This window comes from Quercus robur, chromosome 10, assembly GCF_932294415.1.
Source record: "Quercus robur chromosome 10, dhQueRobu3.1, whole genome shotgun sequence".
NCBI classification, from domain to species: Eukaryota; Viridiplantae; Streptophyta; class Magnoliopsida; order Fagales; family Fagaceae; genus Quercus; species Quercus robur.
This window is the reverse complement of record NC_065543.1, coordinates 18,043,800-18,187,978: the sequence shown is the minus strand read 5'-3', so window position 1 is coordinate 18,187,978 and position 144,179 is coordinate 18,043,800. Positions and strand designations below refer to the sequence as shown.

The 144,179-nt window shown below is 34.3% G+C and overlaps 9 protein-coding genes, 2 long non-coding RNA genes and 2 pseudogenes across 17 annotated transcripts; 7 read left to right on the top strand and 6 right to left on the bottom strand.

The window, feature by feature from the left end:
- Positions 1–25,002: 25,002 nt before the first annotated feature.
- Positions 25,003–27,402, top strand: LOC126703158 (adenosylhomocysteinase). Its single transcript, XM_050402086.1, has 2 exons — positions 25,003–25,789; positions 26,349–27,402. Exons 1-2 carry the CDS (start codon positions 25,079–25,081, stop codon positions 27,093–27,095), a joined length of 1,458 nt encoding a protein of 485 aa, XP_050258043.1. The 5' UTR covers positions 25,003–25,078; the 3' UTR covers positions 27,096–27,402.
- A 1,413-nt stretch (positions 27,403–28,815) lies between these two features.
- On the top strand, positions 28,816–34,246 carry LOC126703348 (uncharacterized). 2 transcript variants are annotated; one of them, XR_007648021.1, is made up of 6 exons: positions 28,816–30,422; positions 30,555–30,778; positions 30,890–31,113; positions 32,042–32,176; positions 33,122–33,211; positions 33,434–34,246. It is a non-coding gene; the product is annotated as an uncharacterized LOC126703348 (long non-coding RNA). The 2 variants fall into 2 exon arrangements; XR_007648020.1 differs by lacking the exon at positions 33,434–34,246 and having other exon boundaries at positions 33,122–33,405.
- A 13,923-nt stretch (positions 34,247–48,169) lies between these two features.
- On the top strand, positions 48,170–56,306 carry LOC126701396 (lipase-like PAD4). The gene is made up of 4 exons (XM_050399475.1): positions 48,170–48,331; positions 48,432–48,765; positions 54,101–54,811; positions 55,121–56,306. The coding sequence occupies exons 1-4, from the start codon at positions 48,312–48,314 to the stop codon at positions 55,922–55,924; spliced, it is 1,869 nt and encodes a 622-aa protein (XP_050255432.1). The 5' UTR covers positions 48,170–48,311; the 3' UTR covers positions 55,925–56,306.
- Positions 56,307–56,650: 344 nt separating this feature from the next.
- On the bottom strand, positions 56,651–62,246 carry LOC126701397 (amino-acid permease BAT1 homolog). Its single transcript, XM_050399476.1, has 7 exons — positions 61,910–62,246; positions 61,569–61,751; positions 60,304–60,423; positions 60,008–60,199; positions 58,771–59,076; positions 57,911–58,093; positions 56,651–57,241 (listed from the first exon to the last, which is right to left on the bottom strand). The coding sequence occupies exons 1-7, from the start codon at positions 62,015–62,017 to the stop codon at positions 56,750–56,752; spliced, it is 1,584 nt and encodes a 527-aa protein (XP_050255433.1). The 5' UTR covers positions 62,018–62,246; the 3' UTR covers positions 56,651–56,749.
- A 6,182-nt stretch (positions 62,247–68,428) lies between these two features.
- Positions 68,429–71,427, bottom strand: LOC126702670 (psbP domain-containing protein 2, chloroplastic). The gene is made up of 4 exons (XM_050401480.1): positions 71,003–71,427; positions 70,603–70,758; positions 69,176–69,499; positions 68,429–68,743 (listed from the first exon to the last, which is right to left on the bottom strand). Exons 1-3 carry the CDS (start codon positions 71,393–71,395, stop codon positions 69,239–69,241), a joined length of 810 nt encoding a protein of 269 aa, XP_050257437.1. The 5' UTR covers positions 71,396–71,427; the 3' UTR covers positions 68,429–68,743; positions 69,176–69,238.
- A 3,484-nt stretch (positions 71,428–74,911) lies between these two features.
- On the top strand, positions 74,912–82,413 carry LOC126704408 (NAD-dependent protein deacylase SRT2-like). Its single transcript, XM_050403414.1, has 11 exons — positions 74,912–75,145; positions 76,020–76,062; positions 76,154–76,391; positions 76,544–76,609; positions 77,585–77,630; positions 79,058–79,218; positions 79,318–79,447; positions 79,873–80,037; positions 80,667–80,794; positions 81,537–81,636; positions 81,723–82,413. Exons 1-11 carry the CDS (start codon positions 75,098–75,100, stop codon positions 81,774–81,776), a joined length of 1,179 nt encoding a protein of 392 aa, XP_050259371.1. The 5' UTR covers positions 74,912–75,097; the 3' UTR covers positions 81,777–82,413.
- Positions 82,414–83,085: 672 nt separating this feature from the next.
- LOC126704407 (receptor-like protein 7) lies at positions 83,086–88,352 on the top strand. Its single transcript, XM_050403413.1, has 2 exons — positions 83,086–86,798; positions 88,034–88,352. Exon 1 carries the CDS (start codon positions 83,545–83,547, stop codon positions 86,770–86,772), a length of 3,228 nt encoding a protein of 1,075 aa, XP_050259370.1. The 5' UTR covers positions 83,086–83,544; the 3' UTR covers positions 86,773–86,798; positions 88,034–88,352.
- Positions 88,353–89,447: 1,095 nt separating this feature from the next.
- Positions 89,448–92,346, bottom strand: LOC126702583 (pentatricopeptide repeat-containing protein At4g20740-like; annotated as a pseudogene).
- Positions 92,347–93,914: 1,568 nt separating this feature from the next.
- Positions 93,915–97,372, bottom strand: LOC126702212 (RNA polymerase II transcriptional coactivator KIWI). Its single transcript, XM_050400868.1, has 4 exons — positions 97,112–97,372; positions 96,897–97,002; positions 94,279–94,301; positions 93,915–94,204 (listed from the first exon to the last, which is right to left on the bottom strand). Exons 1-4 carry the CDS (start codon positions 97,277–97,279, stop codon positions 94,145–94,147), a joined length of 357 nt encoding a protein of 118 aa, XP_050256825.1. The 5' UTR covers positions 97,280–97,372; the 3' UTR covers positions 93,915–94,144.
- An 11,095-nt stretch (positions 97,373–108,467) lies between these two features.
- LOC126703352 (uncharacterized) lies at positions 108,468–117,016 on the bottom strand. Its single transcript, XR_007648023.1, has 4 exons — positions 116,774–117,016; positions 116,543–116,602; positions 110,121–110,198; positions 108,468–108,955 (listed from the first exon to the last, which is right to left on the bottom strand). It is a non-coding gene; the product is annotated as an uncharacterized LOC126703352 (long non-coding RNA).
- Positions 117,017–120,387: 3,371 nt separating this feature from the next.
- Positions 120,388–125,135, top strand: LOC126702585 (vacuolar protein sorting-associated protein 20 homolog 2-like). Its single transcript, XM_050401329.1, has 6 exons — positions 120,388–120,685; positions 121,713–121,865; positions 122,151–122,303; positions 123,413–123,496; positions 124,577–124,736; positions 124,869–125,135. Exons 1-6 carry the CDS (start codon positions 120,584–120,586, stop codon positions 124,892–124,894), a joined length of 678 nt encoding a protein of 225 aa, XP_050257286.1. The 5' UTR covers positions 120,388–120,583; the 3' UTR covers positions 124,895–125,135.
- A 2,821-nt stretch (positions 125,136–127,956) lies between these two features.
- On the bottom strand, positions 127,957–142,065 carry LOC126704447 (farnesylcysteine lyase). Of its 6 annotated transcripts, none has more exons than XM_050403478.1 (6): positions 141,682–142,064; positions 132,707–133,002; positions 130,562–130,735; positions 129,185–129,544; positions 128,894–129,069; positions 127,957–128,415 (listed from the first exon to the last, which is right to left on the bottom strand). In XM_050403478.1, exons 1-6 carry the CDS (start codon positions 141,923–141,925, stop codon positions 128,151–128,153), a joined length of 1,515 nt encoding a protein of 504 aa, XP_050259435.1. In that variant the 5' UTR covers positions 141,926–142,064; the 3' UTR covers positions 127,957–128,150. The 6 variants fall into 6 exon arrangements, with proteins under 6 accessions (XP_050259435.1, XP_050259434.1, XP_050259432.1 ...); XM_050403477.1 differs by having other exon boundaries at positions 132,707–133,078; positions 141,752–142,064; XM_050403475.1 differs by having other exon boundaries at positions 132,707–133,226; positions 141,894–142,064.
- LOC126704449 (probable protein S-acyltransferase 4) lies at positions 134,111–136,124 on the top strand (annotated as a pseudogene).
- Positions 142,066–144,179: the final 2,114 nt, after the last annotated feature.

The following is a 144,179-nucleotide window of genomic DNA, read 5'->3' as shown; positions in this document are numbered from 1 at the left end:
TAAGATATTATTTACTATTCAATCAATAAACTTATTTTTTATATACAATTTTAAATCACAAAAACTTGAAATTTTATCATTTGTTTGATGACATAGCAATTAATTTTTGATTTTCTTGAAATTTTGCAAGCATGAAAAATATAATAAAAACATGTAATCCATCGGTTAAATTTTTAAAATTCACACTCAATATAAAAATATATAATAAATTTGAAGGGTTTCTTTCCAAACAAGTTTGAAAAGAAACTTTGTTAGTTTCTGATAAGGATAAAAAAACTGAAAGGCAAGTGGCAAGTAATTTGAGAACATGTATATATCTATTTAGTTAGTTTTTTTTTTTTTTTAATAACTATTTTCTTTTTGATATTTAGTTTTGTTTTTGGATAAAGGTGGAGTGTTTTTTTATAGGAAAAAAAACAACTCTGCTAAGTTGTTTAACTTGTTTTTCTATTTAAAAATAAAAAATAAACATATAGTTATTTTGAAGAAGTGGGTTAGTGGAAGAGCTGGGTTAGTGGAAGAGTGTTTCTATTTTGTAGGCAATGTTTTAGTGTAAGTTAAACATGTATTTTTACCAAACTATCGTTTAATTTTATCTTTATTTAAACCTAGGGGTGTAGGGGTATTTTGGAACTAAAAAAATTCGATTCAAATCCTTAAATAGTAGTATAGAAATGCTTAGTTAACACGTTTGCATGCACTTTGCTAATGGCTTATTTACCGAAAATACAGTAGAAACGAAAGGAAAACCGAAATTGTTTTGTTTTGTTTTGTTTTTGGGTTTGTGCAGGGCCGTCAAAGTATGATCTAAAAGCCCAAAGACTTTTTTTTTTGGGCTTAACAAAAGCACGCTGAATTGCTCCGAAAACAAAAACGCAGTTTTCGTCTAAGATCTAAAAGCCCAAAGACTTCTTTTGGGCTTAACAAACGTAGTTTTTATGATCTAAGGTGTTCAGTTCACAATGGATTCACCAAAAGGGAAAGAAGGAATCGAACGTAAATTGCCAAAATAATAAAATAGGTATTGAATAGTGAATGAAGGTAATTTGGACACGTGTCTAATAAGTAATGTAGAGACTTTTCTTGAAGGGAATGATGTGTTCACCATGTCATTGTTAGAGTTGGTAAATGGTAGGAGATGATGGTTGTGGTTTGGAATTAGACTCAAACAAAACAATACAATAAAAAGGAGATGTTGGAAGTTTGTGGGTTGTTGAGACGTAATTTGGTCATTTTGACAATACCAACCCCCCTGATAATGACATCTTCCTTAATCCTTTTCCCCCACTACACTTGTTTAGCAGCCAATGTGGTTGTTGGACTTGGTGCCTTACTTTTAATTGCTATACATCTTGATCAACATTTAACTCGGGAAGATGTAATGAAAAGAATAATTTTAGAATATTATCCTTTTCTCTTGTTTAAAAGTTTTAACAGAGGAAATGAAAAATTCATTTTCTTGTTTGGGAGTTTAAGTGAGAGGAAATGGAATTGAAAGAAAGGAATACTCATTCTTCTCTATTTCCTTAAAATCTTAAATTTTCATTTCCCCTAAAATTGGGAGGAATATGAGGGAATGAAATTAGATTTAATAAAAAAATTTATTAAAAATCTCCAAATGCCCTTATATATTCAACCATTTATTTTAAAATAGGAGTTTAATAGTAATATTGTCATAAAATGATTTCATTCCATTTCCTCTATGTTACTCTCAAACAAAATTACTTACATTCCATTCATTTTTATTCTTTTCCATTCTTTTATTTTAAAACATCCAATCAAGAATACTTAATTCAATTCCATTCCTTTCTTTTCCATTCATTTTCTCTGCTTAAATACATTCTATTCATTTCCATTCCCTTATGATTATTTTATTTTATTCAATTTCCTTATGAATTCCCAAATGAAACCTTAGTTCTCTTTCATGATTCCATTCATGTGGAAGATTATATTAACGGGTGTCCTTGGAACAGTTATTAATAAATCATATGTATTAATTTGGCATTAGTTTATAAGTTTAGTTTTTAACTTTTATGTATAACTTTTTAAAATCTTACTTTTTCCCGTATTTATTCTTTTTTTTAAAAATATTTTTCAAGGTACGAGTATACTTTAATACATTTTCAATAAATTTTTTTTAGTAAAAAGCATGATAAATTATTCCCAAACAAAGACTAAAAAAGTTATAACACCACCTTCATAAAAAATATAAAAAATTAATGTAAGGACACAAAATCTTTAACGGCCCAACAACGATGTTGGACTCGCACACGGAAAGTCCCTCACAATAATATTTGTAGAGAGTGGGCGTGAAAAGCCAGCGTTGGATCACAGGGCGACATTTCGGGCCGGACTATAGGTGAACCAATATGAGAAAGAGCTTTGGGCTGGATATTCAGGCCCTTCAATCTTGTATCTAGGAGGATTTGGCTCCTCGGATCATGTCCGAGGAGCGATAGTGCTGCCCCTGATTACCCGTCGGCGGGTTTTCATGTGGCGTCCGGAGTATATTATCCAGACATTCTCTTTCATCAAGTCTTTCTCAAGAAGCTAGATGGGAGCCCCCCTTTTTGGTCACACAACATTCCCTTTTATACTAGCCTACGTTCGTTGTCCTTCGTCCACGTGTAGGGTCGATCTTTCTAGGACAGATATCTGTCCCATCAGTCTAATCCCAAAATTGCTGGAGATGATCTATAAAGCCTAAGATCCCGGCTCTGTTAGAGGCAGTGTCATGTCAGGGAAGGGTATTAAAGACAACTTCCCCAGGATATTTTCTAATCTTTCTAGCTTACTTGTGTTCCATTCCTGTCCCTGAGGTTTTGGACCTGCCGAGGACGAAACCGTCCTCGGCTGTGTCTTCGGGCCACTTTTTTATGTTTCCTAGTTTCGAGCTTGGGCCCTGGCTTCCTTCAGTTTAGGACCGATGGGCTTCCCATGAGCGCGTGGGCCGGACCCATAAACTATTGGACCCCACATTAGCCCCTCAAAATCCTGCTGTCCAACGCCATGGTAGGACAGGTGGATTTTGATGATGTCAAGCCCTTATTGCCGTTCACTTTCTTCGGATCTTGATCAACACTGGCGACTCTTCCCCTCCCCAAGGAACGTACCGGTCTGCGAGCCGTTTCTCCTGGATTTGCGTACGTTGCCGTTATGCCGCGTGGTTATCCGCAGTGTGTCTTTAATATCTTCCCATTTACGAGATCTCCCAGATACAACGGTTATTGATGGTGTAGGAGAACGAAGCGGCGCGTTATACTCTGGATTTCCCTGGGGATCTGAGTGCGTTACATGCCCTCTTCTTCGTCTCCTATATAAAGAGAGAAAACAGAGGGTGACTTCTTCATATCCGAATCCCTCACGTTCTTCCCAGAATCCACTTCCTCCCTCCGGTTACTCCCTATTCAATAATACCTTTCTCATAATAATCCACTATGAACAAACCCTTCCTTTCCCAGAAGCGCCATGTCCTAACGAAACTCGAGATGGCTCGGTCGGGGCAAGGATGGCGGAGGCTTAAGATTTGCCTCCCCATTCTTTTAGCCAAAATCCGAAACAGGGACTCGTCACACCCCATTTCTGGTGTGACTGAGTCGAAAACCTCCCTTGTCATCTCCATCTGCTCTCTCATGAGCATACCTAATATGGCTCCCCTTCTCCCTCTTTTGCTCCTTTTACTTTCTTTTCATTGCTTCCCTCTTCTTCTCCTCCTTCCTACTCATGTCCTCCATCTTCTTTTTCCCTTGCTTTCTTCAGCGACAAGAGCTTGCTGAAGTGCTTCCATGTGTTCCAATTCGTCTTCCTTCTCCTTCATTATTTTTGTATAAGGATCTTCTCCTAATATGAGCAGTGCTGAGGCATAGATTTCAGAGAGACTTTGAAGGCGAGTTCAGAAGACACCTGATGGTTTACTTATTTGTATTATGGATGCTGTTACTGTTTTAGCAGTTCATTTTTTGTATAGGCTTGTTTAAGCCCTTCCTTGTACGTTGTAACAAATTTTCATATTAATAAAAGTTAGTGTTACTCTATTTCGTATGTCTTGTTTATATATTCTAACAAATGTGAAAGCGCTGCTCGGCATAATAGTATAGCATTTGAATCAATAATAACTAAGGCCAAAGTAATCGTTGATAAAAAGATGCCACGATAACTTTGACAAAATTACTATTCAACATAACAATCCGACCAGTGAGGAATGAGACTTATCTTAAAATTAGCCGTGATGGGTGTTAAATGCTCGATAAGGCGTAAGAAGTGGTTGTCCGAGGACATGTTACCCACCGGAGGAATGGCCTCCTTAGGTTGACGATCATTAGGTTATTCTGCCACTTCCATGATGCGCGAGCCTTAGCCATTTCCAGTGTTTAAGCAGAGAAATTTCTTCATTCGGGCAGTTGATTTCCCAAGAAGCCTGAGTCCTAGGACTTTGCAAAACCTGAGTTTTGTTCAGGACTTATGCGTTTCACCTCATGTACTTGATTTTTCCCTTAGGCTTGAGTCCGAGACTTGTGTCTTTATCGGTACTTGGTTCTCCCTTTTAGCTTGAGTCCGAGGACCATGCAAGCCTTAGGTTCTGTCCGAGACCAATGTCTGCATCAGTATTTGGTTTTCCCTTTTAGCTTGAGTCCGAAGATCATGCAAGCCTTAGGTTCTGTCCAAGACCAATGTCTGCATCAGTACTTGGTTTTCCCTTTTAGCTTGAGTCCGAGGATCATGCAAGCCTTAGGTTCTGTCCAAGACCAATGTCTGCATCAGTACTTGGTTTTCCCTTTTAGCTTGAGTCCGAGGATCGTGCAAGCCTTAGGTTCTGTCCAAGACCAATGTCTGCATCAGTACTTGGTTTTCCCTTTTAGCTTGAGTCCGAGGATCGTGCAAGCCTTAGGTTCTGTCCAAGACCAATGTCTGCATCAGTACTTGGTTTTCCCTTTCATTGAGCATTTCCCGAGGTGCCAAACAGGGTGTCCCTGGGCCTTTACGCAAAGCGGGCTTGGGCCGCGAATTCAATGAATCCGCGGATTAAGAGATATTTCTGCAACCTCTGACCACGCAGTACTTCTCTGACGCCCCAAGGATCGAGGCGCGCCTTTACGAGGCTCCTTGAGTCTCTAGACTGCAGTTGACGTTGGAAGTTGAGCCAAGACCACTTTGTCTGTAGTGTTCCTTGGGACGCCGCGTGAGTTGACTGCCATCATCTTGTCTTTTCAAATAAATAGGAGGGAGAGAGGGTTGCTTTATATATACACCCATCCTCTTATTTTTCTCTCACATCACGCTTCCCATATCCGGAGCTCTCCTTTCTTGGCATAACATGTTGAAAGCGAGGGTTGGGAAGAAAGAACCTTCTCCGCCGCAGAAGCGCCGTGTCCTCATGAGGCTTATAACAGTAAGGTATGGGCACAGGAAGCACAAGTTCAGGAGAGTACTCCATCTCCACCGAGGGGGAACGGCGTCTCTCCTTCTTTTAGTCAAAATCCGAAGCAGGCTCTGTTCATGCCAGTACTTTGGTATGTCAGAAGAAAGATTCTCCGCCATCAGCGCCTCTGCTTAGCAGCAGGCGAATATTTAGAGAAAGCCCCTCAGTTTCCCACTCCCTGCATCTTTCCTTCAACGGTGCCAGACTCAAGTTGGGTTTCTTTGGCTGCCTGAGTTATGGGCATGTAGGAGCGCGGGGGAAGAATAAGGTCTCGGAGCTGTAGCCAACCTTTCCTCCGACATACCTCCTCGGCTTTCTCCAACTTTCTTGTATTTTTATTTCTCTTGCTTATGTAGTAAGCTTTGACGTAGGCTGATTCCAGCTTTTCATTGTACACTGTACTGTTTATTCGTAGTAATAAAAATGAAAATCGATTTACATGTTTTAAGCGTTGATCTACTGGGCAATACCACTCTGCGAACGAATGTGCTCTATGTATGTGTTGTTTTGAGAATATTTGTAACAAAGCTACTTTGAAGTATAATCTAACCAACTCTCATCTATCAGCACTATCAGGCATTATATCGATAATTTGAAATAAATCAAACTTAGGAAACTGACCGGGGTAACAGTTGAATAATCTGCAATAAGCGCGTGAACACCGTCCAAGGCTGATAATCTCTAAATAATCCATCCGAGCAATCGACTGGGAAGTAGGGAACTCAGATGGTGCTTGTGTACTTGGTTTCCCCATAGGCTTGGGTCCGAGGACCATGCAAGGCCTTGGTTCTGTCCATTACTTGTAAGATTTCTTCTTTGTACTTGGTTTCCCCATAGGCTTGGGTCCGAGGACCATGCAAGGCCTTGGTTCTGTCCATTACTTTTAAGATCTCTTTTTTGTACTTGGTTTCCCCATAGGCTTGGGTCCGAGGACCATGCAAGGCCTTGGTTCTGTCCATTACTTGTAAGATTTCTTCTTTGTACTTGGTTTCCCCATAGGCTTGGGTCCGAGGACCATGCAAGGCCTTGGTTCTGTCCATTACTTTTAAGATCTCTTTTTTGTACTTGGTTTCCCCATAGGCTTGGGTCCGAGGACCATGCAAGGCCTTGGTTCTGTCCATTACTTGTAAGATTTCTTCTTTGTACTTAGTTTCCCCATAGGCTTGGGTCCGAGGACCATGCAAGGCCTTGGTTCTGTCCATTACTTGTAAGATTTCTTCTTTGTACTTGGTTTCCCCATAGGCTTAGGTCCGAGGACCATGCATGGCCTTGGTTCTGTCCATTACTTGTAAGATTTCTTCTTTGTACTTGGTTTCCCCATAGGCTTGGGTCCGAGGACCATGCAAGGCCTTGGTTCTGTCCATTACTTGTAAGATTTCTTCTTTGTACTTGGTTTCCCCACAGGCTTGGGTCCGAGGACCATGCAAGGCCTTGGTTCTGTCCATTACTTGTAAGATTTCTTCTTTGTACTTGGTTTCCCCATAGGCTTGGGTCCGAGGACCATGCAAGGCCTTGGTTCTGTCCATTACTTTTAAGATCTCTTTTTTGTACTTGGTTTCCCCATAGGCTTGGGTCCGAGGACCATGCAAGGCCTTGGTTCTGTCCATTACTTGTAAGATCTCTTCTTTGTACTTGGTTTCCCCATAGGCTTGGGTCCGAGGACCATGCAAGGCCTTGGTTCTGTCCATTACTTGTAAGATTTCTTCTTTGTACTTGGTTTCCCCATAGGCTTGGGTCCGAGGATCATGCAAGGCCTTGGTTCTGTCCATTACTTGTAAGATTTCTTCTTTGTACTTGGTTTCCCCATAGGCTTGGGTCCGAGGACCATGCAAGGCCTTGGTTCTGTCCATTACTTGTAAGATTTCTTCTTTGTACTTGGTTTCCCCATAGGCTTGGGTCCGAGGACCATGCAAGGCCTTGGTTCTGTCCATTACTTGTAAGATTTCTTCTTTGTACTTGGTTTCCCCATAGGCTTGGGTCCGAGGACCATGCAAGGCCTTGGTTCTGTCCATTACTTTTAAGATCTCTTTTTTGTACTTGGTTTCCCCATAGGCTTGGGTCCGAGGACCATGCAAGGCCTTGGTTCTGTCCATTACTTTTAAGATCTCTTTTTTGTACTTGGTTTCCCCATAGGCTTGGGTCCGAGGACCATGCAAGGCCTTGGTTCTGTCCATTACTTGTAAGATTTCTTTTTTGTAGTCTTTTCTCTATACTGATTTATTTTTCGAGGGTCAGCCCCTGGGTCAGGGAGGGAGGAGTTGGCTCGAGGCCGCAAGCCCCTAGAGCTGTCCGCTCCGTTGGCAGTGCAAGGCGTAGCCCCTAGACGAAGCTTACGGCGGAGCAACAACTGCACGTCGCCGGAGATGAGAAAAACTCGTGAATCTCTGTTTGCGAGAGGGCTGACTCATGTGCCACTCGTGCCAACGCGCAAGCCTTTCCCACAGACGGCGCCTATTGTAAGGACACAAAATCTTTAACGGCCCAACAACGATGTTGGGCTCGCACACGGAAAGTCCCTCACAATAATATTTGTAGAGAGTGGGTGTGAAAAGCCAGCGTTGGATCACAGGGCGACATTTCGGGCCGGACTATAGGTGAACCAATATGAGAAAGAGCTTTGGGCTGGATATTCAGGCCCTTCAATCTTGTATCTAGGAGGATTTGGCTCCTCGGATCATGTCCGAGGAGCGATAGTGCTGCCCCTGATTACCCGTCGGCGGGTTTTCATGTGGCGTCCGGAGTATATTATCCAGGCATTCTCTTTCATCAAGTCTTTCTCAAGAAGCTAGATGGGAGCCCCCCTTTTTGGTCACACAACATTCCCTTTTATACTAGCCTACGTTCGTTGTCCTTCGTCCACGTGTAGGGTCGATCTTTCCAGGACAGATATTTGTCCCATCAGTCTAATCCCAAAATTGCTGGAGATGATCTATAAAGCCTAAGATCCCGGCTCTGTTAAAGGCAGTGTCATGTCAGGGAAGGGTATTAAAGACAACTTCCCCAGGATATTTTCTAATCTTTCTAGCTTACTCGTGTTCCATTCCTGTCCCTGAGGTTTTGGACCTGCCGAGGACGAAACCGTCCTCGGCTGTGTCTTCGGGCCACTTTTTTATGTTTCCTAGTTTCGAGCTTGGGCCCTGGCTTCCATCAGTTTAGGACCGATGGGCTTCCCATGAGCGCGTGGGCCGGACCCATAAACTATTGGACCCCACAATTAACATAAAAATTAATTATTTTATCATTTTCTCAAGCATTCTAGAGACTTCCATTATTTATTTGAGCTTATCTTTTTTCTTTTTTCTTTTTTTATTTTATTTTTTTATTGATTGATATTTGAGCTTATCTTTTAGTGTTTTAAAACAAAAGGCTAAATCTTTACTCTGCTTAAAGACTCTAAAGTCGTCTATTTTTTTTTTTCCTCTCTCATTAAAGACTCCCCTGTCAGTGATCTAATATGGCCTTTCCATCTTTGTTTTCATCGTCAATGAGGTAGTGATTAGTTTCATTTTTCACCGTGCATGCTTCTATTTCTCTCTCTCTTTCTCCCTTATTCTATCTCAGATGGAAATTATCATGACTCTCTCATCGCAATGTAAAGGTAAGTGAGAACCATGGAGTCTCTGGAGGGATTGACTCTTGAGTTGGAATTAGAAATAGCTTTGGTCACCAACAACACCAATTTTATGATTATGAGGATGGGTTGTGTTGTGTTGACTTTCAAATAATAGGTTTTGTTTTTGTTTTGTTTTTTTTTGTTTTTTTTTTTTGAGATAATTGTGTTGTGTTATCAAGGAAGAAGGGTGCATGTGCATTTTCCTGCCTTATAACTCGCTTCGCAACTAACTGCCGCATACAATTTTAGTTATGGTTTGGGAGTTTAAGATTTATCGAAAAAATCACTGGACGGTGTCCCACATCGGGTGTGTGTTTCCTGCCTTATAACTTGTTCCGCGAAACTATCTGTCACATACAGTTTTGGTAGTTTTGGTTGTGGTGTGAGTTTGAGGTTTATCCAAAAAAAAAAAGAAAAAAAAAGAAGGTAAAATTGGGTTTTGGAAAAAAAATGTATGGGTAATTAAAGAATATGAAAGAAACTTTTCCACGGTAGCCTATTGGGTTTCCACTGTGTTTTTGCATTGATCCTCCAAGAGTGCAGTACCAAATCGTGATTTTTCAAAAAATTACGATTTAAAACTGCATCGTGTTATTTTCCTCCTAAAACCCGAACCAAACGGGCACTAGCAATCTTATTTTATTTATTTTTAACTAAAGTTGATTGATTATAATAAAAAAACTCAACCTTAATCATATTAGAGGCATTGAATATTTTTGATACATGTCTTCGCTCAATCGCTCTTCACCAATCCCCATTACCATTAGTTTGGATATTTATTCTAATAGATGTCTTCAATCTTCACCCTGTCCGTGTCGTGGTTATTAAATTTTGGACTTCCGATAACACCCTCACCTAACACACCAACCCAGTTGGAGACTTAGAGCTGGGACTGACTTTTAGGACGAGTAAGAGTATACACAGACTGCAGGTTATATCTATGCACCACATCTTTTAGGAACATAATATAAACATGCAAATAATTAACTTATATATATAGAGAGACTGAGAGAGAGAGTCATGATATGAGAAATAGGATATTCAAATGAGGTACCTGGTCTACCTAGATCCTATTATATCCTTACTACATCATAAACTAAACTAGGGCTTTGTCTAGTTTGGCTTGCTTTTCATTGAATGGTTTACCAAACCTGATTTTTATTTTTTTTAATCAACAACTATATATAAACAAGCACTCCAGTTATATTTTTTAGTACTCATAGAGGTAGGACACAACCCTCAATAGTCAATCCTCATTGCCGGCTACCCCTACCATTTTCCTAATTTAATTTCATAATGTTCCAATTTCTACCGAAGTTTTGAGAAAATTATATTTGATACAGATAGTGTAAAATAAAATGGTTGAGGTCAAAATTTTCTCCATATTCCTAAGTTGGTCTTTGACTAGTGTTGCTGTGATTGAAACTTTTGTAAAAAGTAAGCAAGCAGCCAATATAAGCAAGTAGTAGTAATTAATTGTCAAAGGCCAAGATTCATTTCTAAATTCATAATCCCAAGCCACCTCATTTATAGTTATAGATGCTTGCGTAGTTTTTAAACCTTTTCGGCCCGTCCAATTAGTATCGGAAGCTACCGTTCCTTTCCTCAACCACAAAAAAAAGAAAAAAAAAAAAGAAAAATAAAGTATCTATATAACTTGTTAATAATAAATCTGGATCTCAGATTGAAGTATTTTTATATTTTAACCAAAAAAAAAAGTATTTTTATATAGCTATTTGTATATTTTGTGCCAAGCATCAAATTAAGTTTGATAAAAATATCCATTTTCTAACAACATTTATTCATCTTTATTTGGATGTTACTACTTGTAAAAGAATACAATTAATATGCATTTGGGTTATGCTGTGAGGATATGAGAAATTCATTTCAAACAAGTATTATTAAAGTTAATTTTTTTACAATTGTAAATCAACTGACATTTTTTATATATTTTCAAATAAGAATATTAGGATTTAAATTTCCCAGATAAAAAATATATATGAAGAAACGTTAATAATATATATGATGATATAATATAGTATAATAGATTATAAGAGTGGGACAAAGCTAGATTTTCTCCCTCTGTCAAAGTGCCTTTACTACGTGCAACGTGCAAACCACGAGCCCACATAGCACATGCTAATATTCCCTAATCTATCAGTACCATCCACACATGCTCTCACCTCACTGTTTAATAGCACCCACCGACGCTGCTTGAGATAAGTGAATAACACTCAGAGCATTAGCATGGATGCAACCAAAAAAAAAAAAAAACTTATTTTACATCCTCAAATACCATTTTATCTATTTTATCAACTCATTTTACAATATGATCAACATTTCAGTTCTTATTTTTTATATACAACTTAATAAAATAATATAAACACTACTTTACGATAGAGGAAAAAAGAATAAAAATGAGACAAGAAAGGGAGGTAGCCGATGATAGAAGGAGAGAGGGGAAAGTGAGAAGGAAAAAAATAATTAAAAAGTCAAGCAACGACTACGGTAAGGTTGTATGCACATCATTCGCGGGGGGGGGGGGGGGGGGGGGGGGGTGTAAAACCCCCCCAATTTGCAATTTTACAATTCAAACCATTAAAAGCATGCCACAACCGGGTTGCTAGATGCAAAAAATTATACCCACCAGCTACAATAAGGTTGCATATATGCAACCTCTATGCAATGAGTACTAGCATTTGGGGATGTAAAAAAAAAAAAAAACCTATTTTGTATCCTCAAATACTATTTTATCTATTTTATCAATTCATTTTACAACTCATCCTACATCTCAGTTTTTAATTTTACATACAATCCAATAAAATAATATAAGCTACCTAATAAAATAATAAAATAATTATTTTTCTCTCTTTCCTCCGACTATCTTTTTTTCTTCATACACAACCACAAGATTAAATATAATTTTTTTCATTACAACCTATGAATAGTAAGGTTGCAAAATTTTTTAAGTATACAAACCCAGATGGAGTGGGTTTTGGCTATCTTGGGTTGTAAAATAGCAGGGTGTTCCCCCACACCCCCCCAAATGCTAGTGCTACACAGGTTGTAAAGAAAAAAATTAATTTTTTAATCTTGTAGTTGTGTGTGAAGAGAAAAAGGGAGTGGAAGGAAAGAGAGATAAGAGTACTTTTTATTACTTTATTAAGTAGTTTATATTATTTTATTAGATTGTATGTAAAAATAAAAACTAAGATATAAGGTGAATTGTAAAATGGGTTGGTAAGTGGTGTTTGAGGATATAAAATCGGTTTTTTTTTTTTTTTTTGGTATCCCTGAATGCTAGTGCTCAAATACAACATTACTGTAGCTAAGTTGCAAATTATTGTAGCAATAGCAATCCGACTGGAGCTTTATTTTATCGGACGGTAGCAGTAGCAGACTAGCAGTGTAAGTAGCACTGAACAAATTTGATTGAGTTGCATCATAGCAGCTGGGGGCCCAAAGATTTAGTCGACATGATAAATAATCTTTGAATGGCCAACCAACAAAAGCCGAAGGTCCTTGGGTTCCTTGCATAATTTGATTCATTAAATTATGTGTGTTTAGGTATTCACTCAGTTACAATTTGATACCTTCATGTATGTATACTATATAGAGAGTACTTTGCTTGATAGAACATATATATATATATATGTAGAGAGAGAGAGAGAGAGAGAGAGTAGTGAGTACTATATAACTTGCTGGCAGTCGATCCACTCTTCCCTGTTTAGGAGAAGGCATATGAGTCCTCTCTCTCGCATATGTTGAGTCCTTAATAGGGTATATAAGTCTTCTCTTTCACAAATTTTGTATATGAGTCATCTCTTTCACGGATGATAATTAAGTCCCATTCGTTTTTCCTTTGTCTTTTTGGTTCATGATAGGTTAAGCAGTTTAGTCCATTGTACTCAGAGCCTTGCTAGTTGCTACTTGCTACTTATATGACATACAACGAAACATCCAAAATTATTTCACTCTCCTTACCATTCAGGAGCTCAGCTCCACCAAAATACAATTACAACCGTAAAAGACAGTAAAAGCTAATCTTTTTTTTTGATGAGTAGATGTCATTTTCTTAAGTAAGATGTCTACCTCTAGAATTTTCAGATGTCATATTCTTAGCTACTCATTTTTTTTCATAGGTACATTCGCTGGAATATATGCAAGTCAAATTGAAGTCCAGCGAAATGCTTAAATTTAGCTGTGGATTCGTCGAATCAAAATATTTATAAGTGCAATTTATTGATAGGAATATGGCTTTACAGTTTACAGTACAACTCTTATTATTATTTATTTTTTTTGATTTCACAACTCGTATAATTTTCAGCTGTAGGTATAGCAAACTCCATATCTAGACTTCGACACCCACTTTGCCCAAGGGTGGGGGGACCAACTGTTGGATAATCTGAAATATTAAACCATATCTTGGTTTTGAATCTTCAACGCAGACAAATATCGCCAAAGATTAAGATACCCATAAAACAAAATCCAAATTACACTCTCCAAATTGATTTTTGTCATGATACTTAAATTTCTTTTTTACTTTTAGTCCTAAATTTTTGACATTGTTTTTAAGAGTCCGTTTGGACGCCGTTTATTACTAAAAACTACAAACTGAAAATATTGTAGCAAAATAATTTTTAAATGTGTGAATAGTATCATAAGACCCAATTTTAAAATTAGATTTATATTTTTTTTCTTAATTGTGGGTCTCGTAAACAATGTACAGGACCAAACCAAAAAACGTTGCCGCCAGCACAAACATAAGTGCGTTGCTATCCAAATTAACACTAATTATGTCTTTTTGTTAAGATTATTATTATTATTATTATTATTGACTACATGTCAAAATATAAAGACCCAAATCAGCGACCGAATGAAATTAAGGCCAATGTACTCGTGCTGTCGTGCATTCCTTTACGAAAAAAAAACAATAATAATAAATAAATAAATAAAGAAAAAGGGTAGGTTGGTGTCACGGAAGGTAAGATCCAATCATGGATCTCACTCTCACCCACAAGTGCCAACAATTGAAAAAGGGCCACCCAAAAGAAAACATGAAACCCACACAAACTCACAATAAAATGATCTAATTTGTGGCTAAAGCCCATGATAGGTCCATTTCAACAACAAAGGCATTCAAAATCTAATATAAGCCAATGTTCTGAATACTGTATTTTTTTTTTTTTTTTTTGGAGAGATTTTCAACCTATGATATCTGCTTTTGATAATAACTCTTTACCATCAGACCTAGACACCAATCAGTTTTTTGGTGTAAGCGGGGTTGAATTCTAGATCTCTTATACAATCATTAAAGACTTAACTAGTTGAGCTAACTGGAACCCACTTCTGAATACTGTTTTGGTTTATCCATTGGAACTTAATATTTCAGTACCAGGTTTATTTTAGGTTATCACTAAACAAAATTATATATACATATTACAACAAAGTTATTCAAAATCTAATATAAACCAATGTTCTGAATATTGTTTCGGTTTATCCATTGGAATGATCAAAAGAAGATTACTATAAAAGGTAAGAGATCCCCATTGAACAGAGGAAAGTTGATTTACAAAATTGAGAGAAAGTAGCACATATACTTGTATTTTCCTAAATGTAAACAGTTCCTTGGCCATTTCCGAGGAAGATAATACGAACTAATTTACACTTTATGAGTAATCCCATAACTATTTTCTTGTCATTTTTATATCTTTCAATAGGAATAGACGCCGAAAGTTTAATTGTTAGTCCGGAGTCTCATCTCTATAAATTAATTACATTGGACCTTAATCCAAGTGGAATTCCTTTTTGGTTCTCGGATTTTTGCCCCATACAAGTATCAAACTTGTGGAAAAAACGACAACAACTAATATATATATACTGAGAAAAATAATCATTGCATTTATAAGAAAAAAAATCATTAATAATGAAATTAAACCAAAAGGAAAACTGCCAACTTTAACCAAGTGCTGCTTAAATTTGACCACATATACCAAATTTTGACAACATGCAAAAGAGAAATGTAAAGCAAAAATCCCACATATAAGCCTGGTAATATCAATAAGGTAAATGTAAAAAAGTATAAGAAGACTAACAAAGAGCTGATAGAAAAATATTGGAAATCTCAACCTCAACATTGATACGCAACTTTTATTAAGACAATTTTTATTAAGGGTACGTTTGGTATACTGAATGTAGATTACATTAGGAATAGTAATCTTTATTACTAGGAATAGAAGACATTGTAATGGAATAACTATTACTATTCATAAGTTTGGTTGTTACATATGGAAAACTTGTAAAAGATGATGTATAAGGAAACTTTATATTTTTGGAAATATATTAATTTTAAAACCTATTATATATACTAAGGAATAGCTATTACATCTATTTTAAAGAGGAATAGCTATTCTTCAATTTAAAGAATAGTCATTCCAATGTAATAACTAATCAATGTAATAAAGATGCAACCAAATGACCGAATTGCTATTACATATGAATAACTATTCTATTACAGGAGCTATTATATCATACCAAACGTACCCTAAGAAAAAAAAAAAAAAACCAAGAGGCCATTTAATTAGAGTAAAAAACTCAAAAAAAGAAAAGAAAAAGAAGTAAAACAAAAGTCTAAAGCATCTAGAGAACAAATCAAACAAAAGTTGTAAAAATATTTGGAAACAAACAAACATTTGCATATTAATGCAATTTAACTGGTGGATTTGTTTAATTTGAATCAGTCTGTGAAGTAAGGAAGGGAGATGTGATACACTTGTGGGAGTTGAGATAGTGACACGCTTGTGGTTCCCTTTGTTTCAGACTCTTTGGTGGTGGCTAGTGGGAGGTGAGATAGCCGTAGGTATTTTGGAGTAGTAAGCTTATTGTTAACCCTATTATTAATGCAATTTTCAGTTTTTAACCTTTTCAAATGTGGGCAATTTTGATTTTGTTCATTTTTTTTATATAGTTAAAACTATCTAATTATTGTTATAATTGCATGGATTGGTATAAGAATGAGTAGTTTTCTTTTTTAAAAGAGGTAAAAAAGAAGTGGATAGGTGGATTTTTTTTTTAATTTTTAATTTTTATAGTTAAACCTATCTAATTGTTATGATAATTGTATGGATTGGGATAAGAAAGAGTAGTATTTTTTTTTTTTTTTAATTTTAACCTTTTTAATAAAAAAAGGAAGTAACCGTATGTAGTTAAAGTATTTCAATTCAAGAAGATAAGAAATAAAAATAGAAAGCAAACATTTGAATACAAATAGAAGTAACCGTTTTTCTTTTAGTTCCAACGAAGAACGTTGATGAAGGGTATGTGGGGTAGTGGGGTTTGGTGGAGTGCTTGTTATTGGAAGCAAAAATTTCGGTAAATTTTAAGAATGCTAAATAGCTCTTTTAATCCTTTTTTTTTTTTTTTGTAGGAAAAAAAAAAATTAAAGGGTATGTTATTTTAGAATTTGTATAAGGATATTTTGGTACACCAAAAAATAAAACCCAAACAAAGAATCTGTTATTAGTAGGAAGAGAGGTTGAGAATAGGTAACAGAACTAACAGTGTTTAAGGACCAAATTGTGTTAAGGGACTAAGTTGGTCACTTTTGAAATGTATTAGACCTAATTGGCATTAACCCAAGTCACAGGGTAGTTTACTGAAATTTACCCTAAAATACCATTGCACCCGGCGTTAAATAAGTGTAAACAATTGAGGAAAAAACAATAAAAATACGTCTACTAACTCCCCCTAAAAAAAATGCCGAATAAAACTGTTGCACTCTCCCATTAGTTTACAAATTGAAATTTAAATGTTCAGTTTTCCACAATTCACAATTTCAAATTTCCTGTTATCATCAAATAGTTACAATGTTGTCCAATCTCTATCCTCAAGTCTCCTGCAAATTCCGAAAAAACACAGCACACAAGAAGCTAATCTTCCATTCTTCCTAAGTTACTCAAAGCATTAAGAGCAATGAGAAGCATGAATGGAGCCAGCCATGCAAACAGAGTTCCAAGGTATTTAATAAAATATCTCTTTATTTGGATGTCATTATCTAATGAGATAATTAAAAACAAAAACACTCCTATTAATCAAAGGTGTCTTTTGATATGGGTTTTGGCCCTCCAAGTTTTGTTGATGTAATCTTGGCTGAGGCTGCCCAGTCTTCTGTTTCTGTCTTGGTTCAATAAATAATTTTCTTTTAGCAAAAAAAAACAAAGGTGTCTTTTTTACTCTTATCACCTTAAATTTCTTTTTAATCAATATTATTATTGTAATTGATCTTACTTTTTGAAAAAAATCTGGCTTGGCGGCATTGTTTGGCTAATGGGTCACAGTCGAACTATCTCCCAGATTTGATTGCTTCTATTTTGTTATCCCATCAGATTTGCTATTAACAATTGCAAGTTAAGAACTTCACAAATATCTCATTGTAAATCAGATTTGCATAACTACAGTAAATGTAAATTGAGATGAATAAAAAATTACCACTAATTAAAAAAAAAAAAAAAAGTTAAGACTTTGTCCGTCTTCACGCTTCTCCCGCATTATCATCGTTAGTTCATTTCTAATTCTAGCCACGGGTCCCCGCATCAGCTTCCGTGTCCTACGCCAAAACTCATCATCAGCCTACCAAAGATCCACCAACTCTCTAAAACCAATCTACACCGTCCATTTCATAGTTCATACACTCTAACCTATTAATACCCCCAAAACTCATTTTTATATCTTTGAATAAGAATTGACGCTGAAAGTTTAATTGTTAGTCCGGAGTCCCATATCTATAAATTAATTACATTGGACGTTAATCCAAGTGGAATTCCTTTTTGGGTCTCGGATTTTTGCCCCATGCAAGTATCAAACTTGTGGAAAAAACGACAACAACTAATATATATACTGAGAAAAATAATCATTGCATTTATAAGAAAAAAATCATTAATAATGAAATTAAACCAAAAGGAAAACTGCCAACTTTAACCAAGTGCTGCTTAAATTTGACCACTTATACCAAATTTTGACAACATGCAAAAGATAAATGTAAAGTAAAAATCCCACATATAAGCCTGGTAATATCAATAAAGTAAATGTAAAAAAGTATAAGAAGACTAACAAAGAGCTGATAGAAAATATTGGAAATCTCAACCTCAACATTGATACGCAACTTTTACTAAGAAAAAAAAAAAACCAAGAGACCATTTAATTAGAGTAAAAAACTCAAAAAAAGAAAAGAAAAAGAAGTAAAACAAAAGTCTAAAGCATCTAGAGAACAAATCAAACAAAGGTTGTAAAAATATTTGGAAACAAACAAACATTTGCGTATTAATGCAATTTAACTGGTGGATTTGTTTAATTTGAATCAGTCTGTGAAGTGAGGAAGGGAGATGTGATACACTTGTGGGAGTTGAGATAGTGACACGCTTGTGGTTCCCTTGTTTCAGACTCTTTGGTGATGGCAAGTGGGAGGTGAGCTAGCCGTAGGGATTTTGGAGTAGTAAGCTTATTGTTAAACCTATTATTAATGCAATTTTCAGTTTTTAACCTTTTAAAATGAGGGCGATTTTGTTTTTGTTTTTGTTTATTTTTTTTATATAGTTAAAACTATCTAATTGTTGTTATAATTGCATGGTTTTTTTTTTTTTTTGAGAAAGTAATTGCATGGATTGGTATAAGAATGAGTAGTTTTCTTTTTTAAAAGAAGTAAAAAAGAAGTGGATAGGTGGATTTTTTTAAAAAATTTTTATAGTTTTTTTTTTTTTTTTTGATATATGATAGAATTTCTACTCTAACCTAATGTAAGTGTATATGTGTGTGAAGCTTTTTCTTGGAGACTTGAACCCCGACTCTTGCCCCTCAAACCCCACAAGCATTTATACTTGTAGAGTGACCATCGCACAAAGTGTGCGCGGTGGTTTAATTTTTATAGTTAAACCTATCTAATTGTTATGATAATTGTATGGATTGGGATAAGACAAAGTAGTTTTTTTTTTTTTTTTTTTTAATTTAATTTTCTATGCTATTATTTAAGGGGCTTCCCCTGTTTGGATTCCTCATTTTTTTAGTTCAAAAATGCCTCTATACCTATATGTTTAAGTAGAGATAAAACTATAGGACAATCTGGTAAAAATGCAACTCTAACTCCCACTAAAACATTGCCTAAAAAATAGGACAACTTTCCTGTTAATTTTCAAATTACTTTATTCACTTATAAATTAGATTTTCAAAATAAAAATTATATATATATATATATATATATATATAAAATAAAAAAAACTCTACAAAATAGGATCACTAACTTAAAAAAAAAAACGGCATCGCACTTCTAAATTCAAATACATTCCCAAGCAGTTACCTGAACTCAAATCTTATCCACTAACCAGCGGTTTCACTCCATATTCCAGACTTAAAACCACGATGATTTTGCCTTTTACAACTCTTAAATTTGTTTTTGTGGTTCTACGGAATTTCACTACTAGGTAAGAGGGATACTCTACTTATTTCTCCAATTTCATTTTTTTTTTTCCTTTTGGGTATTTATGTTTCTAATTACAATTGTTTTTTTGCATAAATAATCCGGGTTAATTACTGATGTATTGCGTCTTGATCGATGTGATTCTCAACCATTTTTATTTATTTAATTATTTTACTTAATCTCAGGTAATCGGGTTAGATGAATATTTCTACCCATGAACTAATACAATTGTTTTCAGGTCTTAGTACTTGGGGTGTTAGGCAATGGTTGCTTACTTAATCTCAGGTAATCGCATTAGATGAATATTTCTGCCCATGAACTAATACAATTGTTTTCAGGTCTAGGTACTTGGGGTGTTAGGCAATGGTTGCACTTGAAGATATTATGGTTCTTGGAGAGCTTGTGGTTGGACCTATTAGAATTTGGTAAAAATTGTGGAAGAGTCAAACATGAAACAATTACAGATCTCAAGGAAAAATTAGGAAAACCGCATAAAGGAATTAGATAACTATTTATTGGAGAGTGATGATTGAGAGTGAGTTTGATTTCGTTACCCATTATCTTGCACTTCAGATAAACATCATAAAAAATAACTTTAATGTTTTTGTTTTATTAACTCTTTTTTTTTTTTTGGTGTGTGTGTGTGTGTGTATCTCAAGTTGAGGAACACGAAAAGAAGGCTATCTTAGCCCTTTATTAGTTGGATAAAATGTTGTAATTTAAATTTTCATCCAACCAATCAAAAAAAAAAAAAAAATAGAAAGAGGATTATTATTATTTTTCTTTCTTTCTTATATCTATAATTCTGAGGATTTGGATAGTAATAAAGTAAAATACATAATCGAAAAAGATATTTTTGTACTTTGTATTTTTGTTTTTTCAAATACCATTAAACCAAAGGATAGTGACTCCAAAAAAAGAAAAAAAAGAAAAGATAAGTGCTTTTAAATATATTTTTTTATTCTATCTTTTATCTCTCTCTCTCTCTCTCTCTCTCTATATATATATATATATATATATTTATTTATTTAAGTATAGTTTTCTACACCAAAAAAAAAAAAAAAAAAAACCTTATGATGGTGCTTATTTATATCTTGAGCTTTTGATTTCATAAATTTTATGATTGATAAATATTAGATTTTGAATTCAAAAATCTATCCACACAAAGTTCATCACACCTCTAAGTATTTTGTGATTGGAAAATATAGTAATCCCAAATTATAATAAATGCTCTAAATTAATCCTTATCCAAAAAATAGAAGAGCTTCTAAGCTTGAGCGCGTGCTTAGAGGCTAGTTTTTAATAAAAAAGGAAGTAACCGTATGTAGTTAAAGTATTTCAATTCAAGTAGATAAGAAATAAAAATAGAAAGCAAACATTTGAATACAAATAGAAGTAACCGTTTTTCTTTTAGTTCCGACGAAGAAGGTTGATGAAGGGTATGTGGGGTAGTGAGGTTTGGTGGAGTGCTTGTTATTGGAAGCAAAAATTTCGGTAAATTTTAAGAATGCTAAATAGCTCTTTTAATCCTTTTTTTTTTTCTTTTGTAGGAAAAAAAAAAATTAAAGGGTATGTTATTTTAGAATTTGTATAAGGATATTTTGTTACACCAAAAAATGAAACCCAAACAAAGAATCTGTTATTAGTAGGAAGAGAGGCTGACAATAGGTAACAGAACTAATAATGTTTAAGGACCAAATTGTGTTTAGGGACTAAATTGGTTACTTTTGAAATGTATTAGATTTAGTTGGCATTAGCCCAAACTACATAATAGTTTATTGAGATTTACCCTAAAATACCCTTGCACCCAGCATTAAATAAGTGTAAACAATTGAGGAAAAAACAATAAAAATACGTCTACTAACTCCCCTTAAAAAAATGCCTGACAAAACTGTTGCACTCTCCCATTAGTTTACAAATTGAAATTTCAACGTTCAGTTTTCCACTAATTCACAATTTCAAATTTCCTGTTATCATCAAATAGTTACAATGTTGTCCAATCTCTATCCTCAAGTCTCCTGCAAATTCCGAAAAAACACAGCACACAAGAAGCTAATCTTCCATTCTTCCTAAGTTACTCAAAGCATTAAGAGCAGTGAGAAGCATGAATGGAGCCAGCCATGCAAACAGAGTTCCAAGGTATTTAATAAAATATCTCTTTATTTGGATGTCATTATTTAATGAGATAATTAAAAAACAAAAACACTCCTATTAATCAAAGGTGTCTTTTTACTCTTATCACCTTAAATTTCTTTTTAATCAATATTATTATTGTAATCGATCTTACTTTTTGAAAAAAATCTGGCTTGACGGCTTTGTTTGGCTAATGGGTCACAGTCGGACTATCTCCCAGATTTGATTGCTTCTATTTTGTTAATTGCAAGTTAGAACTTCACAAATATCTCATTGTAAATCAGATTTGCATAACTACAGTAAATGTAAATTGAGATGAATAAAAAATTACCACTAATTAAAAAAAAAAAGAAAAAAAGTTAAGACTTTGTCCGTCTTCACGCTTCTCCCGCATTATCATCGTTAGTTCATTTCTAATTCTAGCCATACAAGTATCAACAAAACCTTAATCCAAGCGGAATTCCTTTTTGGGTCTCGGATTTTTGCCCCATACAAGTATCAAACTTGTGGAAAAACGACAACAACTAATATAGATACTGAGAAAAATAATCATTGCATTTATAAGAAAAATATCATTAATAATGAAATTAAACCAAAAGGAAAACTGCCAACTTTAACCAAGTGTTGCTTAAATTTGATCACATATACCAAAATTTGACAACATGCAAAAGAGAAATGTAAAGTAAAAATCCCACATATAAGCCTGGTAATATCAATAAGGTAAATGTAAAAAAGTATAAGAAGACTAACAGAGAGCTGATAGAAAATATTGGAAATCTCAACCGCAACATTGATACGCAACTTTTACTAAGAAAAAAAAAAAAAAAAAAAAACCAAGAGACCAAATCAAACAAAGGTTGTAAAAATATTTGGAAACAAACAAACATTTGCGTATTAATGCAATTTAACTGGTGGATTTGTTTAATTTGAATCAGTCTGTGAAGTGAGGAAGGAAGACGTGATACACTTGTGGGAGTTGAGATAGTGACACGCTTGTGGTTCCCTTGTTTCAGAGCATCTTTAGTAGAATCTCCAAATTTTTGTATTATTTGGAGAATGAACAGTGACTTTTACCTTTTAGTTACTCACTTTTTCAGATACACTTCCAACAGATTCTCTATCTCATTTAAATATTATTTATGCATTCATTATTTATCCTTTTTTTTAACAATTACACATCTTTCAACATTTTTTTATTCAACACCTAATTATTATAATAGAAAAAAAGCATTTGAAGAATGAACAGTAGCTCATCAAGTCTCTGTCTGATGAGCTATTGTTCATGAGCCAAAAAAAAAAAAAAAAAAATCTAGGAATAGAGAGTTCATTGGAGAACTTTTTTTGGATTTCTCTCTCTATTATAGAGAGAATTTTGGGTTTACATAGACCATTGGAGATGCTCTTAGACTCTTTGGTGGTGGCTAGTGGGAGGTGAGATAGCCGTAGGTATTTTGGAGTAGTAAGCTTATTATTAACCCTATTATTAATGCAATTTTCAGTTTTTAACCTTTTCAAATGAGGGCAATTTTGTTTTTGTTTTTGTTTATTTTTTTTATATAGTTAAAACTATCTAATTGTTGTTATAATTGCATGGATTGGTATAAGAACGAATAGTTTTATTTTTTAAAAGAAGTAAAAAAGAAGTGGATAGGTGGATTTTTTTTTTAATTTTTAATTTTTATAGTTTTTTTTTAATTTTTATTTTTTTATGCAAAATAGAATTTCTTCTTTAACCTTATCTAAGTGTATATGTGTGTGAAGCTCCTTCCTGAAGGCTTGAACCCCAGTTCTTACCCCTCACACCCCATAAGCATTTATACTTGTATAATGATTACTGCACCAAGGGTGCATGGTGGTTTAATTTTTATAGTTAAACCTATCTAATTGTTATGATAATTGTATGGAATGGGATAAGAAAGAGTATTTTTTTTTTAATTTAATTTTTTTAATAAAAAAAGGAAGTAATCGTATGTAGTTAAAGTATTTCAATTCAAGTAAATAAGAAATAAAAATAGAAAGCAAACATTTGAATACAAATAGAAATAACCGTTTTTCTTTTAGTTCCAACGAAGAAGGTTGATGAAGGGTATGTGGGGTAGTGGGGTTTGGTGAAGTGCTTGTCATTGGAAGCAAAAATTTCGGTAAATTTTAAGAATGCTGAATAGCTCTTTTAATCCTTTTTTTTTTCTTTTGTTAAAAAAAAAAAAAGAAAAAAAAAAAGAAGAAGCTAAAGGGTATGTTAAGGATATTTTAGTACACCAAAAAATGAAACCCAAACAAAGAATCTGTTATTAGTAGGAAGAGAGGTTGAGAATAGGTAACAGAACTAACAGTGTTTAAGGACCAAATTGTGTTAAGGGACTAAGTTGGTCACCTTTGAAATGTATTAGACCTAATTGGCATTAACGCAAACCACAGGATAGTTTATTGAAATTTACCCTAAAATACCATTGCACCCGGCATTAAATAAGTGTAAACAATTGAGGAAAAAACAATAAAAATACGTCTACTAACTCCCCCTAAAAAAAATGCCTAATAAAACTGTTGCACTCTCCCATTAGTTTACAAATTGAAATTTCAACGTTCAGTTTTCCACTAATTCACAATTTCAAATTTCCTGTTATCATCAAATAGTTACAATGTTGTCCAATCTCTATCCTCAAGTCTCCTGCAAATTCCGAAAAAACACAGCACACAAGAGGCTAATCTTCCATTCTTCCTAAGTTACTCAAAGCATTAAGAGCAGTGAGAAGCATGAATGGAGCCAGCCATGCAAACAGAGTTCCAAGGTATTTAATAAAATATCTCTTTATTTGGATGTCATTATCTAATGAGATAATTAAAAACAAAAACACTCCTATTAATCAAAGTTGTCTTTTTACTCTTATCACCTTAAATTTCATTTTAATCAATATTATTATTATTGTAATTGATCTTACTTTTTGAAAAAAAATCTGGCTTGGCGGCTTTGTTTGGCTAATGGGTCACAGTCGAACTATCTCCCAGATTTGATTGCTTTCTATTTTGTTATTCCATCAGATTTGCTGTTAACAATTGCAATTTGCAAGGTAGAACTTCACAAATATCTCATTGTAAATCAGATTTGCATAACTACAGTAAATTGAGATAAATAGAATTATAAAAAAAAAAAAGTTAAAGACTTTGAACCTCTTCACGCTTCTCCCGCATTATCATCGTTAGTTCATTTCTAATTCTAGCCACGGGTCCCCGCATCAGCTTCCGTGTCCTACGCCAAAACTCATCATCAGTCTACCAAAGATCCACCAACTCTCTAAAACCAATCTACACCGTCCATTTCACATACTCTAACCTATTAATACCCCCACATTCGCACCTTCAGTCTCTCGTGTCTCACTCTCTCTCTCTCTCTCTCTCTCCCCCAAATTTTATCAGATCCAATTCTCGACTCACTCTCATTCTCAACATGGCTTTGTTGGTAGAGAAAACCACAAGCGGTCGTGAGTACAAGGTGAAGGACATGTCTCAGGCCGACTTCGGTCGTCTCGAGATCGAGCTGGCCGAAGTCGAGATGCCTGGTCTCATGTCCTGCAGAACTGAGTTCGGCCCTTCACAGCCCTTCAAGGGAGCCAGAATCACCGGCTCTCTCCACATGACCATCCAAACCGCCGTCCTCATCGAGACCCTGACGGCCCTCGGCGCCGAGGTCCGTTGGTGTTCATGCAACATCTTCTCGACCCAGGACCACGCCGCCGCCGCCATAGCCCGTGACTCCGCCGCCGTGTTCGCCTGGAAAGGGGAGACCCTCCAGGAGTACTGGTGGTGCACCGAGCGTGCTCTCGACTGGGGTCCCGGTGGTGGGCCCGATCTCATAGTCGACGACGGTGGTGACGCCACTCTGCTCATCCACGAGGGCGTTAAGGCCGAGGAGTTGTTTGAGAAGAATGGGACCCTTCCGGACCCAGCTTCCACCGACAATGCCGAGTTCCAGATTGTGCTGACCATTATCAGAGATGGGTTGAAGACAGATCCCAAGAGGTACCACAAGATGAAGCAAAGATTGGTTGGTGTGTCTGAAGAGACAACCACTGGAGTTAAGAGGCTTTACCAGATGCAGGCCAATGGTACCCTCTTGTTCCCTGCTATTAACGTTAACGACTCCGTCACCAAGAGCAAGGTAATAACTAAAAACATTGTCTTTTGACATTTTAGTTTAGATCTGTGTTTGTCTTTTTTAGATTAGATTTAAGTTCTAGATCTAGTTTATCTTTTGGGTTTTTGCATCAGATCTGATATGGAAATGCTCTGTGTTCTATTCGTGTTTACTCTTTTGCTATTTTGATAACTTTTGACTGAAAAGAGAACACCAGAAATGATTGTTAAAATTTGAATCTTTGCTCTATTTTTATTTGGTCTCCAAGAATAGTGTAGTCTAAAAATAAATTAGTAATGCATATTCTAGTGGATCTTTTTTATTTGTTTATTTCTTATTATTGTATTTGTAGGATTTCGAATCTAAGATCCAATGTTGGGTTTGCTTTTATGTGTTCGTTACTTTTGTGAGATTACTTGTAATTGTTGGACGGATCCATCTTTTTTTAAAAAGCAGATCTTTAATACATTAACAATCTTAATTGGTAGTCCTAAATTGATTTCTAAACATTACAAGTTTTTTTAGTGATTGATCTGTATGTCACGATTGATCTAATAATGGGCGTGATCTTTTGTTGGAACAGTTTGATAACTTGTATGGATGCCGCCACTCCCTCCCCGATGGTTTGATGAGGGCTACTGATGTCATGATTGCTGGCAAGGTTGCTGTTGTTGCTGGATATGGTGATGTTGGCAAGGGCTGTGCTGCTGCCATGAAGCAAGCTGGTGCCCGTGTGATTGTGACTGAGATTGATCCAATTTGCGCTCTTCAGGCCCTTATGGAAGGCCTCCAAGTTCTAACCCTTGAGGATGTTGTATCTGAGGCTGACATCTTTGTAACCACCACCGGTAACAAGGACATCATCATGGTCGACCACATGAGGAAGATGAAGAACAATGCCATTGTTTGCAACATTGGTCACTTTGACAATGAGATTGACATGCTCGGCCTTGAGAACTATCCAGGTGTGAAGCGCATCACCATCAAGCCCCAAACAGACAGGTGGGTCTTCCCTGATACAAACTCAGGCATCATTGTGTTGGCCGAGGGTCGGCTTATGAACTTGGGTTGTGCCACAGGGCACCCAAGTTTCGTGATGTCTTGCTCATTCACAAACCAGGTGATTGCACAGCTTGAGCTGTGGAAGGAGAGGACTACCGGGAAATATGAGAAGAAGGTCTATGTCTTGCCAAAGCATCTTGATGAGAAGGTTGCTGCACTTCACCTTGGCAAACTTGGGGCTAGGCTCACCAAGCTCAGCAAGGACCAGGCTGACTACATTAGTGTCCCTGTGGAGGGTCCATACAAGCCTGCTCACTACAGGTACTGAGAAGAGTCAAGAAAACAAGGCATATCGAGAAAACCAAGATATATTATATATTTGGATCGGCTTGATGGTTTCTTTTACAAATTTATGACTTTTATTAGGATGTTAGGTTTTGAATTTTTTTTTGGTAGGGGCTTTTTGTGTTTGGTGGTGGATGTTATGGAGGAAAGAAAATGGTTGGTCTCTGTTGAAAGAAGACCAATTTGGGTTTCAATAAGGGTTGGATGGGGTTGTGTGGGAATATATAATGCTGTTGAGTTTTTGTTGCGTTTGTTATTAAAACCTAAAAAAAAGGACTGCTATTTCCTTAGGTTCCTGTCTTGTTTTGGTGGTTCTCTACTCTCGACTTTCTGGTCTATTTCATTTGCAATATAACTTTTTTTTTTTTAAAGCCATTAAATATTTTTCCTCACTAAGAATTTTTTTATAAAAAAGAATCACTAATAAGATAAGTGTAGCCTGTAGGTATATAAGAGCATCCACAGCAGTGGAGCTAAATTTTTAGCAATTTAGCTCTACTAAAAGTTACTTTATCTATTTTACCTACAAACATGCTACAGCAGTGGATCTATTTTAGCTTTCAACACAATAAAATAATATATTCATCACAATAAAATAATATTTCTACTACAATAAAATAATAATATCTCTACTTTAATAAAATAACATATCACCACCACCACACAGCACAAACATCTTCCACCACCACCACACAGCACAGACATCCACCACCACCACCACCAGTCCACGGCAGAGAAAAAAAAAAAAAACCCAAATCAAGGCTCAAGCAAACACCAGTCCACAGCAGAGAACAAAAAAACAACCCAAATCAAGGCTCAAGCAAACACCAGTCGCTCAAGCAAACACCAGTCCACAGCAGAGAAAAAAAAAAAAAAAAAAACCCAAATCAAGGCTCAAGCAAACGACGCGAATTCATCGCTCCGGCACTCGGTTTCGCTGGCGGTTTCACTCTCCACCGCCACTTCAAGGATCGGCTGAGACATCGAGGCGATTCCGATGTCGGGGAGTGGATTCTCTTCACCAGTCCGACGCCGTTTAGCCGGTTCGTGTTCTTGCGGTGCCCTTCGGTATTGTTCGCCGGAGGCGAGGACGTGAACAAAGGAAGAATGGTGGTGAGGAGCGACGGCGACGGCGTGGGCTGGGACGGCTGGGACGGCGACGGCGTGGGCTGGGACGGCTGAGACGGACTGAGACGGAGAGCTTGAGAGAGATGAGAGCTGGGAGATGAGCGCTTGAGAGAGCTGGGAGATGAGCGCTTGATAGAGATGGGAGAAGTCCACGGTGAGAGAGATGAGAGCTGGGTTTTTATTATTTTAATTGGGAGTAGGATTAAAAAATTACCTTTTTTTTTTAGATGAGTGCTACAGTGCACATCTATAGATAGATGTGCACTGTAGCAAATCAGCCAAATATTATGGCTTTGGCTCCACTGCTGTGAGCTTGTTTTGCAATATTGGTGGAGCTAAAATAGCATTATAGCTTTTTAGCTCCACTGCTGCAAATGCTCTAACGCTATAATAGTCACTTCTGCCCTCCCCAACAACACGCACGCACGCACATATATATATATATATATATATATTTCATATTTTATATTTTTAACTTGGTAATGGTGACTGTCACTTTCCTTTGGCTCAATGAATCTCAAAATTACAGGAAGCCAGGGGCAAATTCCCCAAGTACAAAAATGTTTTTTTTTTTGGGTGAAAAGGCAATTCATTAGCAACTTAGCGGAGTCTAAACTATAAGCAACAGCGCGGGGTTCCAAAAAAACAACAAAATCTTGAGATAACAAAGCTCCCCCCTCTTGCAAGGGCACCATCACATTTGTTGGCTTCCCTGTAGCAATGCTGAATTCTAACCATAGGAATATCCCTCAAGCCGATCTTACAATCTTCAACAATGACATCAATTCCAGTTTAAGGGAAATACATAGTCGGATTCCATCTCTCAACGGCCACAGCTGAGCTTCAACACTAGTGGTAACACCAATGGCTTTAGCATAGCCTTTGATCCAATCTCCACTGTCATTCCGGATCAGCCCTCCTCATCCCAACAGCCACAGCTCAGCTACAACACTGGTGGTAACACTACACCAACGGATCTAGCATAGCCTTTGACCCAATCTCCACTATCATTCCGGATCAGCCCTCCTCCCGCTAGCCCAGGATTTCCTAGGGAAGAACCATCCGAATTCAACTTATACCAGCTCACTGGAGGCCTAAGCCAACCAACTTTCATACCGGTGTGAGATCAGGTTAGCTTCCTATTAATGCCAATGAATGTAAACTCCCTTGCTTTGGCCAAGGTCTCTGCCTTCAAGTTTCTATGAGACCTCTCATTCCTGAAGATGACACTATTCCTTTGAAGCCATGAGGACCAGATTCTAAAGGAGAAAATGATGCCCCAGTCAATGTTCGAAAAAGAAGAAGGTTTGGAACTACAACAGTTTAATCTCAGCCAGTTGAAAGATTAGCTCCATAAAACAGAGTGGCTTGTATGGGTGAAGGGAAAGAATTTCAAAAGTATTGAGCAAAATGACAGTCTCTAAAAGCATGGATTATAGACTCAGGGGCTTCATTACAAATCGGTCATGAGGGGGGTATTTCCATCCTTCTAGCAGCTAGGGTAGCTCGAACCAGAATACTCTTATGATAGCACTGCCATAAAAAACATTTCACCTTGGGAATGGTTAGGACTTTCCAGATCCAATCCCCTCCAAACGGTTCAGTCTGGCATCCCTCTTCTTCTATATTTGCTAACATGTAAGCTTCCTTGAGTTCGAATATCCCACTTGGGGAAGACGGCCAAGTAATGCGGTCTCCACTCCACTCCGAGGGCAAAAGGATATAGGAGTGGCTTTTATTTCAAGAAGCAAGTTGTTATGCGAAGTAGTTCAGTGTGTCAAAATCATTTTCTCTATAATGCTTCATATTTGATTTTCATACAGCAAGGAATAGATTTATTGAATCCAAACTTCAGTCCTTGGATTGACAATCTCTAATTGATTCTTATCTCAAAGTCTTGGAGTCAGCTAAAGAGAAAAGAGATGTCCAGAAAAGGTTCCTGACATTTGCTTCACAGATGTTATCAATTGATGCATATCTGAATGAGTATGTTTATGCATCACTTTTGTGATTATAGAGGTACTAATGGTATTATGGGGCATCCCCTGCAGCAAATACAACATTGCAGTTGGTATGCGGTAATGTTTGATCCCTTTGAAAGGGTTGCCCGTGCTCATCATGTTTGCCCTTGCTGTGAGTGCCCTCTCTCTCTGAGGAAGAGGAAGATGAGTTTGTTAAAAAGGTTGGTCTATTTCATCATTAGGTTAATCATTGGACTGTAGCACACACTAGTTTGTTTTTTATCTGGGAATGTTCGGCGTTGCACTAGGATGCCCATTAAATCTGCTGGCTTATATTTTCTTGTGAATTACAGCAACGAGTGAAGGCAGCAAGTTCTGTTGGGCATATGAAAGTGCTGGCTGTGGATTCCTCAAGTGCTGACTCTCATTTTCAGCAGTTGGACAAGCTCTGTATTGTTTATGAAAAATATGTTAAACTTGGAAAGGAAACAATTCCTAATGCTGAGAAAGATTTGCATGAGCTGACTCAAGCTGGATCGAAAGTCACAGGCCCCTGATGATGTAATTATCAATTCTGGTAATGGACTGTAGCACACTCTAGTGTTTTTTTTTTTTTTTTTTGTGGAATGTTTGGTGTCACTAGGATGCCCATTAAATCTGGTGGCTTATATTTTCTTGTGAATTACAGCAACGAGTAAAGGCAGCAAGTTCTGTTGAGCATATGAAAGTGCTGGCTGTGGACCCCTCAAGTGCTGACTCTCATTTTCAGCAGTTGGACAAGCTCCGTATGGTTTATGAAGAATATGTTAAAATTGGAAAGGAGACAATTCCTAATGCTGAGAAAGATTTGCATGGGCTGACTTGAGCTGGATCAAAAGTCACAGGCCCTTCTTGATGTAATTATCAATTCTGGTAATTTCTCTCCAATTGAGTATTGTCAACTTTTGAGGGAAGCATGTGTTGTACACTGTTCACTATAATTCAACCTCCAAACAATGAAGTTCTATGTGTAATACTGTGTTTTCCCTTACAGCATAGACATAAAATATGGTAGTATCTGGGAAGGATGATGCTTGGATATAGTTAATGGGTCATGTGATGTGAACCTTTGGAAGACCATAAGGAGAGGCTGGGGTACATTTCTTTTGAAACAAACAGAAAAAAAATTAGTACTTCAGTCGAGCAGTTAAAAAAAAAAAGATCTGTGTTGCTTCATGTTTTAAGATGACAACAAAGATCATGTCATGTTCAAAAAGAATAAAATTAAGGGGTGATTTGATTTGAGATAGAGGCACTACAAGGAGTAAAATTAGTTGATTGAGACTGAGAAATGATGCGATTGCTTTTGATCAAACAGATGTCACACCCCTTAATAGAGCAGAATGGTGTGAAAGTATTTCTGCCACCAGCACAAAAGTAATTGACTGTATTAGTAGTAGCATTAAGTTTGTTGTTATCATTTTACTAGAATCCGTATCACTTTCATAATAAAAAAAGAGTACAATCAAAACTGAAAATGAAGTAATAAACTTCTTCCTCTTTTTTGTAACTTGTCAGAGTAGTGCCTCGTGGATGAGGTTTCCTTACATTGATTTAATATGTTGTTAATGTTTTTTTTAGGGAATTCTCTCTCTCTCTTTCCCTTCTTAAGGCCGGAAAGATTATAAGTAGTAGTATCTGTGCGTGAGAACAGATGGGGAAGGTCGAAAGTGGATCAAGAAGCCCCTGCCCGCTATTTGAACTTTCTATTATTGTTGAAGCTTGTTTATTTTGCTAAATCGAATAGTCTTTTCTTAGAACGGTTAAGTGTATCACCAACCATGGCTGTTATCTGTTGTAGGTCATATAGGTATTTTAGCTCAAGTAAAGGCTGATAAGGATTCAATTGAGGCCTTGGTGCAACCTGTTGAAACTGCTGACAGTCTCTTCCAAGAAATTCAAAGGCTGATAGGGACTCAATTGAAGGTTTTTAATGGTGAGAAAACTCTATTTTTCTCTTTTTCTTTCAAACTGTCATAATTGGAAAAACTTAGTTTCAATTTTAAGAAGGCTATAATGGATCCAGACATAGGGGATTGCGCCTTTAAAGTTAACAATACAAGGAAAATAAAAAGAAGTCACTATACATCCACACATAAAATAGTGTGTTTAACCCATTAGAGAAGGCAACTTGATACAGGGACTCAATTGAAGGTTTTTAATGGTGAGAAAACTCTATTTTTCTCTTTTTCTTTCAAACTGTCATAATTGGAAAAACATAGTTTCAATTTTAAGAAGGCTATAATGGATCCAGACATAGGGGATTGCGCCTTTAAAGTTAACAATACAAGGAAAATAAAAAGAAGTCACTATACATCCACACATAAAATAGTGTGTTTAACCCATTAGAGAAGGCAACTTGATAAATTCAAAACAAGAACCGCTCGAAAAGGCCTCCATGTCTATTATGAACAAGATTTCTAATTCTTTGAACAAATTTGCCTCGTCTCAATGAAAATCTAATCACATAAATAATAAATATGCTTTTCAATCATCTTAAGGAGAGATATTAGATGCTTTTCAATGATCTCATTACAAATAACTTTTCACTTCAAGTTCAATCTTCTCCAACCTGAAGTTGTATGAGATTGACAAATCAATGGTCGATACTTCCTTCCTATCTTTATACCCAAAAATCGTATAAATTTTTCTTAAGGCTCATCTCTGTGTCCTGCATCATTTCTGAATGCCACGGAAATGAAATCATTATTCCATTTAAATGGCTCATTAAGTCAGATGACTGTGTTTCAAATAGAAGTCACCAGTCTGGTAAATTAAAAGGCATTTTTTTAAAACTCTTATTTGTAAAATTTTATGCATGAACTATGATATTTGATTGTCTATATAAAATAAACCTTGATTTTTAATCTAAATTCATCAGGTTGATCTTCCTTTGTGCATTCAAAAGAACCATGGAAACCACGTACAGAGTCTCCAAATTGTCTCAAAAGTCAAGCTATTCGTTCAAAAGGTATGTCATACTAATGCTTTGCCCACAAGAAGTAGCCTATTCACGTATACAATTAAAAGAAGAAAAAGGAACATTAATTGAGAATTTTTTTTTTTAATAAAATTTTTGGTAAACATTAATTAAGCATATTTTTCTTTTATGTTAAATTGTGGACTAAAGATGTATGGGTGGAAATCAATTTCATTTTGTGATGAATTAACTGAGCTCAAAAACTTTATGTAGCATACTCTCAAGCAAGTGCCTCATCTCTGCAAAAACAAAGTCAGTTGCAACCTGCAACAAACCACAAGAAATTTGTCAACCTCTCCCACTTATTGGTAGTGACGCAGCTGGACAACAGAAAACAAATTTTACTGGAAAATAAACATTGAAATATCATATAAGGGATAAAACCTACGAGTCTTCACCTAGTATTACTTGGAATTAGCACCAAGCATAGCTTAAGTCGGCACCAATCATAAAACTGAAGAAAACTTTATTACCATTAAGAAAAACACTTTTTTACAAAATTGAAAATTGTGCTTAAATAAAGAAGGGGTAATTATACTCCACTTCCTTGAGATTTGGGGAAATAACACTCCACCTAAACTAGAAGAAAAAAACCATTCACCTCACTTCGTTTGAAGAAAATAACACTTCCCCTTTTTGTTTATATATTAATAATGGAATATTTTAAAATTTTATAAGATTTTCTTTAACAAAGTTTAATCATGATTAGTAAAAAAATAACTAATAAATTTATAATTAAAATGCAAAATTTATCATGCACCAAAAAATTACAACGATAAATCTCTTCTCAGCCAGTAGAAAAAAGAAAAAAGGCAAAAAGCAAAAAGCAAAAGTCCTTTTGAATATTTTAAAATTCAAAACAATGAATTTTAATTCCAAAATGGATAATAATTTTGGAAGCCTGTCATTAAGTAAAAGGAAAATTAGTGCATAACATTTTTAATATCAATTTAACAAAGTTTGGTCATGTCAATGTAGGAAAGTGTTTTTTATCTTTAAGTTTGGAATGGAGTGTCATTCTCTTAAATCTCAAGAAAAGGGATTATAATTACCCCAATAAAGAATACCAAAATATGTATATAAAAAAACCCTAGTTAAATGATACCAAAATTAAACAAAAACAAATTTAACCACAAAAAAAAAGCCAACGCAAAAAAGGGGATAAAACGTAGGACACCAAGCATTGCTGGAGTGACCATCAATCCAAAAAGTTACCTTAAAATTATGCTTAAATATTGAATAACAAACTACATAAAAGAAACCCTAATTATTAAATGATTGGGCTCAATAGGATTTCAAGCCCAATTCTTTTACACCCATAAGAGCATTAGTATTTGAGGGTGTAAATTTTACATCTTTAAACATCATTTTATTTATTTTACCAACTTATTTTGCAACTCACCCCACATCCCAGTTTCTATTTTTATATTCAACCCATTAAAATAATATAAACCAAGCATCAAATAATAATATAATATACACTTCACACTTCTCTCTTCTTCTCTCTCCATTAAACCCACGGCCAGCAATCACCACCACCACCAACAACCCATCACCACCAGTAACCCACCAAACCCATCACCACCAGTAACCCACCAAACCCATCACCACCACTACCACTGAAAACCATAGAATCGAAAAAAAAAAGGCAAAAATCACATTTTCGTCCCTGTATTTTCAGTCGATTCTCACTTTGGTCCTTAGATTTTATTTTTACCGCTTTTAGTTTTAGTCCCTATCTTGAAAAACGCTTTCCGTTTTGGTCCTTGCTGTTACATCAGAAATGGAAAATGCACACGTGGCAAACGGCAGAATTAAAAAATATTAAAATATCCACCAAAAAAAAAAAAAAACTCCTACGCGCTGCGCAAAAAGCTTCGTTCAGAGAGAGGGAGACCGAGAAAAGGAAAAAAGAATAGAGAAATAGAGAGAGAAGAGTGGGAAATGGAGAAGAGAGAAATAGAGAGAGAAGACATAGAGATGGAGAAGTGAGATGGACGGAGAGCAAGAAAGGGAAAAAAGAATAATGAGATGAAGGAGAGTCAGAGGAGAGAGAAAAAGGGGCTAATAAAATAATAATATCTTGGGTAAAATACATATTTGATCCCTATTCTTTACAACATATTTCAATTTGGTCCTTAATCTTTTAATTGTGTCAATTTGGTCTCTAACCTTTCAGTATCGTGTCAATTTAGTCCTTATTGTTATATCTTGGATGAAAATTGATGACATGTCAAATAGTCAAAATAAAATTTTATTGTATTGTCACATCAATGAAAGTTAATTTTTTTTATTTTGGCCATTAGACGTGTCATCAATTTTCATCCAAAAATTAACAGTAAGGACTAAATTGACACGGTATTGAAATATTAAAGACCAAATTGATACAATTAAAAGGTTAGAGACCAAATTGAAATATGATGTATAAGATAGGGACCAAATACACAGTTTACCCTAATATTTTTCTATACAACCTGTGAACAGTGAGGTTGCATATATGCAACCTCACTGTAGTGGGGTGGGAAAAAAATTTGGGTTTGGCAACTGGGATGGAGCTTGTTTTCAAGGAATTAGGATGTAAAATAGCAACTGGGGGGCTAGTGCTCTAAGAGCATTAGCATTGGAAAATTCCAATGCTACTTTATTTTACAATTCTAAAAAGCCACTTTATCATTATACCATACTATTTTACAATACTTCTACATTCCAAACTTCTATTTTCTTCTTTTACTCATTAAAATAATATATCTCAAAATTATATCTTTTCTCTCCCATCTCTCTCCTCTCTCTCATTTTCAGCTCTCTTCCATCTGTAACTTTCGCCGGAGCCTTCATTTTCGGCGAGGTGATGAACTAGTCCAACAATAAACATCAACTCAAACACCCAAAACTTCATAGATCAACCAAAAACGCATCAATCAACAAAACCCACAAACAAAAAATCCTAAATTTCACAACTCGGCTTCAATAAAACCCAAAACTTCATTCACTCCATGACGAGCTCGTACTCGCACTGCTCCAGTTGTGGATCGTGGGTCGTGGTTCGCAAATTCGTGATATGGGTTGCGGGTGGCTGTGCTCTGTGGTGCTAGGTTGCGGGTGGTTGTGCTCTGTGGTCGTGGATCGTTGGCTGGGCTGGGTTGCGAATTCGTGATATGGGTTGCAGGTTGCGGGTGGTCGTGGATCGTTGGCTGTGCTCTATGGTCGTGGATCGTTGGTTGTGCTGGGTTGCGAATTCGTGATATGGGTTGCGGGTTGCGGGTGGCTGTTTCGGTTTTTGGGTTCAGCGATGGAGAGACAGAGACGAGAGATGAGAGACAGAGGAGAGAGAGTCAGATAAAATATTATTATTTTTTTACAATACTTGCTACAGTGCAATTCTATGTTTAGAATTGCACTGTAGCAGTATTGCAAAAAAATTTGCAATACTGTTATTTAGCATTCTCCAATGCAGATGGTTTTGGGGCTTAAAATTTCAAATTTTCCTTAGATTTGGCATTAGCATTCTCCAATGCTAATACTCTAAGTATGTATAATTGAAGGCCTATATTTTGTGTCTGCATCAAGTAGCCTCTATCTAATTGAGTGGAGGTTAATATTGATGCAGTTTTATATTCCACAAGAAAAACTGGAGCTACTGTAGTTGTTACAAGGAATCATATACCCAATTTCAACCTTGTCATCATTGGTAGTACGCTCTAACAATTAGAGAAGTATGCTCTACCAATTAAAGAAGTAAATCTATGTATTACTAAAAGTTTAAGTATAGCATTTATTATTTCTACGCTCCTATTGACCCACATTAGTAGTCACGTCATTCATTTATTTTTTAAATTTTCTTTTCTCTATTTAAACTTTTCTTCCCCCTATTTATAAATAATAATAAAAAACTCTTCTTCTCTCTGTTAGTTCACACACCTACTATTACACTTCTTCCAAACTTTCCCTTTCCTTTTGCCTATTTATCTCCCCACTACTTTATTGTTATACTTTATTCCTCTTTTTTATATTTTGACTCTTCTTCTACCAATTTTATTTTGTAAATTTGATATCGTTTTTCCATTCAAACATTTTTTTTTCCCACACAAAACTGTGAGTACTCTTTCTCTCTCTCTCTACTTTCTTTTGGTGAATTTTTATTATTTTTTATAAATAATTAAGGTTGATGGTTTTTTTTAATATGTGTTTTGGTATTGCGGTTTTTTTTTTAAATATCCCATAAAAAAGTTTTCTCTTTCCCTCTTATGGCTTTGGTTGAATTTTTGTTTGGGTTAATACTTAGTTTTTTTGGAAACATGAATTTGAATATGCCTACCAATTGTTTAAGCAATAAATTATTATAAAGCCTATTATTTTTTCCTTTAGTTTCATTTTAATTTTGGTTAAAATAACATTGTAATTTTGTAATGAGTTTTGATTATTATGATAATTTCTTTAGTCCTTAAGAGATGAGAAATTTGAATAATGAATTTGAAACTTATAATGTTTAGTTGTATATTAAGCAAATATAATACACTATAATAGAAGTTAGAAGAATATGGTTCACCTTAAAAAATCTTAATCAAACATAAAAAATAATAATAATAAAATGATATATTTGTAGAGATAAAAAGATAAAAAAAAATACATTTAAAAATCTTTTTTTTTAATAAAAAAAATAGACAATACTTGAAGTAATGGTTACTTTTTATATATTACACTTCATTACATAATATTTATATTCTCATGCATCATGTGGATCTGCAGCTAGTTTTTCCTAAAGTCTCTCATAGCTAATTATATCATAATAGGCTATGATAAGAAAACCATTATCACAGTTCTACTAGGGGTGGCAAAGTAAGTCCAAATCCATTTACCCACTCAAACCCACTCACTCTAATTGAACTCAAACCCACCCAATTATTAGTTGGGTTAAATGGGCATCAACCCAATTAAGCCCAGTAATTATTGGGTTTTAACTAAAAACCTATTGAGCCCCATTTAACCCAAAAAAATATACCCAAATTCAATCCAGCCCTTCCCATAACATTAAAAAAAAAAGAAAAAAAAAAAGAAGAAGCCCTCAGACGTTTAATTTTCCTTCATTTTCTCAGCTTCCAAACACTTCTCTCTCTCACTTGCTCTCTCTCTTTCTCTCTCTAGCTCTCATAGAGAACAATGAGGCATAACAAACACAGCATTGAGACCATTGAGTCTCACTTCTTATGAACCATATCCGCCTTCTCCATTCGAAACCACCACGACGCTATGGAGGAGAGGGCGGTGGAGGAGAACGAAGTGGTGGAGAAGGATGAGGAGAGGAAGGCAGAGAGAGAATGGGGTTGGAGGCTATGGAGTCGAGTGCCCACCTCGCCGATCTCGCCTACCCAGTGCCGATCTCGCCTGCCCAGTGCCGATCTATCTTCTCCCTTTCATTTTTTTTTCTTTCTTCCTCCACTCCTCACCGATCTCGCCTGAATTTTTTCTTTCTTTTGCCGATCTCGCCTAAGTTTTTCTTTTGTGGCTGTGGGTTGATTTTCTTTGCTTGGGTTGTTGTGGGTTTTATTTTGTGGTTGTGGGTTGGCTTTGAGATCGAAATTTCTGGCTTTGATTATTATTATTATTATTTTTTTTTTTTTTGGGTTAATAATTAGAGGTCTTAGGCTGTGTTTGGTTGCTGAGAAAACAAAGGAAAATTACAGTTTTTATTCATTTAGGGACAAACCCATGAATCATATTTGGGTTTTTAGCTAAATTCAGCTATTGATTTTGCTGAAGAAGAAAAAAAGAATCCTAATCTTTTGATTTTGCTGAAGAAGAAAAAGAAATTTTAGATCCAAGAAAATTTTTTTCTTTGTTTTTTCTTTTTCCCGAGAAAGTAGAGTGGAGACTGGAGGGAGTGGTAGAGGAATCCAAGAGAGTGTTAGGGTTTTCACTTTAATGGCATTTTGATAATTTTGATAATTGGGTAATTGAGGTTTTCACTTTAATGAAATTTTGGTAATTTTGATAATTTGGTAATTGGATGAGTTGGGGTTTATCCATAATAATTGGATTGGATTGGATTGGATTTGGGTTAAAAGCAATTAGTTAAATGGGTTTTAATGAGTAAATAAGTTTTATATATTCAATTCAACTATGCCCACCCATTTGACACCCCTAAGTTTTACAAAACTCTTATTATGTGCCATAAGATATTGAACTGATATCTGAACGCATTAAAGTAACATCTCAAGATTTCATGCTTGTCTGACTTGCTCTCTCTTAATCCGGTTTGATGTTTGAATTCATCCTCGGTGAAAACAATCAGTTTTTCTGTTGATTGCTTTGTTTTCTGTATAAGTGTTTGTACAATCAGAACCAGAAAAGAAAAATAAAAAAGTTGTAGTATGAAATTATACTATATATAATAATTTTGTTTTGGTTTTTTTTTAAAAGATAAAATTACTATAGTAGTTGCAACTTTTTTTTTAAAGCACAGTAGTTGTAATTTTATAAGTTATATCTCAATCCACGTCTTTTTGGGGTTCTTACACAAAAGTTTTGGACTAAATCAAGTCTAACCATGCAAGCCGAAGAAGTTGGCTCTTACAATGAGAGAGTGAGAGCCTCCTCTTCCTTTATGAGTACAAAAGAACTATCAAAGTTTGTCTAGTGTCTCCACATTTTCTCAAAAATCAAAGCTCTTCCATTCCATGGAAGGCATGCAATTAATCTTTAGCTACAAGAAATAATTTATATTATTAAAAAAAAATTACCCGAAGAAATTGAAGCATCATCTTCTTTTTATGCTTATAGACCTTATGTATGGGGAGCTTAGAAGTTATTTTTCTATTTGAGATAGGTAGATAATGGGGAAAGGAGGATGAGGTTCGAGTTACAAATATAAGACACCACAAATGATATCATTGTCATTGGACTATCAATTTATTTACTTTTGCTTTGTGAACAGCTTGAAGTAAGCCATTGGTGAAATCATGGCTTGAATTTAAGATTTTCATGCTGACTTGGTAGGCTGAGGTAAATAGAAAGGTGTCACATTTGAAAACTTGACTTCAACTCACAATTTAAATTGAAAAAATTGAACTTAAGAGGTGGAAGTCATGATTTCATTTTGAATGAAAGAACCATTTTTTGTTTCTCTAACATCTCCTGTTCCTCACCTGTGCCCCATTCTGTCTGACACCTACCCCACATCTCTCCCTATCTTTAGGCAATCCTCTTCCATCAATGATGGTGCTTTTGGTAAATGACAGCTATGACGGTAAATGAATTGAACTCTTTATAATATCATATAGACTTAGTTTGGAAAAAACCTTATTTATATTCGTTTATTTAGTAAATGAGTTGATTTCAAAATCAAGTTTAGGCTTGATTATTAAACGAGTCAAACACCATAACAATGTGTTTGTGAATACACTTATGAGCATAGAGCACGATTTACATACATACATATATATATATATATATATATAGTATTATATATTTATATGTATATGTGGGGGCTAGGGCCCAAAATAATGTATTGGGCCTTGGGCCTTGTTCGAGAACACTAACAAGTCCGAGAAAAGAAACACGACTTAGATGATTTACGTTACAAGTCTCATCAGTGGGAGACAAAGGGAAGAAGGTCCGAGGAGGAACCCCTCCTCGGACACGACAAACGCAGACCAAACGTATACTTAAGCAGTTGAAGTGTGCCCCTGAACACGTGAGAGGGAAGAAAACTTAAAATATTTAAGGAAAAGCTGCCACCATCACATTAAATGCACTGCAGCTACTTTTTTAGCAGCATTAATGTGGAGAAGATCCCTGAACAGTGTTGCCTTGGCTGCCGCAACTCACAGAGGACTGAAAAGGGCGTCTGATGAGATGGGTACTCAAGTGGGGATCCAGGTGATCAACAAGTATAAGGTCTAGATGATTAGGAAGGGCCTATAGAATGTGGAAGAGCCCCCATGAAGAAGGGGAGAAAGAGAGTGAGAGAGAATATTGTAGCATGCTAAACAATCCTAATATTGTGATATATATATATATATATATACGTCAAATTCTGGTCTCCTCGGACGGAAGGTCTTCTGGTCATAATAGCTTTTATTCGTGTTTGATTGATTCTTAACTCCATGCTAGCCGTTGTCCAACTCATCTAGACCTAGTTCTTTGACTCATACTCTACAAAATTCATTGTATTAGGCTTATTGGACCAGGATTCCATACGTTTGGGCTTGGGCTCCAAACTTTGTCCCTACAGTATACATGTATAAAAATATATAAATATATACTTGAGATTGAATTTAAAAGTTTGTAAATAAGTTAATAACATATTAAATTATTATTTGTGGTTTATTGATAATATAAATATATAGTTCATTTAGTATTTTAAATGCAATTAATATTGATGAATCTAATTTTTAAAGTTTCTTAAACGAAAAAAGTCATTTTATCTAATTAACTCAAAAAATATGATTTTAACTATAATTTAGTTATTAATTATTAATATAGATTTGTAAAGCGGTAAAAAAAATTTGTAATGTTTACTGTGGGAAAAGAATAAGTTAATTAAGTTACTTGTAAACAAACTCGAATTTGTTTGATAGAAAATGAACTAAGTTGAACATGTAATTTTATTTGGTGATAAACTTAAACTTGACACTTTTCGAATAAAATTAAATATATTGTTCTTGAATTTTTAATATTTGGCTCAATTCAGTCCGTTTATAGCCCTAATAGCAACCCATGCCTCTCTCTCTCTCCAAAGAAATGTTAGTGTTGTAGGTGTGATCACACCCTGACAATGGTGTATCTATACACTTGATTTCCAATTTTTCCTTCTGGAGAAGTGGGTGATAACTTCTCATGCTGGAAATTTGACTAGGGACACAATGCAACCCTTTAAGAGGACTTGCATTGGTGTTAAGAGAAGCTCACAAAGTGTTTTAACTCTCCATGAAGAAGCATATTGATGTCTATAATAGAGGGCAATTCATTTCTCCGAGACCAACCAGAATTTTATTATTATTATTATTTATTTGGGGTCATGGTGGTGAAGTAGTCTATCAATAGCAAAGCTACTCCAATTATGATAAATAAGTAATATTATCTGTATCAACAAATGAGTAACCCCCTTGATATGGTCGCCACTCATCTAAAACTCATTTTGGTAACCAAACAAGTCCAATAACACACATTGTGTCTAGCAGATTAGGTCAATGACAATCACTTATAGGCGTGAGATCCGATGATGAGTCCTCCTTTTTTAATTTGGACAAACTTAACTTCAATCTGAAATATGTGTTCTGTTGATTAAGATTAACCTATGGTTACCGACAATTTCAACTTATTCAACTAAAATTTGGAGTTTTTATTATTATTTTTTTTAATTCAATAATTGGGAGAAGTGAGATTTGTATTTGGACATCTATGTTAAAAATACCAAGAAAGAAGTGTCAATCAAGTTACAATCCTCTTGATACTGAAATCATAAATTAAAATCATGATTAAATATGGCACTTATTCAGGGCCGGTTGAACAATAGATACAATTGATACAATTGCCTAAGACCTCAAAATAAAAGAAGGCCCATACTTGTAAAAAAAAATAAATATATATATATATATATATATTTATATATTTTAATTACAAAAAATTTAAGTACTTTTGTTGGTCAATAAAATGCATTAAAAATGCCCCATTATATCATAAAATGAGGAAGATTAAAAAGGGAAAAAAATAATGTTATGCACAACCCATAGTAGTGACAGTGCACATAGCTTGATAGGACAAAACTGCACAGTGCACATTGCAATGCATTGTCTGCCCACAGGCCACAGTACATCATAAAGCCATAAGCTAAGTCCATCGTTCACACTTCTGACTTCATAGCTCGCCCCTACACGTCACATAGCCATACATTAACTAATAAGTGTCCGTTTAGCAAAGATTATTTTTGCCAACTTATTTTACTATTTAGCTTATTTTTGCTACTATTAATGAGTTCAACTGGACTTTTTGGTACTATCTATGGATCCCACTGTACTATTTCAGCTAACTTTTACGTTTATTTACAGCACTTTCAGTAAAAAAATTTCAATTTCAACAAAATAAGTGGATTTTAAATGGACCCTTACTTTATCAATTATTACAAGTTATCACACTAATTAATAATTTGATGTATATTATATCAACTCATTTGTATTATAGTGATACTAATTTATTGAACCATGTAATAAATTAATTTTAATAGATTTTAAATATATAAAAATTCAATAAATATTATTTAATTTAATATTTAAATATAAAAAAAAAACTCCACTAAAAATTTTCGCTTAAGCCCTCAAAGTTGTTAAGCCGGCCCTACACTCATTATACTCTTATCCAATTCAAGGCTCAAGCTGCTAAATAATCGTAAAGATTATGACTTGAAGTCATGATATTAGCTAAAATTATTGTGACCTAAAGTCAATTATAGCATATTTTCTTAAATGGTTTGTAAAGATTTGAATTTGTGTAAAACGTTTATGAAGTCATACAGTATTTTTAAAAATTGTTTATATAGAGTTGTATTTTTGTATAAAGTTTATAAAATTTTGTGTTAAATGCATGGTCTTTCTGTATGGCGTTTTTATTATTCATTCATTCTTTAAAAAAAATCAATGAGATATTTGAAGGGTACGAGCAAGCAAGCACCAAAATCAAAAAGATAAAAAAGCCTTTTATAGGTAACATCGTAAAAGGCGTGAAAGATGCGTGGGCCACACATCATGTGGTCTTAGTCAGATTTGGACGCAAAGCATCTTGGTGCATGGCCCACTGGATATTTTATCAAGTTATAGCTCGTTGTGTACTCTACCTTAATCCCAAATTAATTAGCCCAAATTAGGACTTAACATGCATTAGGATTCTAATGCTAAACCAAACTAATTATTAAGGGTTCATATTTTTGGGGAGAAAAGTGGGAAGAAGAGAGGAGAGAAGAAAAAGTAGGGGAAAAAAGTGTGTTTGTTCAAGGAGTGGAGGGGAGGGGAGGAGAGGAGACAGTAAAAATAGGGGGTTCTAAGAATTTTCTTTCTAATTCCACCATTTGGGGTGAAATGGTTTTCTCCCTAAAGGAGGGAGGGAGTGGATTAAATGAGAAATTATTCATTTACCATTTCTCTCTTATTCAATGTTGCTTTTTCTTTCTTTTTCACCCTATATTACGATAAGTTTTTCCCAATTTATTATTATTTTTTCTTATTACTAGGGGTATTAGAGTAAATTTATATAATTTACATTTTCTATCATTTCTTTTTTATTTTTAACCAAACAAAAGAGTCGTTTATCTCTCCACTTTTATACTAACCCAAATAAACATCATAAGAAAAAACTAAAATATCTTCTATTATCTCACTTTTCCATTCCTTCTCTATGTTTTATCCACCCACAACCAGACAGACACTAAGGATGGCTAGATTTTGGTAAATATTTGAGCTACAAGGCTCTTGTTAGTCATCCAACTTAATTTATAGCAATTCTAAGAACTAAACCAGCTAACTCACAGGGATTAGTATTTGAGACAATAAATTATTGTCCATTATTTAATAAATGAATACACGGGTGCAATTAAAAATAACCACAATTATACACATTCACAGTATTATATAGAAACATTTTTTTTTTTTTAAAGTTTGAATTGAGTCTATTTATAATTTCTAAGTAGGGGTGTTCACCAAACTGCATAAGCCACACAAACTGCAAAAATCGCACCAAAACCGCCCGCAAAATAGTATAACCGCACCGCACCACAAGTAATAGTGCACCGCACTACACCGTATGGTGTAGTGCGGTTTGCGGTTTTATAATAATAAAACCGCATAAACCGCACCGCACCCTCTTTATATATTAATATATTTAATTATTTTTAATATTAAATATATTATTAATAGTTTAATAACCCTAGTTTTCAAAAAAAAAAAAAAGTTTAATAACCCTAGCAAGTGTTGATTAAGAAAGCCAACCCAAAATAAAGAAAAATTAGCTCAATAGTTTAAAATTTGGACAAAAATAAAGGGAAAAATTAGTTTTGGGCTGGATAGAAAAAGCCCAAAATTTGAAATATATACCAATTTCAAATAATTCAAACTACATTTTATACACCGTACCGCATATGTGACCGTAAAAATAAGGTGTGGTGTGGTCATGGTTTTAGCTAAACTTTAAACCGCACCACACCACACCGCACCGCACATGCAACCACAAAAATAAGGTGCGGTGTAGTTATGGTTTTAACTAAATCGCACCGCAAAGTGCGGTGCTAAAAATGACCCAAAACCGCACTGCACCACACGACGAACACCCCTATTTCTAAGTATAGAATTTGCATATATGAATATAATTGACAGAAAATTAGGGTATAATTGGAAAGAAACTTGGCATGAAATTGAAGTGGATAAGAAATCTAAAGGTATTTGGCATTAAATTATAATTCAATTAGAATGACACTTAGTAATAAATTATAGTTTAATTAGAAGGATATTTGCCACAAAATTGGAGTGCACTTAGAACCTAATTTGGATTCTTAATTGAGTTTCTACTTTAATATTTTATATATGACTAACTCTTAAATTAATAAATCATATATAACATATAAAAGGTTGAAGCATAATCAAAATCCAAATTAGTTTATAATTGTAGTATGATTTTGCACCAAATGTCTAATTTGATTTTCTTAATTTTGGTGCCAAATGACCCATTCATAATACTCAATATGAAAGTCAAGGTGACCATTTCACTTACCTAAGCAAGATCACCCCATCAATATTGCTGTTGAATATGTCCGTACATAAGCACGTGTTACAATCTAGTTTAAAAAAAATTTCAATATCCAATAATTAATACTGTGGGTTGGGTTTTATCATTTAAGTTGAAATTTGTAACTTGAATTTAAGAATAATATTACTGTTGTAGAACTTGAAGCAGTAATATAATCAACAACAATAAGTTATAAAGGCAACAAACTTCACAATATTTTTTACAACCATCAAGGTGCCATGTTTTGTTTGATATACAGTAAACATAATATTAATAGTGGATCTAATAAAAATGATATTGCATTAATCATAGTCTATTACCTCAATAAATTATTAAAATAATTAATAAATTTATTGTGTATATATCATTATTGCAACTTGCAACATAATGCCTATTACTGTAGTTGTCATTTGTGGTGGTGGTGGTGGTCTATCTGACAAATATGGTGTATTTTGCTAAAAATTTAAAACCCAAAATCTCATGGAGTGATAGACTCAAGTCAATGGTGGTCAAGCTCAAGTACCACACCACCACTTCATAAATGTCATCAAAGCCCTTGGCGAATTTCAATTTGTTCTCTACTAGTGCCTAGGTGACAGGAAATTAATCCCCATCCATGCAAAAATACAACCCAAACATATAGGTCCCGTTTTGTATACTCACTCAAACATATGTTTTCAGTTTTTAAACAATATTACATGTATTTTTACACATTTTTTCATCCTTACATATTTTTACACATGTTTTCAAACAACAATTTTTAGTTTTTAAGTGCAAGTACTAAACATCCCCTATTTTCTCTATGGAAAATGTAACACTTTGAAAAGGGATTAAACACTTGTGTTTGGATACGGCTTATTACTGAAAACTGAAAACACTGTAGGTCTCGTTTGGTATATCCACTCAAATACATGTTTTCAGTTTTTAAATAATATTACATGTATTTTTACACATTTTTTCATTCATACATATTTTCACACATGTTTTCAAACAACAATTTTCAGTTTTTAAGTGCAAGTACTAAACACCCCCTATTTTCTCTATGGAAAATGTAACACTTTGAAAAGGGATTGAACATTTGTGTTTGGATACTGCTTATTACTGAAAACTGAAAATACTGTAACAAAATAATTTTTAAATGTTTGAATAGTATCGTGAGACCTATTTTTAATGAAAGTTTTGCTAAAAAAAGAGTTTTTGTGAGTTTCATGAATAGCATACGGGACCCACTAAAAAAACATAAAAACCACAAAAATGACCTTCTCCCAAAAAAAAAAAAAAAAAAAAAAAAGGCAGATGCAGATGCAGATGCAAACGCATGCTTTTCAATACTGTCCAAACGAAGGCTAGGTAGTGATATTTGATATGAAATACTATTTCAAGATTGATATTTGCGGAAAAAGATAAAGAAAGCTTTCTTATTTCATTTCATTTTATTAGACCAGTCAAAATAAATTCAAAAAGTTTAAAAAAATGCATTTTTTTTTCTTCTTCTAATTGTTTGCCAAATGGTATTTGCTAGCGTCACTCATGAGTCATGACTCACCCACCATTAATTGTTTATTTATTTATTTTGGATGATCACTAATATCATTTCACCATAGCACTTACTTCCTTCTCCACCAAAAAAAAAAAAAAAAAAAAAAAAGAGTTGACCCCATATTAAATTGTAAAATTCCCACACAAAAAAAAAAAAAAAAAAAAACGTCAACATTTTATCTTTCCTCATATATATATATAGGTAAGTCCCACACAGAACGCAAACGCAACCGCGTTTAATAAACAAAGCAAAACCCCACACTCGAGACTCGTCGACCCAATGAAAGTGCCATTGACCGCTAACAATCTCACGCGGCAATTTCCAGTCCAAGTGAAGACTTAATTATAGCTCCAAACAGAACCCGACACACATTACATGACAAATTGACCCAACCCAGTACTAGTCTCCATACTCATCTCAAAGAATCACCAAAAATTCTAGGACCCAAAATAAAAAATCAACCGTTCCGCTAGTTACAATTTGTCACATAAAATAATTGTGACAAAAATGAGATAAAATTAAGATTTTTTTTAGTAGTACTAGAATTACTCGAAATCATTATCTTTGCTTCCCAAAAAAAGAAAAAAAAAAAGAAAAAAAAAGAAAAAAGATTCATTATATTTGTACGAACATTAGAAAAATAACACCACAAAATCAACCCCACTTTATATCTAATTCAACCCCCTCCAACCACTTCCAAGTTCACACTACTCTTTTCATTAACTTTTTTTCTCACCAAAGACTTCGAACTTTGTGACACAAAGAAAGAACAACAACTGGTCCATGGGAACCGAAACTTCATCGTAAATTACTCCACCTTAGTTCTTTTTTTTTTCCTTTCCAAATACTATGAATTTTTGACCAAGCTCCAATTAGCAATTAATTAACCATATATGACTGCAGGTTTGAGACGAGTGAGATGTTGGCAACGTTTTTAGCATCCACACCATTGCTATCGGAGTCATGGCGGCTCTGCAACATCTCCAACACAAGTACACCGCGAGGTTTTCTCGCGGAGCAAATTGGAGATGTTGGGTATATTGCTTTCTCAGGCATTCAAACGGTTGGGAACTCCGAACCCAGCTGCAGAAACTTGGTGCCATTAATGGAGAGCGACGGAAACGCCTTGTTCATCCCGCTGCACCGCCTCAACGAAGGCGAGGAGCCTGTAATGGTGCATGCAGGCCTGTTACAGCTCTTCCTGTCTATGCATATCTCTGCAAGTTTCCAAAACCAGGTTAGTTATTTCTGTTGTTGAAATTAAATAACTGCTAGTTGAAATTTTGTATGCGGGTGTATAATTCGGTAAATCAGAAATCTGTATTGCTATGTAAATCAAAACAAAATAAGCAGAAATGATTTATAGGCCGAAAGAATTCAGAAAAGAAAAAAAGAAAAAAGGAAGAAGTAACTGATCAAGGCTAGTGTTTGACCGTTAACACGATCATTAATTTAAAAGATTGTTATTTTCTTTGTTCTGAAGTTGGTCTTGATTAAGATAATTAGACTGAGTGCTATGTTTTCACCATTTTTGTAGTGTGAGCATTTGCGTTGTGTTGATCATCCATTTAGTATTTCTTCTCATTGAATTGTTAATTACATGCTGATATGTATTACATAACATTTCAATTTCATATGCTAATAATCAAATTAATTGGTAGTCATTATATATTTAGCGTCTTGATAATTTCTAAGGAACTAAAGTTTTAGCCATAAAAGACCTTGGCAGGTTTTTGTTTTTTGGTTTGGAGTCTTTGGACTATGCTGATAGAAGAGGCTTCAATGCCAACTGAACTAGGGTGAGATACTGATAAGTTTTTGAAAAAAATAAAAACAAAAAAAGGTATCTGGGTCCAGAAGGGCTCCTATAAATGGAAATAATATGAACCATGCTAACTCTATTTCTCTCTATATTTTTACCTCACATTACTAATTCGGTTGCCCCAAAAGGAAATTTTTAACGTTAAACTGTTAAGTAATCATCTAACACCATAAAATAATAAAGGTGTGAAAAGGGAAGGTTCTAACAACTTTTTTTTTTTTTTTGAGGGGGAAGGTTCTAACAACTTGAAGCACTAAATAATTAATGGGAAAAACATAGGAAAGTAATACTAATAAAAATAAAAATAAAAAGGTAAAGAGAAGCACTATCTAGTGAAATTAGTGTGTGAGAAAAGGGAAGTAGAGATATGAACTTGAAAAAGTTGATTTCTGAATTCTGATCCACCAAGAGGACCCTCCTCACAAGATATTCCTTTCATATTATTCATATTATATAAAACGTGCAAATTAAAAAAAAAAAATGGTGAACAAAAGATATACAAGAATTAATTATTTAAAAAGACTTTTAACTTTTGTTTGCATTGATATCTCAATAATGCAAGCCACTCATAAAAGCAAGGTTGGTAATTGGTAAATTTTGAGAGAGAGAGAGAGAGAGGCCCTATTGTATTAGACAGCAGCCAATAAGATATTGAAATATTGTCAAGAAGTATCTAATAATTTTCCGTCTAGGACACGAGTTATATATTTTTACGTATTCTAAATGTCGTATCTCATCACCAAATTTCAATTTTCCTTTGAAAGCCTCTTGAAGATGTTGCTTGGTGACTTCCAAAGCTTGTTTTGTCCATGATCACCACATAAAGGCCAAAAATTGGATTGTATCTTTGTACCATCACATTTTTGGCCAAGTGATTGTCACAATTTTTATATAGTTGTGACAAAAAATTTTAGCCATTGAGCCCAATTCGATTCTCTTTGTCTGTTTGAATTGTAGTTGAAAGGTCAAATTCAGTCTTCGATCCAATCTCTTCGCAGGAAAGAGCCTTTTCTTCCGTGTCGACTACTTCCATTTTTTTTTTCGGGTGATTTTATGTTAGAAAGAATAATTATGAAAGGTTCCTTTCATTTTTACCCTTATCAATAATGCCACACAATAGTGGCCAATCTAATTGCCTGAAGAATACAAATTAATCAGGTGTAACTAGAAAGATAAAGAAGGATGGAGTCTGTTCAATTGGTGGATGCTCCCACAAACTTTTATTTTATTTTATCTTGATAGAATGCTCCCAGAAACTTTATATGACCTTTAATTTGATTTGATTTGATTTGTTTTACAAACTTTATTAGTATTTTATAATAAATTCACATGGCTTTATATCTTGTATGCTGGTGGCGATGTGTGTGTTATCATCATTTATTTAGGTTACTGAATAAATTAAAGATTATTGGGGTGTAAATGTAGTATACAATTTCGAAGTTACTTACTAAAAATTTTATAATTCAACTTGTTGATATTTCTCAAAAAAAAAACATAAATGATTCAAATCCCTTATTTTTTTTTTTAAAGTATAATCATCAAATTGATCAAAAAAAATTCGGCAGCTACTTCAATTTAATTTTTAACTCCTATTTGGTACAAATTTTCTCAATTCCCCGTGCTTAATTTATAATTTTATATTATGGTCAAAAGTTTTTGATGGGTTTCTAAGACTTTTTATAATAAACAAATCCACGTAAGGTGAGAATGGTAGGAATGGTATACTGCATATATAGATACATGCGCACCCAGATTCAGTCCTTAGAATTTCCTAATTAAAAACTTGAATAAAAATACGGTTGGTGGAGGAAGACATGGTACAATATAGGTTTTAGTTACATTTGACTTGATGCAATTTTTGTTAATGTTATGTTATTTAATCTTTTTTGTTGAAAATTTGAAATCATTTTTTTTATTTCATTATTGTCTACTTATAAATCAATAAATATCACATATATAAAAAGTAAAATTTAAGAGATTTTTTTAATAAAAAAAATTCAATTAAATAACACAAAGTATGAGTTTATAGATAAGATAGTGACTAATAGTCTGATTAGCACAAAATTGACCATACATGTTAAAAACAAAAAGAACATATAACACAATGATAGAATTTTAAAAATATTTTGTTTTTGTAATAATATAAAATTAAAAAAAAAATTTACATCAAATATAACTTGATTCTAATATTATGATCAAAACTTATCAAATTTGCTAAATTTGGTAGCATGGTCAAATTACAAGCATTGGCTTCATTCACCAAAAAATGCAACTCCTTCCTTGGTAGTGTATAGTTTTATGTATTTTCTTATTGTGATTAAATGGATTGCTTATGATTGATTATTTATTTAAAACACTAAGAATCCTTTAATTAATAATGGAGTTGATATTTGGTGTCACTATTATAAATGTAACAGTAGAAAAATTCTTAAGCACTCTTAGAATATGAATAAATGGTGTTTCCTCATTTTATATTCATGGTAGACTCACCATAAATGTGAGATAAGAGAACACCGTTCTTCGTATTTCAGAAATATCTAAAAATTACTCATAATAGTGATATAAAATTCTCTTTCTCAATGATGATGCTAAAGATGGTACAATTCCCTAAAAAAGAACAAAAAATGTCATGAAAATTCCAATTTTAATTTTTTCTCGAGGGTCAAATAAAAACAAACCAACAAGCGGCGACTAATAAAAATTAGAATTGTTCATAAAAAAATAAAAATAGTGTCGGCGATCCCTTTTCGCGCCGTTATCGTTTTGTATTTACTTGATGCCATGGCACGTAAGTGGTGGCCACCACTTTCGTGGTTATGTTTGTTTGTTTGTTTTTTTTTGTTTTTTTTTTTTAATTTATTTATTATTTATTCTTAATCTTAAGTATTGTTTGGTTGGGGCCACTTTCCACTTTCCAGATTGGCCTCTTCATAGTTTTGTCTACACTTTGAAATAGCGGAAAAGTTAAGCTTCGAGGAAGCAGAAGCAATTTTTATAGGGTCTGATTAATGTGTGCCATAAAAGTACACATTAATTATTTATTTTGAAATTTTTTTTATGAAGAATTAAAAAACTGTAAAAACAATTAATTACTTTTTCGTTTTTTCATAAAAAGTTTCTTAAAATAATTTATATGTATGTCTAAAGTCACACGTTAGTAAATCCCATTTTTATAACCAATCCTTTTGAATTTTACGAGCACTTTGTTAAAATTATTTTCCATTGTAGTTACTATAAACTTTCTTCCTCGATGCCCAAGTTGTTATTAATATATAAACTTGGTAAAGTACTTTTTTTGGTTATATAAATTTTTATTTATTTATTTATTTATTTATTTTGGTTGGGCAATAAGCCACTAACAAAAAGAAACCACCGACTTTGAACATAGAGAGATTTGATTGACCAAGTGCTCAGTCAGCGAGACTTTTGGACCAAGTCAAACGCAATTGGAAATCTTATTAGCATTCTTTTTTTTTTTTTTTTTTTTTTTTTAAAGGAAATCTTGTTAGCATTCTAATAATTGTTTATCATCAAATTCAATAACATAATCTCATTACATAAAGGTATATTTTTCTTTTTATGAGTTTCATTTCATTATGGTTTTTTTTTTTTCGTTATTTTTTGTATGTTAAATAACACACATATTTGGTGAGACTAAAACTTAGTGTAACCAGTGTAGTGTAACAAGCAATGGAAAACATTGAAAAACTTTAGAAGTTGTTTGCAGAAAAAATTATATATATCAGCCCAATCACCTGATTTAATGACCCCTTTTGTTCAAATTGCTAGAAGCATAATAATAAATATTATGAAGAACTTTTATTTTATTTTATTTTATTTTATTTTTTTGAGAAGAAACATTGTGAAGAACTGATTGGTTCATATGGTACTCTTCCCTTAAGAATACGTGATTCCTTAAGCTCACCTAACTCGATTAACTAATTACGTAATTTGATCGTGTACATATCACCTGCAAAAACACATATTGACCTAGAACATCATTATTTATTACTTATATTAAATATATATTAAAAAAAAAAAAAAAAAAACTATGCTATTGTCCAAGAACTTGAATCACGCTTCAGAAAAAAGAACTTGAATCACACGCTTTGGTCAACTTTTGCTTCCCACGTGTTATTCATACCGTCATGCATTAAAAAAAAAAAAAAAAAAAAAATTACCGTCACGCATTCATTCTTGACTTCTCTCATTCATCTTTTGCGGCTCTTCATTTTCCCTTGCCGAATATCACCACTCCAATTAATATTACAAAATATAGGAAGTAATTATTAATTACCTACTCAAAGAGGAAAACGATTATCACAAAACCCGGGAAAATTCATCAAACCAATTAGGTGGCGATTGATGAGAATGTAATTTTAGTACCGTGATTTATTTAAATAATATACGTTGATGGTGTTATGAGCTGTTATATAATAAATTAGAGGAAATTCTTCCAAACCGATTTGGAGGAAAATTTTGAATCTTTCAAATCTCTACACGGTTGGTCATTAAATTTAGAAGCAATTAAAGTATAATACTAGTCCTACTTTATGCTAAATCTATTAAAAACAGTTAGAATCACCCTCCAAACTGGTTGGAAGGAAAGTTCCGCTAATCCATTACGTGGTAATATTCCTAACTTTTACAGAATATGTAAATTGTTCCCAAGTTCTAATTTTCTATGGTTATTAATTGCATGATTTAAGCCTCATGTAACAAAGTTCAAACATGCAAATGATTTCTTCAGATGTTGGCACTAATGGAGAAAAGCAGGCCAATTGTCATCACTGGCCACTCTCTAGGAGGAACAGTTGCCACACTTTGTACTCTTTGGCTCCTCTCTTACTTCCAATCTGTCTCGTCTCCCTTACAAGTCCTATGCATCACTTTTGGCTCTCCAATGCTTGGCAATGAGTCACTTTCCAAAGCTGTCCTTAGAGAAAGATGGGGTGGTAACTTTTGTAATGTAGTCTCAAAACATGACATCATGCCAAGAATGCTCTTTGCTCCTCAACCATCTTTTACTCAGCTACAATTCCTACTGCAGTATTGGCATTTGTCCATGAATTGTCCTCGCTTTGGCATGCTTGCCCAATTACACGACGAAGATAAAGCGGAGCTCTTTCGCTTGGTCTTGTGTCATTTGGAAGTGATAGCACAAGCAGGAGAAGAGGTAGCAAAAAGTTTATTTTGGCCACTAGGAAGCTATTTGTTTTGTTCTGAAGAGGGAGCAATTTGTGTGGATAATGCTGTGTCTGTTATCAAGATGATGCATTTGTTGCTTATGACTGGCTCTCCATATAGTTGTGTTGAGGATCATCTCAAGTATGGAGATTATGTGGAGAAAGTTTCCCTACAGTATTTGAACCAGGGAAGCTTCATGCAAGCAGATATTCCTGAGTCAAGCTATGAATCAGGGGTTGCTATTTCACTACAGTCCCTGGGGATATATAGCCAGGTAGTGCATTCTATCAATCTCAAAAATTTCTCCAAGTGTCATATATTTTAGGAACTGAAACCATTCATATTTTTCACTTCAGCTCCATTACAGGTACTCCCCAAAGGTCCCTAAATTTTTTTCTGAAAACAACATCAAATATGACATGGACAAGTAGCTTTAGTTTTCATTTAGTTCAAAAGGCCAATCATTGTCTGAATACCACATCAATATGTTCAGAGTGGTTCCTGAATATGTTCAAACAGAATCTTATTACCTTTGCTTTGAGGTGAATTGAATTAACCGTTTCTCCTTTTATTTTACCTATAGGAAACAGTTGCCAAACCTGTCAAAGACTGCTTGAAGACGGCAAGGCGAATGGGTCTCAGACCAAACCTGAATGCTGCCAAGCTGGCTGTTAGCTTAGCGAAAATTAATCCCTACAGAGCTCAGATAGAATGGTATAAAGCATCTTGTGATGAGTCTGATGACCACATGGGGTACCATGATTGTTTCAAGCTAAGGGATAATTCAAAAAAGGGCTCTAAAGTTAACTTGAACCGGCACAAGCTTGCTGCTTTCTGGAATAATGTCATCAAAATGCTGGATAACAATGAACTGCCTTATGATTTTAATAGGCGAGCAAAATGGGTCAATACTTCACAGTTCTATAAACTCCTGGTTGAGCCATTGGACATTGCAGAATACTATCGGACAGGGATGCATCATGTCAAGGGCCATTACTTGAAGCATGGAAGGGAGAGGAGGTATGAGATTTTTGATAGGTGGTGGAGAGAGAGAAAGGTAAGTGTGGATGAAAATAATAAGAGGAGCAAGCTTGCAAGTTTAACTCAAGATTCATGCTTTTGGGCAAGGGTGGAGGAAGCAAGGGAATGGCTTGATAACATTAGAAGTGAAAGTGACCCAAGAAATCTGGCTTTGCTTTGGGAAAATATTGATGCATTTGAAAAGTATGCAAGGAAATTGGTTGATAATAAGGAAGTTTCTAGAGATGTTCTGTTAAAGAATTCAAGCTATAATTTGTGGGTGGAAGAATGGAGTAAATTGAAATCACAGCTGAAAAAATGCTCTCTACAGTTTCCAGATTATGTGAATGGGAAAGTAGTTCCTTAGTGTACAATTCAGCAAGTGACCCAAGATAGCTGGCTTTGGATTCGGAGAATATTGATGCATTTCAAAAGTATGCAAGGAAATTGGTTGACAATGAGGAAGTGTCTACAGATGTTCCGTCAAAGAATGCAAGCTATAATTTTTGAGTGGTAGAATGGAGTGAGTTGAAATCACAGCTGATGCAATTCCCCGAGTCTCCAGATTATGTGATTAGGGAAGTAGTTCCTTAGTGTATAATCCAGTATAACAATGCATTGTAGCGCATTTTGATACAATGCAAATTGTATCTTTGGCAGTGCATATTGTGATACAATGCTAATTGTATCTTAGGTACATGACTTATATTTATTAGGTTGTATATCTTATGCAGACTCATATTTATTAAGTTGTATATCTTATGCAATAATATTTCTTACCCCAAAGAGCTGTAAGAGCCACCACGACAAAGAAGCACGTCCATACGTGGGCTGTGATAAAATATTTTGGTATGTGCTTCTTAGTGGGTCACTACATGTAGGATAAAATTCAATTAGTTTAAACTTAGCTATTGATTTTATTTTCTTTCATCATCTCTGGCACTCCTTGCCAAACATGCAACAGGGACACCAAATTCACTTTCTGGTAGAAAGAATTGCAATGCCAGATTATTCTTGCATCTTGACTAAATGACCAATAAGATTTCTTGGTGGTGTGACTGGACAATCTGAAATTGGTAATTACAAATTCACATTGACCAGTAAATTTGTAACTCGTTTTTTTGGTAAACATTTATATAACAAGGAGTTCATGGGAAGAATTCAAACAAAAATGTTCAATACAAGAGAGAAGTTAAACCTTCCCATTCTGACCATCAATATTCCTAACAGGTCCCTTAAACCATTTTCTTGCATCCAACATCCACCAAAGCATTATTAGACCCAAACCTACACCCAATGCCACTGGTGCATAATTAAAAGTATTCCAAGTAATCGGATAGTAAGTTGGCAAAAGGAAGACTGAACAGGTATAACAGATCCACAAAAAGGCAACCAAGCAAATTGGCCTTCTTGCTTTGCCCAAATAAAATGGCCCAGGCTTGAAATTTTTCTCAGCCATAACCATTCTTGCGAAGATTGGAACTGCATAGCCGCCAACCCAACCAATTGTACATATGGATGTTATGGCAGTGAAGACTACATTCACTTTTAAGATTGGAAGTCCAAGAAGAATGCATATGGCTGCACAGAGCCACACAGCATTTGAAGGAACTTTGTGTTTTGGGTGCACTTTTCGCCAAATGGATGAAAAGGGAATTCCTTTATCCCTTGATAGAGCATATACCTGAAGGATAACATGGTTCAGTGAAATGGTTATGCAGAAATATAAACAGAAAAATTCTAAGAGATAGTTCAACACGGATATTGCTCTTGACATTTCTAACAATATGAAGTCTAGAAATTAGATGTGCATACAAGAAAGTAATGTTGTCTTGTGCATAAAAGAAAGTACAGTTCAAAACTTCTAAATGTTTTTGCATTTGCTTCTCTTTCTAGAGAATATATACAATACCATAGTTATACCCTTAACAATGTAATGATTTCACTTAAGTATAAAATTGGAAGCTCAAAGTCTATTGTTCATAACATAGTTCCTGTGCAGATGGACAACTTGAGATGCTATTGTTCACAGGATAACATTTATCCAGAATTTTTTCCTTTCAGAATTTCAATCTTAATTGTAAGGAAAACATGCATAACTGAGGCTTAGCAGCAGATATATGGGAGATTCCCAATGGTAATGCATGTAATGACATACTTTCACATGATTTATGTAAGCTGGCACAAGGACTACAATAGAAAGCTATTGCTAAAGTTCACTTGTTTTGCCACTGCAAAACAGGTGTTGGTAGTGGTTCCCAAAACTCAAGCTAGAAATGAGCCCTCATCCCCTCCAAATCCCCATTCTTCCCAATGCAAATAATAACTATGTAAAAAAATGATAGCTGCTTACCACTCTGGCAGCACTAGTAGTGATAGAGAGCCCCCCAAAGAAGAATGAACCCCATATGATAAATAGTAAAATGATAGCTCCAGTAGCACTGTGATATCTGCCATGGAATGCATCATAGAGTATTTGAGCTGGCACAAATGTTCCAGCAGTTTCATTGGTTGGATCATATAGGTAGCCAAAATCCTGAGTGAAAAATTGCAAAGCATATCATATAAGAAAAATATCCAGAGAATAATTGGAAAAAAAGAAGGTAATGACCCTACTAAAAGACAATATAAAAACATACAGTGTACGTGGACCTCATTGTTACTCATATCAGAAAGTGAGAAGATTATGCTATTCAATTTGCATTAATATCATTGCATAGTAATTTCTAGAAGCAGTAAGTACTTATGACAAGAGGAAGATTGAATGCAACTTTGAACACCTTCACTTTGTTGTTTATGCTACTCCCTCCATCTCACAATAGACAAAACTTTTGAAATGACACAGTTATTATTAAAAAAGGAAAAAAAATATAGTGATGTTCCTAAAATATCCACTAATTTATATTAGAGGTGGCATAACTTTTGACAAGAATCCTTTCTGTTTTTTGAAATAAGATGAGGGGAAAATAGGAAAATGAACTACCATTTTTTGAAAGTTTCATATATCTTAGGATGACCTAAAAGGTTAAGGTTATCATCTATATTATGGGACAGAGGGAATATTATTTAGGGCCAAAAAAATGAATAAAAGAAATAGAGGAATTGAAATAACTCATTACAACCAGAGTTCGAAACTTTGCAGTAGTGTCTGACTACTTGTTTGGAAAGTAAGGGCCAAAATCACAGGCTAAAATTAGTCATCATGACAAATACCTGAATGCTGAAAGTGAGGGCCAAAATATAAGCCCATCCAAATATTGAAATGATCCCGATGCTGGAAAGAATTGCAATAGGGCCATTCTTGTCTGCCCCTCTGGTTTCCTCAGTTAAATGTGCAGCAGCATCATATCCATATAGTGAGTACTGGCTGACTAGAAAAGATAGAATGACTGCATAAGGTTTGCTTGATATTCCAGTTGTCCCAGGTGCCACTTCAAAATTTGTGAACACGTATGAAGCAGATTGTGTAGTCAGTGCTACCAAGGGCAGCATTATAACAATAACCGTCCCTCCAATGACCTGAAAAAGGGATTGCAACCAAATGTTAGAACTGAAAATATTACATTTCACATGTTAATTATTCCATAAAAGTTGATGTAGAGATTGGAAGACTAGGTTCTGCCAGTTAGGCTTACTGAGCTGGATGAGATTTTCTGATTAGAACTCCATTAGTTTCTAATGCCTAACTTTGCCGTGATAAAGACAGCTGGAAAGAAGATCTTTTTTAGGATACACAAATAGTTGGAAAGAAAATCCTGGGAAAAGAATAGAAACTTACAACCATTCCATCCCAGAAAATTTTAAGATTCCATTTCCTCAATTTTTGGAAACCAAATAAGGCATGAGGTCATAAAAGGCCACTTTAGGATTGAAGATTTGTCCGTATGCCACTGCAACAGGCCCTAATTGACTAGTTGATGATTGTTTATGTATTACAACTAAAAATCGGACTAACTTTTCTTATTTTTTGAGGCAATTAGAAATGCTATTAATTTTTTATGCAAATAAACTTTTAATTTCTTTATCATTTTGGCTTACAACCAATTTTTTACTTCAGTTATTTTTGTATTTTGATTTCTCTTCTGGTAATGACACTATAGTAGAGGAATGTATATAATTTAACTGCTATAAGATAAATGGACTTTGACATTACTATATAGTTTTTTCTGCACTTCAATCGCTTTCCAATTTGATTAGTCTCCGGCATAGCCTAAAAATTTCTTTAACAGGAAATGGAGCATAGGTAATGCTAGATTTGGTTCCCATAAACAGGGATGAAAGGAACAACTCTTGGGAAGAGTGAAAATGATTGTATCCTATATTTGCTCGCTGTCTCTTTTTTTAACACCATTATCTTGATTATCAACTAGAGTATAAATGGTTCACATCTTGATTATCAACTAGAGTATAAACTGTAAAAGGCATACAAGCAAGCTTATATAGATTATACCTGCCACCATATTGAAATTATATCGATGAAGGCAATCACATCCAATGCAAAAGTGTTGAGAAATGCCCATATAAGAGTCAGGGCTATGTACATACATAGAAATAACCATTTAGGAGCCAAGTACCCTCCATCCTTATTTGTGCCAGTGCATAATAAAATGATACTTTGCAGTGTTTGTGATCCTGCATAAGCCTTCTCCACCCAGTTAGGGAAAAAAGAAGTTAAATACGATTACCAATTTACCATATACCAAAAACATTAATAGACAAACTCTAAAATATTAGGAAAAAAGGTACCTGTGTGCCTATGCCAGCAATGAGCCCTATGGTCTCTAGCCAAGCACAACACCATGATGCAAATGGACCCCATTTGGGGCCAGCTAAATGGGCAGCCCAGAAGTAAAGAGAACCAGTAGTCTGTTTAACACACAACCAAGAGAAAGTCAGTCATCTAAAACTTCAGCAAAATGCATTCATAGCCATTATTAAGGGAATAATGATTTGTAATAGATACTAGCAAGCCAGGAGAAAAAAAAAAATTGGATCATATAAGGTAGCTCTAACAATGTTGCTGAGAAAGCAGGCTCAAAACAAGTTTTTGGATGTAAAGACGGAAAATTTTACTTTCTGCAACAAGATTACTTCAAATTTAATCTTGAGTTCTATTTCCCAGAGATTCTCACTTATCTCCTGAAACTGGTTTAATTGCTGTCCTCTTTTCACTAAACAAAGTAAAACTTTTATGAGTTTATCTGTTGTGTTGGGCACTGAACATGGATTGTTAATCTTCCGATCCATAAACATGTTTCTTGTAAAATACTTGCAACGTGCATAAAGCCAAAAATCTGGTTTTCACTCAGTAAAGATCATACATTTGACAACTATTCTCTTGTGATGAAAATAAGAAAGCTACTTGATTTCTCAACAGGTTTAAGTTGTAACAAGGTCTTGCTCAATAGAATTTAACATGGCTTTGGAAATTTTGATGTGAATATCATCCTCATATATTCTTTTTAATTTTGATTTCCATAAAGGGAACATCAAGTTTCAGTTTCTAATCAGCCCATCAGTTGCATCATGTTTCCTTTCTTATGCTTTTATAGATATATGCATTTGGATAATGAGCAGATATTAAATTCAGGAGCAAATGATTAAATAGAACAAATCTCCATGGCAGTTTTGGTCACTATATTTTGGCCATGTTTTCAATTTGGTCCTCAAGTATTTATAACTCCATTTTTGTCCTTATATTTTTTAACTTATTGTCATTTAAGTCCTTACCATCATCTCACTTAAAAAAAAAAAAAAAAAAAAAAAAAGTAATTTTAAGTTAGCAGTGCAGTTCATTAATCACGTAGGCATTTTCTGTAAGCGAGATTATGACATTGACCAAAATAACGACAAGTTTAAAAATATAAGGACCAAAATGAAATCACAAAAACTTGAGGACCAAATTGAAAACATGGCAAAATATAGTGACCAAAAATGTATTTTTGCCTAATATTTTCAAATAGTAATATTTAAATAAATAAATGAACAGGGTAAGATGGAAAGGTACTAACTGGGAAAGAGGAACAGATCTCAGCCATTGCAATTCCAACAAACCAGGTGAAGAATGATACTACCACCCACCCCCAAACAAGACTTGCAGGACCTGCATATTGAAGACTTGAACCATACAGGGGAGTAATCCCAGTGAAAAGGGTCATTGTTGAAAATGATATTGCCAGTGTTTTGAACAAAGTCTGCATCAAATTAGAGCAACCCTATTAGTAGAAGTCTATATAGGAGCAAATCAAACAAGAAAGAAGAAGAAAATCTATGCAATGATAAAAAGAACTTTATAAGGAGCAAAAAAACAAATACATATAGTAGTAAGATAACCAAATAAAAGAATAGTTACCATTTCTCTTCTGAGTTCTTGCTTGTAACCCAGCTCATTGAGCCGCTTCTCCCCAGAATCCATTTCTGGGATTTGGGGCACCTCAGGCTCCTGTTGGTGGTTCCTCATGATATCAAAGATATCACTTGGAAATTGATCTCAAAGATGGTTTAACAAATATGAAATAGAGAGTAGAAAGAAAGAAAGGGTTTGACTTATAAACTTTTGTATATTCTGCTTTAGAAGTTTTAAAGATCTAGCTTTGAGAAAAGAGGGTGCTGATAGATATATAAGTCAAACTGTTGCCAAGTTTGAATTCTCGTTAATTAGTTCCCTCCAATAATAGTTTTAATAACAACTGTCAAGTGTTCTATTTGATTAGTTCACACTCTGAGTTTTGCGTGGTCTATATTGCTTCCCAAAGTAAAATAAAAGCTGCAATAATAAAGTGTGCCATTTTAAAGAAAATTACTATATTCTGCACATACTGTGCCTTACTCTCTCCTAAGACCATATGTGAACTCTTATGTGAAGAGTGTATAATACCCAAAAAAAAAAAAAGTCCGTACCCAATACGCAAAACTAAAACTTACACTTCTTTTCTCAAAAAAAAAAAAAAAAAAAAAAACTTACACTTCTGTAAGGTTTAAAAAAAAGGTGATAATAGGCTGCCTTACTTTACCTCCAACTATTTTTTGAATAAGTGATTTCCGAACTTGAATCCGTCGCTTTTAGTATTAATGATCATCAGAAAATGACAATTTACTACATGTAAGAGACAATTTTATATTTTTTAACTGTTACACAAAATATATGTAACTGCTCAATATCCTTTCACATTTATATGCAACTATTACAGGAAATATCAAAGATGGAAAGATTCCAAGAGTCTTGAAGAATATCTCCATTCCAATGGAATCCAGGGAGTCCAAGATCGCGGCCAATTATTTTAAATAAATATCTCATCATGTGATCAGCTTTGAATTTTTAACGGGTCAGGAAATAATAGCACGTAAACTCTTTGACTAGTTGCAACTTGCGATCACTTTGATTTGTTAATAAAACATCTTCCAACATTGGTTAAGATTATTTTTTATTTTTTAATTATTTTTTAAATTTTAGAGCAGCTCAAACTCTTTTCCCACTCAAACCCCCAAACTTGCTAAGTCAACTACACCTTAATTTTTACGATTTTTTTATCTCTCTTGAGAATCCTTTGTTATAATCATATCCCAATAGATCATGGTTGATGAAGATCTAATTAATTAAGTCCCTAAGTGACAATTCAAGCTTACAGTAAATAATAATTTTCAAAATTCTAGTAACACAAATACTTTCATTTTTTTCACCCTAGAAAATTTAGGCAAAAGAATAAAGAATATATGCAAGAAGTAATGAGGATTGATCATACTTATTATGGAATAAAAACTTCAAAGAGTTCCAATATAGTTACTTGTAGGATTAAAAAAAAAATGATGTATTTCATGAACATAATGACATATAAAAGAAAAATGATAAAGTTAAATAACCTTGGAGAGGAAAAGAGAACTTGTAGCTTTCATTGTAGTCAACCTTAAAGTATACAAATATTTATAATTTTTTTCCAACTGATTTTTATTTAAGAGATAGTAGAGTTTGAAGTTAAACTCTAATATAAAATCTCATCAAATTATTCCCTATGATCTAATCTCAAGTTGTAGATATACTTGAAGATAAATATGAAAATAAAAAATTGTTGATAAGCAAACAGTGTGATAGATGAGACCAAATTGATATAGGTCTCTAAGATAATGAAATAGTGCAAACGATTAAAATCATTTTTATACACGTGCTAATATTTTTTTTAAGGTTTACATTTGTTGAATGTAGGTTACATATTTTGTTAAAAACATTTTTTTTTTATTTTATCCAAAAAAAATTGATAAGAACAAACAAATTATTGTTTTTATTTAAAAATTACTGTAATTTGAAGCAGTCATATGTTGCAATTACAACTTCTAAGTTTAACTTTTATTATATAATATATGATATATGATATATAATATAATATGATATTTTAACTAAATTCATTCGTCTCATAAATCATAATGAAACCATACTTATCGGGTTTTAAGACTCATTGGGTCTTTGAGTCTTAAAAGGATTAGAAAATGAAAAACAAAATTACTTTAATCGTTTTTGCTTTTTCTTTTCGTGTTCCTTTTGAGATGTAAATGAAGTCAAACCAACCCCATCAAATTTTATATTAACAAGATGTGGCATGAATGAATTTGAAATTTTGGGACACTTTTTTTTTGAGAACAAACCATAAATTGTTTGAACACTATCAATTTGTTATCATGCAAATGCAATGCATACTTTTCACTGGTCCGTTTCATTTAAAAGAGCTGGCAAGAATCTGAGTTATCTTACTCAGCCGTATGGAAACCAGAATTAAAAACAGAATTAACTAAAGCTTGCACCCTAAGACCAAAAATCAACTTAGATTATCTTTTATTTATTTTTTTATTTTTTTATATCAACTGTTGGAGTATTTTAATATTAATTAATTAAAATGGATTTATATGATAATATAAATGTAAAGATGTGGAAATTAATATGGAAGATGAGAAGTTAGTGAAAATGTTTAATCCCACATTGGAAAAGACATAGACTAGTTTATTCCTTTTAAATGTTGTGATTAATAGGTTGATATGTATTATAACAATTCGTAAAAAAAATTGTAAAATAGTTTGTATCTCTATTATTATTTTTTAGAATAATTTTCTTATTCATTAGTGAGTAAATGACATTTTTATTATGGAAAATGAAGAGCTATTCACCCACTTAATGGATTAGTTGTTGGACCTATTTATTTCTTCAGAAACTCTTTATCTCATCCATTAATTGTGTAACTCTAGCCCATAATATATATCTAGGACATCCAAGATATTGAAATATAACAAGCTAACAACGTTAAGACACCAAAAAAATCCAGCAAAGAAGGGTGTTCTTTCTAGTGGAGGTTTGGGCTTGAACACTTTTTGTAAAGGTTGTTCTAGCCCTATGACATTTGCTGGGCAAGACAGAGAAGGTCTGCACTGGCTACAAAGTTTAGCCAATTAAGGGCTTGAATCTCATTAAAGAAGGCGAGTGTTGTGCCTCAATCCAAGTAGTATTGTATATTTTCTAATCTCAAATAAATAATATTAAGAAGTATTATTCAGCTTCTCTTTGTGTTATTTCCATTATTATTGTGTTTGCACCAACATCAACCTATGACGTCCATTTTTATGATTTTTGCTTTTTATTATTAGATCAAGATAGAAGACACAAATAAGTTTTTGGTCTAGACAAAATTAAACTCTAGATTTCTTATTTAACTAACAGAGAGTTTACTAATTGAGTTGACTGGAATCTACAAATATCTTCCTAATCATGTTGTGTTCCAAAAATATATATATATATATACACACACACACACACACACATATATATATATATATACATATATGTATTTATACTTTTTGTTTCAAGATGACTATCTAATAATTGCAGAATTTGCCAAACCCTTTTCTTAAGTCGTAAGTTTCAGTTAGCTTAACTAACGAAGTCTATTGTCATCAAATAATATATTTGAGGTTCAAATCCTGCCAACAACAAAAATCAATTAGTAGGCAGTAGATTTGCCTAATAATAAGAGTAAATATCATAAGGTAGATATCGTAGGTTTAAATTTATTGTATCAATAAATAAATAAATAACCCCTCTCTCTCTCTCTCTCTCTCTCTCTCTCTCTTCCAGGAAATTAAATTCTTTAAGATATCTTCATAATCCTGAAGGAGTAGAATGCATGGACAAACGTGCATTACTGATTAGCCATAACCCTCAAGACATGGAAAACAGACAGTAGTGGAGCTACTTAAAAATCATGAAAATCCAATATATATATGCATGCATCATGACTTGCGGGCTGGGGAACATGCAAAGCTCCTTCCATTGGCTTGAAGATGCATTGTGGCAGAAAATAGAACATGCGATATTGCTTAATTCTGTTGCATATTATGTCAAAGCACTGGTGTTAAATGGTAATTACTATATAAAAAATGACTAGGTCAATTTTATAGGTGTCCAAATTCCTAAGTTATTCGATAAGGAAGCATCTAATGTATTAGTCAAGCTGCAATCATATTTCTATACTTTCATGACACACAACACAAGTGTCTCACCACTCTTTGTCTATCTCGAACTCATAATAAGTAAAAGTATTTTAATATATTTAATGTAACCTTAACGGGTACATAAGGACACCCATTAACAAATGCCAAAAGAGAGATATCAAAATACTGGTGATAGTTGACACTCTCATGATTTCAAGGGGGAAAAAAAGTATAAATCAAAGCATGCCATTCCAGTGTTACTGGGATCTCTCCTCATCTTATGCCATTAGTCAACTCACAAGGCTGGCTGTTAGGTTATGCATACATATATTCTAAGGCACGAGAGATTGAATCTTGAAACTAATTAAGCCTGATCAGAAGGAAGTGGATGCCACTGATTCATAAAGGCTATATATTATATCATATAAATTAAACCTTTATTCAAGTCCATCAAGAAAAGTCATTCGGGAAGTTCTTCCAGTACTTGCACACTGCTGAAAAAGATAAAGCATGATCAATGAATCATATTATATTTATTATAATAAGATAGAATCTGATTCCATCTAAACGAAATAATAGTTTATTATGCCATGGAACGAATTATTAGTTTATACCAGAAAATGTAGGCTCCAACCGCTACTCCTTTCTAGCAAAAAAATTATAAATTTTTAGAAAAGCCACTTAATTTATTTGATTTCAATGTTTGCTTCCAAAAATTCTAATCAATGCAAAGCAATTCTAAAAGTATTATCTAATTTGTATTAATTTAGCTAATACTTTAATATATATGTATATATATATATATATATTTCATATTATTATAATTTGTGAAACACATTCATTTTATTATTTAAACAATGCATCACGCAAATACACTGATGGTAAAAATATAAACATTGAGAAGCTCGAAGGCCCAAATCCATCCATTCTCTCTCTCTCTCTCTCTCTCTCTCTCTCTCTCTCTCTCTCTCTCTCTTTTTGAAGATTGTTTAATCTAAAAAACTCAATTAATATTAGTAAAAATATAAAAATTGAAGCTCAAAGGCCCAAATCCATCTATTGTCCTTTAATTTTTTTTAAATATTGTTTAATCTAAAAAAAATTAATATTATAATTAATCTCATTAATTTTTTTTTAAATATTGTTTAATCTAAAAAAATTAATATTATAATTAACCTCATTAATTATTATTAAGTCAAATTTCAGAGAAGTTCAACCCCTAAAAACTCTTCATTGTATGTCATTTGGTTATACTAAACGAAACTACTAAAGGCCTAAGTTTCTGCCACGAGTCCTTTGTATTTTCTAAAAATTTCAAAAAAATCAATTTACATTTTATTTAATTTCATTACTTATTACTTATTAGTATTCTATTAGATGTCTCCTCAGCTTGATGGCTCTATTTGGCTCATCAACTAAGGCACCTCTTTATTCTTATGAAAAGTGTATCAAAATTCCATCGTTTGAAATTGGCATTAAGACTTCGTGGATATTTTTGGTTTGCTAGAATCCGAAGATGCAATGATCTTTTTTCAATTAATAAAATTTCCAAATGAGTAATTGTAATGTCACTGGTTGGTTGGGAAGATTTTGATTCTTGATTGAATATTCGATCTTATATTTAATCTTTAAGCACATAATTTGAATACTTCAACTATCAAGACAAGACTTGGTGCAATGTGAAATCCAATGGTCCACCAGGCTTTTAATCCTCGTGTGTGCCCAAAACAAGTCTTCTTTATATTACTTCAGTCGGCAATGGTATTTGACATAATTAAAACATGGTCAATTAGGCAGCAAGTTGCACTAGATACTTAGTATGATGTGGGAAATGCAAATAGGATTTTATTTTAATTTAGTTTTATTCAATTTTAGAGGTCAATTATATATATATTTTTTCATTAGCTCGTATTGACTAATTAGGTTTTAGTATTTTATTTAATTTCTTAAACCAAGATTACTTTCATATTCAATAATTGGGCTTTTACCCAAGTCATTAGAATTAGAATTTAGTCCTAATAATCTATATATGCGTGTTAATGTACTCAGATGGAGACAAGTTTATGATGAATAAAATCTAAGTTGGAATTTTTCTAATGGTTCAATTTTAGCCAACCCATGCCAATTCCTAGGTTTTCTATCCAACTTGATGCAGATTCCAAATAAGCGTAGGTGTTGATTTATTAATTTATCATATTTTTCAGTTTTGTTTCTCTTGCAAACTTCTTTAGAGAATTTTGTACTGCATCAGTTTTAGTATCAAACTTGTTCTACTTCAATAATAACAATAGGGATAGTAGCACTAGCAGCTATAGATATGGATGTTATAACTACCACCACAGCACAAGTCAACAAACTTGGAACAAACCCTTTTTTTTTTTTGTTTTTATTGTTGAAAGAATGACCAATAAACTTGGAATACATGATACAATTTACAAAAAGCCTAGAGGCATTTGCTGAAGAAATCTTGAATAAGAAATATTAGACAAAAATAGCACACCTGTGTTACTTTACAACTTAAGCCCATTTAACTGATTTCTTATTAACAAAAATGAATAATCAGGGATTTAGTGATACCCGTCATGGTCTTCTCATAACTTGAAAGGATGGTTAAATCCTTAAAGGATGATTCTTCTCTTGATGAATGCCACAAAAGATACTTTTCTGCCATTTGAATCCACCAGCAAAGGTTACTTCCATTCTAGAGCATTTCCATCTGAATAAAAAAATCAATTGGTGAACCGAGATGTATTTCTAAATGGGGTCAACTATGTAGTGTGATTATTCACATATTTTAAGTTATTTTCATGGCCCAAGTGAATGAGTCATGAAGTAGACCAATAACTGCTATAACTATGGATATATGCATGCATATATGTATCAGTTATATTTATCTATGAATGTATGTCTAGATCTCACTAGTGGAATCCACAAGAACATTGGCAACAAGTTTTCAACACTACATCATCTTTTTTTCCTTTGATTTCAGTAATGAATATTTAAGCTAGAACTGAACTGGGGAAAAAGTGTAGTAGGCTTTAATCATGTCAATGTGGTTTCAGAACGCTCATTTACTACTTCATCAAGCAAGCTTCCAATATCCTTGCTTCCAACATAAACTGAATACAAGACAAGTGATTGGCATTACCTTTGCTTTTGAAGATCAAGCAAAGGCATAAAAAATGAAGTTTCCATGACACATGTTGTGATTTTATGTGTGGGGTGCTGCATCAAAGGAATGAAGAACTTGCTCCAACATCATTCTGGTGTGGACATCAAGAGGACTATCTGGTTTGTCTGAGTGAGTAATATTTAAGAGGTAGAGTTTCTTAGAGGCCACAAATACAGCTGAGAAGATCCTTTTCATCCCTCCCCTGGTGCTGTCAACCTTATACTCAAACTCATACACTTGTGAGCCTCCCTCGCCAGATCTCTCTGCAACTGAAATCACCTCAGCATCATTTGTACTTTCCTATATGAGAAAAGGACTCATGACTGTTTGCCTTGAATTTCCTTATACAACAAGAGAACTGTTGAAAAAAAAAAGAGAGAGAAGAGATGCAGCAAACTCAACCAAGCATAATTTAGTCATGACTCATAAAAAAAATCCAAGGACCATTACTGAGGTGGCACATGCATGACTTTAATTGTTTCTCCAACTGAAACTTCCTATGTTCTGTTCTGACATTCAATCCGCCATTCAGTCATATATAGCACTTTACACCCAAAAGCAGTCAAATGATAGATAACAGACCAGTGAAGCCTTTTGGGTCCCCAAAGTAGAATTGGTATAAAATAAGGGTTAATCATGCTCAAAAGAACATGGGTAAAATAAGTGAAAATATCTGGATTGATGAAAGAACCTAATGTAAACTTTCTGTCATAGAAGCTTTACTTGTCCCCTTCCACTTGTTTCAACTGATACTTGTAAAAGAAACATGATTTTGGATTGGTAAGTTACACAAGCATCCAATGGATCTTGAATCCATAACCTCACACTCTCCACCTGGAACTCATAAGGGAATGAGGTGCCAATTGAGCTAGAGCTCATCTTGAAAGAATAAAGATATTTGCATTTGATGGCTCATTGAGATGGATAGAGCCATAGTGGTGCTTCAATACCAACCAAAAGTTTACACACAACAAAAAAGATCAAGTTTACACACAACAAAAAATATCAAGTTGTGTTTCAATCGCAGGCAGTGCAATTAGAGTTATAAATCAAAATGAAAACATCTGGAACACCTTGTCCTTGAGGTGTTAATTAAGCGAGAAAAACACAGAAATATTAATTAACCTAGTGAAAAAGTGAAACAACAGCCAGAAGTGCTCGCACAAAACTAAAGCAAAGGTCTCCCTCTAATTATGAAAATATCTAATCTTTAAAAATGTGGTTTTACCCATTTATTGCCCATCCTATTCTTTTTTTCATGTGTCCATTTGGATTTGCTTTTACCATTTCAATAAGAATCAACAAAGAACTTCATTCAATTTAAATCTCCTTCCTTCCACATTTGAAGCAATTACATACAATACCCACCAGAAAGCAGCATTTAAAAAAAAAAAAAAAGTTACCTTGCGCCTTTCAGCCTGTATAAGCTTTTCGGCTACAAATTGAGGAGTCCCAAACTCTCCAAGGCTTGTAAGACGAACTGGGTTTACCACAACCCCAACATTGTTACTTCCCTTATTAGCCTCTTCAAACAGAACAGTTGCCCCTGCCTTATCAACCTATCCACACAAAACCAACCTCAATTATACACACAACATTACTGAAAGTGTGTCTGTCTGTTGGTTTATATGCTCATACTATAAATTACCAATTGTCCCAAAACTTAAGCTATTAGAAAATGATAAATTTAATAGGCTTTGGGAACCTCTTGCTATGAAACCATAATAAATTACCAACCATTCCAAAAGCTTTAAGTTCTTAGAAAATTGCGAATTTAATAATTTAATCTAAGAAAGGTAGTACCTTGATCCAAGAAGAGGGTCTGAGGAGAGTGAAACCCTCCTTGGGATCTATGTACCTTTGGAGCTGCAATTCTTCAGCCAAAATGGGCTTTGTTGTCATGTTTGGCAAAAACCCATTTGAAAACAATGCAAGAATTACTAGGTTGAGGTTCCTCCTCTTGCTCAAAAAACCAAGTTGAGTTGCTTTGCGAGTGTTGTTATTATTAATATTCAAATTCAAATAATGAGTGCTATCTGAGCTGTGTTGTTGAGTTGATGAAAGAGAAGCTTTGGGCAATGAAACTGAGAAGAGGGTTCTGTGAGAAGACATCAATGTTGGACCATATCTATCATGTTTACAGAGATTGTGGTTGTGGTAATGGTTGAAGAGAGGGAACCAAATTTGCAAAGCCATTACTTTTACTCTACTCGTTCGTTGGAGATGATGAGGGCCTTTTTAACACGTTGTTGGGCCTGCCCATAGATTTCAGAAAAATGCTAGTAACAAAAAAAACTTACATAATTTTTATCCCTGTGTGACAATAGCTGTGTAATAAAATTCTGGATCCACATGAGCTTACCATATTTTTTCTGTCACTCATAACCTGTCACACGAAAAATTGTGTAAGTTTTTTGTTCTAACATTGATCAATTAAAAAAAAAATATTAGCCCTAATATGTACAAACGCATAAATAGCATGTTGTGTAAATATACACGAGCATAGTTATTGTACATTTCAAATTTTCTTTCCTTTAAAAAAAATTTTCATATGTTTTTTGACGATGAAAGAAGAGAGTGATTGTGGTGTGTGAAGAAACAGAAACAATTTAAAAAATTAAGAAAATTTAATATTTTAATAAAATAGAGTTTAAAATAGATAATATGTAGTGTGTTTTTTGAAAAGTGGTTAAGTAACATAGAACAAGTAGGTTCTTATACTAAAATAGAAAAAAAAAATTTGCACGAACTGATATGAATGCTCTTATGTCTTTTATGGCTTTTGTGAGACAGTGGTTAAAGTGCATTAAAATGTGTTATTAAATAAAATTTTTATACATTTTAAAAAATAAAGTCGAACTATACGCATATATTAAAAAAGCACTCATAACCACAATGACTTATTAAAAAAAATTACTCCTCAAAGTAGTTTTTAAAAAAAAATGAATAATCAAGATGTTATATGTTCCAAGCTTCAAATCAAATTTCAATAATAACCAAAAAAAAAAAAACCATGTTCCCTCTTAGCTTAACAATACCGGCCTAGCTCTTTTTATAGAGGTAAACGAAAAGAAAAATATCTTTTTATTTAACCATCGAAAGAAAAAAAAAATACAAAACAAAACACCAAAAACATTATATTTATTTGGCATAATCAATAGAAAAACAAATCCTATTAGAGCTCTCATTAAAAAAAAAAAAAGAAGAGAAGGTACTTTACTCCCTAAACTATACCCTTTTACACTTATCCTCATAAATTATGAAAATACACACTTAGGGTACGTTTGGTACACTGTAATGATTATTACATGGGAATAGGAATAAGTATTACAAGGAATACATTAAGTTGGAATGTAATAAGTATTACTATTCATTAGTTTGGTGACCATTTAGGAATAAAATTCTTAATATGCATCCACAATTTAATAAAGTATAAAAAGAATGTGTAATTAAATCATTTTTAAGTCAAATTTCCTAAAATACACTTATTTTAAGGTGTTCAAAATGGAGTTAATAATTAACAACAAGGAAAATTTATTTTCTTTCTTTTTGAAAATATGGCAACGAATAACTTTTTAGGAAATTTTTTAAAAAGGTTATTACATAAGGTGAAGGAATAGATATTCAGTACTTTTGATAAGGAATAGTTATTCCTCGTTTTGAAAAATAGCTATTCATAAGGAATAACTATTCATTGTAATAAAAACATAACCAAACAACTGAATAGTTATGCCACATGAATAGCTATTACATTACAGTGTCTATTACAGTCTACCAAATGTGCCATTATTTTCTTAAATTATTACCTGCGTAATACTTGCTTTCTTAACTATGAGATTGCATATACTTGCCTAAACTGTTACCCATGGAAATAAGTGTGCAATCTCATAATTTAGAGGGGTAAGTGTATAAAAGAATATAGTTTAGAAAGGTAAGTGTGTATTATTATAGTTTAAAATGTAAGTGTAAGAAAAATATAGTTTAGAGGGGTAAAGTATGATTTCCAAAAAAATAAAAAAAAAATTGTATAACAATTTAGTTAAGGTAAATGAGTTCTCTAGTCTCTAGTAGATAATGCAGAACTCATACTACAGCATGGAAACTCATCTCAATTCTTATCGTATATACTATTAATATAACTTTTTTTTTTTTTTTGAGAAACTACTATCACTAATTTACTATAACTAACTAATAGCATTAGCACTAGGAATTACAAATGCCAAAGAAAATATGGCATTTCAAGCCCACAAACCTCAGCATCTGGAATTGTAAAAGCCAACAATTGCAATTTTTTTTTGCAATTGTTCTACAGTGCAATTCTACTGTAGCACAATTGCAAAAGAAAATATTAGGGTAAACTACGTTTTTGGTCCCTATCCTATACACCATATTTCAATTTAATCCCTAACCTTTCAATTGTATCAATTTGGTCCCTAACCTTTCAGTACACTGTCAATTTAGTCCTTACTGTTATCTTTTTGATGAAAATTGATGATATGTCTAATGGTCAAAATAAAAAATTAGCTTCCGTTGATGTGACAATAAACTAAAATTTTATTTTGACCAATTGTCATGTCAGCAATTTTCATTCAAGATATAACGATAAGGACTAAATTGACACGGCACTGAAAAGTTAGGGACTAAATCGACACAATTGAATGGTTAGGGACCAAATTGAAATATAGTGTAAAGGATAAGGACCAAATATTCAATTTACCCAAAATATTAATATTTTATCTAAATATCAGTTTTCTCTCTCATTCACACGTCTCTCATCTCTGTCTCTCCATTGCTGAAGCTTTACCAGACTGCAACCCATAACACAGCCAACCCAGCACCACAAATCAGACATCGAACCACCGCTGTAGCCAGACACCGAACCACCATCACTACCCAGCAACCCAAGCAAAAAAAACCCAGCACCATAACCACAACCCATGGCCCATGGCCACACTGACGGTGACACCCATAACCCATGGCCAAATCGACGGCAACGCCATTGAGCACGACCAAACCCACAAATCTAACCCCCATAACCAACAAAAACCCACCGAGGCACAACCAACAAAAACCCACTAGATCACAACCAACAAAAACCCATATCACGAATTCACAATTCATATCCCACAATCCACAACTGGAGCACAGACCCATGATCCACAACTGGGGCACAGACCCACGATCTCACAGGCACGAACCAAAGCACAATCAAACTCAGATAAGTAACATAAAAGTGAGACAGGAGAGAGAGAGAGAGAGAGAGAGAGAGAGAGAGGAAGGAATGAAAAAAATGAGAGAGGACGAATGAAAAAAATGTTTTTTATGTTTGCCTTCTGGACTTAAAAAATAATATTTTAATAAAATGGTAAAATAATAGAGTTTTAAGATGTTGGAATTGTAAAATGATATAGTATAAGTGATAAAGTGGTTTTTTTTTTTTTGAAACAGACAAATAGAGTAAAATTGCAATTTACAGGATGTTCTAACTTCTTCTTCTTCTTCTTTTCTTTTCTTTTTTTTTTTTTTTTTTTTTTTTTTTTTTTTTTTATTATTATGAGGGGAGCGGATGCTCTAACTTAATTCAGCTTTAAGTCATAATTACAAGTCCCTGACTTTTCGAAATTGATGGGTGGAGACCTATGCAGCGTGGGAAAACAAGTGTCACCCAATTCAAGTGGTAGTGGACCAAATTGTGAAGACAAAGAAAGTGAGAAACAGTTCGATTTCTCCAATGCTTCTCTCTATTGTCAAAAACAAACACATCTTTATAATAATAATAAGGAATATAGACCCACAACCACAAACTCAACGAAATAACCTCTTCTCCTTTTGCCATAATCCGACCACCTTAAATGTTGCTGAAGAAATAATCAGATATTCAAAACGCCAACCAACCAAATGGCTTCTATGCTCATGCGTTTGCATTCTCACCCACTCTTCTTCTCTGTAAGTTCCAATACTTTCTTCTCTTTAATTTCCTCTAATCTTTACCATTCTGCTATATTTAAATAAAAAAAAAAAAAAAAAAAGATTTTTGTGAAAAATAATGAATATTGCTCATGAAGTTCATCTGTATTTTTGATTCACTCAGCTATTCTATTTTCCAAACCAAAGAGCAGCCAAAGGGTCCATTTGTATTTGCTTCAACAATAGAAGCGTAGGCATTTCTGGGTTTTGAAGGAGAATCATAACACTTCTAGTTAAGGATTTTTTTTTTTTTTTTTTTTTTTTTTTGAGGTGGAGATGAGAGATGAGAAGGAAAGAGAATGATGTGTTGGTTCAAGTTTGGAAATGGGCACTGGAATTTATAAAATACTACTTCACATTTGATGAAATCATTGCTATAACCATAAGTTATAAGTGGAGAGACCCTTTTATCTTTCATCATTGTCAAATTATTTTGTATACAGCTCCAAAGAGAAGAATTTATTTAGGTGTATTTTAGATTGGTCTAGGTTGCATCAAATGTTGAGTATAGAAAAAAAATGTCAAAAAGGAATTGTACCAAATAGTTGAATTGAAAGCAAATAAGAACTTCATTCACAATCTTATGCGAACGTATCTGAGGAGTATATTGATAACTTTTAGTTCTCAAAAATAATGATTGGAGATTTTATTATAGTGGACAAATGAAATGTACATTCTGCAGAAGCTTCTTTGAATAAAATTTCATCAAAATTCATATATGCCTATCCATTTGAGTCTACAAGAAAAGTAGTCTGTACTGTTTGATATGTTATTTTGGCATCATTTCTCCATGAATCTGTTCAGTTGTGGATTGAATTTTTTTAATACTGAATTATTCACTTTGGATAAGCAGACCTCTAGAAGTGCAAGTGAAGTGCTGGGGAGAATTATGACAGGCAAGTATGCCCATGCCATCCATCAAATTCTTTAGCGTTATTAGATAAATTTCTTACTTATGTTCTGTATAAATTTCTTTTTTATTTTTAGGTTTTCCTCAATCAAGTCACAGTAATTGGAAATCTCTAAGTAGAGGAAGAAGAGTCATTTTGTTTCAGGGCTCTATAAAGTCTGTTAAAACTTCATGCCGGATCTCATTTCCTGGGACCTCATCAGGGAGAGGAGAAAGAGCACCTTCAAACTTTTTGAGGGACAAGAAGTTGGTTCCTGATTCAGATCCTCCTAGCACTAGTGATATCAACCTTTTATATCAATTCTTTGATCAAAGGTCAATCTTAGATGTTCTCATATATAGTTATATTTTAAACTTCCAGGTTTCTTATGAAATTTATCTTATGAATCCTAGTGCTTAGTTTTTAGCTCTTTTTTTAATTGTTTTCTTGCCAGATTCTGTTTCATTGGTTATTTGCTATCGTGCAGTAACAAGCTCATGGTATTAACGGGGGCTGGAATCAGTACAGAATGTGGAATTCCTGATTATAGAAGGTTCTACCTCCTCTTTGGTTCTTGTAAGCTTATAAGATCCACAAATTTCTTGAAACTTTTCCCAAATTACTATTTCACATAAGCACACAGAACTAAAGGATGTTTCTACCTTTGTGTTTTATATGTTTCTAATAAAGACCTTTTAATGTTGCTGATGCAGCACCTAATATTGATCACATCAAGCATGTGCTCTTTGTTCATTGGCATATATAGACTCTACCCAAAACATTTTCAATTATTTTGCATAATTGTTTGTAATAGTTGATACTTCTTCTCAATTGTCTCATTGATCCAGTCAATCCGCATTTTCTTTTGACTATTGCTGTACCTTTCAAATCATATCAATTATCCATATGAATATCAAAGGTTTTATAGGCTTCCAATACTATTTAATATGTGTACTCTTATATGATGTTTGTGGCCTATGCTGCATTTTGGTAGCTGGTTGTCATCAACAAAGTAAATGAATCTAGCTATCTCAGTTTTCATACAAATTTGTTCAGCAAGCCCCTGTTAGAGGTAGACTCACCTATTATCTCAATATTTTTTTTTTCTCATTTGTGATTTTATCACAGGACAAAAAAATCACTCTTCTGTTAGATTGAATATACGTAACTGCATAAGCCTCTGGTTCATGTAATTATGCGGTTTAGCATTAACCCAAGTCCCAAGACAAATCTTATTGTGTTTAGCCAAAAAAAAAAAAAAAAGACAAACCTTATTGTTATTATTATTATTTTTTTGGAGTGGGCTTTGGGTTGATTAAAGTGCTCTTGCGCTCAATATGTCACACTAAATATATTTTTAAGGCTTTGTGGTGGAATTAATCATACCTGTAAAGTGATGCTTCCTTTTAAAGTTTATCAAATGCCAAATCTTTTTTTTTTTCCTTATTTTCCCTAAATGGTAATATTTTTCTACTTTTTAAATAATATCGGCTTATTTATTTATTTATTTATTTTTATCATGTTGCAGCCCCAATGGTGCTTATAGTTCTGGTTTCAAACCAATTACTCATCAGGTGATCTGAAGGCATGTGCTGTGATATTTATCCCCTATAGCAGTATGTTTTTTTTGTATTACGATTACCCCACAAAAGTATTTAGATATATTAGGAAAATGTTTTAGTGATTTCTGTAATATTTATATTTTTAAACTTTCTTCAATGCTTCAAGTAGGAGATGTAGGTCTTGATGTATCTTTTTATAAGGACAATTTATAGATCTAGAGTATACTTTCCTGTTCCCCAAGTACTGCAAAGCCTTTAGAAGGCATCTTTCTGATTCAGTAAAGGAGTAAAATAGATGAGTACTTTTTTTTTTTTTTTTAACTTTTCTATATGTCTAGTTTTTTTTTTTTTTTTGGGTCTCCCCTCTTGCCTTGCTATCTCATTTCTTCTTTTCTGGTGCACTGCTCCCTTATTCATCTTGCTCTCTTTTTCTTGGTATGATATTTCTCTATATCTCATCGCTTTCTATACCCCTAATCCTCTCGGATATACTCTCCTCTCTACTTTCTTGCTTTTCTTATATTCTGATCCGTTCCATCCCTCCAACCTGTTTCATCTTCTCTCTTAAATCCTCCCTTTTTATTTATTTTTATAAATCAATAGTTGGGAGGAGAAGGGATTTGAGCCTTGGATGTTTGTGTTGGAAACACCAAAAGGTGCCAATTTTGCTACAATGTTCTTGGCATTAAATCTTCTTCTTCTTAATTTCTTTCCCTCTATATATTCAGCTGCAAGTTGTCACAGCCTAAATCAATTTTTAATAAGGAGGGATCACACATTTAATTTTGAAGGTTTATTGAAAAGAGCAAGACTAAATAGGGAGGCTTAGTAGCATATAAATTATATTTGGATAAATTTAATATTATTCAGAACTCAATGAACATGCTAAGAACTTGAAAATAATCATCTGTTCAAACCAATGGCCCCAATAATTTGGCATATTTTCATTAGTTACTACTTCCTCAATTCCATAATGAGTGCTCAATTCGCATTTTTTTTTTGTCCCATAATATATTTCCATTCCAACTATCAAGGAATTTCTTTCCCACAATACATCTAATGCATGTCTCTCAATTTATGTGTTGATTAATCTTAATAGGAAAAAATTGGAAAGTTATACAAAAAGATTGTTTTATTTTTTCTTCTGTTTTTTATTAAATTTGTGCATGTTCCAACTGGGTCACTCATTATGTGACAAAGGGAGTATTAATTTGGATTATGATACTGGTATCTTATGTTTTATAGTGACTATTTCCAATTCCTTTCTAAAGACATGCCGTTGTTTTTAAGATTGAGTGGAGGAAGAAGAAGAGTTAAAATTAATTCACAAAACATTGACGCAGTTGATCAAAGCTCTGAATGTTCATCTTGTAAATTACTGCTGTTTGTGTTTCTAAATATCAAGTTTTCTTAAGTTAGTATTGTGAATTTCTCAACAGGAGTTTCTCCGATCAAGTCGGGCCCGCAGGCGGTATTGGGCAAGGAGTTATGCTGGATGGAGACGATTTACTGCAGCACAGCCTGGTGCAGCTCATATTGCTTTAGCATCTCTAGAGAAAGCTGGCCGGATAAAATTTATGATTACACAAAACGTTGACAGGTAACTAGCAGTTGTATGTCCTTTTCTTTCAAATGTGTAACTCTACTTGTGTCAGGAGCAAAGCCAATGGGATTAATTTTATCATTTATTCTGTTTCAGGCTGCATCATCGTGCTGGTAGCAACCCACTTGAACTACATGGGACTGTGTATACTGTAGTTTGTCTAGATTGTGGATTTTCTTTTTGTCGGAATTATTTTCAAGATCAAGTGAAGGAGCTCAATCCAAAGGTTAATTTGGTTAATTTTGAGTAATTTATTCTTCCTGGAGTTGCAACAATCTAGGCTTCTCATATCACATAATTGGTTACTTTCACATTGTCACCTTTTTTGGCTCAGAACGTTGTCATCTTCTCTTTATGCTTAAGAAGGGAGATTTATGAGTGAGCCTTAATCTATGTCCAATGGAAGGCTGTGTTCTTCTGAGAAGAATTCAATGCTATATTCACGATCTAAAAATATAATTGTAGGCAAGATCTATCCTTTTGCATTGTAAATATAGATTTTCTGGCCTTCTAATTTATGAATCCTTTAACTGTCTGTCTATGCCTGGAAAATAAAATCTAATGTTTCATCTGGCCACAAACCCTTGTTTTCTTTCTCTTATATTATTTGGGATGCATGACTGATTAGCAAGATTTCAATTTTTACTGCAGTGGGCGGCAGCAATTGAAAGTTTTGATTATGGAAACCCTGGTTCGGACAAGAGTTTTGGCATGAAGCAAAGACCTGATGGTGATATTGAAATTGACGAAAAGTTTTGGGAAGAGGATTTTCATATCCCTACTTGCCAAAAATGCAATGGTGTCCTCAAACCTGATGTAAGATTTTTTTTGCTTTTATAAAATTAAAAGTTTTCAGTCTACATTTTCTGAAAGCACTCATAATTTAACAGAAGTAGGATCATGAATGTGGCCCTCAGGTGCATATCCATGTGACAAGCTGGCAAAGGCACCATCACACAACTATAATGGAATTGACTGGGTCTGGTCATTATAGTTATTGTTAGTTAAAAAAAAAATGAATTAAGAAGTTAGAAAGATCCAAAAGCAGTTTTCAACTTCAGAAAAATGGCCTAGATCTTCATGCTAGAAAATAAGTATTTGATACTGTTTATTCCCTTCAAATGAGCACACGTCCCCTTTAAGCTATGGAAAAGTTCTTATATATTTTATGTACAAATAAAGGGGAGATTGCATCTTGAGTATGCATTTTAGGTCTATAAATTTATTTAAATTGTTTGAAGGCTGGGTGATTACATTACATGCAATAAAATAAGGGCCATTTTTTCCATTTTTCTTTTTTGTGTTGTTCAATTTTTTTTTTTTTTTGGGTACTGCTCATTTGCACCCAGCAGTTTTACACACATTTCATAACTTTTCTCAAGTACATTGGAAACTCAATTAAGGTGGTCTTTTTGATACTTCTGTTTTACGTGGTAACTTTGAAGGTTATTTTCTTTGGTGATAATGTTCCCAAGGATAGAGCTGATAAGGCAATGGAAGCTGCAAAAGGATGTGACGCATTTCTTGTGTTAGGATCATCTATGATGACCATGTCTGCTTTCCGGCTTCTCAGGTACATATTTATTTTGTACACATGTTTCACATTGAAGTGAGCGAAAAGTTTAATATTACATAGGCAATGCTTGCTGCATACCTCTACATAAGGAAGTATCTTTTCTCTATTGTGCTTGGTCTATCCTAATTAGTAAGCAAAACCTGCAGCATATAAAATTGAATAAAGGACCACTGTCAAGAAGCGAGTGAGCAATGATATATGAATTAACAGCACATAATCATAGTTTAGCATTTGCAAATGTATTTTCGCAAGAATTAAATACACAAAATTTATGATTATTTTCTATTCGAATTGTTGGGATTAAGTCAATGCTGTTGATGCATCCTCCGTTGTGCAGTTGTCTGTTTTACTTGTGCATATTAAAAATTGAATTTACTTAAGCTTGTACTAGTTTGTGGCTAAAGCTCAAACTGCAGAGTTATTTTAGCCTGCATGTGTTTCAAAGATTATATTGACATTGCAGGAGGGATGAATGGTTTTTAATATCAATGTTTATTTGGGCTAGAGTAAATATACAGTTTGATGTCTGAATAAGTTGTTTCCATGTACATATATGTTATAATCACTTCTTGATATCCTGTATAGCTCAGATTAATTAAGTACTAGAAGACTTGTTTGATTTTAGTATCAAGATTATGATTTAGAAAGCAATAAAGCTGATAGAGAAGGAGCCACCCACACATTTTTCTCTTAGTATTTTATTCTTTAGCTGAAAGGCTTTTAACATTGAATTCCACAGAGCTGCTCGTGAGGCAGGTGCAGCTACTGCAATTGTGAACGTGGGTGTAACCCGGGCTGATGATATTGTGCCCTTGAAGATCAATGCCCGATTAGGAGAGGTATAGTTTCTTGAGATCATCTTGGCCACCAGTTCTGCACACTGTTATTGGCTTTATCAGTGCTTACTTTCCTTGTATTGTTACAGATCTTGCCAAGAGTGCTTGACATGGGATCTCTCAGTATCCCTGCTCTCCTTTGATTATACTTGGAATGACGCACCTTTGAATCATAAATATAATTTTCGTCTAATGGTGATTTCGATGGTTGTTGGGCACCACATGGACTTGGAGTGGTTTCAGCAAATTACTAATATTAATTGCAATTTTTAAGTTATTCTTTTATCATTCTCAACACAGATGACCTCTATTTGAAGGATGGTTATCTGACTTAATGAGCCATTTAAATGGGATAATGTTTTCATTTCCTTGGCATTCAGAAATGATGCAGGACACAGCCACCCTCCCATGAATTTACAAGTTCAGTTAACAGAGATGAGCCTTGAGATTTTAAAGGCTACATCAAGATACTGGGAATTACAGGTTTATTAACACCTCTTTTGGTCAAAATATATTGCCTACAGCCTGAAAATTTATACAATTCTTGGGTAAAGAAAGGAAGAAAGTATTGATAATTGATCTGTAAGCCTCTTATGTCTTAAGGTTGGTCTAGGGTGGAGAAGATTGAAGTGAAAAGTTTTTTGTAATGAGAGCATTGAAAAGCATCTCTATCTCTGCTTTAGAACATTTAAAAAAATAATATTTGTTAGTTTGCTGGTTTAGATTTTTATTGGGACGAGGAAGATTTGTTAAAAAAAATCAGAATTCTTGGTCATGTCAGATAGGGAGCCCGCTTCAAGCAGTTTTTATTTTGAAGTTACAATTATCCTTCTTTTTATGTGTGGATATATAGTGACTTCTTTTTATTTTCCTTGTATGTGTGTGTTTTTTAAGTAGGTAATAAATGATTTAATTAACGGATAGAAGAACCTCAAATGCAATAGTCCACTGAAAATTTAAGGGATTCATAGATTCTTCACCATTTTTTTATTCATCATATTTCACGGAAAACCGGCACTATATATATCACTTGATATGGATATTTGTTGTTTTGGCACACGAGTAAACTATCCTAAGCCTTGGTTAATAAGATTCCAATAGAAAAAAAATTGTAGGCAGGCAAAATTTTTAGGAATTATTTGTAAAAATCAGTAGCAATGATTGACAACATTGTCTGCGCTAGAGCCACTGTGTTGAATACGAAGCTCGTCAGAAATTATCCTCATTATTCCAATCAAAAAAAAGTTGCTGTCATCTACCTCCCATTCTACACTCTATTGAATTGCCGTGCCAAACCCGATGGTTTTTGGTCTTCCAAGACTTCAGCCACAGTTGCTGTCATCTACCTCCCATTCCACACTCCATTGATTTGCCGTGCCAAACCCGAGTGGCTTTTGGTCTTCCAAGACTTCAGTCACAGTCGCTGTCATCTACCTCCCATTCCACACTCTATTGATTTGCCGTGCCAAACCCGAGTGGCTTTTGGTCTTCCAAGACTTCAGCCACAGGTCTAAAAGGCCACTTTCATGGGTCTTTAGTCTTCACACTACAAAACCAAAGACTAATCATCAATAAAGTAAACTATCCTAAGCCTTGGTTAATAAGATTCCAATAGAAAAAAATTGTAGGCAGGCAAAATTTTTAGGAATTATTTGTAGAAATCAGTAGCAATGATTGACAACATTGCCTACGCTAGAGCCACCGTGTTGAATACGAAGCTCGTCAGAAATTATCCTCATTATTCCAATCAAAGAAAAGTTGCTGTCATTTACCTCCCATTCTACACTGTTGACTGCTGTGCCAAACCCGAGTGGTTTTTGGTCTTCCGAGACTTGAGCCACAGCTCAAAAATGCTATAAGTAAATTCCAAAGCTAGAGATTAATATCATCACCTCTTCTATTCTTGATTGTATGAGTGTTTCTTATTACAACCTCCCGATGAAAATTCCATTCTTTTCTTGGTTCTTCTTGATACCAATATGCTCACTTTTTGTCAACTTTCCTGTCTTTGTGGTGTCTAGCCAATGTCGTGGTGATCAGCGATCCTATTTGCTCGATATGAAGAAAAACCTCTTATTATTTACTGATTTGTCCACAAAACTGGTGCGTTGGAATGAAAGTACTGATTGTTGTTCGTGGGAGGGGGTCACTTGCAATGGGGGACTTGTTGTTGGCCTCAACTTGGCCAGCGAATCAATCTCTGGCGGACTTGGCAATTCAAATAGCCTTTTCCGCTTGCAGTATCTCCAAAACCTGAATTTGGCTTATAACAGATTCCTCGGTTCTCCAATTCCTCCAAAGTTTGGAAATCTGATGAATTTGAGGTATTTAAACCTATCACATGCTAGCTTTGGGGGGCAGATTCCCATTGAGATTTCACGTCTCACAAGGTTGGTTTCTCTCGACTTGTCTGATTATAGTGGGCTGACACTTGAGAACCCAGATTTAGCTTCGTTAGTTCACAACCTTACGTGGCTTACGGAACTTTATTTGGATGGTGTAAATATATCATCTCAAGGGAATGAGTGGTGCCAGGCCGTATCATCTTCACTCCCAAATCTAAGGGTGTTGAGCATGTCAGGTTGTAATCTTCAGGGGCCTCCGGATTCCTCCTTACTCAAGCTTCAGTCTCTCTCAATTATTCATCTCGATGATAACAATTTTTCTGCTCCAGTTCCAGAATTTTTTTCCTATTTCAGAAATTTATCATCCTTGTGTCTCAGTAACTGTGGATTGAATGGACAATTTCCGAAAAAGATCTTCCAGTTTCCAACATTGGAGACGATTGACTTATCATATAATGAACTTGGCGGTTCTTTGCCTGAATTTCATCCAAATGGTTCTCTTCAGTCACTGGTGCTTACCAATACAACCTTTTCAGGGACACTTCCTGATTCTATTGGCAACCTTAAAAGGTTGTCCAAAATAGATCTCTCAGGGTGCAACTTCTCTGGATCTATCCCAAATTCCATGGTAAATCTTACTCAATTGGTTCATTTGGACTTATCAATAAACAGCTTCACTGGATCTATCCCAAATTCCATGGCAAATCTTACTCAATTGGTTCATTTGGACTTATCATCAAACAGCTTCACCGGACCAGTTCCAACATTCAACATGGCAAAGAATCTGGAGAAGATAGATCTTTCTGATAATCATTTGACAGGTCAATTTACTTTCAGTCACTGGAAAGAGCTTCCACGTCTAATGGACCTTCGTTTGTCCAACAACAAATTGTCCGGTCAAATCCATGAATTTTCCAATTTTTCCTCCCTGTTGGGTTACCTCGATTTGAGTAGGAACTATTTGGAAGGGCCCATACCCACTTCTATTGGTGAACTCCAATATCTTAGGAACGTATTTCTTTCTTCAAATAATTTTAATGGCTCCTTTAGCCTTAATGTGTTTCAGCAGTGTATAGAACTTGATCTTTCTGACAATAACTTGTTGATTGAATATAATGGAACGAATTTTTCATTATATCCTATGGAGTCATTGCGATTGGCTTCTCTCAAGTTAAAAACATTTCCTAGTTTCTTGAGAAACCAAACCAGTTTAATCACTCTGGACCTTTCAAGTAACCAGATACATGGAGAGATACCCAACTGGATTTGGGAACTTGGCCTTTTTCTTTTAAATCTCTCCTATAACTACCTTGAAGGACCTCTACTCAATATTTCATCAATAGATGTACTAGACCTTCGGTCTAACCAATTCCAAGGGCAACTCCCAACTCCCTCACCCTCTTGTTTGTATCTGGACTTGTCATTGAATAATTTTAGCTCTGTTATACCAGCTGGCATTGGTAACTCTCTTTCTAGGACTAAATTCTTATCTCTTTCAAGCAATAAACTCTATGGGCATATCCCTAAAGCAATATGCAATGCTATATCTCTTGAAATTCTAGATCTGTCTAATAATTCCTTGAGTGGCACAATTCCCCACTGCCTCATTGCAATGAGTGAAACTCTAAAGATTCTAAATCTAAGGAGAAACAACCTCATTGGCAAAATATCAGATGTATTTCCAAGCAATTGTGGTTTACAAACTTTGAGTCTCAATAGAAACCTACTAGAAGGGATGGTACCAAGTTCTCTTGCCAATTGCATAAATTTGGGGTTATTGGACATTGGGAACAACCGGATACAAGATGAGTTCCCATGTCACTTGAAAGACATATCCAGTTTGCGCGTCCTTATCTTGAGATCAAACAAATTTTATGGTTCTGTTGGTTGTGGAGGGCTGAATGCAACCTGGTCGATACTTCAAATTGTAGACCTTGCTTCAAATAACTTTAGTGGTAAGTTATCAATAAAATCCTTCGCTAACTCAAAGGCAATGATAGCTAATAATGAAGTCCAGTTACTCTATTACCTCCATTTTGTGGATAGTGGAATAACGTTATTCTTTGATGGATTCCTAACAAGGTACTCAAACATCATGGAAGTGTATTATCAAGATGCAATAGCAATTTTCATTAAGGGTCTAGAGAGGGAATTCGTGAAGATTTTGTCTCTTCTGACTTCAATTGACCTTTCATGCAACAATCTTGATGGGCCAATACCAGAAGAAATAGAAGTACTTAAATCGTTGTATGCTCTCAACTTGTCACACAATGCTTTCACAGGCCGAATCCCACCATCTCTAGGAAAATTAAGTCAACTTGAGTCATTGGACTTGTCAAGCAACAAGCTTACCGGTGGGATACCTATGCAACTTGCAGATAGTCTCACTTTCCTATCAGTCTTAAACCTTTCGTTTAATCAATTGGTTGGGCCAATTCCATATATCAAGCAATTTGCAACATTTTCAGAAGATTCCTATGAAGGGAACAAAGGATTATGTGGGCAACCTTTGAAGGCAGAATGCGGACCTGCAGACAGAAGACCGCCAGCTCCATTTGAAGATACTCACTCAAAATCCAGGCCTTTGATTGACTGGAATTACCTGTGTGTTGAACTGGGATTTGTTTTCGGCTTTGGGATGGTCATTGGGCCGCTTGTGCTTTGGAAGAGGTGGAGGATACGGTATTACAAACACGCTGATGACATTTTTTTCAGGATCTTTCCTCAGCTGTACCTTAGGTGGGAAAAAAACCATCAAGTCCAACGACATAGGATTCGAATGCAGAGGCACTAATGTTTATTCGATGCGAGCTTTGTCAGGTAAGATGTTCGAACTATTTCGTATTCGCACTGAACATTATTGAAAAATTATATCAAACGAACACGTTTTCATATACAATTACTAATTGTCAATTAGCTATAAATTTTATTATGCAAATGGACATGTATAGATGTAGCAAGTGATCATGTCTATAGGAAAGACTAATGATTCTTTGACATCCATTTTTCACATATACATTCATGTTTTAAATATGAAAATTTTATTTTTCACCTTTTAAAATTTGTACATCAGCTCATCAATTGCAATTGTGGATATTATGTTAAACAGTGTAAGTAAAATGAGTGTTAAAGAATATTTTCATTTTTTTATTTTATTTTAAATGTTATGTAAAACAGCTTAGCAAATAGACATTAAATAATTATTTTTTTACAATTGCTATGTGATAAGTTGTGATTGTAATAAATACACTTTTGTATGAATCTATTACTAACCCAACCTATATCAACACCAATTAGAACATGTTACTTTAGAAGTTGTGAAAAAAAATCATGAAATTTTATTTTCTAGACTTAAATTTTTTTTTTTTAGAAGAATTTTTCTTGACTTAATTGGTACAGAGTAAAAAAGCCTTTCTCTTGAGTTTTTCCTCCTAGATGCTTTGGGAAGTGTATGATTAGAGCAAATGTATCAATACTTCTAAAAATTTCTATCTATTTTACAAAAAGAACCTGCTTTTTCTATTTTACACCATCACTTTTACAAAATACCCACGTCAGTTTATCTATTCTAAACATTTATTTTAATAAAATATTCATTCTATTGCTTTTTTTATTATTTTAGGACTATGGCAAGAAGAGAGCAAAAAGAGAGAAGTAAAGGAAATTAATAAAATAATTTATACAAAACTATAGTAATCATGTATATTTACACGGTTACTGTAGTTCCTTTGTATATTTGCATAATTATAGACTAGCTGATGTGAGAGCTTTTCATGTTATATTGTGTAAATTTTATCACTTTTTTATATTTTACAAGCATTGATGCAATTGCTCTTACATATTCAAATGCACGTTTGTGGAAGAAAGTAGGGCTCTTCGGACATCAAATGGCTAATTACCCAGGTTTAGCAGTATTAATTTAGAAATAAATATATAACATAATTTTTTTTTTAATTTTTTTAAAAAGGGACTCCTATGGACATTTAACCCATCATTTTGATAAGAAGTTCATTTTTTTCCCCATTTTAATTATGGCATGCTTCTTTGATTTGCAGTGGTCAGTGGAAGTTTTACTCCTCTCAAGCAATTTCGTCACCTTGATGTTCCATGATATCAACAGAAAGGTTGCTTGGCTCTGTAACATGTGATGCAGAATAACGTGTTGGAGTTGTTAATTATCCTTAGTTTAATAATTTTTCATGCAACAGCTTTTTATTTATTACCTTTATTAGTATTGTTGTTAAAGTAAGGGACATGAGATTGTTGCCTATACCAAGAATGAATTTCTGACTATATGGTGTGCAATGAATTTTCTGAAGTTGGGGAGCTTGTCCATGTTTTCATCTTTTGATGAAAAGTACTGGTTTTCAGTAAGCTCCATTGGCAATTGCTTGCACTGTTTACTTTTTTCTTTTTTCTTTTTTTAGAAGGGCTTGCACTGTTTACTTGATATGTTAATTATTCTCTATTTTATTGGGTGAATTTCACTTCTTTTTTTTCTTGGTCTGCTTTGGCTCCTAATCTTGAGCCTCTTTTTCTTGGCCTCAAACTTGCCTTTTTCTTGGGGTCCTTGCCTTTCCAAATACTTAAGGAGTTAGGCCTTGCCCTCTTTTGCGTCAAGAATTCAAAAAAAGTTTTGAACTAATTCACTAACAATAAATATTCTCATAATTATCTATTCATACAACATGCCTTTTGAATTCTAAAAACTAAGAATTGTGGGAGGAAAAATTTTCCACAAAAAAAAAATAAAATAAAAAATAAAATAAAAATTGTGGGAGGAAAAGGGTAGAAATTAAGGAGTAGCAATTAGGGGTGTTCATGAAACAGCTTGGACCGCACCTAAACTGACCAAAATCACCTTCAAAATGGAGTAACCGCATTGTCCTGTAGGTAGAGGTGAAAAAACCGCACAACACGATGCGGTGCGGTGTGGTTTGCGGTTCATCATTAAGAAAATTACACAACCGCACCCATATATATATATATATATATATATATATATATATGTGTGTGTTTTATTTCATATTCAATATTATTTTTTAAAATTTAACATATGTTAAATATATTTAGTATATATTTGTAATATATATGAAAACCGACCAAAATGCGCTGCATCACACGGTGTCTGTTCTATAAAAGTGCAGTGCGTTGAGGGTTTTGGGAAAATTGCACCGTGCAGTGCCCCATACAGTCATGTTTGTACCTCTGCATTATTTAGCTGATATGTTAATTATTCTTCATTTTAGAGGTAATAGATATTTTAATGAAAGGTTTTAATTGTGCAGTTAAGTGGGTTTTGTATCTTTTTCTTGACACAAAATTCTTCCTTCGGGTCTAATATGTTGTCTCATACATAAATCTTTGTCACAAATTTTCAAGCTCATCCTCGATATTATATCTACTAAAACGTATTTGGAAGATGCATTTTCTTCCTTTGAGCTTCTTTATATCTTGTCATCAGATTCCTACATCATAATTTCCTCTCATAATTATCGGATAAATATATGACAAATATACATATTGTTCGGGCAAAATATCCCAAGTCATGCAGTAGCCTCAATTCGGCAAAATTAGCTTCAGGACACCATATTGAGTTCACTATTAAAATCACCTTTATTAGCACCAATCACAACATAATCCCTCGGCATTACTCTTTTTGAGTAAAAACACAGCTGATAAGGAAACCACAGAAAAGCTCCAAAGGTGCAAGCAAGAATGAATCGTACCTTTGCCCTCTCAGTGTGAATTTCTCTGATCAGAGAGCTAACACACCTCTCACCACTTTCTGGACAGAGGCAAATTGGTGAACTTTCATTCAGTGACACATTTCTTGAAAAGGGGTAGAAATAGAGAGTTGAGCTCTCTCAAGCAGATTCTTTCGTTTACGAATATATTTGACTAGTTACCAACAAGGCAAATCAATGAAACTTGAACCTAACAGCATATGTTCAACTTGACAGCAGTGTACTACCCTTTGCTTTCAACTTGGACTCTAGACCAAAAAACTTCAATCCAAACACCACCAAGTCTGCGGTCTTCTTCTTCATCGCAGACAATCATATTGGCTTCTGTTAAAAGTTTGCGGTCTCTCAAATTCGAAAAAACCTTCCTTGCCTCCTCTATTGTCCCGTACTTACACATGCCAGAGATGATAGCAGAGTATATAACCACATCAGGAGGACAACCCTGTTGCATCATTTCATTCAGTACCTCAATCACCTTCTCAGCTCCACCTGATTTACAGGCATGGACAACAGAAAGTGTATACTTAAACTCCATAGGGCCACTCTTAACATTGGCTAAGCAATCGCGAACAAGCATCATAGCAGCATCAATGTCTCCGGTCTTGCAGAGCCCTTTAGCAAGAGCACAATAAGCAGCAACAGAAGGAACCAAAGACATCTCCATGATTTTATTATAACACAGACATGCTTTTTCAATATCACAAATCTCAACAAAACATTCAATAGCAATACTATAAGTCAATGAGTCAGGTTCAAAATCTGATTCCTTTACTTCATCAAAGAGTGATATCACCTTTTTGAACTCCCCCTTCTTATGAAGTGCCCCCATAAGAATATTGTATATGGAAACACTACAATAACCTCTTTTTTTCAAGTCCTCAAACACTTCCACAGCCATCATTGTCCCCTCCTCCTTCCCAACCACAAAAGCAAAGAACTTTGAAAGATCATCAATGACACAATATCCCAATTTCTCCATTTGGGTTAACAATTTACAGAACTCATCCATCCTTCTCATCTCTGCATACAAAACCAAAATTGGATTCACAGTCACAAACTCCGGCTCAAGACCTTCCTGAACCATGACCTGAAAAACCTTATAAGCCTTATCAACTCACTTCACACCACACAAACCTTCGATAATTGAATTATAAATCCCCAAATCAGCTCTATACCCAGAATCCACCAAATCCTTCAACAAACCACAAGCAAACCCCACTTTCCCATCTGCCACAAACGCCTCAACCAATGATCCATATATCGCCCTATCAATCAAACACCTTTTCTCCTTCATCTCCCTAAACAACTCATACCCTTTCTCCACCCTCCCACCTTTACACAATGCGGTAACGAAAGTCGTATAAGCCATCGCGTCCGGCCTCCACCTTATACTTCTTCATTTCCTCCCAAACCCTCAAACACCCATCCAAATTCCCTGCTTCAACCAACAACCTCACCATCGCCGTGTACACAAACACATCCGGCGTACACAAATTCTCCCTCATTTTACTCAAAACCTTCAACATTTCATCAATTCTCTCAACTTTGCACGACCCTTTAATCAAAACCATAAAAGTAACACTCTCTTCAACCAAACCAACATTCCTAAAATCATCATAAACCGAAACCGCCAAATCCACATACCCATTTCTCATCAAAGCATTAATGATCCTATTATACAAAAAAAAACCCAAGGCTTGACATTGAATTTCTTCATCTTCTGATACACCTAGAAAACCCGAAGGGGCCGATTGGCGTCGGAGTGGAATCGGATAAGGATTTCGAACTGTTTTTTGGTGGGGGGTTTGTTTTGGGAGATCATGAGCTCGGGCAGTTGATCGGCGGAGCGGAAACGGTTAGAGCGGTTGAGGCAATAGGCGAAGGCATTGTAGGAAGCGAAAGTGTGGTGGAAGCCTTTTTGTTTGGAGGCCTAGTGGAAGAACTTGGACGCGAGATTCAGGTCGGGTTGGGATTTGAGGACTTCAGCGACAAGGTCCGGAGTGACACGGCAGTGTTTGTTGAGGTCGGAGACGATGGGTGGGCCCCAGTGGTTTTGGTTTTTGCGGAATGAGTCGGTGATGTATCGGGCGATCAGGGAGAGGCAGATAAGGGAGGAGGAGGAGGGTGAAGAGTTTTTGGTGGTGTTGGTTGGGGGAGAATGTTGTGGGTCCCAGTGGTGGAGATTGAATGGTTGGGGATTGGGGGGAGGAGAGGGTTTATGGAGGGAGAGGGATTGGCGGTTGGAGAAGAGGCCACCGCGGACGGTGGGGCGGTGTTGGGAGGGTTTACGGTGGCCGTAGAAGAAGTAGAATTTATTTTTTTGGTTTTGGTTTTAGGGTTTGGGAATTGGGTTCTGACGGTGAGGGTGAGGAGGCATTTCTATGTTTTGTTTTTTCTTTCTTTCATTGATTTCTTTCACCACAACTCATCAGCTTCTAGCTTCTCTTAAGTGACCTAAGTTACACTTTTATGTTGTTGCTGACTTACTGGTTGGGCACTTGGCACTTGGGCTGTGTTTTAAACACACAGCACAAGAGTCAAATCTTAGACTCACTTTGGTGTTTTGTTTGGGAATTTCAGTTGCTATTTTTTTTTTAGAGCAATTTTAGTTGATACTTGGCGGTAAAACTTTGTCTCAACTGGTTTTTTGAAATTATATAGGAAAAAACCTAGACTTCTGAGTTTGTTGTGAGTGTAAGTCTTATTCATCAAGAAAAGTTATGCATTAAAAAATAATAATAATAAAAAATAAAAAAACATTTCTTTTAAGAAAGCATTATTTCGTAACTACATTTTTGTAGTTCTTTGAAGCTATAAAAGAAAGCATGATTATTCATTCTCAAAAAAAAAAAAAAAAAAAGCATGATTATTAGAGCTAACAGATATGCATGCAAAACATGACCATCGGTAATAAACTAATAATATTATATCCCAGTCCCGGGTAATCTTTGTATTTTTTTTTTTTTTTTGTTAATGGGAGTTGATCTTTGTATTTGGTAGACTGAAATTAGCTATTGCTGGTATAGTTGGCTTGAATTATAAAAGTTAATCTTCATTTTTCTTTTATAAAAAGACTAAAATTTCATTAAACACAGAAAGAAAATAAATTACATTAGTTGAAATAACAAAGACTCTTCATTTTAAGAAACATACTGCTCAACACCTAAAGCATATTTTGTTTGCTAACAAATGAGTCGGGTGTTCTGCAAGAATTCTTTATATTATTATTTTTTTGAGCATATTGCATACTCTTATTAATGGGAGCCAGACATTGTATAACTCATTAATCTTTTTTTTCTTTTCTTTTTTTGGTTAAAAAAAATAAAGGTTCGCTAGGTTACGCTAGCCCCCGAGCAAGGCGCTAGAGTTGGACTTATGTGCGAGCCAACTCGTTTGGATGCCCACCAACGGACTCCTGCTAGCAGCGGGACTCAAATCTAGTTGGGTTAGACGAAACGTCCAAGCCTCACCAGCTAAACCAAGCCCCCGTTGGCTTATAACTCATTAATTGTACCATACATCCATATTCTTTTAGACCAACTATGAATTTTCAACATATTAATCGGTCTTTCACTATATCATTCTTCATCATTCCATTCTATTCAAAGCCCCCCTCTATTATTTCCATAATTAACATGTTATCACCAATCTACTTGCCATGCAATTGTCTATAACTACCATAGAAATGCATTGTTACAAGATAAGCTAAATTTAAAATTTTTGTCATACATTTTTAGAACATTTATCTCACAAAATATGAAAAATGCATGACACAAAACGAATATGCAAAAAATAAAAATCATTACCAAAAACCAATTTGGCAACATATAATGTCAAACTAAAAGATATAACAAATTCCCATTAAAAAGTGAACATACTAGGACCTTTTTTTGGTAATGGGGGTGTCCAAAACTCTCTTTAAAAACCTAACTATTCTTTCATTGGGTATAATCCCTATTCCACACACCGAGTATTGCAAGAAGGGATCCCATGGAAGCAGACCCAAGTTGCTGTCTAAGACTAAATATTTCAAACCTAAGGCCTTATAGATCTCGTGAGACCTTTGGAACCACCAGACCAACCCCTTAAGGTTGTATGGACTTCTAATAAATCATGAGATTGTAATAGCCTGAATTCCCAAGAATCCAAATAATGTTTAAACACTAATTAAACTTTTTAAACTTACTCCTTCAACCATAAAACATAGATAAACTATTCATTGAAATAGTTGATTAAGTAATTACATACATCAGTCAAAGGTTCACTTCCATTACATCCAACCATAAAGTTGGCAACCACAATCCAAGTTATCATCCCCGGGCAAGCACAAAACATCAATACTTCATCCAAAGTTTCTGGTCGCCAAAAACAAAAGAACCCTACAGGCTAACATTTTCTCCTAATATCAACAAAACCCCCCTAAGAACTCTCATTAACAGCCTTGTCAATTTCTTCAACATGATCTCGGAGTACATTCCACTGCACAAGAAAGAATCAATGAGTGAATTGCCTTCATAAACCACTAAACTAAGCAAAAGCAAAGTGACACATACCTGATCCATGGTAAGTGAGATTCCTGAAAACAAGTACAAGAACATCAATGTGGGTCGTAGTTTTTTTAACAGGAAAACACAAAAGTACTTAAGACAACTCACAACTTATTAAAAAGAGACATAATGTGACAAGGCCCATTTGAAAGGAAGATGTGTTATGAAAAAGCCTTTTTTAACTCAATAAAGTATTTTTTTTTTCCTTACTTTACAAGCAATCTTAAATTTTATTAGGCTCTCCAAAAGAGAGAAATATGTATTTCCTATATGCTAATCATGTGTAAAACAATTTGGGATAGTAAAAAAAGTGTCGTTATTTCTTGATTAATTTTAATGAATACTTGCCACAAGAGTAAAAAACCGACCAAAACACACATCAGTCACAAATCCCAATCACTAAAAGAAAACAAAACAAAAAGGAACAACCCTAATTAAGATTGGCTACTCACAAGGTCTGTGACTTTTTCATAGAAAGCAAGTTATAATTATAGGCTGACATTGTCATTCTACAGGGTCAGGTGACAAGATGAAATACCTGACTTAATATATTTTTTCCCCCTAAAAACTAATAAAATTAATTGGAAGAAATATGGAAAGACAACCCATGATGAAAATGGGAAGTACACTAGAGGGATGAAAGAAAAATGATACTCCCCCCAACCCCTACCCTGTAAAAACAACATTGAAGTCCCAATAACTGAGTCCAATTAGAGGAAGTCAACAAAGAAATACTTGGGTGCTCCTTGCCAACTCAATGTATGAATTCAAAACCTGATGCTATTGGATTGGAGTCTAAAATGGAAAGTAGAAATAAAGGCAAATGCCTTAAGAATGAAAAAATAAATTAAAAAATAAAAAAGATCTGCATACTTTCATGATAATTATCGATCAGAACCAGCAGTGCTCTCCTCCCAGATTAAGCTAGAGTTGAGCAATACTGTGAAATGCTCAGGAGATATAGATACTGAAAGTTCAATGTACTACAATATGTGCTGGAAGATGGTAAGCTTGATTGAATGTAAAAAAACTGATATATCATGATACAATAGAAGTTTTCATGGTCTCTGTAATTGGTTTACTATTTTTATTTATAAATTTTCCAAGATATGTAATACGAGAGAGGTTTTTAAACATATAAGAATTGGTGCCAAGGAACAACATACTACCAACATTGGTAAATGTTGAGATCAAAAGGAGGGTCATCTATAGGAATAAGAAGGCATTCTGCCATTTTTTTCCTTTTTGTGAATGAAAAAACTTCATTGATCAAAATACAGTACAAGCTGCATAAGCAGCAAACACAAACTTGAGTCCAGGCTAACCGACAAACACAAACTTGAGTCCAGACTAACCAACAAGAAAATGCTAAACTGCCTTCAAAACCCTGAACAAACCCAAGTAGAAACTAACACCAAGCTGCAAAGGGCACCTACCACATAGAACAAGAACAAAGCAAGAAAGCAGCAAAATAAAGCCAGACCCACAACTCAACCTACAGAAGCAAAACCATACCTAACATTAAAATACAACAGCTACTTGAGCAGCACATCTAAATGAATTCTCCAAATTCAGCAAAGAATTCTATTCCAAGATGAAATCCTGAATTTCTTCTTAGCTGTTACTCTTCCTCAAACATCTTGCACAATTGAGTTAACCATTTCTACAATTCTGCTTCAGTTCCATCTCTCCCATTATGTATTGTAGCAATCCTATCTGTCCAAATATGATAAATTTAAACAACCCAAGCAAATTTACTTATTAGAATTTGCAAACTATCATCCTTAAGGTTGTTCAAACAATTTAGCTCATCACTTCAGCTGTCAACCTGCCTATGAGCCTATCACAACAACATTTGATCAAAATTTCCCTCCACATACTCCTGGTAACAGAACATTAAAAAGATATGATCTCTTGATTACATTTTGTTTATACCAAAAAAAAAAAACCCACAGCATGTCACCCTTCTAACCCCATGTAGCCATTCTATCCCTTGTGACTAATTGATCTTTAATGGTCGCAGAAGGCCAAGCCTATTGCCCATTACACAATCTGATAAAGTCATTCTAACATTATTAGAAAAAGGATTGTGATTTAGAAGCGATGTTTTATACAGGATGTCTCCTAGGCAAAAGTAAGTGATAGATTGCACTCTAAAATAGGGCTGGCTCAACGGATACTTTTTTTTTTCAATAAGTCAATTGTTACAGCAAGTGAGCTCTCTTTGTAAAGGATGTCAAGTAATTCTACTGAGCTACAAGACTCCATTTCGTTCACCAAATTAACACCAGTTACCACAACTTGAAGAAGTGGTCGGCTGTCAGTGATGAACAATTACTTCCATATGAACCCAACAATTTTTCTCCACCACTCACAATCAAGCACCTCAAAGTTATGGCACAGAAGCTGTGTCCCTATACTTTCTACTAAATTAAGAGAAAACCCATCACACAAAACAGTATTGAAAACCCTAAGCAGTACCCAAATTTATAGGAAAGCATATAAAAGTGTCAATCTGGACATAAATAACCAACAGTAACAAACAAACAGAATCCAACACAAACCCAATTCAACAAAACCAAATATGGAAACATGAATCCTAAAATAATAATTAAAAAAGTGACCTTTTTTGCCAGGGAGTTGCTTGCCATCTTTGTTGTAATACTCACGAATGTCCACAACAACCTTGCCTTGCCAAGTCCTCACCGTCACTCTCCTATTCCTCGATATCTAAACAAACACATCATTTCAAAAACAAAAGCAATTTAGGTTACAAACCCTAGAAATATATACATACATAGAAACAAAGATACGAAGCTATAGAGAAAGAGATAAGGACCTCGCAAACGACGATGTTGTCAGCAGAGTCATCGTCAGAGTCCTTCTTGGAGTTGGAGTTGGAGTTGGAGTTGAAGGTTCTCTTCTTAGGGGGCGCTTGGCCTTCAAGCTCGCCTTCCGATGCGTACTCCTCCTCCTCCTTTCTCTTTCCCCTAAACCCCGAAGCCATTTCTATCACTCTCTTTCTCTTTCTTCTGATTCTCTCTCTCTCTCTCTCTCTCTCGGTGTTTCTCTTTCGCTCTGTGTGAAGAAATGGAAAATGAAATAAAATTATCAGATATTTTACTTTATAAAAAGTAATAAATGGCGGAAACCCAACCCAACCCTCGAAAATTAAATCGAAACCTTTTTGCGCCAATTAAACCTAACTATCGACTTTGGGCTTTTTGTTTGTTTCCAACTCAATGTTGGGTTTGGGCTTAAAAACCCAAATATTTGTAATTAGTTGCTAACTCGTAATATATATGGAAACTACTTATTTGTGAGTTAGACTAAAATAATTTTATAAAATCTTAAATTGATTAAGAAATTACATCATTGTATGATTTGCTCTTGTATGACTTCAATTTGTATTGTAATTTGATAAAAAAGTTATTGCTTAAACGTGCAATATATTGTAAAAAAATAACTCAAAAATTCAGATATTAAAACTTCTGAAGAAATACCAAAAGATATTAAAGAATCAGATGATTCACTGCTTAGAAATTATTGAAACAAAACAAAATATATATAACTAAACAATAGAGAAATATAAGAGAAAGATGGGTTACATTCAAAAGAATAATCACTTTTTAAAAAATACATGAAAAACTATAAAATAAATTTTTTTTTTTTTTTTTTTTTTTTTACGAAGTAGAGGAGAAGAAAATAACAGAAAAATAGCTCATACCTCTACTCGGTTTTAAAAAATATATATTAGGGTTTGCACTACTTTTATAGTGTTCATGATCAACCTCGCAAATTTGAAGATAAATTATCAATGTTTGAGTTTGAGTTTAAGTTAGACTTATTAAAGAGATAGAGTTTCACTCCTTGTTAAGTTTGGTCTAAACAAAATAATTTTATTTTAAAAAAATGATAATGATGAGTTTGAGTTTAAGTTGAACTTGTTAGAGAGATAGAGTTTCACTCCTTGTTAAGTTTGGACTAAATAAAAATAATTTTATTTAAAAAAAATGATAATGATGTGGCAAGCTCTGGAGAGGTCAATAAAAAGTCAAAAGTTTCAGTTATATATATTAGGGATAATTAGTTTATCCCACATATTTGTAGTCTTTCCAGTTTATTTTTTTATTTTTTTATTTTTTGGGAGAAACCTTTCCCGCTTAAAGTTAGACCTAGTGTTGTTACCACTGACAACTACATTGGTGCAATCTCTCATAGCCAATCTAAAACCCGCAATCAACTTCGACCTCAATCAACCAAGAAAGCCAAGGTCCAGACAATCATCTCCTTAGACCCTCTTGCAAGAAACAAGGTCGTCAACAAGGACATCTCCACCTTAGAACACCTCAAGTATGGGGGCAAATCCCATTCTTCCTCCATAAGAAGTTGGTCGCATGATTTCTCTCCCACCGTAGAGAACCCAAAAGATGAGATTTCACATGCTCACTAGAGGTCCCACTGGGTGTGCCAGAATTTGTAGACGACTAAATTTCGAGTTTGAAAAAAATCAAACAAGTAAAATAGTTTCACAAATATGAATTTGTATTGATGAATATGTGGTACAATTCTCTAAAATTACAAAAGAGTGATCATCTGATTCGATCTCCTTGAAAGATTTGTTGATTGGAATTGTAGTAATGTGATTTCGACTCGAACACCAATATCTCTCAATTTGGCTAAAGGATGGATCGAAGACCCTTGAAACAAAATTACAACGAATCTCTGACTATAAGTGTGTTAGAAATTCTTTATTCTTCGTGTTCTTCACGTGAAACTAACGGACAAAAGGAGAAAGAGGCATAAGTAGTTAAAAATACCACGCTTTCAAAAGATATTGCACCGAACCTTGAAAAAAATAAGTGTTTATGGAACGAATGTAATAGTGGTTGCAAGGTGTTGAGAATGACAAAGCTATAGCAAGAAATGGTTGTGAGAAGGAGGATCTAAAAATTTGAAAGAAGCAAATCTTCAATTCATGATTCAGTGTGTTTTTCTTGATGGGCTTCAATGAATCCGAACCTTCTATTTATAGCGGAGAGACGAAGAATGGTAGACGGGTATGTTAGATGAGAATGGTGAACGAAAATTGTCGGTGGGAATGGTAGATGAGAATTCTTAGCACCAAATAGGAATGGTTGGTGGGAGACTAATAGGCACCAAATGGAAATGGTAGGTTGAATTGGTAACTCAATGTAACTTCAAGTTTAGGATATGCTTGTGAGGATTCATTTAATTAATTCTATGCTTCTAAATCTTCTAATGTTGCTTGCCAATTCTCCAATGATTAATTCCAAGTATATTATGCCGATCGCGCGTTGTCCAAAACTCAAGCTCTCAAAATCAAAGTTTGAGATTCATCCATTTAGTCCGAATTCCTTCTGGGATATCCTTCAGACTTCATCAAGACTTCCTTTTCAAAGATCAAATGAATCCTCATAAGCATATCCTAAACTTGAAGTTACATTGAGTTACCAATTGAACCTACCATTCCCATTTGGTGCCTATTAGTCTCCTACCTATCATTCCCATTCGATGCCAAACATTCTCATCCACCATTCACACTGACAATTTTCATCCACCATTCTCATCTAACATATCCATCTAGCGTTCTTCATCTCTTCGTTATAAATAGAAGGTTCGGATTCATTGAAGCTCATCAAGAAAAACACACCGAATCATGAAATGAAGATCTGCTTCTTTCAAATCAAGAAAAACACACCGATTCATTGAAGCTCATCAAGGGCTTGTCAGTCAGGACAATCACCGTGTGGGCTTGAAAGTACGGTTTGAGCTTGCGGGCTGCCGTAACCAATGTGAAGGCAAGTTTCTCCATGGGCAGGTATCTTTCTTCGGCACCGCAAAGCGCCCGGCTGGCGTAATACACGGGGTTCTGCACTCTTTCCTCTTCTCTAACCAAGGCGGTGCTGACAACGGCAGGGGAGACGGCCAGGTAGAGAAAAAGCTCTTCACCTGGCTGCGAGGGACTTAGCAACGGCAGGGAAGATAGATAAGCTTTTAATTCCTCAAATGCTTGCTGACACTCGGCAGTCCACTCGAAAGATTTTTTTAGTGTGCGAAAGAAGGGTAAACACTTGTCCATTGCCCTCAACACGAATCTATTCAGCGTTGCTATTTTGCCGTTGAGGCTTTGTACTTCCTTCACATTTCTTGGGGGCGCCATCTCCATTATGGCCCGGATCTTGTCCGGGTTGGCCTCGATGCCCCTTTAGGACACCATGAATCCTAGGAATTTTCCTGCCGTCACTCTGAAGGCGCACTTTCCTGGATTAAGCTTCATATTGTAAGAACGAAGGGTGTTGAATGTTTCCCTGAGGTCTTCCAAGTGATCTTCCTCCCTTCAGCTTTTTACTAGCATGTCATCAACGTAGACTTGGACATTTCTCCCGATTTGCTACGCAAACATCTTGTTCATAAGCCTCTGATACGTCGCACCTGTGTTTTTTAGGCCGAATGGCATCACTTTATAATAGAAGAGGCCTTGGCTAGTCACGAACGAAGTTTTCTCCTGATCATTTTCGTGCATTCGGATTTGGTTGTAACCCAAGAAGGCGTCCACAAAGCTTAACAACTGATACTGAGCCGTAGAGTTTACTAGAACGTCGACCCGCGGGAGAGGATAGATGTCTTTAGGGCACGCTTTGTTTAGGTCGGTGAAGTCCACGCACATCCTCCACTTTTCGCTGACTTTCTTAACCATCACTACATTCGCCAGCCAATCGGGGTAATAAACCTCCCTAATAAAACTCGCCTCCTGTAGTTTGCGGACCTCTTCTGCTATGGCCTGATCTCGGTCTGGGGCGAACACCCACTTCTTCTGTCGGATGGGTGAAAAGGAGGGCGACACATTTAGCCTATATACCATGACTGAAGGGTCTATCCCTAGCATGTCTTCGTGGTTCTAGGCGAATACATCCCGATTATTTCTAAGAAAAGTTGTGAGCGCTTGGAGGACCGCGGGATTAGCGAGGGTTCCAATTTTGGTCGTTCAGTCAAGAATGGAGTCGTCAAGAAGTATCTCTTCAAGCTTCTCTACGGGCTTCGTCGCCATCCGGTGTTCTTCTATGTTCATGGCTTGGAAGTGGTCATCCATTTCCATCATGGCCACGTAGCATTCGCGTGCAACCACTTGATTTCTGCGTAGCTCTCCCACTCCATAGTTGGTAGGGAACTTAATCATCAGATGGTAGGTTGAGGTTACAGCCTTCCACGAATTGGGGGTGGGTCGTCTGATGATAGCATTATAGGCAGATGAGCAGTCGACCACTTGGAATGTTACGTCCTTGGTAATCTACTGAGGGTAGTCGCCTACCATTACAGATAATGTGACCGCGCCCAGAGGGAACACCCTTGTTCCTCCAAAACCAACGAGCGGGGCATTCGTTGGAACCAATCGTTCCTTGTCAATCCTCATCTGCTAGAACGCCGAGTAGTATAGGATATCTGCCGAGCTGCCATTGTCGACCAACACCCGATGCATGTTGTAGTCTCCTACTCGTATGCTGACAACAAGCGCATTGTCATGCGAGTGGTGAAGACGTCGCGCATCTTCTTCCAAGAACCCGATAATGGAGCCTTCTCTCCGTGCTATCTTTGGTACGGAGCCCGTCAACTGAACATTCTAGACCATCCTAAGGTAAGTTTTGATGGCCTTTTTGGACGACCCAGTAGTCGTTATTCCCCCTACGATCATCCTTATGTCCCCTATGGGGGGTCTAGGACGTTCATTATCCCGTTAGGGGTGCTACTCTTAAGGGGGTGGATCTGTTCTCTCCTTATTGACGAACTTCTACAATTTTCCTTGTTTGATAAGGGCCTCAATCTACTGCTTTAAATCATAGCAATCGGCTGTATCATGACCGTGATCACGGTGAAAGTGGCAATATTTGTCTCTAGATCGCTTGTTGGGGTCTCCTTTCAGCTTTCCGAGGAATGTCATAGCCCCCTCATCCTTGATTTGCCTTAGGACTTGATCTATCGGGGCGATCAATGGAGTGAAGCTTGTGAACCTTCCTCCTAGGGGCTTAGAGCGTCTTTCATCCCTTTAGCCTCCTGTTCTTGCCTTCTTCTGCCCTTGGTCCTGCCATGTGTCTTCTTGTCTCTCCCTCTTCCTAGGCTTTTCCTCTCGAGCCAACAACACGTCTTCAACATTCATGTACTTGGTGGCCTTGTAGAGTACTTCCAACTTGGTCTTGGGGTCGTTCTTGTACAAGGAGAACAAAAAATTACCCTTCCGCAATCCATTCGTGAAGGCTGCTACAAGTATTTTGTCATCAGCTTCATCGATCAAGAGTGCTTCCTTATTGAAGCGGGTTATGTAGGATCTCAGCATCTCGTCCTCTCGCTACTTGATGCTCATCAAGCACGCCGTGGACTTCTTATACCTATGTCCCTCGATGAAGTGCTCAGTAAACTGAGCGCTTAGCTCCTTAAAAATGCTGATGGAATTGGGTGTCAATCGACTAAACCACACCCTTGCTGGGCCCTTCAGCGTTGTAGGGAAGGCCCTACACATGATTTCATCTGCTACTCCTTAAAGGTGCATCAAGGTCTTAAAGGTCTTTAGGTGATCTAGAGGGTCCTTGACTCCGTCATAACTATCTATCTGCGGCATGCGAAACTTATGCGGTAGAGGGAATGAATTGACGGAGGCGGTGAACGGTGAGTCAGTTCGGTTAACAAGATCATCAAGATTGCTGGACACTCGTCCCTTGAGGGCATTCATCATAACCTGTATCTATTCCTTTATTGCCTGCATCTCTGCGACAATATGTGGTAGAGCCGTATCCGTGAGGGATGGAAGGCTCATATTTTGTCACTCCGGTTTGCTTGGGGCGTTGCTACCTTCTGGTCCCTCTCAGTCTCATCGCTCGACGTTAGTACCTTCTTGGTCTTCTTCCTAGGTGCCGTGTCCCACATTCCTTTGGCGTAACTGCTCTTCCAAATGGTGGTTCTGCTTAGTAAGGCATTCCACGGCCGCAGCAAGGGTCTGCACTTGTCTCTCAAAGGCCATCGCGCGTGGTTCGTCTCCCTGAACATTGTTGGTGGTCGCCATCAATTAAGTAAGTACCATGTAGCTCTTTGTCCAAGAAGCATTTGCTATGACTTACAAATCTACTGTGAAGTCGTTTCCCACAGACGACGCCAACTAATGATGCTGAAAATGTCACCAGTGAGCCACACAATCCTTACACACTCGAAACGACACCTGCACAACAAAAAGAGAAGACCTCGCAAAGAGCACCGGTGTGGTGCCGGCCAAATACCCTTCGAAGGTCAAGTTAAAACTTCTCACAACTCTAGAGTGCCAGAGCGGGTAAATTATGCGTACCTTGGTTTGCGAGGGTATTGGTGCTTTTACAGTAGTAGGGGATTGACCTCTCTTCTTTGGTTTAGAAGTCTTTTCCTTATAGGAGTCTCTTTGGACGTATTTGGCGAAATCCTTTCCTTATAGGAATCCCTTTGAGTAGCACCAAACGTGGAGGGCAAGACTTTTCCTTATATATGCAATCGTGGGTAGCAAGCAAACCGCTATCAGGATCGTCAGCTTATTGCACTCCCTTCAGCTTTATAGGTGTCAGCTTATTGATGCCATCAGCCTTTTGGTACTACCTGTCGATTCCCTTCACTACCCCTATCAGATCTCCTCTTGTCAACAACTACCAATGGAGGCTAATGGTTTTACCTGTAATCGTCAGCTTGCAATGGAAGCTGACAGTTTTACCTGCTTATGCCTTAATATGAGTAAGCACTATTTTTATCCATATCAATAAATAAGCCAATCAAATACCTAGAATAATTTTGGACATCTCTAGATAACAATCGTATTCTATCAGCTACAGGCAAGTTAAATAGGTTTTCCTACATGATGATAAATAATTCTGGGTTTGCCACACACCATCTAGATGAAAGTTACTGAACATTCCTTGCATTCTTTAGTAACATGTTTCCCAAACCAAGGGTTAATGCATTTATCTTGCCCATCAAAGGAAGAAAAAAAATTACCCCAGTGCCTCTCAAACAACTAAGGGCTTCTAACCATATCCAAGTTTGCTTGGAACTGCAACTACAATTTAACCAAGGATTATTGATATGTATTTGATCTCTTTTATTTTTTGCATTATCATTTTGTGCTTTGTGATGATGAAAACTTAAAGAATTAATTACTATTATAAGAAGCCATTAATAGTAATAACAAATAATTATGACACTAATAAAAATAATAACTAAGATATAAACAACAACAACAACAACAACAACAATAATAATATATTATTATTATTTGTAAGAACTGGATTTGGAGACCCAAGCCCACTTAGATTAGTAATACCTCGCACTTCAACCCAAGCTCAGACAATAGAATTGTTTTTGTGTAGAGGTGGGAAGGCGATTACAATAGAGTTGCTACCTAAGCTTAGGGCTAATGAAGTGGTTCACAGATAAGGAAGAGCGAGTCAAGCAATTGTTGAAAAAGGTACTCCTCGGTCACTTCCAAGGAAAAGTTCTTATATATGTCTTGCTTTAATTTTATCAAGCAATACACTGTTCATTTTTCTATCTCTCACTCTATTTCTCTCAGATCAAAAAATCCCCCCCTCCCTGAAGAGTTTCCTTCCCCTTATATATCCTTATTCTTGGCATCCTGGCCCTCCACTTGTTCGCCCCAAAACTCTTCCCTGGATACTTGTCCCATTAAGGTTCTGCTGAAGGTGGAAGAAGGGGTTGTTAGTTGTGAAGACACTGTTCAGGGGTCACTTCTTCATTAATGCAGCTAATAAGGTTGTTACAGAGCATTCAATGCGAAGGTGGAAGGTATACCCTTCAAGAAGCTTCCTCCCACCATGCTGATCCTCTCCTAGAATGCTATTTCTCCCACTCGAGTGCTCATCAGATTCTAAGCACCTTCCTCATCTTCTTCTTGGGTAGACCAACCTCTCAAATCAGATACGCTTTACAAATGAGTGGGTGCAAGACATCCCACTCCTTACTACTACGATGGTGAAACCATAAGAATGAAAGTTTTCCCTTATTTTTGTGAGCATTTTGGGAGAACTCATTGTTTAAATTTTTATTATTACTAAGATAGTTATGAATTAACCATTTACAGTTATTTTAAAATACCAAATATCTGAATGTTAGGTTCTTGGAATAGAATTTGATGGGAATGTGACTTATATTGTATCTTACGTTATAAGGGAACCATCAAACATTAGATTTTGATCCCTAAGAAACTTGAAAGCAAAAGTTATTAGTCCCTATGGACTCATGAGTCATGTCGTGTCAGTTTTTAATTTTGTCATGTAATTTAAGGGATTAGAAGCAAACACTTTAAACTTTAGGGATAAAAACTACGTTTTCTTAAAGCTTAGAGAAACAAGAGCTTTGAGTACTTCAAATTTGACAATAAACAGTTGCACACACTCTTTCGGGGATTTTTTAGAAAATAACAACAAAACCCAAACAATATCATTAGTTAGAAAACGTTTTAAACTATTTTGGTTTCTAGCAATTCGAGTTAAGGAGGGTCGATTTCTGGGTTTTTAGCTGAGATTGGCGGAGTGGCCACGTAGGCAGAAATCGAGTTTAACTCCGTCGGTTTCTAAGCCTGAAAAACGAGTTTAATGAACTTGGTTTCCAGGCTTGGAAACCGACAGCGTTGAACTCGATTTCCAGGCTTGAAAACCGAGTTCAATGAACTTGTTTTTCAGGCTTAGAAACCGACTCCTTTGAACTCGGTTTCTTTGTCTGCAGAACCACTAGTTCCTGACTGAAGAATCAGAAGGTGCAGGGAAAAATTGACAAAACCAGTCGTTCCAACACTCAATAAGAACAAGAAAAAATGAATTGCAATTGATCAGAAGACTCAAGAACAAGAAAAAAAATGAAATCAGAAGGTGCAGGGAAGAAAAAAAGAAATCAGATGCAGGGAAAAAATCAAATATACTCGCCTACGTTCAGTACTGCAGTAGCCTAACCGAGTCCAATGGACTCGGTTTCTATGACGGCGACGGCGACGAAGAGTGAGAGACCGGAGCTGAGACTGAGACGGAGCGAGATGGAGGGCCGACGGCGACGGAGAAGGTTAAGCGAACAACTTGAACTCCCAAAAGTGGAAACAGAGACCTTGATCGAACATATGAAGAAAGGAGAGAAGCTGGTTCGCAAGTGCTCGAAAATCCGGTGGTGGAACTACTGCTTCAAGAGTTGGACAAGGAGATCGACAAGTTCTGTCAGGTTGATTTGCACGTATATGGCACAAGGAATTCTTTGATGGCTTTGTTAAGTATGAATCGTGTGCTGCAGAAAGTGGATTCGGTCGTGGAGACACCAAGGGTGTCGTGCGCGGTTCCTGGACTCCGGGATTTAACAGTTGGGTTGGAAATGCCAATAATGGAGTTGAAGAGAGGGAGTGCGACGGAACGGCGACGGAGCCGGATCACAGAGCGGAGCTGAGACCGAGATGGAATGGACGCACTGTGAGTGTGGGAGGGAATGAGAGAGTTTTGTTGAGTTCTACGTGTGGCAAAAGAAAATAGAAACCAAGTCCAGGACTTGATTTCTGTGTAGAAAAACCGAGTCTATTAGACTCGGTTTTTATACATATAAACCGAGTCTAATAGACTCGTTTTTTATACACAGAAATCGAGTCCGTTGGACTCGATTTCTATGTGTAAAAACCAAGTGTATTGGACTCGGTTTGTATGCATAGAAATCGAGTTTATTTAACTCGATTTCTGTGCGCCATTTCCCTGCATCATCTGCTGCAAAAAAGGAAAATCGAGTATATTAAACTCGATTTTACAACCCACAAATCGACTCCACCAAACTCGAGTTGTTATAAACCAAAATAGTTTGAAACGTTTGCTAACTAATGATATTGTTTAGATTTTATAGTTATTCTCTAAAAAAATCCCACTCTTTCGCATCATGTGTAGAATGTGAATAGTGGTGTCCATATTTTATGGATGGTGTGAAAAAAGTGTTTGGGTGTGAAGTAATAACTAAACAGAGAACAATATTGTATCTAAGCAAAAGAATTATGAACACTAGTTTGGTTACATAAGCTATGCACGTGTTTATAGGTTCTTTTTTTTAATCAATTTTTTTCATTCTTTCCAATAGGAGGATGTAGAAACCTTTAGAAAAGTAAAGGAGAAAACTATAGTAAAACTTAGAAAAAGCAACTGAATATTAACAATCACAATTTAAAAGAAAATCGAAGTACAAAGTAGCAAATTAACAATGTGCCAGACAACCTAAAAAACAATGTTGTACAAGTATAACATGTCCAATTTCCTCAAACTTACATGTTCTGTGCTCTCTATTCATCCTCCTCTAGGAAAAAAATAAAAAGTACAATTTTCAATAACAAACTAATCAGCTTTAGATTCTATGCACTTCCGCCTTCTACATTCTTTATCAATTCAATCGGCTCTAGAGCTGTGCAAAATTAACAAAAGCCCAATTTGATTATATCTTTCAACAGCAAAAGAACTAGTAACTCCACCAATGACTCAAATGGGAATACACTGGCATACCATTAGGTTGATATAGCCCCAAAATTCCTCTTAGATGTGGGTACAGGCTTCATATTTTCATTAAACAATGCAAAAATATACTCATCCACATCCGAATTCAGCCTCAATGGTGTCATTTTGTTTTGAGCAACCATGTTTATCAAATTGTCATTATACTAAGCTCTATTATCAAGTATAGAACCAACTTCATCAACGTCTCTCTTAGATGGCCAACCAGTCTTGGACACACAAATAGAGACCCAACTTCATCAACGGCATATGTTTTCTCTCCATGTCACCCTATAAACTAATTACATTATTGCTCTAGAGTCCAAGCTCAGTGCGACCTTCAGTGGTGTGTGAGAAGACTTACTATCCAAATTAAAAAAAAAAAAAAAAAAATTCCTTCTAGTTTGCTGAATGCTTTTATTGTTTTATCTACCAATAAAAATCTATAACTATCAGGCTCACAAACCACAGCTTCAAAAGTCATAAAGAAATGACCACGGCTCCCAATTACTTAATTTGGAAATGTCCAAATTATTAATAGAGAAAACCAGGCTTCATACATAAAAAAAAAATTATAATTGTAACTCAATTCTGTAAATCAGATCAACACCTCTATTGTAAGTAAGGAAACTATTCAGAATCCATAGCAACTAGTAATATATGCAAAAGATATATTTCACAGATAAGGTAGATGAGACAAAATCAACAAAAAGACTACTCTTCTGCACCTTCTATCTCCATACCGACGATCCCTCTCCCTCTTTCTCCGTTCACCATCCTCTCTTGCTCTATTAGCTTCTTATACAATCATTCAATTACATGGTCAATAACTGAACATTCAAAAGAGCATTGCTCAGTGAAACTACATCGAGACAAAAGCATTTAAGCATTGTTTTTAATAACCCCTCTACCCTAGCCCTTCTCTCTCTCTGCTTCCTCTAAGGCTTCTTTTTCAATCTGAAATTTCAAGCATAATAAAAATGATGCAGGTTAAGCATTTTCTTTGAGGTAAGAGACGACAAAACTCTCAAGCAATAGCTCATCTCCCTATTCGCAGATAACTCTTCTACTACTTGTTTTGCATACTCTGGATCATCACAAATCAAAATGTAGTCATAAACTGAACCAGCTTCTACCTGCAAAAAAATTGATCAGGCTCCACCCATCAACAAAAGTTTGATATTCATTAAGGCTGATCAAATTATATAAAAGAGATCAAAGTGGCCTAGTCTTGGACATACGATAGAGCCCTAGTAATTCTGAACTTTATGATAAGCTAGCATAAACAAATTTTTTACAGCAAAAAGTTCAAAAATTCATTAAAACCAACCAGGTAGGTTTCCCTTGGAATACCCAAGTACAAAGATTCTAAACAAGGGATGAAGGGCTTAACCCATAATCATCGCTAGATTGTAACCCGTGCTTACGCAAGGAAAGATTCAATAATATTGAATTGCTTGTTATTGATGCTTAAAATATTAAGTTCCAGGAAATAATTCTTCCTAAAACTCATAAAATTCAGAGTTCTAGATTAAAAACAACAAAATTTTCTGTTCATCAGCAACTATTGTATTGATAAATGGCAAACATTACAGAATTAATTAGATTACAATTTTTTTTCTTCTTCCTCTTTCAAAAGAGTCCAGAAATTTACAAAATCAGAACAAAGTACATAATAAATGCATCATCTCTATCTCAAACACAATCATTTTTCAATTCATTAACATTATATGTCTCTCAAGTACATATGTTCAGATTTTTTTCATGAAAAATAGGTGTAAAAAACTTTTCTTGTTTATATTTAAAATTTTCAAGCATAAGAAATTCCTAAGGAAATAAGATTCTCATGTTTATATTCATAATTCATTACCCATTGACCTAAGGCATAGACTGCACCATCGCACTCCACCCACTTGAAGGATATTATGTAATTTTCACTACTGTTGTGATAAACGATGGCGGAACGGACTTCTTTAATACACAATTCCTAATCTATACTTGAAAATATTATCTGCAAAATAAGAAAATATTATCTAAAAATTATTCATTTAAAAAGAAGTAAAAGGAAATCAATTACAACTATAATTTTAAACCTTCTTCATAACTATCCTAAAATTTATACGTGCAAACACTTTGCAATTCAGATTAACAAAACCTGCAGTTCTCTTCATCAACATGGGATAGAAAACAGCAATGTTGTTCACCTAGTTGATTATGAAGGATGCGATAGATTGTTCTTTCCTAATTAATAAAAATGCATATTAACTGGAGTCCAGGAGAACAAGAAATCTTGGTGCCTACCTGCCATGCTTCAACTCCCACATATTTTATTGGCTTTTAGCACTTAAAGTTCAGGATCATCCGCAAACTCTGCAGGAACTGCAGGAATTTAAAAAATTAAATCAATGTTCCTAATTTAGAATTGAAAGCTAAAAAATGGCTGATCTGTGATATACCTCTAACGATTTATAAGATACATAAAAATCCTAAGAAAATAATAGTTTGGACCTCAGCTTGTACAGATTGTATAATAAAGCCACAACAAAAATGTAACATTTCAATCATATGTTTAATATTCAATTATAGAAAAATAAAAAATTAAAATAACATTATTGCAGCAGAAGATGCTATTACTTTAAAGTTTGTTTCTTCTCTCCAAACGTTGCTTCACAATTAGAAACACGCTTCTAGGGTGTAGTGCTCAATAATGGATTGTACTTCTAATATTGCTTACTTTCTCCAGTTTGGTTTACCTTCTTATTCTTTTGTGGACCACTTTCCAACTTAAAGATTTTTTTTTTTTTGCAAGCTTTTGTATAGACACAAAGTTACAAGGCTCTCTCTCTCGCTAATAAGACCATGGGTTATACTTCAAGAAGAGTTATTGAATTAATTTGAAAAGTCAGAATTGCTTAACTTCTCTTCTGTTGCATTTAATTTTTAATGAACTTCTTTCTAATTTATTACTGCCTAATTACTATTAAAAAAAAAAAAAACAGTATAAAAAAATATGACACATATTTGATTAAGTAAGTTTTGCTGTCTATATTCATTCATTTAATTTTATTATATTCTTTTGTAGAAAAAATGTAGTAGATGGTAACATGTAAATATCTAATTATCATTGATCTTACACACAATCATTCTGTGAAAAGAAAGTCATTAAACTTACTTTTTGTCCATTACAACTGTAAAGTAGAAAAAAAAAATGGAAGATGCAAGAGTAGCACAACAAACAAGGCAGATGATAATGTATGAGAAGCGTGCGAAGAATAAAAAAAGATATGATGGACTAAGAAATAAAGAAAGTGTTACTTTTGATGTTGATATTGTAGAAATCTAGGATTTAGCCAATGCGGATAGTTGTGAAGAAATTCCAAGTAAATGATTGAACTGAATTTATTTAGTGAATAAAAAAACGTGATTTGCATTTTTTTTTTCACACATTTAATTTTGTTAGCGTATATTTAAATTCATATAAAGGGAAATCTATTGAACCTTGGAATTTTGGTACACCTTCTTATGTATACGAATATTGTGGGGCAATATTATGGTATGAAGAAAGAACAATAAAATCTAAGAAGCCTAGAAATCCTAAATTCTCTTTGTGTTGTATGGAGGGTAAGGTGAAGTTTCCTTTGCTCAAGAAAACCCCTCATCCTCTTAATAAGTTGTTAGATCCTAGTTGTGGTCAAATATTAAACAATTTTTATGACACAAATAAGAAGTTATAATGCATTGTTTGGAATGATATTTACGGGTGGTAAGGTGGACAATAGTGATAATGACTAAAGAAGCCCTTACATTTTAAGACTCTATGGTCAAAATCACCATAAAATTGGAACTCTTCTCCCTGCTAATGGTCAGAATCCTCAATATGCACAACTATATTTTTACGACATTGAAAATGAAGTTAAATATAGAATGGATGTATTCCATGATAGTCAAACTGATAGTAGCATTGACCCTTTTATTGTTGTTGCATGGTCCGAATGTGAGATGAGTCAGATAGATTAGAGAAAATATTTTGCATGGCTGGTGATTGTTTTAGAGAATGTGATATCCACCATTTACGATTACGACTTATTAGCTCCTGAACCATTGATGCAAAGAGAATCTAATATTCCTGCATGTTCTCAAATTGCCGCAATTATTGTTGGTAATATTGGAGTTAAGAATGCAAATCGTGATGTAGTTGTTGAGTTAAAAGATGGCCCATTACAAAGGATCAATGAGTTACATCCATCATATATGGCATTGCAATATCCTTTTCTAAATCCATATGGTGAGGATGGCTTCAAACTTGGTATTTTGTATAGAAATATAGATGTAAGCGGCCCTACCACGGATGATTTTGTTACAATGAGAGAATATTATGCATACTGGTTGCAAGAACGTGAAGATAGGGAGATTTTCTGATATATTATGGTAGATTATCGCTACAAATTTTTTGTAGAAGCTTATGCATGTATAGAAGCAATTCAGCTTATGTGGGTGAAGAGTAACCAAGATAGATTTATGATTGAATTGTATAGTGGATTAAAGGATGCAGTTATGAGAGTATATACTACCCCTACATCTTCAGAGAGAAGAGTTGTTTTACATTCAAGCTTCACGGGCAGTTCAAGATTTAAGATAGAGAATTATCCGGATGCAATGGCATTTTGTAGATTAGTAGGTTATCCAGATTTATTTATTTTATATTTACATGCAACTTGAAATGTCCTGAGATTGAACTTTTTCTATATAGAACGCTAGGTTAGAAAGCTGAAGATCAACCAGATGTAATTGCAAGGGTGTTCAAGATAAAGTTTGATAGACTATTTTCTGATTTAAAGCATGGTTGACACTTTAAACCAGGAAATAGTTTATCAAACTTTATCTTGATTACCCTTGCCACACATCTAGTCGATCTTCAACTTTCTGACCTGGCATTCTAGATAGAAAAAGTTCAATCTCAGGACATTTCAAGTTGCATGTAAATATAAAATAAATAAATCTTGATATCCTGCTCATCTACAAATGTCATTGTATCCTTATAATTCTCTAGCATAAATCTTGAACTTCCCGTGAAGCTTGAATGTAAAACAACTCTTCTCTCTGAAGATGTAGGGGCAGTATATCCTCTCATAACTGCATCCTTGAATCCACTATACAATTCGATCATAAATCTATCTTAGTTACTCTTCACCCACATAAGCTAAATTGCTTCTATACATGCATAAGCTTATACAAAAAAATTGTAGTGATAGTCTCCATCATATATCAGAAAATCTCCCTTATCTTCACGTTCTTGCAACCGATATGCATAATATTCTCTCATTATAACAAAATCATCCGTGGTAAGGCCAATTACATCTATATTTCTATACAAAATACCAAGTCTAAAGCCATCCTCACCATATGGATTTAGAAAAGGATATTGCAATGCCATATATGATGGATGTAACTCATTGATCCTTTGTAATGCACCATCTTTTAACTCAACAATTACATCACGATTTGCATTCTTAACTCCAATATTACCAACAATAATTGCAGCAATTTGAGAACACGTAGGAATATTAGATTCTCTTTGCATCAATGGTTCAGGAGCTAATAAGTCGTAATCATAAATGGTGGATATCGCATTCTCTAAAACGATCACCAACTATGCGAAATATTTTCTCTGATCTGTCTTACTCATCTAACATTCGGACCAATGCAACAACAATAAAAGGGTCAATGCTACTATCAGTGTGACTATCATGGAATACATCCATTCTATATTTAACTTCATTTTCAATGTCGTAAAAATATAGTTGTGCATATTGAGGATTCTGACCATCAGCAGGGAGAAGAGTTCCAATTTTATGGTGATTTTGACCATAGAGTCTAAAAATGTAAGGGATTCTTCAATCATTAACACTATTGTCGACCTTACCGCCCATAAATATCATTGCAAACAATGCATTATAACTTCTTATTTGTATCCTAAAAATTGTTTAATCGTTGACCACCACCAAGATCTAACAACTCATTAAGAGGATGAGGGGTCTTCTTGAGCAAAGGAAACTTCACCTTACCCTCCATACAACACAAAGAGAATTTAGGATTCCTAGGCTTCTTAGATTTTATTTTTCTTTCTTCATACTATAATATTGCCCCACAATATTCGCATACATAAGAAGGTGTACCAAAATTCCAAGGTTCGATAGATTTCCCTATATATGAATTTAAATATACGTTAACAAAATTAAATGTGTGAAAAAAAGATGCAAATCAAGTTTTTTTATTCGCTAAATAAATTCAGTTCAATCATTTACTTGGAATTTCTTCACAACTATCCGCATCAGCTAAATCCTGGATTTCTACAATATCAACATCAAAAGTAACACTTTCTTTATTTCTATGTCCATCATGTCTTCTTTTTTCTTCGCACGTTTCTCATACATTATCACCCATCTTGTTTGTTGTGCTGCTCTTGCATCTTCCATTTTTTTTTTCTACTTTACAGTTGTAATGGACAAAAAGTAAGTTTAATGACTTTCTTTTCACAGAATGATTGTGTGTAAGATCAATGATAATTAGATATTTACATGTTATCATCTACTACATTTTTTCTACTAAAGAATATAATTAAATTAAATGAATGAATATAGACAGCAAAACTTACATAATCAAATGTGTCATTTTTTATACTTTTTTTTTTTGTTTAGTAATTAGGCAGTAATAAATTAGAAAGAAGTTCATTAAAAATTAAATGAAACAAAAGAGAAGTTAAGCAATTCTAACCTTTCAAAATAATTCAATAACTCTTCTTGAAGTATAACCAATGGTCTTATTAACGAGCACCCTATAACTCTATGTCTATACAAAATCCTGCAAAAATAATCAAAATTTTGAAAAAAAAAAAAAAAATTGTAAGTTGAAAGGTCGGCCACAAAAGAATAGGAAGGTGAACTGAAATGGAGAAAGTAAGTAGTAAAGCAATTTCTCTGCAATACATCATGTTTATTTACACATAATTTAGTAATTTGTGATAGTGCTATAACATTTTAATAAAATTGATGGTATTTTTCTTCATATAAATATCCATAATAGTATTTTTTTTATACAAGATAGAAATTTTATTCTAACCTAATATAAGTGTATAAATATTTGAAACTCCTTCTTGGAGACTTAAATCTCAGCCATTGCCCCCCACACCCCACAAGCACTTATACTTGTGGAGTGACCATTGCACCAAGGGAATGTGGTAGTAATATTCATAATAGTAATAACTATGACAGAGAATGAATTTACCTTTTTAAAAAAGATTTTAAAATTTTTGTTGTGGTCTTAGATGAGTGAGTCATATTAAGAATGTTGATGAAGATATATAAATTAATGAAAGGAATTCATTTCTTAATTTTCCTCAAGAAACATATTGAGTACAACATAAAGTTAGTGATATTAGAAGTATAATCCATTATTAAGCACTACACCCTAAATGCTTGTTTTTAATTGTGAAGCACTATTTGGAGAGAAGAAACAAATCGTAAAGTAATAGCATCCTCTACTGCAATAACATTATTTTAAGTTTTCTTTTTCCATCATTGAATATTAAACATATAAAAAGGACACGGTGCTACATTTGACAAAAGTGTCAAATGCCGAAAGGGTTTTCCACCAACAGAAAGAATGCCATTGATACCAATTATACAAAGGCATGTATCAATTATACAGAGGAATCAAGGGAAACAGTTACAACTAATAACAATTTTTTTTTTTAAATCCATATACTCATATTTGAATTTCTCTTATAGGAGATTGGTTTTTTTATTATTATCATTTTTAAATGTTATCCTTTATTGAAAGTACAGTTAAGCAACCAAAGAAATTGTGGGAACTGGGAAGGACCATTTTTAGAAGATGATTTTTCAAATTTTCTTCTATTTGAAATGACTATCTTATAGCTCTTTTGATTATTGTAACAAAAAAAAAAGACTATACCATCTACCAAGAGTTTAAAGTAAAGAAGTATATGTGCTTACTTTAGGCAACATTCATGTTCTTTTACTTATCTAATCAAAAATTTCAAATTCATGTATATACACCACTGAACTTTAAGTAACTAACAATAAGTCTAGTAGTATGTATCCAAATCTGGCAAATCTTGTTTCAAAGCTAGCAAAAAACAGAGAAATCCACAAATACCGAAAACTGGAATGAAAGACAACACAAACCAAGATTTAAAAAACGGGTACAGGGAAACACACAATCAGTAAAAATAGAAATGCTATAAACCACAAACCAATTTTTTGAATCTGGTTTGAACTTCAAATGAGTAATTACAGAAGCATCAGAATGTAACATTTCGATTTTCTTTTTTTTCTATGTCTTTAGTACCAACTTTCATGACTCTTCTAAATTTTTTTGGATTGTGTTATTCAATTCCACTAGCTTTAAAAAACACAACTGTTGGGTCTCAACAACATACCAATGGACCACAAATATTCACTCAGGAATTTGAAAGTAACTCAAAAACATCAAACAAACATATAGTAAAAGACAAATAGTAACAATGAATGCAAATATTAATTACGTTACAATTCAAAATTTACTTTTTCTTATTTAAACATGATAAATCACAATCCAAATTGAGTCATGTGAGTTCAAATGTAAAGAGAACACTTCAATATTTGCATTCATTAAGGATCTTAATTCTAGCAAGAACCAAAGAAATTAAAATCTAACTGTACCTTTTAATTCTCTTATTGCAGAAGTCCCAATGGCTTTATCTGGCACAGGGAAACGGTATTCTGCAATTGGAGGGAAAAACTGAAGAAAAAGAAAAAAACAATTCAGAAATTAATTTCAGGGCAAACAAAGAGAAAAAAAAATCAGCCAAACAGAACAAAATTCTAACCGGAAAACAATAATCGACAAACAAAACCCAAGAAAGTGAAAAAATAAATGGGAAATTAGCGTACCTTTAATCTTGATTCATTAATTATTTTGGCAGAAGACCCGATGACTGGCACAGAAATACTGTACACTACGAATGGAGAAAAAGATGGAAGAGAAAGGAAATAGTAAGAAACAGACATTAATGAGGAAGATAAATTTAAACAACAGTGAATGGAAAAGAACAGAAATTAAGAATGGAAAGCCTTTGTTGTTGCAGTTGTAAGAAGCGGGAGAAGAAGTAGAGACTCAAAAAGAGATGCGACGTTACCTTGTTATGACCGTTTGGATGCGGCGTTAGTAGCGTTTCATTATTATTATATTTTTTAATGGGATTAGTAATTTACAATCTCCTTTTGCAAGTTTTTATATTTTAATAGTCACATTATTAATACTATAAGCTGTATTTCTTTAAAATTTTAGTTCAATAAAAAATTTCTTGGAATTTTTTTTATTTGAAAGGGTCTAATAAATTGTTAAGAGGGCCAAAATTTAATTTTATTGAACCTAAAAATATTTAGGATGGTCACAATTTTTTTAAGAGTAGACAAATCATAACATTTTAAAAATATTTTATCTCTATATATTAAGAAGATTCAGTTATGGTTTCAAAAAATTTCAAAAATAACCGTAATCTAATTAGATAATTCTTATTCTTAAAAAATAAAAAAATAGGGTTAAAATTGTAATTCAGCAAAATTTATAAAAAAAAATTTAAAAAAAAAAACTATCTGATAAAATTTTTTCCTAAAATATTTGAATATATCTCATGCACATTTCAAACATTTTTTCCTAAAAATTAGCACACACTAAACCCAGCATTTTGCTAAAAAAAAAAAAAAAAAAAACCCTCACTACACATGCGGAGCGCGTGTAATGAGACTAGTATATAATAATTTTTGGACAAAATTTAGTTACAAAATTGATTATAACCTTAGGCTACAAACTCACTCAATATTTTTTTATTGAAGGTGAATTTTGACAAATCCACTATTGAATTACATCTTCTTCTTATATCCTCCATGTTTGCAAAATTTCAAGAAAATTAAAGATCAATAACTATGTCATCAATAAATTTTTAAATTGGAAGTTTTTGTATTTAAAATTATGTATAAAATATAAGATTATAGATTATATAGTAAATAATATCTGATTGACACAAAAATTGACATGTATATTAAGAGTGTAAAGAACATGTAATTCAACGGTTAGATTTTTAAAATATGTAGTAATATTTATTTTATTGAGTGAGTTTGTAGTCTATGGCTACAACAAATTTTGTAGCTAAATTTTGTCTTATTTCAGGATAAAGTGGTCATGTGACCACCCTGCCTTCAACATAGAACTGCCCCTGCCAAGCACCTTGGTAAAGAAAAAAAAAAATGAGTCTGTTGCCATTTGTGATGTTGATAAAAAAAAATAATAATAATAATTTTAAAAGAAAAAAGATTTTTATAAACCTCTTTAATTACTTGCTCTAATAGAATCTCACACTACCTATTTTTTAAATGATAAAAAAAAAATAGATAATTCGATGTACAAACTTTCATCACCCTCAAAAAAAAAAAAAAAAAAAAAAAAAACATAACTTTCATAAATACGGTTTTTTTAATTATTATATTCAATCTCTTTTTATTTCTTTTTTCTCATTTCATTTTCAAGTACATGTTTAGGATTAAAAAAAAAAAGAATAAAACATTTTTATCCTTAAAAAACATTTCTTATATGATAAAGTTTGGCTCCAAATTAGTTTGGAGTCATCTTTTCTAATCGATAACGTGACAAATTATAAGTCTATCCATGTGTATTATTTAACAAATCACATGACTTATTTAAAAAGTCATGTGAATGAAACTAGACATGGATAATCTCTTTAATTGCCACATGATAGGTTTGAGGATGATTGGTTTGAGCAAGATAGATTCAAACAGGTTAGTAGCCAATTTTTTTCCTTTTTTTAAATGCTCATGAGTGGTTGTGCATATATATAGTTTTATATATATATATATATATAATAAAGAGTGCATAAATATTAATAAAAATCTAATGTAAACAAAATAATTTCCTAAAAAAAGAGTAAGCAAAATAATAATACATGTCTATTATACTATGCAATAACTATAATAAAAATAAATAAACAAAGGTATTAGTCCCAAAATTTTCGAATCAACTATGGATCCTCAACAGATTAATTATGGTCAGCCATATATATTATTTTCCTCCAAACACTAAGCCATTGACAAATAGGGCATACTTTGTGCCCAAAGTCATATATACTATTTTATCTAAAGTCATGCTTTCTGTTATTCCCTTAATTGACATGTCCTTTTTTGTTACATCTACTAATGTGATTTTTTTTTTTTTTTTTTTTTTTTTTGCCTTCTTCTACCATTTTTCGTTCCCTCAACTTATATCAACTCATTTTTTTCTTATTAGTTCATTAGTTGCTCTCCTTTAAACATGATCAAACCATCTTAAGCAACTCTCTCTCATATTTTCATCAATAGGGGTTACCTCTATCTTTAGGCAAATTTCCTTATTTTAAATCCGATCTTTCCAATAATCTGTATTAGATTAATTCACAAAAGGGTAACTAAATTTTACATTGGCCATCAACTTACTGCAACCCTCCTTTTTTTTCTAGACTGGAGTCCGACTGTAAACAAAATATATGACGCTAAGTATAGACATTGGTTGATAATAAAGAATATCATATTTTGATATTTTGTTTTATATAAATATATATATATATATATATTTTTTTTTTGCAAAAAAGGATTTCTTGTAACCGATGACCTGTCCAAGTATGACATTTCACCTGTTGACTAGATACGAATGATTTTGTATGTTTCATTGGATGGTTTCATTCGATTCATCATACAGTAACATGTAAGAAAGTTTCTCCCAAGATCATATTGAGTGACCAATTGATCTTCATCCTAAACTTGATCCAACTTGAACCCTTGGTCTTTCATATATGTAACATTAGGAAAATTTTCAATAAATTATTGGTCCCTTATTTAGTTTTGGGATGTCCCAAATGTAGTCCTCTTTGAAAAATCAATTAATAAATTTTACGTTAAAATATAAATTATACATTCTAAATTTGACTGAAATTTATTCCAACTTTTTAACTTTTCGTTCATTTAATTGAGTTCTCTAAGTTTCAAATTTATTCAATTTAAGCTTTTCATCCAATTCCAATTCTATTGAAAAATTGCCCGTAAGTATGCAATTAACTAATGGAAAAAATTTGAAAAAAAAAGAATTTATTCTTAAAAAATCTATAAAACATTTTATTTAATTTTTATAGTTTTTTTTCCATGTGGGAAAAATACTCCAGTTTTTTAATGGAAAAATTTTAATGAAATTGGATAAAAAAAAAATTGAATTGAATAAATGAGAGAACTCAATTAAATGAAATGAAAGTTAAATTACTGAAATAAATAATTTTGACCTAAATTTTATTTTAAAAATCAATACTTTTTTTATTCGAGTTTAAATTAACCAAGATAATTTTACAAACTTATACACTTTTTAACCAAAAATATATTGAGATTAAATAAGATATTTTTTTTTTTTAAGATTGGAAATTTGGGTTTTCTAAATAGAATAACAATTTAAGATAGAGTAGTAAAAACATTTAGAATATTCGAGTTTTGCCTGTTGAACTGGAAAAGCTTGGTGGGCAGATGGGAAAGGAGTTTTGAACCGTGAAGGGAGCTCTCTGCTCTGTAAAACCTGAAGCAGTTACTGTTTCCCCATTCATTTTTCTCTCTAATCCCAATCAAATTAAGACTAAAAAAAGCAAACAAAATCAAATAGGAATAGATTAGATGGGGAATTTATTTGTGAAGAAGCCCAAGATCACAGAAGTAGATCGAGCAATTCTCTCTCTCAAGACCCAACGCCGCAAGCTCGCCGATTATCAACGACAGGTACCCACTATTTTATACAAACTCTATTTGCTTCTTTTTTTTTTTTTTTTTTTTTTTTTTTTTTAAGTTTAGGGAATTCTATTGGTTTGCAATTCCATTTTCAATTCGAAATTTAGGGAATTTTTTTGTGTGATAAACTCAATTAAATGATCACAAATTGTTGATAACTACGTGACAAATGATAGAGTTTCAACTCAAATTCTGAAGTTTCAATAGGTTTTAGAAAATGGGCAATCTATGTTTTTTTGGAAAATCTCTGATAACTTAAATTTAATGGAACATATGAAAGTTTTGCTTGGAACCAATTTGGGTGTTTGATCATGTGACTATAAAATGGTGAAATCATGTGTAAACATGCTAACAGATAGACACAATTTAACGAAGACTTGGGTTTAAGTTAGCTCAACTGCTAAAGTTTATTGTCGTCGAATAAAGGACCTAGGTTTGAATCCTGCTTATGAAAAATTCCAATTGGTGTTTTGAGACTTGATGATAAAGAGCAATTGTCATGGGACAGATTTAATGAAGGTGCTATTGTTTTGTTTGGCATTCATGTGTAGGATTTTTCACTGCCTAAATTGGTGTCAGGTGCAATTTCATGTGGGTTTTTGTTACTTTTAATTAACAGATATTCACTAAGGGTTTATAAACCCTTTTCTTACTTTCATGCAGTTCGGTCAATTTGTTTTATAAACCTTATGCGAGAAGTGAAGTGTAGACTACTGAAACATTATGTTTACAATTTTAGATGTAAATTATTAGAAGTATAAGAGTGTGTGCGTGTGTGTGTTTTATCTTTTGAAAGATCACAATCTTGTTAAGTTAATTGATTTGTAACTTGTTTCGGTAAGTGGTAATGAAACTTTAATTTGAATCATTATGCATCTTCATAAGGGTAAGGCTGCCTACCAAAGATCTCTTCTAGACCCTACAAAAGATTGGTGTTTTGTGCTCTGGTGCGGCCTTTTATGCATCTTCATGTGATTAAGCCCTTATGTTGCTTCCTTTTGTGTTTTACTTCTTGTAGCTCGATGCTGTCATTGAAGCAGAAAAGCAAGCTGCAAAAGACTTGATTCGTGAAAAGAGAAAGGACAGAGCTTTGTTAGCATTGAAGAAGAAAAAAACGCAAGAAGAATTATTGAAGCAAGTTGATGCCTGGCTTATTAACGTCGAGCAGCAAGTAATTATACCATTTGCTGCTTATTTCTTTTATTGAAAATTTTCACTTTTTTTTCTCCTTTTGTTTTTCCTGGTGCAATTGTTCAAGTGTTCTACACAAGAGCACTCAACCAATTTGGGTGCCTTTTCAATTGCAATAGGATGGGCTTAACTTTTGTTTCTCCAATGTAAAATGAATTACTGGCTTTTATTTATTGCAGATATTTTTAAAAATTGCTTTCAAGCTTCTTATGATTGTATTCTTTAAAAAAACGTGTACATATCCCAACTTAAAATTTTGGTTCAGTTGGCAGACATTGAACTCGCAAGTAAGCAGAAAGCTGTCTTTGACAGTTTGAAGTCTGGTAATAATGCAATTAAAGCCATTCAAAGTGAGATAAACCTGGAGGATGTTCAAAAGCTTATGGATGACACCGATGAAGCCAGAGCTTATCAAGATGTGAGCTTCACCCTTGCTCTTTTATTTTCTCTGTTTCTCTTTTACTGCATGGTGGAGATTAGCATATTACCTTTATTTTGATACAATACAATTTTAAAATGAGAAACATATTTTTGGTCTACTCAAAAGAACTTCAGGAATTCGTTAGTTTCTTCATCTACCGCTGCTCTATTAGATGTAGGACTATTTGTTATATGATGAGGTGGTATGTCTAATTATTTTAGGATATTCTTTAGCTCTTCCCTCTTAAGTTCACTTGACATAAAATTGAAGCAGTGGCATCTTCTAGGTGTGTATTTGCACCCTTTTTTATTTGTAATAATCATATGATTTATTGATCTAAACAATTCAAACAAATCCATAAAGCATGAGGGTACACAATTTTCAAAATTCACTCGAATCAGGTGAAATATAAAGTGATCTATATCTTTACCGTTATTTGTATGGTGAATATAATGCACATATGAGCAAACAAATAGCCTTGATTCTCTAGTAAAAATAAGAGTTAAATTTGTGTTTCCACTCAATTATCTAGTGTATAAGAGATACTTAACCTAAATAGTCTAAATTAGAACAAAATTTCACTTTTATTTTCAAAAAAAAAAGATTGTGGTTCCATCAATTTGATGGGCATCTCCCTATTATAGTTTCTCGTAATAAATACACCGGATATTCTCTTTACCATGAATGTCATAACTTGGTTTGTTCAAAAAAGATGCTGGACGTAGTGATGATCATATCTCAGCTTTGTTTTCCGAACAACTGTGCTGTAAACTGAATTTAGCCAATTAGGCCTCCTGTCTAAAAAGGTGTGTGGGTAATCCCCCTTTGCATTCCCTTATCATGTTTATGGTGTGCATTTTATTTGCTTAGGATCCATCTACATACTAATTTACACTACTTCTTGTAATTACAAGGGGACCATTTTTATTTGTTCATCCCATGCTTTTTATGGCACTTGCTTGTATAAATCTGATTGCTTTAATTATGAATCATAACTACTTCTATTATTCAGCTACTTATTTCCCATTCTTTGTATCTTGTTATATTTTGAAAATTTTTAGTTAATTTCTAACGCATGTGCTGTCATGTTAAATACAATTTTGAAGGAAATTAATGCAATATTGGGGGAGAAATTATCAGCAGAAGATGAAGAAGAAATTTTAGCAGAATTTGAGAACTTGGAAAGTCAGGTGCGTATATTTTTCTATTCGAACAACTGGTTCATATCCAGCCTGAAGTTGTTTATATTTGTATAAAGTTTACAGTTTAAATGTGATAAATGTTTACTCCTGTGTGTTTGTCTTGTTGTCCATAACAAATTTTGCTGTATTTAAGTTGTTTAAGTTCAAATAACTAATTTTGCTGTATTTAAGTTGTTTAAGTTCAAATCTTTATTTCTGTTTGGTCATTAGAATTTATACTTGGGGAATTCACTTTTTCTCAATTCTAAATGTAGCAGCCAGTTCTTGTATTAGGACCATCAAAGCTTTGCATTGTGGCATTGTATTATTCATTTTCCTGCAATATTACTATCTAAAATGCTAGAATTTGCATTTGGTGCATACCAAACATGGTTGGGATTTGGGACGGGGCTGACTTGTGGGGTATTCTGTGTACAGCTTTTAGAAATGTAACAAATTCTGTAGCATTTAATGATTATCTTTTTCTTGTCCTGCTAATGCATTTGGACACCTTTGCCAGAAAAGGTATAGTATGCATTATTGTTATCACTATTATTACTATTATTTTTTCCCCAGATCTATACAAGCCTTCAGATTCAAGAGTTCCTTTCAGTTTGTATTTTGCAAGCTATCAACATTTGAAATATGTTTTAGCTCTTTCCACAATTTTTCATGTATTACCCATCAAACAAATCCAAGATGAATTATGAGCTTTAATCCGTGCAGTTTCCCATGTTAGTCATTAGGCCCTTGGCATTAGAACTGCAAAGAAATTGGAATTTCATAATTCACACACTAATTTCATGGTTGTTGCATTGAATTCTTTAGAAAATCAAATAGAAGACTAAAAATGTTGGAAGTCTCTGTGCCTGAGCTTGAGTTTCCTAATTTTATTGCTTTGTGCAGCTAATTGAATTTATTTGAACTAATTCCATTTCCATCTGTAGCTTGAACATTCATTCAAGACAATATGATCTCTTTATGGTCTTCATCTTTTGGGATTTTGACTTTGTATGGTCACATTGGCATTGTCCCCTTAAATTGTAGCTATGCCTTATCTTAAAAAGAAATCTCCCTTCATTTGTTCAGATCACTGTTCAAGATCTGCCTAACGTTCCTAATGTTCCCACTACAATACAATCTCCTGAAGAACATGATGAAAAGCTGGACCTTCCAGATGTACCGACCAAAGCACCAGTCACACATGAAGTGGTTGCAGATGATGCTGAAGTTTCCACAAAGCGAAAAGGTCTCTCTCTCTCTCTCACAATTTGTACTCGCTAATGCTAGAAAATTTTTTGAAACAGTTATGGAGTAACCACTCTTTCTCTCTCTCTCTCTCAATTTGTATTCACTAATTCTAGAAATTTTTTTGAAACAGTTATGGAGGAACCATTGCCTGCCTGATTGGGAAAAAGGTCCACTGAGATTGGCATCGGCCATCATGTCAAGTTGGATGCTAACTTTAATGAACCATCTCCTGGCAACCTGCATCTAAACATATACTGCATTTTTTTTAATGGATTCTTGCAATTGTGTACGTGTGTTTTTTCAGCACAAATATTTCCATATTGGATTGTACAGATCTGTATCTCGACAATGTTCTTCATGTATTATGGTGTTGCAAATACTGATCACCTTCAACAAAGTCACAATCACACCCGAATTATACAAAACAAAAGTCTGTCCATCTACTTCATTCCCACCACCGAGCCTCACCCTTCATGCCTCTCCATGCACTGCACGGGGCATTTGAGTTGACCTTAAACAATTCCTTCACTCTTATAAATAATCGCTACTACGAAGCAGTTGTGGCAAGAGAGAAGAACGGCACGCTCTCTGGCCACTACCCTTAGCCGAAAGGGTGTTCCTGATGGCAGACCGTACCCCAAATGCCACCGCTTAGTCTATGTTATTGTTTTTGCTTTCTCATATGTCCAATTTAATAATAAAATGAAGAAGAAAAAAAATCTGAAACTTATTGTCCAAATGGCATGAGAATATTATATAAGTGGTCAATAAACTACACGAGGAGGGAAGGAGTTGATACGACAATCAAATACCGGAAAGAGAAAAAAAAAAAAAAATATATATATATATATATATATCAATAGATGGGTTAATGATAGAACACCATCACTCAACAGGATATGATGCATTTTACTACTGGGGAATCTAACTTCTATGTCTTCAATGCCACCATTGTAAGACTGGTTGGCGTCTTAAGATGGTTAAGATTCCTATATGGTACATCCAGAAAGAGTGTTCAAATTGGATGCCCCTGAATCATTCATGTTTTTCTATCGCGCAAGACTTAAATACAGTATTTAGGTACTGTTTTTTATGTTCCCCTCTTAAGATTCTGTTTTGTGAATTTTTTCATATGGGATGGAGGTGTATTTTTTAGTTAAATAGTCACATGGCTGAATCTTAAAATGGGAACTTAAGGAACGATACCTAAGGTACTGTACCTAAGTTTTGTCATTTTCTATCTTCCTAAATTTTATTGAAGCGAAGCTAACTTCCCAATAATAAAGAAACTAAATATATCACATTATCACTTTGTTGTTGTTGTTGAATGCAAAACACATTACAACACATGCACTATTTAACTTATAAAATTTACATTATATTCTTATAAAATAATTGCATTACATTTTCCCACGCATTGTGTGAGTTTGCAACTAATGTTAAATTGTGAAAATGTTATTAAAAGAACTTTTTTTATAAAAAAAATATCATAATCGGTTAACTAATTTGAATATATCCAAGAATATTAAAAAATATATACACTCTCATTCTGTAAAACACATGTAACATGTTAAATTAAGTTTAAATTTTTTTTGAGAAAAATTTTAAATTATTATATTGCCTATATTATTGAAACTTCAATTTTAAGGTTTTCTTTTGAATATTAAAAAATTTTATTACCTTTTTAGGGCCCATATCTCTAATTTCTAATGTCTATTTTGTTTATATTTTTAAACCCAAAACTAAAGAATTTCGCCCAAATAAAATAAAATTTCATACTTTTCAACCTAAAATTAAAGAAAAAAATATTGAATTTTTAAGCCTAAAACTGAAAAGGCAACTATAAAAAGAATCAATTTAAGGTTCTATTAGTCTATAATAGACTAAATGAACAGAAATGTTACGCTAATTTGGCTCAATAGGAAGAAGCTTATTAGGATCGAGATCCTACTCAAAATCAATGAGAAGGTTTGGGGATTATATTGTAGGATCGATGAAAGGGTTGGGGGATCATATCGTAGGATCAACACAAGAATCGTAAGATCGTACATTCCGATTAAAAAAATATACTAAAAAAAACCTACAATTGTAATTCATAATATATATTAGAGAAACATTGAAAAAAAATAAATTTTTTATACAAATTAGTGAAATTACTAATAAGAGATAAAGTACTAAATTACAAATACATAAACAAAGTTCAAAATTCAAAAGTTAAAACTCACAAATACTAACTTCTAAGTTAAACAACAAGTATACATAATGTTTCACATAAATAACTCAAAGCAAATAGCAATGTCAAATTGTCAATACCTAATGTCTCACATAAACAACACAAAGCAAATAACAATGTTTCAAACAACACCACAAACACACTCAATCATCAAGACCAAAGTTTTGGTTATCTTGGATAGGTTCTTCAAAATACGGTTGATCATTATAAACAACATTCTCATCATTATTAGCAGAATTAGAAAAGAATAAATAAATAAAAAATCACTTTCGTTATCGATGGTCTCTCTCACAGAGGTGTCACCGTTGAATTTCTCAGTTTCTCGCACTCTCCTTCTACTCTCTAGTAGTCTCTTCTATCTTTTGTGATTTTGTTTATTAGGTTAAGGTGAAAACTGACATGAACCTTAGGTTTATTTTTTGCTTTTTATATATATATATATATATATATATTTATTGTAATCAATTTGGGTTAGGGCCACTGGGCTGATCTATTTGTTATATTTTTTTTCATCAGTTTGGAGCTTTGAGCTCCATTTAAAGGCCTGAAATTAACCAAATTTTTTTTTGAATTTTCCTTTATAACACAAGATCTTTAGTATTGCTATGGGATCGAGATCCAATAAGATCCGAATTGAGATCCCACACAGATTTTACTTTAGTAAAGATTCTAGTGAAATCCAAGACGTTTTAGGAATGTAAGATCTTAAAATCTTAAGATCTAAAGATAAGGATTGATATACTAATAACCATGAACAAAAGCAACAATAAATGTTACACTTCAACTTTTAAATATTATTATATAGAAATAGATTAGCACCAAACCATAAAATCATATATGTGGATCTATTTGGGAACAACTTATTTAACTGAAATTGAAAACTTTTTGCTAAAAATGTAGGGAAAAAAAATGTTAAAAGCTAGCTGAATAGTACAATGAGACCCATGAATAGTACCAAAAAAAAAAAAAAAACTAAAAACTCAAATAAGCTAAACTTTTCGTCACATTTCAAACAAACTATAAATACAACATCCCATACAAGTTACTTTGCCAGACGTACATTACTTATTTTGCATTCTTTGATTTGTTTTCATGAATCACATGGTACAAAATATTACATCATGGTCTTAACTAGAATCTGAAAATGTTTCACTTAAAATGTATGCCTACATACAAAATTTACAGATCCACATGCAAAATCTCTCCATCAGAATTTGAGCCCAAGTTAGATGAGATCAAGAGTAATTGGCTAAAAAATCTTGATAGGATTAGTCGAGCTATATTCTCGGCTGCAATGGCACTTGTCTCCACTGTGCTAGCTGCATTCTCAAAAGCATTCACATAGTACAAATTCCGATCATCCAAGATAAATGGTGCAAATTCTTCAGGAGCATTGTAATGAGGGTAAGCACCCCAATCAATTCGAATGGTCTCCTGCCGCACACTGACAGTAGCAGCAATAAACAGAAATTAGTATCTAAGCATTCAAGGGTTCAGCATTTAGTTCATTTATAGTTCAATGATGGTGATAATCAATAAATGGTGAAAATCAAATTCATTTAACTTGTCAACTACACCTATTTTATTACTGCCTTGCCAACTAGAAGTAAGCAAACTGACAGAAATCAACTTTTTTTTTATAATCAACCTCCCACGTCTTAATTAGGTATCAAGACATTAACCCAGATCCCGCATAATTACTGATTTTAGCAGCAACCTTGAACGGTGCAAGTGAGTAACTTCTGTAGCAGATCACAAGGACATCGATAAAAATTAAAAATCAACTTCCCATACAGTAAATTGTAACTAAAATCCAATCCCAAAAGAAAGAAAACAGAGACAGAAGAAGAAAGAAAGGAAACAAAAACAGAAGAAGAAAAAAAAGAGATATATATATATATATAGTGAATTTAAAATATTACCTAAAGAAGCTATCCAGTAAGATATCTGCCATGGGTTCCCGGGAGAATATCTTGTAAGTAAAATCTTTCTCATCATGTTTCTTGAGAACTGAAATGCTTGTGAACGGAAGGTCAGGATCCTCTAGAGTGGCCACAAGTTTTGGGATTTCTGATACAGCATCCAGGCCAAAATATCCCTTGACATAACAACACATAAAGATTTGAGAAAAAGGAAAATAAAGTATGGACTATGCGCGCACACACACACACAAAGTCTGACATATAGGTATTAACAGTTGCTAGGTTACTTACCGGATTTAAAAGGCCCCTAACAAAAGTTGCATGTGTGTGCTGTAATTTTCTCTTAGGAATTGAAATTGGAGGAGTAAACTGAATATTCAACTCATCCAGAGGAGTGGCAACCACTGCAACTTCACATTTGTAACTATTTCCTTTTGTGGAGTTGAGTTCATAATATTCTCCAAGATAAGAGACAGAATCTATTTCTTCATGGAGGTGCACTGCAGCATCAGAACGATTAATGAGTCCAGCAGCCATCTGCCAATTCCCTCCTTCAATAGCCCACACTCCTCTACCAGATCCTGCCAATGAAACTGCACCAGCAAGTCCACTGATAGAGGCACTTTGGCCATAATTGACTCTTGTGATGACCTGCATAAATCAACAGAATTTTAATTATGATGAATCTTGAAAAATTATTTTTAAAAAAAATGATCCAGTTCCAGGTCAATTATATATTTCAACAGATCAAAATTACATCATCTTCCATCATACTAAGTAAGATACTAATACTGAAAAGCTGATGAAGGATGCTTCTCCTCAGATATTCACTAGTTAAGAACTGAAAAGACAAAAGATTGAAGATAACTACTGCTAATTTGAAGAATTGCAATAAAGCTGCTAAGGAAAGTATATAGCATGTCCTAACTCAAACCAAATGCAACAGTAGACATTTGTCTCATCGTCACCCATTAGACCAGAATGTTTCTTGCAAACAGCAAAAGCCAATGGAAAGGAAGTGATGTTTAAACTTGAAGCTGGGAAATTTCAATAGGGCAAGCAGCCTTCCACATTTTCATGCTTTATATGAGGTTGTGAATTCCCAAATCTATGTGAATTTCTACAGTTAGGTCTTTAGTATTGGCAAACGGCTTCTTCTTGAATTTTTCTTTTAATAGCTCAAGGTGCATATATAAGTGTCCCATCCCAACTATAGTATCTCAAACCCATATGCGACCATCTCACCTTAATCACTATCCCAACCAGTATCCTTCACATATGTCTAAAGACAATTTAACTATCCAACAGTATATGCAGGCAGATTAAAAGTCTTACCAATTTCACTCAATTAAGATGTTAGAATTTCTTGTTTCTTAAGTCAACCATCTCAAAATCTTCATTTCAACTATACTCAACGAGTAAATATATTCACTGGTCCATTCATGTTTCATAAGTCATAACAAATCATTTTATCATTTTATAGTTCTCTCGATCTGTATGCAAGCATTTAAGAAATCCAAAACAACCCAGAAGCATAACCATACTCAACTTTCCAAATCAGGTGCCAAAAAAGTAGTTCTGTTGTATCTGCACTCAATCAACCAATATGCAAAAAGTAAAGATGGTTATTGAAAGAAACATTGAAGTAAAACAGTCCCAAGTTCTTACAGTGACAAGCTCTTTTATCAACAAGGGAGACAACCCAACATCAATCAACTCCTCTTGTAGAGTCTGGGTGGTGAGGTTGTACAAACCTGCCCATTTAAGCATCTCATCTACTGTCTCAAAAACGGGTCTGGATTCAAACCTTTCATAGTACTTCAAGAAGTTATTCACAGTACCCTACACCACAAAATATAGAATTTAGATAAACGATGAGAGAGAGAAGCTTATTCTTCTTCAAACATAGAGCAATAAAAGCACTTTAAAGAGATACCAACAAATGGACAAACTTTTTAATCAACATAAGCATTTTAATAAAATAAACACTGTCCCTAAACTTTACCTCCGGAGTGATTTTAGTATCTGAAGTTTAAAATGATCATTATAGTTTTTAGTTTGGCCATGTCGATCACTTCAAACATCATGAACTAATGCTAGGATACTATAAATTCTACTAAAAAGTCAAGTGACACCAATCACAAAAAAAAGTAATTCATACATCCATTTCTTATGTTTTCAAAATCCACCAATCATATCTTTGCCAGATATATGTAAAGGTTATGCAGTAAAAATTTATAGTATTTTATCATTTTCCCTTCCTAAAACAAATCTATTTAAGACCAAAACAAACAACAAGTCTAGAGCTACAAAAAATCTCATAATTGCCGAGATGGCAAGTTGTTATTGGTAGGTAAAAAAAAAACTATGGCAAGTGATAAAAAGAAAGGAAAAGTCTTAATTTACATTGTACTAGCTAATTAAGATTTACGTTATAGATTAACAAATGTGTACAATATTGAACATATTTTTTTGGAAATGTGTAGGATGTTTTTCTAGTACAAAGTAAACCTATAATTACCCAGAAAGAAAAATGTAGTAAAACATGTGGGCATAAGACTAATTAGTGGGAGGATAGAAAATACTTAATTTTCCCTCGTGTGTGTTTGGTTAGAAGGATTGAAAAGTGGAAGAATTGAAAACTCTTTTGTTTAGTTGAAAAGAAAAGTGAGAGGATAGAAAATGTAGTTTATATAAATTGACTATTATACCCTTGTTATATAATAGGTAAGAAATAAATTTATTTGTACTCTTAAATAATATAAAATTTACCAACAATTATATTTTTCAATGAGAAATATTACGTCTACAACATTTTTCGCAATACTTTCACAACAAAATTTATATGGAAAGTTGTTATTGGTTCTAATTTGAACCCACCACTGAAATTATTTTTTTACTCACCAATATTAACTAATAACAATCTGTAACTTAAAATTTATTGTGAAAATATTGCGGTAACATTTCTCAATTAGGATTTTTTATTCTTTATATTATTTCTCCTTTCTCTCATTTCATCCATACATTTTTCTTTTTCATTTTCTTTTTTCTTTTTTCCTTGTTTTTCTCCTCCACGTTGTCCTATCTCTATCCCCCCTTCTTTTATTTTCTTTTTCTCCCTCATTTAAGAACGTTCTAGCACTAGCAAGCAGCTCTCATTCTCTCTTTTTTTTCTCTAGCTCCCTCTCTTTGTTTTTTGTTTTTTTTGTTTTTTTTTTATACTTGATTCCAGAACATTCGTCCCCAACGCAGTCCAGATAGGTCATCTTCGTCCCAAAGAAGTTGGCCCAGCCTGGAGCCATCGCTCATCTTCGTCCCCAACACAGTCTAGATAGGTCAGATGGCTTCTGTCTTTTGTCTTTTTTCTTTTTTTTTTCCTTTGCTTTTATTGTTATGATTTGATTAATTTTAAAATTGTGTTTTTGAGTTTGTATCCTGATAATCTGATTATTCTTGAATTTAGAGATGTTTGAAAGAAAGGTTGTTGTGTTTGTAGCCGTTGTTGTGTTTGTAACCGTTGTGATTGTAACTATGAAAGGAGAGAGAAACGGGATGTTTGTGTAAAAGTGCTTTCATAGCACTTTTCTCTCCACATTTTCTTCCCGGATCAAAAATGTGGGCCCAAGAAAGTAAACTAGGTAATATCATTTTCTCACCAAACAGTAAAAAACAGCATTTTCTATTGCATTTTCTTCTCTCTATTTTTCATCCTACCTGTTTTCACCCCAAACTAAACACACAGCACAAAAGTTAAAAAACAGGGACAGAGAGACAGACAGAGACGGAAACTAGTGCTAAAAACAAGGGGCGTACCTCGACGAAGGTTTGCATTTTGAGGATCGAGAAGCCGTAGCGCACCAACATGAGAAGCGGGTTCGCGAGCGAGACAATCTTGTCGACAAAGGGAATGTTGGAACTGAAACTGTGTGTCTTGAAAACGAACTTTTGACCGTCCCAGATGCCGAGAGAGAAGGAATCGGAAGGAGGGTCCTTGTTTTTGAGACCCAACAGTTGGGTGTAATTCACGGCGTAGTAATTCTTTGGGTGGAGAATTGAGGCTCCGGCTTCGAAAGTCTGGCCGCTCACGTTGACCGTGGCCATGCGGCCACCTACGACGCCGTTTCTCTCGAAGATGTGGATTGAGAACGGGTTTGAGTTTGAGGAGGAGGAGGAGGAGGAGTAGAGGCGGAGGAAGTGGGCCACGGAGGAGCCGCTGATGCCGCTGCCGATGATGCAGACTGTTGGTGGGTCATTTGTTGGGCTTTGGGGATCCGATTGGGATTGGGATTGGGCTTGGGCTTGGGGATGAGAGAGAAAGAGGAAGAGGAAGAAGGTGAAGAAGGATAAGCTGAGTGGCGAGACCATGTTGTTGTTGTTATCTGAAGTTAGTTACTCTGTGTGTCTTTGAGCTTATAGCTTTGCTTATTTTGTAGCTTGTCTGATCTGATAGTTTGGAGTCAATCCTCACACCATTAAAAAACTATGTTTGTGCATGGACCTAGGGAAGGTTAGCAGCCTATTATATTATTTCTATTAAAAAAAACTATTTTCTTGTTGGATGTGTGTAGTCTCAGACTCTCAGCCCTGCAAATACCAAGTTATTACAAAAATATAAAAATAAAAAATCCTTTGGGGGAGGAATTCAGTCTTCGTGTGTCGGCATTAATTAATTCACAAACTCTAGCTTCAAGGGGTATAACCATCTATCCCTTCTTATCTGGATTGACTGCCCATTACCAACTCTCCAAACCGTGCCTAAGTTTATAACTTGTCTTGCTTGACAGAGACTTTTCCAAGCGTACGAACCCTTATCTGCCGTATCACATTCCATAATAGAGCAGTCAGGAAAAAACTTCGCCTTGAACACCTTATAAAACAAAGAATTTTCCTGGGTGCTCAATCGCCACCCCTGTTTAGCAACTACACGAAGAGGGAAGGAGTTGATACGACAATCAAATACCGGGAAAAAAAAATGAATAGATGGGTTAATGATAGAACATCATCACACGACAGGATATGATGCATTTTACTACTGGGGAATCTTAACTTCTATGTTTTCAATGCCACCATGGTAAAACTAAGACTGGTTGGTGTCTTAAGATGATAAAGATTCCTATCTGGTACAGCCATATACTATAAGAATGTTCAAATGGGATGCCCCTAAATCAATCATGTTTTTTTATCTTCCTAATTTTTATTGAAACGAAGCTAACTTCCCAATAATTAAGAAACTGAATAGAGAGAGAGAGAGAGAGAGAGAGAGACAGAAAGATAGCATCTTTCTTTGTTGGTATAATCGATCTGAGAAAACAAAAATTAAAAGCTTTTTGGGCGAGCAGAGAGGCAGCTGGTTTTTCTTTTGATCCAACAACCTCTTTTCTCTCTCTCTCTCTCACCTGGATTTTTCAACTTCCAGTTCACTTTCACATGCATCGTGTACCCAAATGATGGGAATTTTTTTGGTTTTGTGTGAAGATTTTTGTGGGTTTTGGTGTGATATATGCATTGAATAGTGAGGAGTAGAAAGTGGGGTTGTGATAAGAGAGGCTTCTGTTGTGGTTTTGATTAGAAATTCTAATCTGGGTTTTTCTTCTTCTAGTAACAGTATGGACCCCAATGATAAACCCAGACGGCTGTACAAAGTTTGGAAGGGAAGTAATAAATTTTTCTGTGGTGGGAGATTAATCTTTGGGCCTGATGTGGCATCCCTGTTTCTGTCCACACTCCTTATTGCCGTCCCTGCAATTACTTTTTCTATAAAGATTTGTCTTAAAATCAAGGATATGAAGAACAACGATAACCTTCTTTGTTATTTTGTATTGATTGTGGGTTTATTCATCACTGTTTTGGATTTAGCATTTCTCTTCTTGACCTCTAGTAGAGATCCTGGAATAGTCCTCGAAATTTAAGTCCTCCTGAATCAGATGAAGCATTTGATGTAACTACCCCAGCGATGGTGTGGGTTAATGGGAGAACACCTCACTTGAAACTACCCCGGACAAAAGATGTGATTGTGAATGGTCACTCAGTAAAAGTGAAGTACTGTGACACTCGTATGCTCTATTGCCCGCCACGTACTTCTCATTGTTCCATCTGCAACAATTGTGTCCAGAGATTTGATCATCACTGTCCATGGGTTGGGCAATGCCTTAGATTACGTAACTGTCGGTTCTTCTTCATATTCATATCAACTTCAACCATCTTGTGCATTCAAGTGTTTGCATTTTCTTTGACCAACATTCTTCAAAAGAAAGGCCGTTTTTGGAATGCTGTGTCGCATGACATCCCATCGGATATTCTCGTAGTGTACTGCTTCATAGCTGTCTGGTTTGTTGGAAGCCTTACAATTTTCCATTTCTATCTCACTATCTGATTTGCACAAACCAGACAACTTATGAGAACTTCCGCTACTGATATGATAAGAAGGAGAATCCATATGACGAGGGAATGATGGGAAACCTCAGAGAAGTTTTTTTCTCTAAGATCCCCCCCTTCAATGAATAAATTCCGATCATTTGTTAAGGAGCAAGAACATATGGTGGTGGCATCTGTGACTCCAAACAATGGGGAATCTTTTATAAGCTCAGAGGAGAAAATTGACATTGAAATGGGAACTAAGCGTGTGGAGGGCAGTGGTTTCTCACTTCCAGAAATATTGCGGAATTTGGACTATGACGACTTGGTGGATAATATAAAGAGTATTGTCTGTTGAGCAAGAACCAAAAGAATCTGTTCCAAGCTCCATTGGTCAAGATGGGATGCAAAGCTCATCTTTTGGAGATGGAGCAAGATCCATTCAAAGATCCTCTACTGGAGATGGTGTTGGGGAATCTGATCAGAGCTCCATGTCTGTCAATGGAACAAAAGCAGTTGAGGGAACTGATGACGGGAAATTGGCTTGTACATCTTGGTGCAGATAAAATGGATTTCTTGTTTCTCAAGTTGCAGTAGTTCATTGCGAGGGGCCGCGACTCTCCAGATATAGAGGTTGAATACAAGCTCAGGGATGTAATTTTTATGCTGGAAAGCAGAGAAAATTGTTTATATGCCTTTTCATCTATTAAATATAAAGTTCAGATCCATGCTGTTATAACCTGTATATGTCACTGTTCAAGATAATACGGAAATGTGGAACAAATTAGCGTCACAAAGTGTATAATGATCTATAGATTGTGTTGTAGGATTTTCCTCTACATTTTTGTCTGCCCCTTCAATGACTCAAAACTTGTATTTGGCTAGACTCATGTTAATAAAAAGGAATTCTCAATTCTAAAATGCGTCATATATATATATATATATATATGAAAATTTTAATTTAATAAAAAGATTTGAATCATATAATTATAATATTGTTTGATATAAATTGAGAAAATGCAATTAAAAGATTTTTTTTATAAAAAAAAAATAATTTAATTGGTTAACTAATTTGAATATATCCAAGAATATTAAAAAATATATACACTATCATTTTGTAGAACACATGTAACATGTTACATAGGTTTTTTTTTTTTTTTTTTTTTTTGAGAAAAAGTTTAAATTATGATATAAGTTTAGAATCATAGCAATTTTTTTCTTTCCAAATATAAATATATTGTCTATATTATTGAAACTTGAATTTTAAGGTTTTCTTTTGAATATTAATATTTTTATTACTTTTTTAGGGCCCATATGTCTAATTTCTAATGTCTATTTGTTTTTATTTTTAAACCTAAAAACTAAAGAATTTGCCCCAAATAAAATAAAATTTCATACTTTTCAACCTAAAATTTAAGAAAAAATATTGAATTTTTAAGCCTAAAACTAAATAGACAATTACAAAAAGAATCAATTTATAGTCTAATTAGTCAAAAATAAATTGAATGAACCAAAGTAGACTGAATGAACTGAAATGCTATACTAATATATCTCAACAGGAGGAAGGTTGTCAAGATCGAGATCTTACTTGGGATCAGTGAGAGGGTTCAAGGATCATATTATAAGACCGGTGAGAGGATTCAGGGATCATATCGTAGGATCGACACAAAGATAGTAAGATCTTACTTTCCGATTCAAAAAAATATACTAAAAAAACCTATAATTATAATTCATAATATATATTGAAGAAACATTGAAAAAAAAAATTGATACAAATAAGTGAAATTACTATTAAGAGACAAAGTACTAAATTACAAATACATAAACAAAGTTCAAAGTTCAAAAGTTACAACTCACAAATACTAAGTTCTAAGTTAAACAACTCAAAAGTATACATAATGTTTCACATAAATAACACAGAGCAAATAACAATGTCAATACCTAATGTCTCACATAAACAACACAAAGCAAATAACAATGTTTCAAACAACAATACAAACACACTCAATCATCAAGACCAAAGTTTTGGTTATCTTGGATGGGTTCCTCAAAGTACAATTGATTATTATATACAACATTCTCGTTATTGTTAGAAGAATTACAAAATAAAAATAAAAATCACCTTTGTCATTGATGGTCTCTCACAATGGTGTGACCGTTAGATTTCTCAATTTCTCGCACTCTCCTTCTACTCTCTAGTAGTCTCTTTTGTCTTTTGTGATTTTGTTTATTAGGTTAACTTAACGACTAACGTGAGCCTTCGGTTTTATTTTTTGCTTTTTTTATAATCAATTTGGGCTAGGACCACTGGGCTGATCTGTTTATTACTATTTTGTTATCAATTTAGGGCCTTTGAGCTCCACTTGGAGGCCCGAAATAAACAATTTTTTTTTTCTTAATAGTACCGAATCTTTAGTATTGCTACGAGATCAAGATCCTATCAAATCTGGATTGAGATCTTTACTTTAGTAGAGATCCTGGTGAGATCCAAGACGTTTTAGGAATGTAGGATCTTAGAATCTTAAGATTTGGATCAAGATAGCAACAATAAATATTACATTTCAACTTTTATATTTTTTAAATATTAATATATAGATATAGGTTAGCACCAACCCATAAAATCATATATTATACAACAATATCCCATACAAATTTCTTTGCCAGACGTACATTACTTACTTTACTTGGTATGCGTTTGTACATTCTTTGATTTGTTTTCATGAATCACATGGTACAAAATGTTACATCATGGTCTTAACTAGAATCTGAAAATATTTCACTTAAAATGTATGCCTACATACAAAATTCACAGATCCACATGCAAAATCTCTCCATCAGAATTTGAGCCCAGGTTAGATGAGATCAAGAGTACTTGGCTAAAAAACCTTGACAGGATTAGTCGAGCTATATTCTCGGCTGCAACGGCACTTGTCTCCATTGTGCTAGCTGCATTCTCAAAAGCATTCACATAGTACAAATTCCGATCATCCAAGATAAATGGTGCAAATTCTTCAGGAGCATTGTAATGAGGGTAAGCACCCCAATCAATTCGAATGGTCTCCTGCCGCACACTGACAGTAGCAGCAATAAACAGCAATTAGTATCCAAGCATTCAACGGTTCAGCATTTAATTCATTCATAGTTCAATGATGGTGAAAATCAATAAATGGTGAAAATCAAATTCATTTAACTTGTCAACTACACCTATTTTATTACTGCCTTGCCAACTAGAAGTGAGCAAACTGACAGAAATCAACTTCCCACATCTTAATTAGGTATCAAGACATTAACCCAGATCCCACATAATTACTGATTTTAGCAGCAACCATGCTAGGTGCAAGTGAGTAACTTCTGTAGCGGATCACAAGGACATCGATAAAAATCAACTTCCCATACAGTAAATAGTCTCAAAAATCTAATCCCAAAAGATAGAAAATAGAGACAGAAGAAGAAAGAAAAGGAAACAAAAACAGAAGAAGAAAAAAAAAATTATATATATATATATATTGTGAATTTAAAATATTACCTAAAGAAGCTATCCAGTAAGATATCTGCCATGGGTTCCCGGGAGAATATCTTGTAAGTAAAATCTTTCTCATCATTTTTCTTGAGAACTGAAATGCTTGTGAATGGAAGGTCAGGATCCTCTAGAGTGGCCACCAGTTCTGGGATTTCTGATACAGCATCCAGGCCAAAATATCCCTTGACATACCAACACATCAAGATTTGAGAAAAAGGAAAATAAAGTACAGACTATGCGCACACACGTGCACACACACTCACACACACAAAGTCTGATACATGGTATTAACAGTTGCTAGGGTACTTACTGGATTTAAAAGGCCTCTCACAAAAGTTGCATGTGTGTGCTGTAATTTTCTATTAGGAATTGAAATTGGAGGAGTAAACTGAATATTCAACTCATCCAGAGGAGTGGCAACCACTGCAACTTCACATTTGTAACTATTTCCTTTCGTGGAGTTCAGTTCATAATATTCTCCAAGATAAGAGACAGAATCTATTTCTTCATGGAGGTGCAATGCAGCATCAGAACGATTAATGAGTCCAGCAGCCATCTGCCAATTCCCTCCTTCAATAGCCCACAATCCTCCACCAGATCCTGCCAATGAAACTGCACCAGCAAGTCCACTGATAGAGGCACTTTGGCCATAATTGATTCTTGTGATGACCTGCATAAATCAACAGAATTTTAATTATGATGATTTTTTAAATTTTTTTTTTTTTTTTTTTTTAAATGATCCAGTTCCAGGTCAATTCTATATTTCAACAGATCAAAATTACATCATCTTCCATTATACTGAGAATAAGTAAGATACTAATACTGAAAAACTGATGAAGGATGCTTCTCCTCAGATATTCACTAGTTAAGAACTGAAAAGACAAAAGATTGAAGATAACTACTGCTAATTTGAAGAATTGCAATAAAAGCTGCTAAGGAAAGTATATAGCATGTCCTAACTCAAACCAAATGCAACAGTAGACATTTGTCTCATCGTCACCCATTAGACCAGAATGTTTCTTGCAAACAGCAAAAGCCAATGGAAAGGAAGTGATGTTTAAACTTGAAGCTGGGAAATTTCAATAGGGCAAGCAGCCTTCCACATTTTCATGCTTTATATGAGGTTGTGAATTCCCAAATCTATGTGAATTTCTACAGTTAGGTCTTTAGTATTGGCAAACGGCTTCTTCTTGAATTTTTCTTTTAATAGCTCAAGGTGCATATATAAGTGTCCCGTCCCAACTATAGTATCTCAAACCCATATGCGACCATCTCACCATAATCACTATCCCAACCAGTATTCTTCACATATGTCTAAAAACAATTTAACTATCTAACAGTATATGCAGGCAGATTAAAATTCTTACCAATTTCACTTAATTAAGATGTTAGAATTTCTTGTTTCTTAAGTCATCCATCTCAAAATCTTCATTTCAACTATACTCAACCAGTAAATATATTCACTGGTCCATTTATGTTTCATAAGTCATAACAAATCATTTTATCATTTTATAGATCTCTCAATCTGTATGCAAGCATTTAAGAAATCCAAAACAACCCAGAAGCATAACCATACTCAACCTTCCAAATCAGTAGCAAAAAAGTAGTTCTGTTGTATCTGCACTCAATCAACCAATATGCAAAAAGTAAAGATGATTATTGAAAGAAACATTGAAAACAGTCCCAAGTTCTTACAGTGACAAGCTCTTTTATTAGCAAGGGGGACAACCCAACATCAATCAACTCCTCTTGTAGAGTCCGGGTGGTGAGGTTGTACAAACCTGCCCATTTAAGCATCTCATCTACTGTCTCAAAAACGGGTCTGGATTCAAACCTTTCATAGTACTTCAAGAAGTTATTCATAGTACCCTACACCAAAAAAAATAGAATTTAGATCAACAATGAGAGAGAGAAGCCTATTCTTCTTCAAACATAGAGCAATAAAAGCACTTTAAAGAGATACCAACAAATGGACAAACTTTTTAATCAACATAAGCATTTTAATAAAATAAACATTGTCCCTAAACTTTACCTCCGGAGTGATTTTAGCATCTGAAGTTTAAAATGATCATTATAGTTTTTAGTTTGGCCATGTCATTTAAGGAACTAAAAGCGATCACTTCAAACATCACGAACTAATGCTAGGATACTATAAACTCTACTAAAAATTCAATGCGACACCAATCACAAAAAAAAGTAATTCATACATTCATTTCTTACGTTTTCAAAATCCACCAATCATATCTTTGCCACATGTATGTAAAGGTTATGCAGTAAAAATTTATAGTATTTTATCAATTTCCCTTCCTAAAACAAATCTATTTAAGACCAAAACAAACAACAAGTCTAGAGTTACAAAAAAGAAAGGAAAAGTCTTAATTAATTTACACTAGCTAATTAAGATTCACATTATAGAGTAACAAATGTGGTACAATATTGAGCATAGTTTTTTGCAAATGTGTACGATGTTTTTCTAGTACAAAGTAAAGCTATAATTACCCATAAAGAAAAATGTAGTAAAACATGTGGGCATAAGACTAAAACAAAAGTTAAAAAACAGAGACAGAGACCGAGACAGAAACTAGAGCTGAAAACAAAAGGCATACCTCGACGAAGGTTTGCATTTTGAGGAGCGAGAAGCCGTAGCGCAAGAACATGAGAAGCGAGTTGGCGAGCGAGACAATCTTGTCGACGAAGGGAATCTTGGAACTGAAACTGAGTGTCTTGAAAACGAACTTTTGACCGTCCCAGATGCCGAGAGAGAAGGAATCGGAAGTGGAAGAAGAAGGAGGGTTCTTGTTTTTGAGACCCAACAGCTCGGTGTAATTCACAGCGTGGTAATTCTTCGGATGGAGAATTGAGGCTCCGGCTTCGAAAGTCTGGCCGCTCACGTTGACAGTGGCCATGCGGCCACCTACGAGGCCGTTTCTCTCAAAGATGTGGATTGAGAACGGGTTTGAGTTTGAGGAGGAGGAGGAGTAGAGGCGGAGGAAGTGGGCCACGGAGGAGCCGCCGATGCCGCTGCCGATGATGCAGATTGTTGGTGGGTCATTTGTTGGGCTTTGGGGATCCGATTGGGATTGGGCTTGGGCTTGGGGATGAGAGAGAAAGAGGAAGAGGAAGAAGGTGAAAAAGGATAAGCTGAGTGGTGAGACCATGTTGGTGATGTTGTTGTTATCTGAAGTTAGTTTACTGTCTCTCTCTTTGAGCTTATAGCTTTGCTAATTTTGTAGCTTGTCTGATCAGATAGATTGGAGTCAATCCTCACACCATTCTTGTTTCAATTGTCTTGACCAGACTAAAATTGATACTTTATGTTTAAAAGAAAAAATATATATTAGCCGATTAAGGCGTTTGGTAAGATTGATCCAATAATATTGATTGTATTTTTTGAAAATATACGTGGATGAAAAAAATATGTGAAAATAAGTATAATATTATTTAAAAGTTAGAAAATATTACTTAAACTATCATATCAAACAGCACCTTAATCTTTGATTCTTTAAATATTATTGGTCATGCCATTTATTTATTTATTTGAGATAAGGTTATGCATATACTCTATTTTCTTGTGTCAAGGGCCTTATTTGTGCATGGGTCTATGGAAGGTTAGCAGCATATTATATTATTTCTATTAAAAAAAAAAAACTATTTTCTTGTTGGATGTGTGTAGTCACAGCCTGCAAATACCAAGTTATTACAAAAAATAAAAATAAAAAATCCTTTGGGTGATCTAAAGATGTTGATTTTTAGGTTTTGAGAAGTTAAAAATCATTGGAGGTGATCTTAAGATGTTGATCTTAGGTTCAAAACCTAAGATCTCATGTGATCTTAAAAATCACTAAACTGAACCTTAAGTTTATGTTATCCAATTTTATTTATTAGTAATCTAACTATAAATGGCTAAATAAGTGGTGTCCATTAAGCCATATCACTCGTTTAATGGTAGATGTTACCAAAGTATTAACATAAATGGATGGTAGTATGTCCAAGAAAATGAAATCAATGTCAAAAGGGTATTTTAATCCATTTTTATTATACTACTAGTAATTTTTAATTAAAAAACTTAATTAAAGCGTTGACTATTCTAGATCTAATTATTATATTATTAGCCTCATCATATGTGCTTTGCGTGCAATGAGTTTTTTTTTTTTTTTTTTGTCTAATGTCATAATTTTCCCTTTAAAATTTTTTTTTGGATAAGTTTGTTTTGAAGACATAGATTAGTAAAAGAGTTTCCTATTTTGTAGATATTTTAAGTGAAGTTGGAGATATATTCTTAACGGGTTGTCCTCAAGTTTTTTCCCTATTAAACGTATGATTTAGACATATTTTTAAACCACATAAAACTCTAATCCAAATAGGGGAATCCTCTTATAGATAATATGAATTAAGTACTTGCTAGCTAGGATACTTTGTTAATAAAATACACCTTTTTTTTTTAATTGGGCAAAGAATTTTATGCAACCTAAGTTGCATAAGTTCTTGCAAACACCATTAGGTGGAACACTAAAAATTTATCAAGTGTCCTTAGTCATGTGAGAAGCACATGACCAATTAAATGAGTGTTAAAACCCAAACAAACCCTACTCTCTCTCTCTCTCTCTCTCTCTCTCTCTCTCGACCTTAAACCATTTCTCTCGTCACTGATCCTCAATCAAACTCCATCCACCGGTGCAACCTTCATCCTTCTCGATGATGGAAGATCTCATGGCCGACCTCCATGGCAAAGACTATCGATCATTGCTAGTCTATCCTCCCAGCCGCCATAAAACCCCTCCACTGTCATCCTCCTTTCCCTCCCATCTTGGTTTTCTTGGTCTTGAGCCCCGCCACAACAAGACTTGCGTTGCTAGCACCACCATCAACTAAGTGGTTGCCAATGACACCACCATCACTGGTGGTCACCAACCTTTCTAATCCAATTTTCATTTTTAATTCTTTCTTTTTTCTGTTTGATTTGATTTTCTTAGTGGAAAATATATTTTAGATATAGTTCTTATGTAAATCTTTGAGTTTGGGCATCCTAGGTTCTGTGTTTGGAATTGGGTTGTGGGGGTCTAAGATCAAGGATGGAGGTGCTAGTGGAGGAAGAAAGGATAGAGGACTGTCAAGAAAGGTAATCTATGATTGTAAGGGAGAGAGAGAAGAAGGGTTTGTTTGGGTAAGAAAATTCATTTAATTGGTAATGTGCTTCTCATATGACCAAGGACACTTGTTAATTTTTTAGTGTGCCACCTAATGGTGTTTGCAGGAACTTATGCAATCCAGGTTGCATAAAATCCTTGCCCTTTTTAATTATTTAAAATCTATTATATTTCAATGTGAAATAAACAAATAAACGTTTACTAATTATTAGAGAGAAGAATAAAAAAAATAGTCGACTTTTTTTTTTTTTTTTTTTTTTGGTTA

Coding starts and splice junctions, on each gene's coding strand:
- LOC126702585 (XM_050401329.1), top strand. CDS start 120,584: ATGGGGAATTTATTTGTGAAGAAGCCCAAGATCACAGAAGTAGATCGA. Junction 121,866..122,150: donor TTATTAACGTCGAGCAGCAA/GTAATTATACCA, acceptor ATTTTGGTTCAG/TTGGCAGACATTGAACTCGC. Junction 122,304..123,412: donor AAGCCAGAGCTTATCAAGAT/GTGAGCTTCACC, acceptor ACAATTTTGAAG/GAAATTAATGCAATATTGGG.
- LOC126702670 (XM_050401480.1), bottom strand. CDS start 71,395: ATGGCTTTGCAAATTTGGTTCCCTCTCTTCAACCATTACCACAACCAC. Junction 70,759..71,002: donor GACCCTCTTCTTGGATCAAG/GTACTACCTTTC, acceptor TTGTGTGGATAG/GTTGATAAGGCAGGGGCAAC. Junction 69,500..70,602: donor TACAGGCTGAAAGGCGCAAG/GTAACTTTTTTT, acceptor TTTCTCATATAG/GAAAGTACAAATGATGCTGA.
- LOC126701397 (XM_050399476.1), bottom strand. CDS start 62,017: ATGAGGAACCACCAACAGGAGCCTGAGGTGCCCCAAATCCCAGAAATG. Junction 60,200..60,303: donor TTGCTGGCATAGGCACACAG/GTACCTTTTTTC, acceptor TGGGTGGAGAAG/GCTTATGCAGGATCACAAAC. Junction 58,094..58,770: donor CCCTCACTTTCAGCATTCAG/GTATTTGTCATG, acceptor TTTTTCACTCAG/GATTTTGGCTACCTATATGA.
- LOC126704408 (XM_050403414.1), top strand. CDS start 75,098: ATGGCTTCTATGCTCATGCGTTTGCATTCTCACCCACTCTTCTTCTCT. Junction 77,631..79,057: donor TCAAACCAATTACTCATCAG/GTGATCTGAAGG, acceptor ATTTCTCAACAG/GAGTTTCTCCGATCAAGTCG. Junction 79,219..79,317: donor ATTACACAAAACGTTGACAG/GTAACTAGCAGT, acceptor ATTCTGTTTCAG/GCTGCATCATCGTGCTGGTA.
- LOC126702212 (XM_050400868.1), bottom strand. CDS start 97,279: ATGGCTTCGGGGTTTAGGGGAAAGAGAAAGGAGGAGGAGGAGTACGCA. Junction 97,003..97,111: donor ACAACATCGTCGTTTGCGAG/GTCCTTATCTCT, acceptor GTGTTTGTTTAG/ATATCGAGGAATAGGAGAGT. Junction 94,302..96,896: donor GCAACTCCCTGGCAAAAAAG/GTCACTTTTTTA, acceptor ACTTGTTTTCAG/GAATCTCACTTACCATGGAT.
- LOC126703158 (XM_050402086.1), top strand. CDS start 25,079: ATGGCTTTGTTGGTAGAGAAAACCACAAGCGGTCGTGAGTACAAGGTG. Junction 25,790..26,348: donor ACTCCGTCACCAAGAGCAAG/GTAATAACTAAA, acceptor TTGTTGGAACAG/TTTGATAACTTGTATGGATG.
- LOC126704447 (XM_050403476.1), bottom strand. CDS start 141,925: ATGGTCTCACCACTCAGCTTATCCTTTTTCACCTTCTTCCTCTTCCTC. Junction 130,736..141,373: donor AAATGCAAACCTTCGTCGAG/GTATGCCTTTTG, acceptor TTTGTGGTGTAG/GGTACTGTGAATAACTTCTT. Junction 128,416..128,893: donor TTACTGGATAGCTTCTTTAG/GTAATATTTTAA, acceptor TGCTACTGTCAG/TGTGCGGCAGGAGACCATTC.
- LOC126701396 (XM_050399475.1), top strand. CDS start 48,312: ATGGGAACCGAAACTTCATC. Junction 48,332..48,431: donor ATGGGAACCGAAACTTCATC/GTAAATTACTCC, acceptor ATATGACTGCAG/GTTTGAGACGAGTGAGATGT. Junction 54,812..55,120: donor CCCTGGGGATATATAGCCAG/GTAGTGCATTCT, acceptor TTTTACCTATAG/GAAACAGTTGCCAAACCTGT.
- LOC126704407 (XM_050403413.1), top strand. CDS start 83,545: ATGAGTGTTTCTTATTACAACCTCCCGATGAAAATTCCATTCTTTTCT.